This window comes from Anopheles merus, unplaced genomic scaffold (assembly GCF_017562075.2).
Source record: "Anopheles merus strain MAF unplaced genomic scaffold, AmerM5.1 LNR4000012, whole genome shotgun sequence".
Taxonomy (NCBI): Eukaryota; Metazoa; Arthropoda; class Insecta; order Diptera; family Culicidae; genus Anopheles; species Anopheles merus.
Window position 1 is genome coordinate 293,130 of NW_024427592.1, and position 129,717 is coordinate 422,846.

The window sequence follows — 129,717 nt, forward strand, 5'->3', positions numbered from 1 at the left end:
GACCACAGAACCGAACGCTAGAGGGCCGCCACGACACGAATGAAAAGACACGAAGCCAGTAGCGACAAAATAAGCGAAGGAAAGAGACACGGATTTTTGTTTTAATCGCACGACCAGTACCCTAAAATTGAATAAAGAAAAAAACTAAGCCGGATTAAGGCAAATAAAGCGAGATCAACGCAGTTTTTTCTGTTCACTTAATTTGAGTACTTCCATTAAAGAAGCCGAGTCGAAGCATTTTAAGCCGTTTTCTTTGCATATCTAAGTCGAGTAAGTCGCTTTTTCCACAAATTAAAAAAAAATCCGTGGTTTACGTTTGAGAGCAAGGACGATCTACGTTATAAAAGTGCGCGATGGCGAACGCAAGAGAGAGTCTGAGCGCGAGTGAGGTGAAATGCGGCACGTGCGGGCAGCAGAAGGAGGACAACGTCGTAGCATGTGTAGCGACCTTGCCCGCTACGATCCGTTTTCGATAAGGCTACGTGTAGCTGCGGCTAAAGGGGCGGCCGTGAGAATAAATATTGCGGATAGTTGCGAGAGGAGAACGAGCGAACCAAAAAACCGAGAGAGCGAGCGATCGGACGAAGCGGTACGATGATCGAGCGGTTTTGCGGCGCGATGGCGAAAAAAAGACGCGGCACTTTGGTAACGGTTATCAGGTGGTTTGGTGGTAGTTTTGGCTCGTGCAATAAAGTTTTTAGTTGGTTTGGCGTAATACCAAATAAAAATAATTTAATAATTGGTTTAATTTTAAAAAGAAAGTAGTTAGTCGTTTCATGTGGTGACAGCGGAAAAGCGCAAAATTTTTAGCGCAGGTAACATTTCTGACTGGTGTGCAAAAACGGGAGTAGCTGGTGAAATTTTTTTTTGGGTAAGTGGTGGCGGAAAATAGCAGCGTTATAGTGAGTGATATTAAATTATAGTGAATAATACTACACATAAGTTCTTTTGAATCTTTTATTAATTCGTTTTAAATATAATTAGAAAAAAATACATAAATAGTTAAGATAGTTTGTACGATCTTTCTCTTTGTAATTTATTCCCAAATCCTTCATTTTATTTTCGGGCGTAAGGTGATGAACAATAGGGTGTTAGCACTTAGAAATAGAGCAATTCAAATTAATACAGGTAGCTTAACTAATATTTGTGCATTCCAACCTACATACAACTTAAACTCCACAACTGTTAGCGAATCCTGTATGAATCAGGAATATAGTTATAAAGAACGCCTCCAGATCCTCAAAGCAGAGCTTCTTAACCAAAGTGTCGAAATCGAGAGAGCGTTAAACGGTACAATTTCAAGTATGGCGTACGAATTTCCGATAGAGAAAGCAATGCTTTACATTCCGGAATATCACGGAACAGCAAAAGATCTGGACGGTTTTCTATATCAAATAGAGTATTTTGCGAAACAAATTCCTGAAGGGGAATCAGAAGAAGACCTTATACGAACGGTAATGTTCAAATTGAAGGGAGAGGCTGCGGGTTCTTTTAATCGAATTTTGGATGATTCGTGGAACAGTGTTAAAATGAATCTGATAAAAGTGTTTGGAGAAAAGTTTAGCTTGGAAGCCATTTTCCAGCAAGTCGAGACGCTGCAACAAGAGGTCAATGAACCTTTTTCCATATACAAAGAAAGAGTGATGAAACTTAAAGAACATATTATTAATAACGATAGAGCAAATACGGAAGATTCATACGCACTTAAAAACTTAAAAATACATTTCTTGGCTGGTTTAAAGAACCCGGAATTAAAAACTCTTGCGAGAACCAATAAGCATCTCAGTTTTGATGAACTTTTGGAATATCTCCAGGAAGAGGTAGTGCAAATCGAACATATCCGAAAGATCGAGGAAAGATTAAACCGCACGCAATTTTTCGAAACTTACAACAATGAGAGTTCCATGAACCCGTGCCAAAACAGCTATAATTACACCTATCCAAATAACCAAACTGCTCCTAATGTAGATTGTAGCACTGATAGTAGAAAACGCTGCGATAATGGTAACAGTAGCTTAAACCATTCACATTTTAATAATTTTGGGATACCCCAACACAACAGTACAACATATAATACTAATCCTCCTAATTTTAATAACAATTATTCACGCCCGAGAAGATACTTTACACCATATAGAAACAATAACACACAAAACACAATACCTCAAAATAATTTTACACAAGGGCCTTCTCAAAACAACCTCTACAATAACTCTAACAGCTCACACAATCATCAACAATCCGATAATCCGACTGTGAATAAAAAAAACTAAAACAAGGAACACTAGTCAATCTTAATAAAAACACTAGTGTTCCTACAAACCAAAATAATATATTCTTCTTCGGTTCATGTCAAGAACATCAGAATAAATATGATAACGGTTTATGTAGCGATTTTGTAGAAGAGAGTGAATTGCTTAATATCGATTATATTAAAGACGGTAAATTAATGGCCAAAATTTTATCGAAATGTATGGGAGCAAAAGAAATTTATTATTTAATTGATACTGGAGCCTGCTTTAACTTTCTAAGTTTGGAATTGGCAAAAGAGCTTGGGGCATCTTCAATAGATTATAATGATAATATAAAATTTGCTAGTTTTGATGGAATAGTATCCGACACAGTAGGTTCAATTCTAATTAACTTACATATTGGTAGGTCAACATACCCAATAAAATTTTATATAATTAAAACACTTAATGTCCCAGGAATTTTGGGGGCAGAATTTCTAAAGCAATACACAGTAAAAGTCGATAAATACTTTCAAAGCATATCCTTAAAAAGTCCAGTTAACGGAGAGGTCAATGAGAGTAATATTGAAAAATTACCTATTGATAGCATTGAATGCGATTTAGCTTCCCCACCAGAAGATTTCGAACTACTTCCACATATTGAGAAACAAGAAATAGATTGTGATGTAGTTGAAACAAGTAAGGAAATACAACTGATAGGTTCTGAAAGATATGTGGAATTGTTGAGAAAAATTAGTCTTGATCATTTAGAACAGACTACAGCGAAAGATATAAAAAATATCATTAATGATTTTAAAAATATATTTTATTTGCCAGGGGATAATTTAACATATACAGATGCAGCTTCACATGAAATAGAAACAAACTCTAATATTCCCATTTACAAACGCCAATATAGATTTCCGGCAGCATTAAATACGATTATGGAGTTACATATAGAGGAAATGTTAAAGCAACAAATTATAAGACCTAGTAAGAGCCCTTGGAATGCTCCCGTGATGTGCATACCGAAAAAATCTGATGTTGATGGGGAACGAAAATACCGGATTGTTGTTGATTTTCGAGCTCTTAATTTAATTACAAAGCCTTTCATTTATCCAATTCCTCGGATAGATGATATAATGGATAACATTGGCCAAAGTAAATATTTTTCCACAATTGATCTAAAATCCGGGTTTTTCCAAATACCGATAGCACGTAAAGACGCTGCGAAAACAGCATTTTCAACGTCTAAAGGACATTATGAGTTTTTAAGAATGCCAATGGGTTTGAAAAATAGTCCTTCAACTTTTCAGAAACTTATGAACACTGTTCTTTACGCTATACAACCCGTTAAGGCATTCGTGTACTTGGACGATATTGTAGTGTTTGGGGAATCAGAAGAGGAACATAATCTCAATTTGGAGAAAGTTCTAAACGGATTAAAACAGCACAACCTCAAGATTGAACCATCAAAATGTAAAATTCTTCATAAACAAATAAACTATTTGGGCCACACTATAAATGAGGAAGGGATTAAACCTACATTAGCTAATGTTAAATCTATCTTAAATATGCCGATACCAAAAACTCTCAAGGAGCTACGTTCGTTTTTGGGAACCATTAATTTTTATGGGAAATTTCTTCCAAACGTTTCCAATATTCGCAAACCATTGCATGAATTATTAAAGAAAAATACAAATTTTGTTTGGAATGAAGGCTGTCAGCAAGCATTTGAAAAATTAAAACAACTTCTTACTTCTGAGCCTTTATTATTACGTCCTAACTATAATGATGTTTTTGTAATCACCACTGATGCTAGTGATTACGCTCTCGGAGCAGTCCTTTCAAATGAGAAAACCATTGAAAGGCCAATTTCTTATGCTAGCAAAACTCTTGTGGGAGCAGAGAAACGATACCACCCAATCGAGAAGGAGCTCTTGGCGATCGTGTGGGCCGTAGAGCACTTTAAACATTATGTCTATGGACAGAAGTTTATCATATACACTGATCATAGACCACTAGTGTCAATATGGAGACTCAAAGAAAATTCTCCAATTTTATCACGATTGCGATTAAGGCTCCAGGGATTAGAATGTGAAATAAGGTATAGAAAAGGGAAGGAGAATGTGGTTGCCGATTTTTTATCAAGGCTTCCTCAAATTAAACTGAGGGAAATACAAGAAGATGGACAAATTAAAACGGTAGCAGTCATCACACGCCAACAAATCAAGAAAACCCTTATTTCAAATAACGAAATAGAGGAAAGTATCGGTGGGCAAACTATGATGGATACCAAACAGGCAAATCACTGGGAAGATTTAATGAAAATGGATTTAGAAAGGGAAACAAGCGAACAAGAAAAACAGAGGAGGGACAAATTGAACAATTTAAAAGAAAAAGCAAAATTAAAATTTCAAAATTACACACCAGGTGATGATAAAGTGGAAATAGAAAGATCTGAAATTAACACCGTTCTTCAGGAGTTTCACGATGCTCCATTAGGAGGCCACTTAGGAACCAGAAGAATGAAAAGAAGGATTAAGGACTTATTCTTTTGGAAGGGGATGGACAAGGATATCGAAGGGTACGTAAGAAGTTGTAAATCGTGCCAGCTCAATAAGATAGGAAGATGCAACAAAATTCCTATGCAAATCACAACCACCTCAAAATATCCTTTTGAAAAAGTATACATGGATATTGTGATTTTACCAGAATCGGAGAAAGGAAACAAATATGGATTGGTTATCCAAGATGATCTCTCCAGATATCTTATTGTAACACCCATGGGAAATCAAGAGGCAACAACAGTAGCCAAAGCCTTTGTAGAGGAGGTTATTTGCCTTGTAGGGGTTCCTATAGAATTAGTAACAGACCAGGGCACAAATTTTATGAGCCAGGTCATGAAAGATGTATGTAAACTACTAAAAATTAAAAAAATCAATACTTCTGCATACCACCCTCAAGGAAATATAGTTGAAAGAGCCAATAGAGAATTAAAAATATATTTAAGACAATTTGTCGGGAAAAATTATAAATCTTGGGATAAAGTATTACCATATTTCGCTATGGAATACAATACGTGTATAAACACTTCGACAGGGTACACTCCATATGAGTTGGTTTTCGGGAGGAAAGCTAGATTGCCCACATCAATTTATAATCAAAACGAGAGGAAAAGATTGTACTCCGATTTTTGTGAAGAAATGCAAACAAAACTAAAAGAGATGCACTTGATTGCTAGGGAAAATCTTATACAATCGAAACACAAAAGAAAAGAAAAGTACGACCAGAACGCTAATGAGTGGCAACCCATGTGGGGGGAAATGGTGCTGGTCCGGAACAATCAAACGGGTGTAGGGCAAAAGTTGCAAGGTATTTGGAGAGGACCGTATGAGGTGGTGGAAATACCAAGCGATCAGACATGTGTAATAAGAAATGGGAAAAGGCTAGAGAAGGTCCACAACAACAGGTTGAAGAGGTTTAATGAATAAAAAAAAAAAATAAAAAAAAATAGAATAGATAAAAAAAAATACCGAGTCTGCCCGGGATAAGGCACGTGCAAAAGGAGGAAATGCCCTGCACTAGGGTTAAGTTTAGATTAGGCAGATTAGGGAAAACGGAGCAGATTGAGAATAGGGCATAGCTAGGGCTACTTTAAGCAAAAGTAAAAATTAGGGTAAGAAAAATAATGTAAATGGATATGCATCAACATTTTTATAATAATGCAAATTTAGCTGAACGGGTTTAAAATTAGGATGTTATCAATTTATAAGCTTATTATATTAATTTTTATGCATATCCATAAGAAAAAAAATTGTAAAATTAGTGAATAAGGATTTCGAAAAAAAAAAAAAAAAAAAAAAAAAAAAAAAAAAAAAAAAAAAAAAAAAACGTTAAGCAGGCTAACACTTTGAGGCACACATCACACATCACCACTGTACACACACACATACACTTTACACGCACGGGTAGAACGCTACACGCACGGATGGAAGCGAAAAGCAAGCAAGCGAATTGATGGCATAGCGGCATAATATTCGATGTTCAATTAAAAGGTTGATCTGGTGCGGTTGAGCGGATGAAGTTGATAGGACAGAGTTGATCAAATGCTCCCCCAGAGGTTGCTCTTAGCAGAGGATTGAACGAGCACACGGCAAATTATTAGACAGCACCTAAAACAATAAGACGAAACAATAAGCACAGCGAAGCAGGTTGTTCGATCCGTATACTTAGGTTGCGAGAGATGCTAATAAGCCAAGAAGCAAGAAATCCTTTATAAGAGACAAAGCGATTGCTGGTGCACGGTACACGTTTATGCGACGGAAGTGGTAGGATAATTGAACGAATTGATAATATGCAGGCAGCAGGCTTGAAATAGAAGGCACATATGCAAATTTTCTTGCTTTCGAAAAAAAAAGTGTAATGACATGTAGCGACCTTGCCCGCTACGATCCGTTTTCGATAAGGCTACGTGTAGCTGCGGCTAAAGGGGCGGCCGTGAGAATAAATATTGCGGATAGTTGCGAGAGGAGAACGAGCGAACCAAAAAACCGAGAGAGCGAGCGATCGGACGAAGCGGTACGATGATCGAGCGGTTTTGCGGCGCGATGGCGAAAAAAAGACGCGGCACTTTGGTAACGGTTATCAGGTGGTTTGGTGGTAGTTTTGGCTCGTGCAATAAAGTTTTTAGTTGGTTTGGCGTAATACCAAATAAAAATAATTTAATAATTGGTTTAATTTTAAAAAGAAAGTAGTTAGTCGTTTCACATGTGACCTCTGTGATATGTGGCACCACTACACGTGCGTAAGTGTATCTAACGCCGTGGAAGAAAAGAGCTGGATTTGCCGCCCGTGTAAGGAGCGGAATGGTGGAGAGGAGGCAGGACTCCCCGCGGCTTCAAGCCCTACATCGGCAACTCCAATGGCGGCGGTGGCGGGACCGTCCTCAACGCCGCAACACCCACCGGTCTACCCCGTCGCTCCCAGTTCTAGATCTGGTAGCAGAGTGAATAAGACGCGTTTGGATCTGCTGTTGGAGCAGATGGCGGAGGAGGAGGAGATCGAGAGACGGGAATTCGAATCTAAGAGGAGGTTTACGAGGCACCGGTACGAGATTCTTCTCGCCAACACGGAAGACACGGCATCGCTCCTGGATGAGCTTGCTATCGACGGTGACGATCGAGTTGCAGCATGGGTCAGTGGAGATGCAGCCGAGAGTATGCAGTGTAAAACGATCGAGCCATCGGCGCATGCCATGAGCAAGAAGCCCGTAGCGTCGTCCCAACCCGCTGCACCAGGTGAGTGCACAATTATGGAGAAACCCAACCACGCGACCACTCCAACCCAAGGAAGAGAGAGCACTCAGAAGGAAAACTCAGGGAGACACCCTAAGCCACTCACGGGCACTCAAGCAGGTAAGCCCAATGCGAGAGAGCAAGACGAGTTCCTAGCTAAAACTCAAACCCTTCGGGACGACAAACCCGCGAGAAAGGTCGTAGATGGACGTGCAGAATCGGAGAGGGTCGCCTACCCGAGAGAGAATGAAACACGCAAGCACCATCCTAGCTCAGTGAGGTTTTCAAATGAGAATAGCCAGCAGAACACGTACAACGAGAGAACAGCCTCCCTAATGAGAAAGTACCTTCCACCATCCATGAGAGACGCCTCTAGCTGCCAACGCACGCTGCCCACACAGCAACAAATACTTTCGCGACAAATCATCCCAGCTGCTCTCCCCATGTTCGATGGATCCGCAGAAGAGTGGCCGGACTTCCTTGCTGCATTCGAAGATTCAACAGAAATGTGTGGGCTGACAAACAGGGAAAACATCCAACGTCTTAAAGCCTCCCTTAAGGGACCAGCATATCAGGCGGTCTACGGTCTTCTCCTTCACCCCTGCAACGTGGACGAGGTAATCGAAACGCTTAGAATGCGATTCGGAATGCCAAGGAGAATAATTGATCAGTGTGCACAACGCATAAGAGATCTGACCACCCCCTGCCTAGACCGACCATCAACTGTGGTTGATTTCGGGCAGGCTATAAAAAACATTTTATCTACGGTGCAAGCTTGTGGTGACCGACATGGGACCTTTTTTTATGATTCCTCCCTCCTGGACGCGTTGGTGAACAAATTACCATCGACTATGAAGTACGACTGGGGAGGATACTGCGAAAACTTACCTGCAATTTCATTGTACGATTTCTCGTCCTGGATTAAAGGTATAGTGGGGAAGGCCAGTATGCTGATGCGAGATGACGACGCAGTAACATCGCAAAAAAACGTGTGTAATCAGACAAGGGCAAACCAGCCAAAGGTGCTCCCACCCAAGTGTGTAATATGCTACGGAACGTGCCCGACGATCATACGATGCGAGCGTTTTTTGGGCTTCAACAGCGATGCCCGATGGGACGCCGCTCGATCTACTAATGTATGTTTCTTATGCTTGAAGAAACATGCAGGGACGTGCAACTACAGAAGGAACTGTGGAGTGGACGGATGCAACCAAAGACATCACCCACTACTCCACCCCGGCGCATGGGAGCGGCTGATACAAAGCGTGAAAAAGAACCTTACAGTAGCTCTAAAAGAGAAGAGACCAAGTCATGAAACCCTTGCAAACGCTCTTACCGAAATTGAAAATGTAGTGAATTCACGGCCGTTAACAGCAGTCCCACTGGATGACGACGAATCTCCGGTGCTGACACCAAACCACTTCCTGGTGGGCTCCAGCAATGGTATCAGATCATGGATCCCACTAGACGCCACACCGGGCGCTGTGAGAAGAAACTGGGTAGCGTCTCAGCAAATTACCGATATGTTCTGGAAAAGGTGGGTTCATGATTATCTTCCACAGATTACCCAACGGCCGAAATGGAACCAACCCACCAAACCTCTGGAAATCGACGACATAGTCGTTATCGCCGACGAGCAACTCCCCCGCAACAGCTGGCCAAAGGGACGAATCATCGGGGTGCGAAAAGCAACAGACGGACAGGTGCGGTCAGTGACAGTGCAAACAATGCACGGTATATTCGAACGCCCTTCGGTGAAAATAGCGGTGTTAGATGTGCGTAAACCTAAAGGAACCTCGGATAGTGGTTAGCGAATAAGCAATCTAATCGAACGCACCGCGACACAAAGCTGTTTTTACTTTCTGATTGTAAACAACGTGTACCACGTTTTGTGTACTGGCGGGGAGTGTTGTCAAAACAGCCTTGACAGCCAGACAACCATCACAAGCCGCCCGACAAGACGGATGGAACCAAGCGCTAGATGGCCGCCTGCGACGGACCACAGAACCGAACGCTAGAGGGCCGCCACGACACGAATGAAAAGACACGAAGCCAGTAGCGACAAAATAAGCGAAGGAAAGAGACACGGATTTTTTTTTTAATCGCACGACCAGTACCCTAAAATTGAATAAAGAAAAAAACTAAGCCGGATTAAGGCAAATAAAGCGAGATCAACGCAGTTTTTTCTGTTCACTTAATTTGAGTACTTCCATTAAAGAAGCCGAGTCGAAGCATTTTAAGCCGTTTTCTTTGCATATCTAAGTCGAGTAAGTCGCTTTTTCCACAAGCTAATTGGATCTAATTTCTGATTTCCTTGGAAACGGTAGCCGTGCCATTTTACCGTCTAGGCAACACTCACACGTTACGACATTTTCGCAATCTTCGATACAGCACCCTGTTGCTAGATCTTTATTCTCCAGGTCCCGAATTGCACCCGGATCTCGATGCCCAAGAATGCGATGCCAAGTGTGTAAACAATTAGATATATGGTCACTCACCTTAGGTACAGCTTGTTTTGTGCGCAACCTATACATCCCATCGGACATAATTGTATCCGCAATCACCTTGCTGTCTTTTTGGATGTGGCACCCATCCTCATCAAAGATGAACTTGACTCCCTTGGCTGTCAGTTTCGTCACCGATATAAGGTTGGATTCAAATTGCGGAACATAGAGCACATCTGTGAGGAGAACAGTGCTGTGTTCACCCTCTCGAGTTATCCACGTCATTCTGCACGAACCAATTCCTTCTGTGGTAATCTTCTTGCCGTCTGCTAAGGAAACCTTTTGCTTCACTGTACGGTCCAACGAAACAAAGTAGTCTGGTTTGATGCACATGTGTGATGTTGCACCGGAGTCTATGATCCACATATCACGTCCGCAGAATCTTTGTGAAGCCGCGAATGTGAATTCTGATGCTTCTAAATCCTGACAAGCCGTTTTCGCTTTCGGATAGCGACTTTTTCCTGACCGCTCGTTGGATTTGGTCTCCTCGATGTGTTGTTCCTTCCATGCCCAACATTGCTTCTGCTTGTGACCTGGTTTTCGGCAAAAGTTACACAACAAGGTTTTCTTCTGCTTTTCATTACCAGCCTTAAGCACAGAATCGCACAGATTGTTGCAATTTCCCCTTTTTGTCACTTCGTCAACTAGCTTGGATTTGATCAATTCAAGTGTCAATTCACTCTCTGATCTCGTCTCTAATGCTGTCGTGAGAGTATCAAAGGATGCGGGCAAGCTACGTAGCACCATTGCCACCTGCAATTTTCGGTCCAATTCATGATTTGCCACCGACAGCCGCTCAAACAGTTCCTCCATTTCGAAAACGTGCCGTTCGATGTCCTCGCCATCTGTATACCGTTTGTCGCAGATTTGCTTGAGCAATGACACAACGAAAGTCAACGTTACCTTCTCATACTGGTTTCGAATGGCCTCCCAAGTCTGCTTCGCCGTTTTCGAGTCCTTGATTAGGTTCAACTGACTATCCTCCAGAAGAAGCCCAATCGTCGCACGAGCTTTCTGGTCTCCGGTTTTCCAAGCTGTAGTGTCTGTTCCAGCACTTGATCCGGGAATAGCAGCACTCGATTCGGGGGTAGCAACTGGGTTTGTTCCAACCACGTATTGCCACAAGTCTCCTCGCATCAGCAGAAACTCGACCTTGGTTTTCCACGTTCCGTAATTGCTTCCATTTAGTTTGGCAATTCCTAGTCTCTCCATCTTGAAAAATCTCAATTTGTTCTGATTAAAAGAATTTTCTGATCGAACGCTAAGCACCTGGGCCCATAACCTATTGGAACTTCTTGTTTCAACGAGTGGAAATAACCGACTGATTTTATTCTATAAATTCACTAAAGCCTACTAAACTACGCTCATGCTAGCGAGGTTGCTATGATCTCAACACTCCTCCTCAATCTCGGCTGGCTTTAAACCAAGTCGTAGGCGCATCTGCTCCATCTTAACGCGAGCTAACGGTTTTGTTAAAACATCCGCTACCATTTGTTCGCTGGGACAATAGCGAATATCTATCACACCATTTTTCACTAACTCCTTAACATAATTGTATCTGGTGTCGATGTGCTTCGTCCTGTTACTATCACTGACAGATTTCAGCATTGCTATGCAACTCTGATTGTCTTCATGCACTATTATCGGAGTCGGAACTGGTTCATCAATGTCCTTTAATAGTTTCATTAACCACATCAACTCGCGGCTGGCTTCGGAGAGTGCCACGTATTCCGCTTCGGTTGACGAAAGTGTAACGCATGGTTGTTTTCGAGCTGCCCAACTGATTGGTCCTCCGAGATGAAACACGAAACCGGTATTCGACTTTCGGTCCGTCTTATCACCAGCCCAATCAGCATCAACGTACACTTCTAGTGATCCTGGTGAACTTATTCGCAAACTCCACTCCGCAGTTGACTGAAGATAACGTAGCGTTCTTTTTGCTTCGGTCCAGTCTGCTTCCGTTGGGAGACTCACCTTGCGTCCTAGGATCGAAGCGCTAATGGCGATATCCGGTCTGGTATTCACCGCGACGTACAGAAGAGCACCCACCAGGCTCTGGAACTCGTCGTTTCTAGGCATGGCTTGCTCCTCCTTCTGCTGTGCGTTCGGATACCCAGGATCCATCGGTATCAAAGATCGCTTCGAATTCAATTGTCCAAATCGTTGAGCTATTTTCTTTATATAGTTCTTCTGGTTCAGGAAAAATTGTCCACCTGACCGTCTCACTCGTATTCCCAAATAGTGCCGTATGTCACCAAGACACGTAATGGTAAAATGATTTTTAAGGTGCTTACGAACAGCTTCATATTCTGCTTCCGTGTTGCTCATTATCAATATATCATCCACATAGAGTAATATGAACGATTTCTTCTGTTTTCTTGAAGTTTTAACAAACAAGCATGGGTCTGCTACCGATGGTATGTAATCCAGTATCTTCAAGACTTCGGTGATTTTCGTATTCCACACCCTTCCAGCTTGCTTTAGACCGTAAAGACTTTTTCTGATTTTCAATACGTTATCTTTAACTCCGTTTTTAAAACCTATCGGCTGCTTCATGAAAATGGTTTTCTCTAATTCTCAATGAAGGTACGCCGTCTTCACGTCTATATGCTTCACCAGCATTCCTCGTCGAGCGGTGATACTCAATAAAGTTCGAAAAATGGTTTGTTTAACGACTGGCGCAAAAACTTCATGATAATCAATCCCATATTTTTGATTGAATCCTTGTGCTACCAGTCGGGCCTTGTAGCGGATCAGGTTCCCGTTTTCATGCATCTTTTTCGTGAAAATCTATTTGTTTCCGATAGCCTTCTTGTTTGGCGGCAAACGAACTACCTCCCATGTGCGATTTTCCTCATGCGCCTGCAGCTCTTCTTTCATAGCTGCTCTCCACTTGTCACGTTCGGGACTAGCTATTGCTTCTTTGTACGTGCATGGTTCCGCATGAAATTGGTTTGCTATGCGCACGGTGTCCTGGTATCGCTCTGGAGGAATACCCTTTGTGGTACGCTCCGATCGTCGAACTGCTGGAACAGAAACTTCCTCGATGACGAAATGCTCCTCCTGATCGCCAGATGATTCCAGCTCCTCCTGCGTTCCAGTTGCCTCAGACTCCAAGATATTTTCACGACGGATGGTATCGAATTCGACATCGCTCTGGAACTCATCGTTAGATGTTGCTGATTGAAAACCATCAAAATCTAAATCGCTGCATTCATCGTTTTCATGGTCACCATCATTCTCGGAGAACGTAGTAGTTGGAGTCTCGTCGTTGCCTGTTTCTGGTGCTGCAATAACGGGATCATCATCAGCTTTGTTCATCGCCGGAGAAGAAAATGGGTATGGAACGATACTTCCCTGCGAAGGTTTGGTTTCCCAAACCTCCGGATGTGTCAGAAAACGACAATCTCTGCTCATGATTATTTTATATGTTTCAGGATCGATGAAACGGTAGGCCTTGTGGTGCAAAGAATAGCCCACAAACAACATCTTTTTTGATTTTGCATCCATTTTAGATCGCTTGTTCGGTGGAATCCACACGTATGCCCACGAACCGAAAATCTTGAGATGACTGAGATCAGGCTTCTTTATAGTCCAGAGCTCAAATGGTGTTTTTGATATAGGTTGGCTGTGTTCACAGCTTCTGCCCAATACGTGTGATGCAGCTGTGCGTCCAGAATCATACAGCGAGCCATTTCCACCAGTGACCGATTCTTTCGCTCCGCTACCCCGTTTTGTTGCGGCGTGTAAGCAGCAGTGAATTGTTGAGTGATGCCCTCTTGACGACAGAAACGGTCCAGAGCTTCATTCTTATATTCACCACCTTGATCTGATCGAATCACCTTGGGTGCTCTTCCGATCTGATTCTTTACAAATCGAACATATTCTGCTATTCGCTTTGTAACCTCCGATTTTTCCTTTAGAAAATAGACTATTGTGTAGCGGGAAAAATCGTCTATCATCGTAAGGAAATAACGATAACCTCCGGACGATGGTGTTCGCATTGGTCCAAACACGTCCGTATGGATAATGTCTAACAGCTGCTTGGATCTAATTTCTGATTTCCTTGGAAACGGTAGCCGTGCCATTTTACCCTCTAGGCCAGGGGTCTCCAAACTACGGCCCGCGGGCCGCATGCGGCCCTCAAGAGCCTTTGATGCGGCCCGTGAGGACTGGGTAAATGTTAAATTAAATAGCTTTTTTCTATATGATTATTTTTGTTTTGTTTCTAAAAGATGAAAACCAATATTCAATAAAAGAAACCTGCAGAAATTTGACATATTTCAATAGTATTTTCTTATTTAAACGAGATTTGAACTTCCACTCATTTTAATTAGGTAACGTCAAAATGGCCCTCAACAAGGTTGATTGTGAAGCAATGCGGCCCGCGAGCTGAAAAGTTTGGATACCCCTGCTCTAGGCAACACTCACACGTTACGACATTTTCGCAATCTTCGATACAGCACCCTGTTGCTAGATCTTTATTCTCCAGGTCCCGAATTGCACCCGGATCTCGATGCCCAAGAATGCGATGCCAAGTGTGTAAACAATTAGATATATGGTCACTCACCTTAAGTACAGCTTGTTTTGTGCGCAACCTATACATCCCATCGGACATAATTGTATCCGCAATCACCTTGCTGTCTTTTTGGATGTGGCACCCATCCTCATCAAAGATGAACTTGACTCCCTTGGCTGTCAGTTTCGTCACCGATATAAGGTTGGATTCGAATTGCGGAACATAGAGCACATCTGTGAGGAGAACAGTGCTGTGTTCACCCTCTCGAGTTATCCACGTCATTCTGCACGAACCAATTCCTTCTGTGGTAATCTTCTTGCCGTCTGCTAAGGAAACCTTTTGCTTCACTGTACGGTCCAACGAAACAAAGTAGTCTGGTTTGATGCACATGTGTGATGTTGCACCGGAGTCTATGATCCACATATCACGTCCGCAGAATCTTTGTGAAGCCGCGAATGTGAATCCTGATGCTTCTGAATCCTGACAAGCCGTTTTCGCTTTCGGATAGCGACTTTTTCCTGGCCGCTCGTTGGATTTGGTCTCCTCGATGTGTTGTTCCTTCAATGCCCAACATTGCTTCTGCTTGTGACCTGGTTTTCGGCAAAAGTTACACAACAAGGTTTTCTTCTGCTTTTCATTACCAGCCTTAAGCACAGAATCGCACAGATTGTTGCAATTTCCCCTTTTTGTCACTTCGTCAACTAGCTTGGATTTGATCAATTCAAGTGTCAATTCACTCTCTGATCTCGTCGATCTGATGCTGTCGTGAGAGTATCAAAGGATGCGGGCAAGCTACGTAGCACCATTGCCACCTGCAATTTTCGGTCCAATTCATGATTTGCCACCGACAGCCGCTCAAACAGTTCCTCCATTTCGAAAACGTGCCGTTCGATGTCCTCGCCATCTGTATACCGTTTGTCGCAGATTTGCTTGAGCAATGACACAACGAAAGTCAACGTTACCTTCTCATACTGGTTTCGAATGGCCTCCCAAGTCTGCTTCGCCGTTTTCGAGTCCTTGATTAAGTTCAACTGACTATCCTCCAGAAGAAGCCCAATCGTCGCACGAGCTTTCTGGTCTCCGGTTTTCCAAGCTGTAGTGTCTGTTCCAGCACTTGATCCGGGAATAGCAGCACTCGATTCGGGGGTAGCAACTGGGTTTGTTCCAACCACGTATTGCCACAAATCTCCTCGCATCAGCAGAAACTCGACCTTGGTTTTCCACGTTCCGTAATTGCTTCCATTTAGTTTGGCAATTCCTAGTCTCTCCATCTTGAAAAATCTCAATTTGTTCTGATTAAAAGAATTTTCTGATCGAACGCTAAGCACCTGGGCCCATAACCTATTGGAACTTCTTGTTTCAACGAGTGGAAAAACCCGACTGATTTTATTCTATAAATTCACTAAAGCCTACTAAACTACGTTCATGCTAGCGAGGTTGCTATGATCTCAACATTAAATCCATTCTGATTTAAATGCTCACTTTTTGCCGCAAATGAAGCGACACACTCCTGCATAATTGCCACGTTTCCCACACTTCGCACACGTCTTGTCTCGTGCTGGACAGGTTCTTCGGTTATGCGACAATCCACAGCATCCGCAAGGTGCTACTATATAGCTTATTTTCTGATGCTTGGTTATTCGCCGGACGAGTGTTATTAGCGTTACCACTGATTTGATCGTTTGTGGAACGAGAGGCTTCATAGGAATTAACCTGTCGTACTAACTCTTCTATCGAAAGATCTTTTTCTTGAAGCAACCTAACTCTTAATTGGTTCGGTACGAACTGTAGCATTTTATCTACCACCGCGATTCATGAGCTTTCCAATGCCGTTTTTCCAAAATTGCATTTAGATCCATGTGTTTGAACACGAATAAAAAATTTATCTATGGATTTTTCTGGTTCAGGTTTCATATCCCAAAAAAGGAATCTTTCATTTGCCTCGTGTCGTTGAGGGGCAAAATATTCATCCAATTTCTCAATTGCAACCGCGTAAGGATCGATTCCTTTTTCCACATTTTCACCCACATCGGCATCAGGAATACTAAAAAAGATTTCCTGTAGCTCAAATGAGCCACACGCTAACAAAAGATCTTTTTTCTCCGTCCCATCGCTGACCTTTGCCGCGCGAAGGCAAATTTCAAATCCTCGCTTCCAGGTTACCCCTAATTTTCTCCTATCAATCAATGATACGCCCGCTATGCCGAGCGGCGGTAATTTTGCAAATAGATTCGTATCACCCTTTTCGTTCCCGATTGTAGCACATCACTACTGTTTTCCCGATTGTAGCCCATCACTACTTTCGCTAATCGCTACAAATTGTTCGACGGGTCATCGATCGTTTCGTCATCACGCACACCACTAAATAAATATACAGTATAAATAAGGCGGTAAATCCAAACTAAACTCCTCTTGTCATTCAAATCCTAAAGCAAGCAGCACGCTTCTCTCATCGAAAGAAAAACTCCTTGGCACACGCGTGGCACAGAACTCCAAGCAAAAACACCCAGCTTGGTAAAAAAAGCACACAATCGGCTCTTTTCAGAGCCACCGCAGCAGTTCTTAAGAACATCTTAAACAAAAAAAAAAAAACATTCACAACGTAGGGTTCCGTACCAAACACACCCATTTCTCTCTCTCTCTTCTTATTTATGTTATCCCCCCGTCACACGCTTACTCACACTACCGCTGCTATCTCGACGCAGCTTGATCACCGCTTTTGTTCGGAGGCTTAGTTTTTTTCCGATGTTCTTTTTTTCCAGACCCGACGCACTTTCTACCTGATTTTTTTCTTGCTGCTTACTAGACGCAGTTTTTTCTACGCTGCTTACTGGACGCAGTTTTTTTTTTGTTGCTTACAAGACGCAATTTTTCCACGCTGCTTACTAAACGCAGTTTTTTTCTTCTATTGTTCTGCTTACAAATGCGATGCGCCCTTTTTCCACACCTCGGTTATACGCTCATACGCGATCACTTTTACACCATGAGTCCTGTGTGTGCTTTATTTCACCGCATTTGAACTCGTTTGCACTGAACTCCTTTTTTTTTCTTCTCAATAGAAAAACCCAATCCTCGTCGCCAGTTTGTGGTACTCAATAATAACACGTGTGGTTTGCTCGGTTGATAACTATCAAGAGTTCTCTTTATTAAGTGCTCATCGCACTCTCGGATGCTGTGTTCGATGACACAGCACCAATACTTATCTAGCGATCGCTATCGTTAGAAGCTCACTACCACAACGTCCATATCGACCTAATTACCACCATTACTCATTACCATCATCAGAAGGGAATTTTATCACGTCCATATCGACTTAATTACCACCATTACCCATTACCACCATCAGAAGGGAATCTTTATTGTCTAACAATGATAGACAAGTTCACTCGTTGGCCCTAAGCAATTCCACTTCCTGCCCGCTGCGCAAAGCGACGGAAGAAATCATGGAGTTCTGAGAATTTTATCATGCCTTCCTTTTCTCTCCAACGGCAAATTTGTCAAGCAGCTCGTCGAGCTACCCGTCCCTGGCTCCGCCTCATACACCTCGCCTGAACGCGCTGTCGAAGGTTTAGTTGTGTTGGTGCGTCAGACGGCCAATCGCTGTCAGCCGTCGTCCGTGCTTTTTCCCTCCATAGCGCCATCTCTTTCTCGCGTGTGGTCAATGCTCGCGAGCTGTTGTGGCGCCTAAAAATGCCGTTAACAATCATTGCGACAATGAAGTTGAATTTTCACAAATCAAACCAAAAAAAACGCAATGAGTTCAAACGCTGCAATGTAAAAATGACCAAGGAATCGCTAGCTCACGCTGGGGGGTTTGCTGTGCAACGCGCAGAACCCTAATTCGCATTGACACGTTCAGCCCGGCGCTGATTTTCATCAACATTCCGTTCCACCGGCATCTAGAACGCAAGCTGATTGTGAAACCGGCATACTGGAAAGTCCACTGGCAGTCCCTGGGGCCTGCCATCGAACTGAACGTGCTAAGCATTAAGCATAACACTAAGCTGTTGATTTCGTTTGTTGTGGATTATATAGATATGCTAAGCATCCTGCGCATGGGTGTGAGTGTGCGTGTGTATGCAAAACTGTCGCCAAATGTGATTTCTTCCGGAATGTTATGATCCATCGGTCAAAGAAAGGAAGGTGTTCATGATAGTGGCGGATTAGGGGAAACGGGGTCCCTAGGCGGAATGACGAGTTGAGGCGCCTCTAAATGGTAACTGATGCCAGCGAGGAGGGGGTACTGGCACACAGCTGTTGGGAAATAGAACAGTATACTTATATTGCCGGCGGGGGAGGGGGGGGGGGTTGGCCATAGGACCCCTACGATCATCGGTCACAGGCCCTAAAATTGTTGTCGCCAGGGGGAAGGGGGGGGGGAGGTGCATATGGTTCTCCTGCCACGGAGCCCCAATGACCATCTTTCCGGAGGCCCTTGTCGCTAACACTTGTAGACATACGGCATACTACATACTAGAGAACTTCGGTGACCGCCTAGTCCGCCTACCGTTAGATCCACCGCTGGTTCATGACGGGGTTTTTTTTACTGTGGATGTGCATACTTCCCCCTGCCTGCTGCGTATGCACCGGGCAGGAGACAGTGTGGCAGTATGCAGGTTGCACACTGGATAGGAGCGGGCCCGCGGCACCGCCATCATTCCGCACATCTGCTTGCCCGTCGTGGGTTCTAACCGCGTATGAACCGTCCGCCGTAGCAAGGGATTAGTCACCGGCTCCGGCTATGTGGTACTCAAGTCCTAAAAAGGCAGGCATGATCGCGTTGGCTATTACGCCAATAATAATAATAATAATAATAATAATTATAAAAAGAACTTAGCATAGCAGTCCACACCCGGGTAAGAGTTTGTCTTGACTTTGTTGCTGCCGGGCTACCGCTGTGACGAGACAAATACACGGAATGCACTCGACCAAAACATGAACCTACCGATCCGAACTCATTCCAAGGCATTGCCGGAAATCGGCGTCATGGTAACGATACAAACCAACAAGCCACCAGATTCTGGACGGACAGGTGCAGCACCATACGCGCACCGTATTAAACAAATCCAGAATCCTCTTTTGTATGGATTCAATTCAAAATGTTGTTTCCACTTGCGTCCGCTAGCTGAATTGGAAAGAAATGTGCAACAAATCACACGCACGTTTGCTTAAATCATGTGTCTTTTTAATACCCCCAACAGCAGAGCCGATCGCAAAGATGCCAATGCCAATGCCAGTACCCCTGCTCGCGAGCACGCACCCATGAAGTCGCGCAAGCACGCACTCCCCCCCCCCCCACTAAACCACCCTCCACCGGCATGATCGATTACGGCTACCTTATCGGTTGGTTTAGCTTTCTTGTAGCATCCTCAACCCTAGCGCCGGGCGGGGGGATCGCGACATGATAGAGTGAACGATCACTTTCCCCGCGCTGTGTGTGTGCGTGTGTGTGTCGTGGCCCGAAAACTCGAGACAGATTTAGGCACATTAAAAAAAAATTTATAGCCACTATACATTGTGCTACATGATGCATAGAAGGTCGTTGAAGCATCAAACATGTTCAAATTAAAAAATATTAGATTAGTGTTAGACGTTCTCCTACGCTTGTTTTAAATAGCTTCACCCTCAATTGGCAGGGGCATCGAATGGTCTCATCAGCAGCGGCGCGAAATAAAATAAACCATCAATACACCGATAACACTTTGAATCCCAATCCAGCTTCTCCCACAGCGCCTCAAGGTCACACACTGGTTAATAAATGCTAACACCCACCAATAACAATACATAACCGCAATGCACATATGAGTATCAACGCATACACCGCAACAGCCAATCAGCTGGTGGCGGAAGGTACGGGCAGAAGCGCAAGTAAGGCATGGCAGGGTGAGGGAGGGAGAGGAGAGGAAGAAGCGGACAAAAAATGGGCGCCATTATTTTTTTTAATTTATTGACCGTTTTTTTTTTGCTCCGCCGCCGCCCGAACTTGGCCCGAACTGCCCGAACTGCGCGACCCAGCGCAGGAATCGCTGAAGTCCAGCGCGGGAGACCAGCCAAAATCTGCGGTGGCCAGCGCAGATTTTGGTACATTTTCTGCGCTGGAAACTGCTCGAAGTTGCGCAGCGGGTTCTTCCGTCGCTTTGCACAGCGGGGGGGATCGGGCCAAAATCTGCGCTGGCTAGCGATGATTTTCCCGCTGCGCAAATTCGAGCAGTTTCCAGCGCAGGAAATGTACCCGCTGCGCAAATTCGAGCAGTTTCCAGCGCAGGAAATGTACCAAAATCTGCGCTGGCCAGCGCAGATTTGGCCTGGTCTCCCGCGCTGGACTTCAGCGATTCCTGCGCTGGCCTGCGCCGGGTTAGCGCCATCTGTTGGCGAAATGGACGAACTATTTTTGGCGGCGGAGCAAACAAAAACGGTCAAAAAATTTAAAAATATTGGCGCCCATTTTTTCGTCCGCTTCTTCTCCCTCCCTCACCCTGCCTTACCTTACTTGCGCTTCTGCCCGTGCCTTCCCCCGCCAGCTGATTGGCTGTTGTGGTGTATGCGTTGATTCATATATGTGCATTGCGGATGTGTATTGTTATTGGTGGGTGTTAGCATTTATTTATTTGTGTGTGACCTTGAGACGCTGTGGGAGAAGCTGGATTGGGATTCAAAGTGTTATCGGTGTATTGATGGTTTATTTTATTTCGTGCCGCTGCTGATGAGACCATTCGATGCCCGTGCCAATCGAGGGTGTCGAAACCTATTTAAAACAAGCGTAGGAGAACGTCTAACACCAATCTAATATTTTTTAATTTGAACATGTTTGATGCTTCAGCGACCGTCTAAGCATCATGTAGCACGATGTATAGTGGCAATAATTTTTTTTTAATGTGCCAAAATTTGTCTCGAGTTTTCGGGCTATGCTAAGTTCTTTTTATTATTATTATTATCATTATTATTATTATTAATATTATTATTATTATTATTATTATCATTATTATTATTATTATTATTATTATGATTATTATTATTATCATTGGCGTAATAGCCAACGCGATCATGCCGGCCTTTTCAGGACTTGAGTACCACATAGCCGGAGCCGGTGACTAATCCCTTGCTACGGCGGACGGTTCCTACGTGGTTAGAATCTACGACAGGCATGCAGATGTGCGAAATGATGGCGGTGCCGCGGGCCCGCTCCTATCCAGTGTGCAACCTGCATACTGCCACACTGTCTCCTGCCCGGTGCATACGCAGCAGGCAGGGGGAAGGATGCACATCCACAGTAAAAAAAACCCCGTCATGAACCAGCGGTGGATCTAACGGTAGGCGGACTAGGCGGTCACCGAAGTTCTCTAGTCTGTAGTATGCCGTATGTCTACAAGTGGACAGAGTGTTAGCGACAAGGGCCCCCGGAAAGATGGTCATTGGGGCTCCGTGGCAGGAGAACCATATGCACCTCCCTCCCCCCCCCCCCCCCCCATGGCGACAACAAATTTAGGGCCTGTGACCGATGATCGTAGGGGTCCTATGGCCACCCCCCCCCCTCCCCCGCCGGCAATATAAGTATACTGTTCTATTTCCCAACAGCTGTGTGCCAGTACCCCCTCCTCCCTGTCATCAGTTACCATTTAGAGGCGCCTCAACTCGTCATTCCGCCTAGGGACCCCGATTCCCCTAATCCGCCACTATCATGCACACCTTCCTTTCTTTGACCGATGGATCATAACATTCCGGAAGAAATTACATTTGGCGACAGTTTTACATACACACGCACACTCACAACCATGCGCAGGATGCTTAGCATATCTATGTAATCCACAACAAACGAAATCAACAGCTTAGTGTTATGCTTAATGCTTAGCACGTTCAGTTCGATGGCAGGCCCCAGGGACTGCCAGTGGACTTTCCAGTATGCCGGTTTCACAATCAGCTTGCGTTCTTGATTCGCACACTCCTGAGGCAGGCTAAGACCGCAAAGCGTTTGTAGCGCCGGATAAGTAAATAAGTAAGTAAGTTGCACACACACGCACACTGACATCCATGCGCAGACGGCTCAGCATATCTGTGTGTATAAATCTACATCATACGAAAGCAAAAGCTTAGTGTAACAAAGTTATGCTTAATGCTTAGCACGTTCAGTTCGATGGCAGGCCCCAGGGACTGCCAGTGAACTTTCCTGTATACCGGTTTTACAATCAGCTTGCGTTCTAGATGCCGGAATGTTGATGAAAATCATTGCCGTGCTCAACGTGTTAATGCGAATATGGTTTCTGAGCGTCGCAAAGCAAACCCTCCAGCGTGAGCTAGCGATTCTGTAGTCATATTTTAATTTCAGCGTTTGAACTCATTGCGCTTTTTTGGTCTGATTTGTGATAATGCAACTTCATCGCCGCAATGTATGTTCACGGCTTTTAAGTGCCACAACAGCTCGCGAGCATTAACCACACGCAAAAAAAAGATAACGCTATGGAGGGAAAAAGCACGGACGACGGCTGACAGCGATTGGCCGTTTGGCGCAAGGTGTATTTATTGAGAAGGTGAATTATTAGTCTATTTGCCGGGCGCCGTCATTGAGTATTGTTATGTCAAATCGCATACAATTTTCTCTACCCCCCCTCCAGCCCTTCCCGATTTTAATACCGGAGCCCCCAGTATTGTTATGTCAAGTTGTGAGATGTCAATTTGCTTTAAATCACTTCACCTCCTAATATCCATACACCTTGGTCTGATGCACCACCACATCGATACCTGTTACAGTGTGCTCAGTCGCGGGGTATGAGGCGGAGCCAGCGACGGGTAGCTCTACAAGGTGTTTGACTAATTTGCCGTAGGAGGGAAAAAGCAGGCTTGAGAAAATTCGCGGTGAGCCATGATTTTTTCCGTCGTTTTGCCCAGATAACTAAAATATTTGCTTGCAATCTTTTGACACGCCGAGAAAAATATCGTGTTTTTTGTGTTTAAACATTAGTTTTCGATTGCTTCCAAGTCCTAAATGTTCTAACGTTTGTATTTTGTGCATTTATTACGAAAGAGACCGTATTTTACGAATTATTGTGTAAAATTACGATAATTGTATTCAGCTTTGTGGTGTGTGAACGCAACAATATTGCCGAAGCTTTTTTGACACTTGTTTCTGGTAGCAGGGGAAATTTTCGCGAAGAAAGATATGCCACTCTCTGCGTGCCTATTGATCATCAAAAAATAAACAAAAAACTAATGAGCGAGAGAGAAAGAGTGCAAGTGAAACCACGTGTGCAAAAAATGTCCAATGAAAATAGAGATAAAAAGTAAGCTGATCAATTTAGTCTGGTTACAGGGCTTGCTCTTCTGTTTCATTGTTTGAACACGCTGCAACAGTCGTTGCTTTTGAAGCGAAATGGTCCAAAGAACCCTGCAATAACGCACCGTTACTCATTGCTAGAATTTGTATTATAGATGTTATCAAACATTTTCAATATATTATTTTTGTGATATTATACACTGAAGGAGTGTTGTATTTGACACAGAACAATTAAAAACAGTATATTTCAGATTTTCCACAATTCCATTTATTTTTCGCTTTCATATGTTAGAATTTTGACAAAAATAGATATACATCAACATGGTAGATTACAGTGAACCCTTACAAACATTGTTTGGATTTTATTCGAGCCCACTTCAATGCTTAAAATTAATACTGCTCTTGTTACTTTTGAATTTATGATCCAATGTGCTAAATTTTTCATTCATATTTTTATCGATCATAAATACCATGTCTGCTCTAAGTGTTTGTGTTTATATCAAATTTTCTTAATGAAGGTGCAGTTCATTTGCTTCGTATTTAGTCGGATATTCTATCTTCCTTTAGACATAATCGTTTGTATATATACTTACTCGCATGCTTCTTCATCATCCGACGACGAATTTGCCGGTATAGTGGAGAACCATGCAACTCGATCCTTGTTGACGATCCTGAAGAATAGGAATAGAAATTAGGATTAATAAAAGGAACAATTGTTTTCCTTTTATTAATAATTGGCTCGTGGTATTAAAATGCCTAGTATTTTCAGAGAATCAACTGTAAAATACATGTTTTACATCTCATGCATCTCCGGTCCTCAGCACGTTGAAGCGAATGACGACATTCGCCGCGACACTCTTTTCCCCTGTTCATGGTAGGCGAGATGTTCATTTCACTTGGGTTTGAGGAATATTTTTTATAAAAGGGAACTTATGGGGAAAATGAACGGTGCTACAAGACTATGACTCATCACTACGCACTCATCAGTAGCACTGTGCCACCACGCACACACAGCACAGTAAAATGTGCGAGCACAATTGCACATTTTATAAAATTGTGGTGCCACACTTTGCACAGTTTATGTGCTTCGCACAGTTTCTGTGCTCCACACAGTTTGTGTGCTTCGCACAGTTACTGTGCTCTGCACAGTTTGTGTGCTCCGCTCAGTTACTGTGCTCCGCACAGTTGTTGTGTGCGCATAATTATACCGCGCTCTGACACCAATCGAACAAGACACCACATTTGTTTGGAATTTGATCGGTTCGAGATGATATTTGTCTTGTTTGTTCGAGATGTCTGACGGGAAATCCTTACGTTTGTGCGACTCTAATTTGCAGGTTATACCAACGGCACACGAAGCGTAATCTCAAAAAGTTCACGCTTGATTTGTATGAGAGAGCATAAACTTCCCGGTGCATACGCAGCAGGCAGGGGGAAGGATGCACATCCACAGTAAAAAAAACCCCGTCATGAACCAGCGGTGGATCTAACGGTAGGCGGACTAGGCGGTCACCGAAGTTCTCTAGTCTGTAGTATGCCGTATGTCTACAAGTGGACAGAGTGTTAGCGACAAGGGCCCCCGGAAAGATGGTCATTGGGGCTCCGTGGCAGGAGAACCATATGCACCTCCCCCCCCCCCCCCCCCCCCATGGCGACAACAAATTTAGGGCCTGTGACCGATGATCGCCATCGAGGGGTCCTATGGCCACCCCCCCCCCCTCCCCCGCCGGCAATATAAGTATACTGTTCTATTTCCCAACAGCTGTGTGCCAGTACCCCCTCCTCCCTGTCATCAGTTACCATTTAGAGGCGCCTCAACTCGTCATTCCGCCTAGGGACCCCGATTCCCCTAATCCGCCACTATCATGCACACCTTCCTTTCTTTGACCGATGGATCATAACATTCCGGAAGAAATTACATTTGGCGACAGTTTTACATACATACGCACACTCACAACCATGCGCAGGATGCTTAGCATATCTATGTAATCCACAACAAACGAAATCAACAGCTTAGTGTTATGCTTAATGCTTAGCACGTTCAGTTCGATGGCAGGCCCCAGGGACTGCCAGTGGACTTTCCAGTATGCCGGTTTCACAATCAGCTTGCGTTCTTGATTCGCACACTCCTGAGGCAGGCTAAGACCGCAAAGCGTTTGTAGCGCCGGATAAGTAAATAAGTAAGTAAGTTGCACACACACGCACACTGACATCCATGCGCAGACGGCTCAGCATATCTGTGTGTATAAATCTACATCATACGAAAGCAAAAGCTTAGTGTAACAAAGTTATGCTTAATGCTTAGCACGTTCAGTTCGATGGCAGGCTCCAGGGACTGCCAGTGAACTTTCCAGTATACCGGTTTTACAATCAGCTTGCGTTCTAGATGCCGGAATGTTGATGAAAATCATTGCCGTGCTCAACGTGTTAATGCGAATATGGTTTCTGAGCGTCGCAAAGCAAACCCTCCAGCGTGAGCTAGCGATTCTGTAGTCATATTTTAATTTCAGCGTTTGAACTCATTGCGCTTTTTTGGTCTGATTTGTGATAATGCAACTTCATCGCCGCAATGTATGTTCACGGCTTTTTAAGTGCCACAACAGCTCGCGAGCATTAACCACACGCAAAAAAAAGATAACGCTATGGAGGGAAAAAGCACGGACGACGGCTGACAGCGATTGGCCGTTTGGCGCAAGGTGTATTTATTGAGAAGGTGAATTATTAGTCTATTTGCCGGGCGCCATCATTGAGTATTGTTATGTCAAATCGCATACAATTTTCTATACCCCCCCTCCAGCCCTTCCCGATTTTAATACCGGAGCCCCCAGTATTGTTATGTCAAGTTGTGAGATGTCAATTTGCTTTAAATCACTTCACCTCCTAATATCCATACACCTTGGTCTGATGCACCACCACATCGATACCTGTTACAGTGTGCTCAGTCGCGGGGTATGAGGCGGAGCCAGCGACGGGTAGCTCTACAAGGTGTTTGACTAATTTGCCGTAGGAGGGAAAAAGCAGGCTTGAGAAAATTCGCGGTGAGCCATGATTTTTTCCGTCGTTTTGCCCAGATAACTAAAATATTTGCTTGCAATCTTTTGACACGCCGAGAAAAATATCGTGTTTTTTGTGTTTAAACATTAGTTTTCGATTGCTTCCAAGTCCTAAATGTTCTAACGTTTGTATTTTGTGCATTTATTACGAAAGAGACCGTATTTTACGAATTATTGTGTAAAATTACGATAATTGTATTCAGCTTTGTGGTGTGTGAACGCAACAATATTGCCGAAGCTTTTTTGACACTTGTTTCTGGTAGCAGGGGAAATTTTCGCGAAGAAAGATATGCCACTCTCTGCGTGCCTATTGATCATCAAAAAATAAACAAAAAACTAATGAGCGAGAGAGAAAGAGTGCAAGTGAAACCACGTGTGCAAAAAATGTCCAATGAAAATAGAGATAAAAAGTAAGCTGATCAATTTAGTCTGGTTACAGGGCTTGCTCTTCTGTTTCATTGTTTGAACACGCTGCAACAGTCGTTGCTTTTGAAGCGAAATGGTCCAAAGAACCCTGCAATAACGCACCGTTACTCATTGCTAGAATTTGTATTATAGATGTTATCAAACATTTTCAATATATTATTTTTGTGATATTATACACTGAAGGAGTGTTGTATTTGACACAGAACAATTAAAAACAGTATATTTCAGATTTTCCACAATTCCATTTATTTTTCGCTTTCATATGTTAGAATTTTGACAAAAATAGATATACATCAACATGGTAGATTACAGTGAACCCTTACAAACATTGTTTGGATTTTATTCGAGCCCACTTCAATGCTTAAAATTAATACTGCTCTTGTTACTTTTGAATTTATGATCCAATGTGCTAAATTTTTCATTCATATTTTTATCGATCATAAATACCATGTCTGCTCTAAGTGTTTGTGTTTATATCAAATTTTCTTAATGAAGGTGCAGTTCATTTGCTTCGTATTTAGTCGGATATTCTATCTTCCTTTAGACATAATCGTTTGTATATATACTTACTCGCATGCTTCTTCATCATCCGACGACGAATTTGCCGGTATAGTGGAGAACCATGCAACTCGATCCTTGTTGACGATCCTGAAGAATAGGAATAGAAATTAGGATTAATAAAAGGAACAATTGTTTTCCTTTTATTAATAATTGGCTCGTGGTATTAAAATGCCTAGTATTTTCAGAGAATCAACTGTAAAATACATGTTTTACATCTCATGCATCTCCGGTCCTCAGCACGTTGAAGCGAATGACGACATTCGCCGCGACACTCTTTTCCCCTGTTCATGGTAGGCGAGATGTTCATTTCACTTGGGTTTGAGGAATATTTTTTATAAAAGGGAACTTATGGGGAAAATGAACGGTGCTACAAGACTATGACTCATCACTACGCACTCATCAGTAGCACTGTGCCACCACGCACACACAGCACAGTAAAATGTGCGAGCACAATTGCACATTTTATAAAATTGTGGTGCCACACTTTGCACAGTTTATGTGCTTCGCACAGTTTCTGTGCTCCACACAGTTTGTGTGCTTCGCACAGTTACTGTGCTCTGCACAGTTTGTGTGCTCCGCTCAGTTACTGTGCTCCGCACAGTTGTTGTGTGCGCATAATTATACCGCGCTCTGACACCAATCGAACAAGACACCACATTTGTTTGGAATTTGATCGGTTCGAGATGATATTTGTCTTGTTTGTTCGAGATGTCTGACGGGAAATCCTTACGTTTGTGCGACTCTAATTTGCAGGTTATACCAACGGCACACGAAGCGTAATCTCAAAAAGTTCACGCTTGATTTGTATGAGAGAGCATAAACTTCCCGTCAAAAGATTATAGAGTTGTATGGCTTAATTCCAGTTTACGTCAAAGTTTACGCCTCGTGTGACGTTCTTATGATGTCTGTTTCGATTGATGCGAGAACGCAGTGTAACTGTGCGCGCACAATAGCTGTGCGGAGCACAAAAAGTGTGCAAAGCTCAGTATCTGTGCGATAACACAGTAACTGTGCGAAAACACAGTAACTGTGCGGTCGCACAGTAGCTGTGTGCGTATACATAAACTGTGCGGAAACACAGCTACTGTGCGACCACACATTAAGTGTGGTACCACGCACACACAGCACAGTAGACTGTGTGTGGTACCACAGCACCATACAGTGAAAAGTGGTACCACACGCCTAATCATGAGCGATGTAAACTGTGCCAATATTGGTAATAACGTTATTCTACCATCGTCGTAGATGGGTTGTTCAGTACCCATATATGTACAGGATGGAATGACACTCGTATGGAAATACGGAAGACCATGTTTATTCATCACTTTCAAGTGTAATCTAAAGTGGAAAGAGATTACATGTTCGTTATTGCCTGGATTGCAACACACCGCCATGATATAACAGCACGAGCGTTCAAGCAGAAAGAAAAAATTTATGAACCTGATAACAAAAATGGATGTATTCGTACCTACATGTTGCTGAATGTATTCAGTTGGTCATATTTTAATCTGGTTAGTGGATAAAATGCTCTGCAATGGGATGGGATCCGAAGCCCTCCGAGGGATAATACAGGCTCTCCCATCCAACTCCTATTCCGACACGTCCTCGTCGTGCAGAGTGGTAACATGTGCCTCCATATATCCTAGCTTGGGTACACGGGCTAGATCCAACCCCTTAGCCGGATGGTGGCATATGGCGTACCAGGAGGGGGTGGGTATCCCGGGAAAATGGGGTGCCTGAACGTCGGGGGGGGGGGGACCCGACGTAAAATAAAACGGCCACGTGGGCGCAGGGCCAGTCACCCAGTCCCATGTAACAACTGACTACAGAAAGCATCAGAAGGATACGAAACGGACTTAACGATACCGACCCAACGCAATGCCCCGGACAACGATTAAAATGGGCTCATGGAACGTACGCACTCTTAGCAAAGCCGGAGCCTTGAAACAACTTGATGACGCCCTAGCCACATTGAGCATGGACCTCGTAGCTCTACAAGAGATTCGGTGGCTAGGGAACGGTGTGCACAACAGGCGTGGTAAGCAATGCTACGATATTTACTACAGCTGCCACGACCGCCACCACGTGCTCGGAACGGGTTTCGCCGTAGGTCCCCGGCTGAAATCCGTAATCATAGATTTCAAGGCTATAAACGATAGGCTATGCACCCTGCGCATGCGAGGCAAATTTTTTAATATAAGCCTCATAAACGTTCACGCCCCTACCGAAGATAAAGAGGAAGAGGAGAAGGACCTTTTTTACGGCCGCCTCGCTAGAACTATAGATTAGTGATGGGTAATCCGGAGCGGAGTCATGGATCAACTCCGACTCCGGTGCGCAAAATATGACTCCGGCTCCGGATCATAACTGGATTCGACTCCGGATCAGTCCGGATCAGTCCGGATCACTCCGGATTACTCCGGATCACTCCGGATTACTCCGGATCACTCCGGATTACTCCGGATTACTCCGGATCACTCTGGATCACTCCGGATTACTCCAGATCACTCCGGATTACCCCAGATCACTCCGGATCGCTCCGGATCACTCCGGATCACTCCGGATCACTCAGGATCACTGCGGATCACTCCGGATCAGTCCGGATCAGTTTTCGTAAATATTCGATGTACAACTTGAAAGTCAATGAACTCATCAAGAATTGTCTAAACGATAATGGAAAGTCATTCCGGATCCGGAGTGATCCGGAGTAATCCGGAGTGATCCGGAGTGATCCGGAGTGATCTGGAGTGATCCGGAGTAATTCAGAGTGATCCGGAGTAATCCGGAGTGATCCGGAGTAATCCGGAGTGATCCGGAGTAATCCGGACTGATCCGGACTCGGAGTCGATGAGTCCGAGGGTTTTCCCGTACGCCCCCCCCCCCCCCCCGCTAAACAGTCCGGAGTAACTCCGAGTCCGACTCCGAGGAGTGCCGGAGTCGGATCAATCCGACTCCGGGAAAAAAATTTATTTACCCATCACTACTATAGATGCGTGCCCCAGGCATGACCTCAAAATCATCCTGGGGGACTTCAACGCAAAAGTCGGTAGGGAGCCAATGTACCGCCAATACACTGGCTGTCACAGTCTGCATGAGCACAGTAACGATAATGGTAGTAGATTGGTCCAGTTCGCCGCAGCGAACAATCTGGTTGTAGGAAGTACCAAATTTGCGCGGAGGGACATCCACAAAATGACGTGGGCGCACCCGGATGGCGAATCCTTCAACCAGATCGACCACGTGTTAATAAGCCGCCGACGACAGTCGAGCCTGTTAAACGTCAGAACTTATCGAGGAGCCAATATCGATTCCGATCACTACTTGGTTGGCTTAGTGATACGTTGTAGAATCGCCCGCCCCCGCACCAATGGGGGCGGAGAAAACACGCAGCCTCGGCTCAACACGGACTCTCTAAGGGACATTACTGTCCAACAGGAATTCAAAGCCGCTTTAGATGAGTCTCTACTACCAGAAAACAGATATGAAACTACGAGCGAGAGGTGGAACGCTCTAAAAACAAAAATAATAAACTGTGCAATAAATATACTCCCACCACGTCGTGGCAACACCAAATCTGGCTGGTTCGACGATGAATGCAGACAAGTGACCGAACGTAAGAATACTGCATACCGAGCAATGCAGCAACGGCATAGAACGCGGGCATGCGCAGAGGAATATTCACGGCTCAAACGCGAAGAGAAACGAGTTCACCGCTCTAAGAAGCATGCTTTGGAAGAGCAAAACATGCGGGAACTCGAGCAAACCAGAGAGGCGTACGGACCGACACGAAAGTTTTACCAAGCGATAGCAGGTCACCGAAACAACGTGGTACCTAAGGTAACCTGCTGTCGCAACAAGGATGGAGATCTGGTTAGTAACCAGCCAGAGGTCCTTTCGCGGTGGGCTCAGTACTTTGATGAATTACTCAACGACCAGTTAAACGAACAGCTAGAAGCGCCACTAGCAGATAGTGTCATGCTACTGCCACCTAGCATAGAAGAAACACGAAAGGCTATCCGTCGGCTGAAAAATAACAAGGCACCCGGAACCGACGGAATTGCAGCTGAACTGGTCAAGAATGGAGGTGCACGACTAGAAAACGAGATTCATCAAATTGTTACTGAGAGAAGAGTCTCTACTACCAGAAAATAGATATAAAACTACGAGCGAGAGGTGGAACGCTCTAAAAACAAAAATAATAAACTGTGCAAAAAATATACTCCCACCACGTTGTGGCAACACCAAATCTGGCTGGTTCGGCGATGAATGCAGACAAGTGACCGAACGTAAGAATACTGTATACCGAGAAATGCAGCAATGGCATAGAACGCGGGCATGCGCAGAGGAATATTCACGGCTCAGACGTGAAGAGAAACGAGTTCACCGATCCAAGAAACATGCTTTGGAAGAGCAAAACATGCGGGAACTCGAGCAAACTAGAGAGGCGTGCGGACTGACACAAAAGTTTTACCAAGCGATAGCAGGTCACCGATACAACGTTGTACCTAAGGTAACCTGCTGTCGCAACAAGAATAGAGATCGGGTTAGTAACCAGCCAGAGGTCCTTTCGCGGTGGGCTCAGTACTTTGATGAATTACTCAACGACCAGTTTAATGAACAGCTACAAGCGTCACTAGCAGATAGTGTGGTGCTACTGCCACCTAGCATAGAAGAAACACAAAAAGCTATCCGTCGACTGAAAAATAACAAGGCACCCGACAGACAGGGAACCGACAGAATTGCAGCTGAACTGAATGAAGGTGCACGACTAGAAAACGAGATTCATCAAATCGTTACTGAGGTATAAGATAGCGAAACGATGCCTTGTGATTGGAATCTCGGTATTATCTACCCCATATACAAGAAGGGAGACAGGTTGGACTGCAACAACTACAGGGGTATTGCGGTGTTGAATACCTCCTATCAAATATTCTCCCTGATCCTTCAGGATCGCCTTGTCCCGCACGTCGAATAGATAGTCGTAAAACAATCAAAGAGGATTCTGAAACGGAAAATCAACCACTGATCAGATCTTCACCATGCGACAGATCTTGGAGAAGATGGCTGAATATAGAAACGACTTACTTATTTATTTATTTATTTATTTATTTCATACATAACCGACGGACCATCGTGTCTTATCGGTAACCTTATAATTCAATTAAGGAGCATATAAATAAACCTCTAGTTATAAGCAAACATTAAATGTGACGTAGACGCAATTTCTCCTTGAACGTGGAAGTAGACATACTAAAGTCGAACAAATCTAACACTTCATTGAGCTCGAGGGACATACGTATAATAGGGTGTCCCTGGATATGGTTGTTGCGGGCAGTGCTGCAAAATGTCACTATTAATATCATAAAAAAATCTGACTGAAACAAAATCCGTATCGGCGTCACGTTGTAGCATATCTGCTATACAGAGCTTATTATAATACACACTATCAGCTATAGACACATTGTAACACATTTTAGAAAGCCAAACCACATCATTGTAACACATTCATTTTAACACATTCAGCAAATCAGATCATACCATAGCACCGCAACCGGAAGAGTTCAGGCCGTCCATTCAAACAAATAACAGACGTGACACACTTATCCAAAACAACCGAAACGGGCAACATAAGCAAATCAAGCGTTACTGCGGTAAAGTGGACAATCAGAGAACGCATAGCAACTTATTGCTAAAAGCGCAGTGTAGGCAAAGATCGACGAACGCACCCGTTCTTTAGCTATAACAGTTTATACTTTCCAGAACCTTCGTAAAAACATAGACACCTCACTCCAATATAATGTATAAATTGCACCTCATATCAATAACCTTTAATTAGGACAAAAACACATTCCAAAACTAAATGTACGAAACTTATTGAGTATAAATAAAACCAATTCCGACCGTGGCAAGTCAGATTCGTTCGGACTGCCAAGATAGGACGTTACGCTTCCTAAAAACTTCGTGTACCAACTTATTTCAAGAGTTTAGTTATGTCCCCCTACCCAAGGTAAGGCTTCTAAACTCCAACATTTCCAGTAAGGGAAACTCCTTCCGGGTTTCCATGATCGCCTGGACGATCAAATCAGTCCGCTTCGAATAGTTTGTTCCACCTCAGCTCATGTCAGTAAAGACTAACTCCACGCAAAAACGGTGCACGATGGCCCCGCGTACGTTCGATCACATTACATGGCGACCGTGACCTTAATCTGCAATCGACAGGCAGAAGTATAAGCAAATTATTTTCAAGTAAAATGTGATAAGTACAACGGTAACGTAAAACGTAAGTGTCGTGTGACAAACCAAAAGTATTGTGACCATAACCGGCATTCGACGGGACGTGAAAAAAAAAGTGTCAAATGTGCATTTTTTTAACGAAACATTCAACAACGCTGCTGACACAAGTGACCCATATGTTATAAATAATAACGGTGAAAGAACAGCCAGAAGCAAGTGCAGTGCAGAATAAAAAAAAAAAAAACAACATTTAGTGCAATGTAGTGCAAAAGGAATGTCAAATTGATGAACATCACAGTGTTGTGAGAACCTACCCCAATGTGTAAAAACGTAACGCTTATGCGATCGATCTACCAAGTAGAGTAACCTTAAAATGGGTAACGACGCATCAAACCCTAAAGCTAATGTTGATGGTGATAATGATCTTACCATTATTCAAACACAAAATGTTCACTCAGAGCAGCATGAAACCCATGAATTAAAACTGAACATTGTGCTGATACTTCTTGCTATCATACTCATGCAAAAAGTAATTAAAACCATTTTCAAAATATTTAAAAACTCTAGCAAAACGTGATGCAATCAATAACATACAACTGCCTATATAATGTGACTCATTTTGGTATTCTATACGATTCGTGGAGCAATCGATATGGGACAATAAAGTGCATAGCGAAACTACGGTTCACAAGCAGCGATTGAATGAAACAACCTTTCCCAACGTGGAAGACAAAAATACAAGACGAGCCCACTGCCCAATCTGGATTGGCAGGCAAGAATAGACAAGTGTCCCGACAAGACATCGAGCGACGGCTGATCGACGACGTCATCGTAGAACTTCACATCAAACATCGAGTATGCACCAAATACCGATTAAACACCCAGCACCGGTATAGATTCAGCGTAGCATCATCATCAGTAGCAACAAAATGCACGCAGCATATCCCATTAAGGTATTGAAACTTTAGAACATAATCAAATCAAATCAAATCAAAGTTTTCAAGCTAGGAAATGAGTTCTATAAAAAGATGAAAACAATTCAAAACAGGAATGATTACTATAAGCGATAGAATTGAAATTTTGAAACATATCTTTAAAAAAATACAGGACCCCAATCAAAGGACTTGTACGAAAACACAACTCAGAATACAAGCCGAGGAAACATTTAAAGAGATTCAAAAAGAGATAGAAAAAAATAAATTCAAATACACATTTAACAAACTATTAGAATTTAGTAAAATTTCCAACGCACTAATTCATAATATCATTGCTATGAGCACATCAAAAACCAACGACGACTCACATAACAAGACATCTGATTGCTCAACAAATAGCTTAGAAGACAAAAATACCAACTTAACATTATTGACAACCAATAAGTTATCGTTCAAACTCTTAGCACATACCATATCAGCCTTTCTACAACTCCATAAAAAATCTAAAATGGCTTTCGATCTTAATAGCGTAGGGTTCTCCGTACTCACGGGCATGCAACCGTTTGAGGGTAAAGCATCCGAATTGACTAAATTCATCGATACAGTCAATACAGTAAAAAGTATGATCAGTTCATCAAATTCCCTTATAGCAATCAACCTCCTACTCACAAAACTAGAAAAAGAACCTAGGGAATTGTTTAAAGAACTGCCTAAATACTTCGATGAGATAATTGTTACCATCAAAGGAAGGTATACGAATACCATCTCAGTCGCCAAAATTTACAAACAATTATGCGACAGAAGAAAAGGTAAATTTGAAAATTTTAACACTTTTGCAAATAGCCTCAACGAATTGGCTGATCAACTGCAAACAGCATATATTCAGGAAAACATGACACCCGACATAGCAAAGACACTAACACAGCAAAACGTCATAATAAAACTAAAAGAAGCAGGTATCAGCAGAGACAGCCAACTAATTTTAGACATAAAAGAGTTTTCAAGTATCACCGACATGCTGGATACAGTGAAAAGTTATGAAAGTAAAAACAGACCACAGACCATTAGCATACCTATTTGGGATGAAAAATCCAACATCTAAGTTAACTCGTATGAGATTAGATCTAGAAGAATTTGACTTTGACGTACAGTTCTTAGCAGGGAAAGCAAACGTAGCAGCGGACGCGTTGTCTAGAGTAGTCATTACCTCAGATGAACTTAAGGCTCAAATACCAACAAACATAATGTTAGCAACAACTAACAATATACAAAATCTTAAATCAACAATCCTCATGGTTAATACCAGAGCAATGGTTAAACAAAAAGAGGCTAAAAAAGTAACACCTCATAAACCCATCGATACCAGGTCTGATCAACCAACGATGTGGACAACGGATACACCATCCAAAACAAGGAAGCTTCTAAAAATTAGAACAAGCATTTCCGACAACAATATAACATTTGAAGTGTGCAACAGCACTTACAAGAAAGTCCTAGGGAAAGTTAACGCGAAAGCAGAAAAAAATGGAAGTCAAGCTTTAGAGCTTGCTCTTCTCAACATTTGCAAAATCGCCAATAACTACAAAAACAAAAAGCTAGCCTGGTCTCTACACGACCAAATATTTACACAGTACTCTCATCAAACCCTTAAAGAAATCGCCAACAGAGTGATTGACAAGTATGAATTCATACTGTTTACACCACCTAGGTGGGTAGAAACAGAACATGATCGGCTAAGAATAATCCATGATTATCACATGACCCCTTCGGGAGGACACGTAGGCCAATTCAGACTTTACAGGAAAATAAGAGATACTTACACGTGGAAAAACATGCGCAATGATATCAAAAATTTTATCAATAAGTGTGAAGCATGCTTAGTTAATAAGGTAAACAGACACACTAAAAAACAGACAGTAATTACAACGACGCCTAACAAACCATTTAACGTTATATCTATTGACACAGTTGGACCATTGACAAAGACCAATAACAACTACAGGTACGCAATAACTATTCAATGTGACTTGACAAAATATGTTGTAATAATACCTATTCACAATAAAGAAGCAAACACTATTGCAAAAGCATTAGTAGAAAATTTCATATTAACATTTGGAACTTTTATAGAGCTTAAATCAGATCAAGGCTTAGAATACAATAACGAAATCCTTAACAAAATAACAGAAATCTTACAAATTAAACAAACGTTCAGTACAGCATACCATCCTCAAACCATAGGAGCACTAGAAAGAAACCACAGGTGTTTAAATGAATATCTTAGAAGCTTTGTAAATGAGCACCATGATGACTGGGATGACTGGATTAAATTTTACGAATTTGTTCATAACACCACAGAACACACAGACACAGGTTATACGCCTTACGAATTAATTTTTGGCAGAAAAGCAAATCTACCTCAAGAAATTTACCAAAACAAAATAGAGCCAGTATATAATGTTGAACAATATTATAATGAAATGAAATTTAAATTACAGAAATCACACGAAATAGCACAGAAAAACCTTGTGAGCTCTAAAGAAAATAGGCAAAATATACTAAATAAAAATACTAACTCCTTAAAACTTGAGATAGGCGACATAGTTTACTTAACAAATGAAAATAGGAAGAAATTGGATCCCGTTTATATTGGACCATTTACAGTGACAAATATACAAGAACCAAACTGCACCATAATACACAAAACCACCAACAAATCGTCAACAGTACACAAAAACAGGTTAATTAAATCAAAAGAATAACTTCAATCATTTTATTATTTACGTTATTCTCCTAAAGGGAGGAGGTGTAGCATATCTGCTATACAGAACTTATTATAATACACACTATCAGCTATAGACACATTGTAACACATTTTAGAAAGCCAAACCACATCATTGTAACACATTCATTTTAACACATTCAGCAAATCAGATCATACCATAGCACCGCAACCGGAAGAGTTCAGGCCGTCCATTCAAACAAATAACAGACGTGACACACTTATCCAAAACAACCGAAACGGGCAACATAAGCAAATCAAGCGTTACTGCGGTAAATTGGACAATCAGAGAACGCATAGCAACTTATTGCTAAAAGCGCAGTGTAGGCAAAGATCGACGAACGCACCCGTTCTTTAGCTATAACAGTTTATACTTTCCAAAACCTTCGTAAAAACATAGACACCTCACTCCAATATAATGTATAAATTGCACCTCATATCAATAACCTTTAATTAGGACAAAAACACATTCCAAAACCAAATGTACGAAACTTATTGAGTATAAATAAAACCAATTCCGACCGTGGCAAGTCAGATTCGTTCGGACTGCCAAGATAGGACGTTACGCTTCCTAAAAACTTCGTGTACCAACTTATTTCAAGAGTTTAGTTATGTCCCCCTACCCAAGGTAAGGCTTCTAAACTCCAACATTTCCAGTAAGGGAAACTCCTTCCGGGTTTCCATGATCGCCTGGACGATCAAATCAGTCTGCTTCGAATAGTTTGTTCCACCTCAGCTCATGTCAGTAAAGACTGACTCCACGCAAAAACGGTGCACGACGGCCCCGCGTACGTTCGATCACATTACAACGTACTCAATTGTGATAATCAGAGGTGATACTCAGAACGATTGGTGTGACTAATACATGCACATGACATGTTTGCGACCATCGATTGGTCAGTCACTATATCACGACTTTTTTTTGCTGTGGTCAATTTTTAAAAATGTCACTGACATAGTCATGACAAATTTTGGCTGAAACAAAATCATCTCAGCGTTACGAGCTTTTAAAACCGGCTTTTAATTCCTTTGAAGAGCGAAGATCAGAGGCGAGTCTCAAACAGTCGGTGCGACCATCGCATGCTTAGTGACATTGTGTGCAACCAACTCGTGTTCAATCACTTGATCGCGACATTTTCAGTCGGTGATCATCGCGATGGTCACGGGAGATATGCATGGCGTGCGAGTTGTTCCAAGAAACAAAAAGAACGTGTTTTCTCGCTCTGTTTGACCCGACAGATAATCAAAACAGATAGAGGGAGAAAGCATGCTCATTTTGTTGCTAGAGCGCGCCAAGTATATTCCAAGAATGTCGTGATTATCGCCGACAACAATGTCGTGACCAAGTGAGTGATCATAAGTTCGGTGCTAAACTAAATGTCACCAAGCACGTGATTGATTCTCCAACTGTTTGAGTATAGTCACTGATCATTTCAGTTGTGTTCGTGATCTGATTTGAGCTTCGTTTCAGTCATGAGTGTTGATGATTGAAACAGTGGCATTTGGCAGCACTGTTCACAGTCAGAAAAGAATCATGATAATGCTTGCGCCTGCATTAAGCTCAGCTTGTCAGTCATAGTATCGCGTTGGACTCAAGAATTCACATGTCGTATTCAGCATGTCATGACGCACTTTTATTGACTATCAGCAATGAGCATCAAGCTACCACGGATATGTTCATTGTTTTCGTTGGTGAAAGTCTCGTGATACTCATGACATTTTGCAGCACTGGTTGCGGGTACGCGGTACACGGAGATGGAAATTAGATCTAAGAATCCGGCAGGGAGCGAACAAATTGATGCTGGCTAGTAATGCCGAATCGATCTCTCCGTTAAGGAACCGGAATATAAAAAGGAAGTGGGCGTTTTTACGTCGAGAGCAGAGTGGTTCAAGTCCGAGAAGCAGACACCGCTGATGGTAGGAGGGCCGAGCATAGTGGGATTGCCATGGAAGGAGTTGAACCGCGTACCTGGTGATTCTCCGTTGAATGGCTTCGAGGCGATTGATGTCACCAACGCCAAGCGGGCACCAGATCGGACAGCAGTACTCCAGGCACGACCTTACGATGGCACAGAAGATCGACTTGACGCACATGGGATCGGTAAACTCGCTACAGGTCCGCGTAATTAAACCAAGTAGCTGATTCCCCTTCGCAACAACGCTATCAATGTGTGGGCGAAATGACATCTTCTGATCGAGTAGCACCCCCAGATCACGGATACATGTCGTGCGAGCCAAAGCCGTATTGAGCATAGTGTATGTAAACGTGATGGGGTGACGGGCTCTGCTGAATGATATACACTGGCATTTATCAGCACACACTTGGAGGCCGTTTCTGCTGCACCAGCTAGCCAGATTCTCAAGGATCGTTTGAAAGCGTACACAGTCACTGTCGTTTCTAACTGGAGCGAATATTTTTACATCGTCGGCGTACATTAGGTGTTGGCCTGGCGGTAAAACGAAAGATAGATCATTTATATAGATGAGGAAGAGTAGCGGTCCCAAATTACTTCCTTGAGGCACACCGGAGGAGCTGGTGAAGGAGTGAGAACGATGAGATCCTATGCTTATGTAGTACAAACGACCAGTTAAATATGAACGCAGCCAGGTGATGTGCCAGTCGAGGAAACCGAGTTTTTTTAGCTTCGAGAGTAGAATATCATGAGAGATACTATCGAACGCAGCCCTGAAGTCGATATATACTGCATCAACTTGAGTACCACGATCCATGTTGTCGAAGTAGTAACCAACAAATTCAGCAAGATTTGTGGTGGAAGATCTCCTTGGGATAAATCCATGCTGACTGGGGCTCATATAGTTTTGAACCGCTGTGAGTAGCGGATTGTATAGAATGAGCTCAAACACCTTTGCACAAGCGCATAGGGAAACAATGCCACGATAATTACTAGCGTGAAGTCGACTGCCTTTTTTATGGATAGGAACCATTCGCGCGTGTTTCCAGGACGATACATGCCACGCATAAGGGAATCATTAAATATTTTGGCAAGAATGGGTGCGAGTGATTGACGGCAGGGCTTCAAAATGTATGCGGGAATATTGTCAGGTCCAGATGATGTAGATGGTTTTATATCGTTGAGTATGCGCGCAATTAATGCTTCGTCAATTGTGGGTATAATAAAATCGATAGCATCCGATGCAATATTGCGAGTGGCCTCTGCTAGTGTGTTAGGATTGTGAACAGGAAGGGTGAATGCATCAGCGAAACGATTGGCGAAAGTGTTGCAAATATCGGATGTATCGATACTAGTTTGGCCATTGTAGCTCATTGACGGAGGGATACTTCTTATATTGCGCCGTTTGTTCCAGAAGCTTCAGAACCGTGTCGGCTTAGAAAACAGCTGCCATTCAGTACGGCGAATGAAGGAGCGGTAGAGCACACGATTATGTCGACGATAATTGTTCAGTGCATCGAAAAAAATTCTCCTATGCAGCGATGATCTCGTTCTACTGTAATCCGCGTAGGCTTTTGATTTTATTTTTTCAAACCGTCTTAAAGATACATTAGACCAATCGGGGCCAGACTTTCGTTGAGCAACAGGAACGCAGGAATTAATCGCTGAGCGCTTAAAAACGCTAAAGAAATCGGTGGCTTCGTCGATAGTGGCAAAGTTGGAGCAGTCAAAATTCCGGTCAAACGACACAATAAGAGCATTCATACGTTCCACATTCGTTTTGAAGAAATTTATATTGACTGTACTGCGAGTGTGACTGTTGGTGGTGTGGGATAGTTGTACGGGATAATAAATCATCATATCTAATGAAGGATGATGAAAGTCCTCACTGAGAAGTGGAATGCTACAGTGTGTTACGTATGGGAGGGAGTTCTCTAGAGCCGAAGTACCATTCACAGAGTGCAGAGGTGTGATTGAGTCGCACAAAATATTGGTTGCGGCAAGGTTTGCGAAGACCAGATCCAATTGACGCCCAGATTGATTTGCAACACCACTCAACTGAAATAATCCGGTACTATGCACCCCATCAACGAAATCGGTATTATCCACGGAATTGCATAAAGGTGCATAATGCATGACAGAATAACATGGAGAGCAATCGGTGGCTTCTGATGTATTAGTCAGCTCCCATCTGATATCAGGTTTATTGAAATCTACGAAGACGTATAATAAATCGCTCTCTTTAATGCGGCTTGAAATTTCACGTACACTATCATGTAAAGCGTTCATCACTGCGGGGTCATTCGCATGACTAGGCGGAATGTAAACAAATGTGTGCCACAAGGAAGCAATATTGGCCCGCTTCTCTTCATATTGTTTATCAACGATGTTACCCTGGCTTTACCTCCCGACAGTATCAGTCTGTTTGCCGACGACGCAAAAATTGTTGCGCCTATTCACAACACAGGTGATTGTACATTCCTGCAAGACTGCATCGAAATTTTCTGTTCGTGGTGCAAGCGTAATGGACTGACTATCTGCATCGAGAAATGCTACTGTGTGTCTTTTAGTCGATGTAGGAGCCCAGTGACTGGGACCTACTTCATGGACGGCTCTGCAGTTAATCGACAGAATCATGCCAAAGACTTGGGCGTTCTGCTTGACTCTAGTTTGAACTTTAAACAGCATATCGATGACGTTGTAGCCAGAGGAAATCAATTACTTGGCGTGGTTATCCGGACAACTAATGAATTCCGCAACCCCATGTGCATCAAAGCTGTGTACAACTGCATCGTTCGTTCGGTTCTGGAATATTCGTGCGTAGTCTGGAGCCCGACTACCGCTTCTTCAATTGCTCGACTTGAGGCGATTCAACGTAAGCTCACGAGATATGCCCTACGCCTACTTCCCTGGCAGGATCGCAATAATCTTCCTCCGTATGCTGCGCGGTGCCGTCTTCTAGGCCTTGAACCTCTTTCGGTTAGAAGACGCAATGCACAGTGCTCTTTCATCGCTGGATTGCTAAATGGCTCTATCGACTCATCGCCTTTGTTGCATCGAGTCGATATCTATGCACCATCCCGAACACTTAGGTCTAGAGAAACTCTACGGCTCGCTCAACCCCGTTCCAGTGCTGGTCGGTCTGACCCTATGTTCCGCATGTCGGCTGTCTTCTACACTGTCTCGGATTGCTTCGACTTCGACATCTCAACTCAGTGCTTCAAGGAACGTCTCCGGCTTTTGCCGTGGCCGCAGTGAATTGCGATGTAAATCTTATTTTTGTTATGTATTTTTTTCTCAATTGAACTGTTACATCTTAATTAGGCCATACGGCCCGTTGAAGATTAAATAAATAATAATAATAATAATAACGCCGATGTAAACAGAGACACCTGGCAGCAATGTTTTGATCCAAAGTTGTTCCAGTATGGTATTAGGCGATGCGATTTCACATGTCGGTATTGAAGAGGAACATGCAATTAAAACACCCCCACCGCGTGAGAGGGCACTGTTGGAAAGATTCCTATCGCACCTGTAGATATGATAATGATCGTCAGTGAGGAGCGAAGAAGGTATGGACTGAGTAAGCCAAGTCTCAGTGAGAATGATAAAATCATATTCTGATTCTGATAGCGCCAGGCGAAGATTTGTAGTTTTCGTTCGTAGACCACGTAGATTTTGGTAGTAGATAGAGAGACTGGGATGAGCTGAGCGAGGTGCATCGCCGGATGCAGTGCTAGATTGCTATTCATCCGACGGGCCAACGTCAGCAGATTCATCAGTCCGTTTAGCGTTTCGCTTCTGTCTTTTTTTAGGCGTGGCTAAGCATTCCGGAGGCGACCTGGTAGGTGTGGTAGTGACAAGCATTCGCTCATTAAGGTCCTGTTGTGGTTCGGTTGTAAACAAAGCTGCATCTGTGGTGGTCATATCATATGAAGTCGCAACAGGCTGCGCGGGCGGATCTGTATCGGCAGTTGGTATCGGAGTGCTCAATCCAAACCGTGGGAGAGGATTACGATAAGTGTCTGTAGTGAGAGTGACAGGGTGATCGAGTGTAGGTTGAAGCATCGAATTTGTATCGGCGGCTGCGAGAGCATTAGTGTAAATATTATTGGTCCGGTAGTCACGGAACTCACGGTACGTTAGAGCGGAGGGCCATGTCTCAGGTTAGAGAGCCTTGCTGCGTAGAGTGACTGGTATGCCCACCTTAACTGAGACAAATGAGAGTGTACTGGTGTCACTCCAGAAGCTCAAACTTAATAGCTGTGGTATGCTGTGACAGATCGCTACGGAGGCCCGCTTTAAGGTCGGCTATGCTGGACGATAGGTCGACAGAAGTGTGGGTGTAGGGGGTGGAAAACCTCAAGACGGCCGTACGCGGATCCTTATGAAACTTCACACATGCCTTACAACCCCAAAAAAGTTGTGCACAGGACTCAATAGTAGTATACAGCTCCTCAGAAAGTCCGCTGCATGAGAAGTGAAACTAAGAGTTGCACCAACCCTGACACTTCACAACGCGATAAGCAGCTACGATATCATTGGCACAGGCGGAACAGATACCGGCCATTGTTTGTGGTACAGTGAATCTTGAAGCGATGTTTTGATTGTAGGCCAGGAATCGTTCCCAGGTGATTGTAGGTGGGTGATCTGATTGTAAATGAAAACCAGGTTCTTGGATCCACTGCGCAAGCAGACAGGTTGTGCAGGAAAGGTGTTTTCACTGAATAATATTGAAAACTTTCTGGAGCGCAAAGAATCTTCGACCAGATACAAGGCGTTTGACGTTTCCATTGATACCATCTCTTCATTGACTTCAAAGCCGCATATGATAGTATAGCTAGGGTAAAACTGTATGACGCTATGAGCTCTTTTGGAATCCTGGCCAAATTGATACGGCTAGTTAGAATGACTATGACCAACGTCACTTGCCAGGTGAGGGTGGATGGAAAACTCTCAGGACCTTTTGCTACCACCAAGGGTCTGCACCAGGGGGACGGGCTTGCCTATTCAACCTGGCACTAGAGAATTCACTTTCGAAATCGCCCCAGAATTCACCTATCTGGGGTTAAAGGTCAGCAACGACAACAGCATGGAAGCTGAGTTGCGCGCAAGAATGCTGGCTGCCAACCGGTCATTCTACAGCCTGAAAAATCAGTTCACCTCAAAGAACCTGTCGCGACGGACGAAGCTGGGACTGTATAGTACCTATATAGTACCGGTACTCACATACGCCTCTGACATGGAAACTGTCCAAATCTGACGAAACCCTCTTGGCCGCGTTCGAGAGGAAGATGCTCCGAAAGATACTTAGCCCCGTATGTGTAAGGACAATGGAGGAGCCGCTATAATGACGAGCTATACGAGATATACGTGGACCTCACTGTCGTGTAGCGTATCAAGTTCGCCAGGCTCCGGTGGACTGGCCATGTTGTACGCATGGAAACGGACGACCCAGCCTGTAAAGTCTTTAGGCCGTCCATAAGGACAGAGAATTGAGGTGGCAGGATGGCGCGGAGGCGTCCGCCATTATGGCCGGGATAACGAACTGGCAGACAAAGGCGCTAGACCGTGAGTGGTTTCGGACAATCCTGAGGCATGTCAATACAACAAAGCAATTGTAGAACCGGATAAGTAAGTAAGTAAATAAGTACAATGGAGCGCCGTTTATCCGGGTACCTTTTATCCGGCTGTCCGTTTATCCGTGCTGTTGAGAAATGACAGTACAATGCAAAAGTGACGACTCATCGCCTTTGTTGCATCGAGTTGATATCTATGCACCATCCCGAACACTTAGGTCTAGAGAAACTCTACGGCTCGCTCAACCCCGTTCCAGTGCTGGTCGGTCTGACCCTATGTTCCGCATGTCGGCTGTCTTCAACACTGTCTCGGATTGCTTCGACTTCGACATCTCAACTCAGTGCTTCAAGGAACGTCTCCGGCTTTTGCCGTGGCCGCAGTGAATTGCGATGTAAATCTAATTTTTGCTATGTTTTTTTTTTCTCAATTGAGCTGTTACATCTTAATTAGGCCATACGGCCCGTTGAAGATTAAATAAATAATAATAATAATGTGACGTTCTGAGGAGTAGTTTGAAAAAAAAAAGGTTATCAGAGCACATTGTCATAACTACAAACACTATAATTCATGGGAATTAACAAATATTATCATTAGGAAAACATGAAGTTGATAAAAACTGGGTTATTTTTATCAAAAATAATTTTCCAAAAATGAAACATGAATTGGTGATAAAATATATTATTTGACTCATAGTTATTCGCATATCCGGGCGAGGTCAAGTCCCGAGAAGCCCGGATAAACGGCGCTCCACTGTAATGTAAAATTTAAAAAATCTGCCAAAATTTTACAAATAACTATGTTCAGTTAAAATTCGCACTTACGGTACATTTCTTTTGCTAGTGTTAGTTGGTAGGGTTGAAGATACACGATAGTAGTTTTGCTGCTCCTCCTCTGCAGAGTCCGGCATTTTCCTCTGCAATGTCATCGTTTCTTGCATGGGAACACACGTTTTGCTACCATCTTCTAAATCCAGATAATAGCGCATATTATTAGCAGAAGATTTGCAATTTTCACATTCACTCAAATAGTCCTCGTCAACACTGTTATCGTTGGGTAGCACGTGTTCCCTGGGGTTGGCACAGTTTGTGATTGTTGTCATCAGTACTGGCAATGGTAGAAAGATGGGTGGTTTCATACTATTACAGTTGGTCTCTCCATCCCCATTAATGGCTCCATCAGTGTTTGTAGATATTACTGTGGTTTCAATCGAACTTTGGCTAGTAATTTGCAAAACGCTGTTGTTGCTACTCTCCGCTACTGCTGTTGGAAAATTAACGGAGCCACAGTTGTTTAAAGAACTATTATTAGAGTTTATATTTCTGAAATAGGACGTTGTCGTGTGTGATGTAACGGGTATGTTTATAACAGAGGGTATATGATTGACCGCCTCCGTAACGAGACTTGTCTTGCGCCCATTATTATTCGAGGTGTTCTTCGGCAGCGTATTACAATCGAAAGCTGTTTTTTCATGTAACAATCCTTTCCCGATACCAACAATTCGGTTCGATTTCGATCCTCTACCGAAACTATGCGAGAGTATATTATCGTTGCGTTGTTTCCGTTCGTAGTTACGGACAGCAGTAAACGAATGTCTAGGTAATGTATTTGAAAATCCATTTAACAAACTATTACCATTACTGCAATTCTTCAGCTCTGTTTCTACGTCATGGGTCACATGAATAAGAGACTTTTGAAGTTCTCGTAACTCATGTTCCCTACTGGATTTACCATTATTCATATTTTCTGAAGTTGCAATTGTTTTCAGTTGTAAAATGGAACTGCTGTTGCGTAGATTTGCGTTAGCTAGTTTTTTGTTATTAAAAGTATTCATGGAATGATGCTGTTGATGTTGCTGTTTCTTAGCTTTTGGAGGAAGAATTGGATTGCTGTGCAAATTGGCGCTAGTGTCATTATTCATTTTTGTGTTTAACGGTATTTGCTTCAATCCGGAGTGTGGGTAATCATCGCTATCGAATCCAGTAGAAGTTTTCAAACGTGTCGATATTATCTCATTTGATGGCAGTTGCGTGGGACCCTTATATTCCGTAGAAACAATATGTGAAGTCTTATCTGATTGGGATAAGTATGAATGATGATTATTGTTTTTCTGCTTGGATTTGGCCATGTTTTCACCCGGAGGTATAGCTGTTTTACGATACTGTTTTTCGTGATATCGCTGGGTTGTTAGACTTGTTTCATGGTCTTTCTTAAGCGGAGTCTTGTCACCAACAAAATTATCCTTTATCACACTTCCTGGATTGTTATTATTTCGTTTGAAACACGTGTTAATGTTTGAAACAATAAGAGGATCACTGGCCATGGATACTTCTTTGTTACATGCATCGCCTCTAGAATGTATACTACGATAAGTACCATCACCTGAACCTAATGATGATCCCAAAGACATTCCAGGTGCAATTGATTGGTAACCCGGTAAAGCTTTATGTTGCACTGGACATTGGCAGACTTTCCGATTTACTGGAACATTGTTTGTAGTGCCTGTTGCCAGTAGTAGATTGTGTCCATTTGTTATGCTTCCTACTTGTGTAGACATTCGCTGGGAGATTGGTTTATCTTTCGTATCTTCTGACATACGATGCACTTGCTGCACCGAAGTATATGAATCTGAGGATACAGAAGATTTTTTTTCGGCTGTTGAAATATTAGCTGAAGCTGTAACGTTGCTATTAGCCTTGATGGGATTTATAATCGGATCAACTACCGAAAAATGACGTGGAATTGTGCGATGATATTTTTTACAAATTAGTCGATTTTTAATCACATCAGATTCCATGGAGCCTCTGAACTTTGTTTCGTTTATCATATCGTCATTGAACATGGCTGGTACTGGGACGGAATGCATAAATGACTGTGAAACTGACGATTCTGAAGTAGAGGTTAAATGTGGATTTTCGTCACCACAATTATCAGCTACGACCGTGGACTGACAATTACTTTGATAAGTAGAGTCGAAAAGGTTATCAACACTATCTGGTAAATGATTTGACTTATGAAACATGGATATGGAAGAACAATTCTCGTTTTTTATCGCCGTCACATTCACTCCTGTTCTACTAGCCTCACCACAATTAGTATTAACGAAAGGCATTGTAGTTTTCCGATGTGAGAAATTACAGTGATGGGCATTAATGTTTAACGCGCAACTACCATTCATACATAAATCGGATTCCCCACTGTTAAAGGAAATTGTGTTGTTTCCGGTACAATGATGATTACTAACTACTTTTACGTTTCCATCAATCATGCCACCATTGTTGGCTTCTGTTTCACTTTGTTGAAAACTATTTGAAGAATGAAAATTATAAATTGTCATAGACGGGTTCTCGTTTGTATCATCGTCATGCCTATCTCCTCCACTTGACAATCTAATTTGTTCATTTCCGTTAGCACGATTGTTTGACAAGCCCGTTAAGTATGATGGATCTTCATTGGTAATTGTGGCTACACTCTGAGCACCTATGCTACTATCGGTGCTGCCAATCTCAGCTACGTTAGCACCAGGGCCTGTACCGTTGATGTTTATACTTATTAAATTCGTCGTATTTGCAGTAATGTTAGCTACAGCATCTGCATCTTGCATAACTCCAATCGGAAAATTTCGCCCTGTTGATGTTGCCACACTGAAACGGTAAGAGAATGAATATAGTTTTGTTACATGGCCTTAGTTTAGGTGTTAATCATAGAAGTTATTTAATTGTTATATTAATAATTGAATTGGATGTAATAGTTAGGTTTAGGTTAGGTTAGGTATCTTTTTTGATGGTCTAAAAATATAATATAAAAAATATAAACGGAAGCAAAATATGAATCTGGAGCATCCTCTAAGTCAGGTATGTCAAACTGGCGGTCCACGTCTATTTTTGATGCAGCCCGCGAGGATATCGACAATCGATTATTAGAAGTTTCACGAGTGTATTAAGTTTTCCACATAAGAATCATTTTGTCGCAACATGTTCTAGACCAGCTATGTCAAACCCATTTGACCCAGAGGGCCAAAATGCAACTGAAAATAGTAGCTCGGGCCGCAGCCTAGTTTTTACATAATATTTTATGATACAAAAATCAGCTCGTTAGCAGATCTATTCATTTCATTTTGAAATGATTGTTACATTAATTCTTTTACGTAAAAAAGCATAAAAAATATCTGCAGCAGACTATTTTCAATTGATCATAGGCTTCTGATATTTCCAACATTTGCATAGTTTTATCGCAACTAACAAGATTCAGTACGCAAAATTAATGTGCAAAACTGGCCATGACTAACGCGTTAGTTCCAATACAGATCAGTAAATTTTGTAAAGTAAAGTTGATATTGATGTCATTTTGATTATCAATATTTTTGAGCTGGAATTAAAGTAACGAATTCTTACTTTTGATGCTGTCTTTAGTCCATAAATTACAACAGGTCGTTCAGTCCAATTCAGATCTTCATTTTCACATTTTCAAAAAAGCGAGAGAGTTTACGTTTTTAATTCCTATTGGATGATTGATTTTGTTACTTTGTTCAAGTCTTTTTCTTATACAAATTGCTTAATTGGTCACCAAGTGCCTTTATTGATGGTTTAACAAAAACAAATATTCCTAAATTACATACATATGAGTGAGACATTAACGATATAGAATGAGGTTGAAACTAAATCGTGAGTAGTTTCTGTTAAAATTTTTTCATCAAATACTTGTTGCTAACAAATTGAATCATCGGAAAGGGTACAACATAATTTAGATTGATTTTTTGCCATTTTATTGAAATTTTGCCGAATTGAAAGCTCAGTTTCATTAAAATAAGCATGTTTGATTTTTCTTGTACGACTAGTTATTTAGTTATTTAGTTATTTATTTATTTCTACAAATGTCCGCCTCGAGGGCTTTACAATGTTTCTTAATTACTAAGGAAAGGATAAGGATGAGGAAGAGTGAAGACGAGAACGGAAGAGGGATAAAGGAGTGTTAAAATCGAACAAATGATAGTATGAATTAAATGCAATCTGAGCTTTAAGGAATGGGTCATTTTGCCCATATCGAGTTAGCCGGGTGGGAATATAGAGAGGTGGTCTATTGCGAAGATGGCGGGAAGGGGCATAAAAGGAAATGGCAGATAAGAGATAAGGAACATCAAGCTCATTAAGGATGACGCTGGCAATGAAACAAGCTTGCAAGTGCGAGTGGCGAGTTTTTATCGAGTCCAGACCCAAGAGTCGACAACGATGTGGATAAGACGGGATCACTGCATTATCATGACCCGAAAGAAAACGCCTCGTGGCAAGTCGTGTAAATTTGCGTTGAACACCTTCCAATCTAGCAATATCCTGCACATTATTGGGGGACCAAACCACACAAGCGTAATCGAGAATGGGGCGTACCCAGCAACAATAGAGAGACTTGAGACACAAGGGATCACGGATAAAATGAGACAGACGAGTAATAAGGCCCAAAGTACGGTAAGCTTTGCTTGTGACAAAGTCGATATGGTCTTTGAACGTAAGCTTTTCATCCAACCAGACGCCAAGATCTTTGACGGAAGTTACACGATTGATAGGAATATCTCTCAACGTGTAGTTCCAAAGTACCTTACGGGTGGACCGACCAAACGAGATGGTGTTGCATTTTAGTGGACAAAGACGCAAGCCATTATGTTCACACCAAACAGAGAAAGAGGATAGTACATTTTGAAGTTCACAACAATCCTCAGAAGAAGAGACAGGAAAGAAAATTTTTAGGTCATCCGCATACATAAGAAGACCATCGGGGGGAAGCACATTTACACAGTCATTTACAAACAAGACAAACAAAAGGGGGCTTAAAACGCTCCCTTGCGGAACACCAGACAGGCCCACAAAGCGGTTTGATAGACAATTTACGACACGGACTCGGTAAGATCTTCCAACTAGATAGGACTTCAACCAGGCGACCATAGATTCATTAAATCCCAGTTTAGCAAATTTGGCCAATAACAAATTGATAGGAACGCTATCCAATGCTGCCTTGAAATCAGTATAAATCGTGTCCACTTGACGACCAGAAGCCATGTTGTTGAAAATGAACGAAACTAGGGACATGAGATTAGACGAGGTCGATCGTTTGGGCATGAAGCCATGCTGGTGAGGTGAAATATAATGCACTACACGCTTAAGGAATGAGAAGTGAATAACATATTCGAAAATCTTGGCCGAAGCACAAAGTAATGACACCCCGCGATAATTTTTGGCATTCGTTCTTTCGCCTTTCTTATGTACAGGCACTAGCCATGCACATTTCCATAACATTGGAAAGGAACCGGAATTTAACGACTTTCTAAATAAACGATACAGTAGTGGGACAAAAATCAATACGCATTTTTTAATCACAGATGAAGGAATACCATCGGGACCTGGAGAGAAAGAGACCTTTAGCTTAGATATAGCCATAGCAACAACATCCTCATCTATTGCGACATCAAAAGAAGGAATGATATTTGATGGTGTATGGGTGAGGCCATCTGACAAAGACAAGGGACAAGTAGTTGGGTCAACGAATACGCTTGCGAAGTGTTTGGCAAATAAATTACATTGGTCATCGGGAGAACTGGCAGACTCGCCGTCCAAGGAAAGTTGGGAAGGAATAGTATTAGGGTTTACCCTGGCATTACAGTACCGCCAAAAAGCTCTCGGATGCATCGAGAAGCGATCTTGGAGCCTAATTAAGAATGCGTTGTGACGCCACCGGTTATAAGAGCGATACGCACTAGCTGCATATTTGTATATACGCAAACAATATGAAGTACGTTGTCGCCGATATAAACGTAGTTTACGATTTTTATCTGCTCTAAGTGCTCTTAAGGTTTGATTAGACCACGCAGGATAGGGAGGGGGAGAAAGGAGAGGACAGCATAGAGGGAACTAAAACAGTTTTTGCAATTTTTATCTTTTTTATGCATACATGCATATAGAAAAAAAAACGACAAGGTTTATGACGATGCATGGTCTGACAATTCATGTAGAAACCTACGAAGATGAAAATCACTTCATATTTCTGGAATTTGGGATTAACTGACGTGTACTATTGAAGCAGACATGCCTCTACAAATAAATTTAGGCTCAAGCGAGCGGGGGCCAAACCAAATATTTGCATGTTTGTGTGTGGTTGATGACAGTGCAGTGCGTGTTGCCCGTTTTCAATTATTTTTTCTATGATATTGACCAAGTTAAGCCACAATCTATTTCTTATGTGTTATTTAATTAGATGTGGTAAGCTAGTAAATTGTCGATTGTGTTTTGTGTTGGAGGTATTGGGTAATATTTACATTTTAATAGTAGCATCGTTAAGAGTGATAATACCGGCGCAAACTTCACTTATGCATGATTGTACAGATTTAATGTAGCTGTATGAGTACCAGGATGGAGTGCTCTAAGTGCTCTAAGTCTGTAATGCTTAGTGACAATCTTGTTAAGTATGATGGGGTACGCGGCGGTAGATTCCACAGCACATGCACACCACTAACCAAGAATTTGGTCCATTTGGTTGAAGAAAGTGAGTGTGTGTTTTTTTTAAGTCTGAGGTATGTTGCACACTCAACCAGGATAATATTTCAGATCTGCTAAACGAAAAGGTCGAATCTCTGAAGAAGTGTTTTAATAATACAATTGAGACTGGAATTACAAAACTCCGCGATGACTTTGTCAATGCGGTTAAAAATGTTAAACAAAAAATGTGCACTTTGATCGAAAGTAGAGATAGTTCGCGGTCGAAGGAATGAATAAACCTGTGATATCGAATAGCTGTGATATCGAACGAAAGAATTTGTGTGGGAAATACACCAACACGCAATGAACAAGAGCTTAAGGGCGGTTTGTACACCGGCACACAAAACGAATGTGCTACAGTGCGCAACAACAAAAAAAGTGTGTAGACCGAGAATTTGGAAATCTGATTTTTCATAGCGAGCAGCGACAAGATACTCCTAAAAAAGGCTAGCGTGATTGTGCCCAACCAAAATCAAAGTTGTGAGAAAACAAGGGAGTATTTAAAGATAAATTTAAACCGAAAAGACCATAAGATCATGAGACTAATAAATGGAAAAGATAGGCAATTAATAGTTCAATGTGCGTCTAATGATGAACTAGAAAAAACACACTATTACGTCACAATTAGGGCACGAATATGCAACAACTCAACCAGCAAAAACGGTTAGAGTAATCGGTACAAGCGAAAAATATTCAAATGGATATTTGACCTCATAAAATCGTAAAATGACAATATTCAGGCTAAGCATATGGGCGTTAGAGGCTGGTATCAGAATTCTATATTTAAATATAATGTATTGGTCGAAATTGATGGTGAAGCTGGGCAGCGAATGATCAAAAAGAAACAAAAAATTATGGGTTTCGACTGTTCCAAAGTCCAGGAATCATTTCATATAATACATTGTTTCAAAAGTAGGTTATTTCGATACAAAAGCACAAGCTGTGAAAATGAAGAAAAATACTCAAAATGTAGTGAAAAACACCCTTCAAAACAGTGTACCTCGATAGTAGCGTCAACTGTATTAGTATGAATTAGAAATACAATACTGGACTCACTACTTCCCACTCAGTTTTGAGTAGAGAATGTCCAACATTTTTAAAAGCTCCTTCAAAAAAGGAAGGAAATGTTTCAGCAGCAATTGAGTTCTTCTAAGAACAATTTATAACCAAAAGCCATATGTAAATGTAGCTGGACTGTCAACTAACTATATTAAACTAAGAGATATGGTCGAAGAAATACAGCCTTTGTAAGTATTCGTTACAGAAACTGGTCGAAGAGTTGTTTCTTTAACCAGAAACTGGTTATAGTGGTTAAAGAAACATTTAACCAGTATTATATCCCCGAATATGATGCATGTTTTTGATTGTCATATTCTCATCATACAGGTGGAGTGGCGGTATATATAAGAAACCCGATAATTCTGGTGTTTTGGACTGACAGTAGAGTCAGGAATGAAGAAATACAGATTTGGAGTAATCTATCATTCACCAGATGCAAGTGATGCGTTACTTTTAAATGAACTGGATAATTGGCTGGAGCAGTTGCTAAGTCTAGAAAAAATAAATGTCATAGTTGGTGATATGAACATTGACTGGACTCAAGGCAGTTAAAAAACGTCATGAATTCATGGGGGTTAATGCAGCTCATAAACGAACCAACGAGAAAAACATATCAATCGCGAACATTGATCGATCACGTATTTTGTAAAAATCACTCAGTAAAAGCTAGGACCGAATCGATAATCAATATTTCTGATCATGAAACTATAGTCATAACGTTAGAAAATTTACAGGCATCTAGTAAACAAAAAAGCCAGACTCCGGACTCGGAGTCGTGGGTGCGCTCCATACAGCACATCATTAGTGTGTAGCATATCTATAATACAGAACTCATTATAATACACACTATCAGCTATAGGCACATTGTAACACAATTCGGAAAGTCAAATCACACTATTGTAACTCATTCATTATATTACATCAGCAAATCAATCCACACCATAGAAACATACCCAGACCATACCGTCCATAGAAAGAAACCATCGAGATACATTTATCGAAAACAACCGAAACGCGCAACACAAGCAATTCAAGCGTTACTGCAGCAAGTGGACAAACAGAGAACGCATAGCAACTTATTGCTAAAAGCGCAGTGTAGGCAAAGATCGACGAACGCACCCGTGCTTTAGCTAGAACAGTTCATACTTTCCAGAACCTTCGTAAAAACACTAAAAGCTCAGCATAGGCACATAATGACAGACACCTCACTCCGATACAATGTATAAACTGCACCTCATATCAATAACCTTTAATTGAGACAAAAACACATTCCAAAACCAAATGTACGAAACCTATTGAGTATAAATAAAACCAATTCCGACCATGGCAGTCAGATTCGTTCGGACAGTCAAGATAGGACGCTGCTTTTCAACTTATTTCAAGAGTTTAGTGATGTCCCCCTTCCCAAAGTACGGCTTCTAAATTCCAACGTTTCCAGTAAGGGAAACCTCTTCTGGGTTTCTATGATCGGCTGGACGACCAAGTGTTGAAAAATCCGCTTCGACCAAAGTTTTATTTTACCTCGATACATGTCAGATTAACATACAATACAACATTCAGATTAACAGTTTCATTTCCGTGAAGTTCATTGAGTTTTCGTTATTCGTTATTGCTTCGATGTTATTATAGGTGAATTGTTAGGGATTATAAATCAATCATTAGCCTCAGGTAAATTTCTTGAGTCTTGGACTGAGACAACTTTAGTTCCAATAGTAAAAGTTCCCGGTATTTACAAAGCTGATGAATTTCGTCCTATTAACAAATTACATGTATTGGAAAAAATTAAAGATCCCCTACGGACAAAGAGCGGGTAATTTTTATCATGGTGTGCGTAAAAACCTAGATTTAAGCCGATGGAAGATTTTCTAGGCTTAAAAAAGGGGGCGGGAACGGGTATCACGGTTCTCTCCCGCTCCCATGTAAAATACACGGTGCGCTCTCTCAATGCTCGCGCCCATACGCGAGCATCCTTTCGTGGGCTTGTGTTTGTTTCTTTCGTGTTGCGCTGTGTGCGTTTCTTTCGTTCAGCGATCGCTCACACTCGCTGCGTATTTTTTTGTTATCTAAAGCTAAACAAAAACGTAAACACGCGTAGATTTTTTTTCATCACTTTATTGAAACATTTACATTTTAACTTTACACGATTTCACACATTTACGTAAGTTGATACACAATATTTGACTAAAATAAAATTGATCACTCCATCGATGCAAACGTTAAAATGGCTGAATATCTGCGTAGATCCTTTTGTACACGTTGATTACTGTAAAAAAGGTACGAAATGAAGCTGCGCGATGTACATAACATGCATTACGAATCATTCGCGCAGCTTCATTTGAATTCGCACAACACTTGAACACTTGAACACTTTACAAAATCATAACATCAATCGTCCAGGACTTAGGCTGACGCACGTGCGGCCGCTCGCTGCCGATCCTTGAGCTGTACTGACGATTTAGTGTGGTAGCAAGAACGAGAGCACACAGAGGAACTTTCGGTGCAGCAGTGCAAGCGAGACACCGACATCAGCACAGCGCTGTGAGCAGATCAAACTGAGCGAGCTGGCCGAAAATGAACGCACACATTTCCACATGTGTAACTGTATTAGTGCCAAAACTGTGTTGAAACCAAAACGCGCTCTCGCCTCCGTGTATTTCACACCGATTCTCCGCTTAACTCTAGGTTTTTACACACACCATGATAAAATATCCCGCTCGTTGTTTGTAGGGATCAAATTTTACAACATTTGAATGAGAATAATCTTCTTATTCCAGATAAATCGGGTTATAGAAAGAATCACTCATGTGAAACCCCTACGGACAAAGAGCGGGTAATTTTTATCATGGTGTGCGTAAAAACCTAGAGTCAAGCCGATGGAAGATTTCCTAGGCTTAAAAAAGGGGGCAGGAACGGGTACCACGGTTCTCTCCCGCTCCCATATAAAATACACGGTGCGCTCTCTCAATCCTTTCGTGTGCTTGTGTTTGTTTCTTTCGTGTTGCGCTGTGTGCGTTTCTTTCGTTCAGCGATCGCTCACACTCGCTGCGTATTTTTTTGTTATCTAAAGCTAAACAAAAAAAAACAAACACGTTTAGATCTTTTTTTCATCACTTTATTGAAACATTTACATAACTTTACACGATTTCACACATTTACATACACAATATCAAACTAAAATAACATTCATCGCTGCATCGACGCAAATGTTGAAGTGGCCGAATATCTGCGTAGATCCTTTTGTACACGTTGATTACTGTAGAAAAGGTACGAAATGAAGCTGCGCGATGTACATAACATGCATTACGAATCATTCGCGCAGTTTTATTTGAAGCTGCACAACACTTGAACACTTAACAAAATCATAACACCAATCGTCCAGGACTTAGGCTGACACACGAGCGGCCGCTCACTGCCGATCCTTGAGCTGTACTGACGATTTCGTGTGGTAGCAAGAACGAGAGCACACAGGGGAACTTTCGGTACAGCAGTGCAAGCGAGACACCGACATCAGCACAGCGCTGCGAGCAGATCAAACTGAGCGAGCTGGCCGAAAATGAACGCACACATTTCCACATGTGTAACTGTATTAGTGCCAAAACTGTGTTGAAACCAAAACGCGCTCTCGCCTCCGTGTATTTCACACCGATTCTCCGCTTAACTCTAGGTTTTTACACACACCATGATAAAATATCCCGCTCGTTGTTTGTAGGGACTGGTTCGAGCAGGCGGCAGAGAGCCTCGGATTGCAGATAAACGAGGCAAAGACCAAACTGATGGTGGCAACATCAGCGGGCCTACCAATAAATAATCAGAATCTACGTAGGCGTGATGTACAGATAGGTGAACGCACTTTCACCTGTCTGGGGTTAAAGGTCAGCAACGACAACAGCATGGAAGCTGAGTTGCGCGCAAGAATGCTGGCTGCCAACCGGTCATTCTACAGCCTGAAAAATCAGTTCACCTCAAAGAACCTGTCGCAACCGACGAAGCTGGGACTGTATAGTACCTATATAGTACCAGTACTCACATACGCCTCTGAGACATGGAAACTGTCCAAATCTGACGAAACCCTCTTAGCCGCGTTCGAGAGGAAGATGCTCAGAAGGATACTTGGCCCCGTATGTGTGGAAGGACAATGGAGGAGCCGCTATAATGACGAGCTATACGGGATGTACGGCGACCTCCTTGTCGTACAGCGTATCAAGCTCGCCAGGCTCCGGTAGGCTGGCCATGTTGTATGCATGAAAACGGACGACCCAGCCCGTAAAGTCTTTGTAGGCCGTCCACAAGGACAGAAGAGGCGTGGTAGGCCCAAATTGAGGTGGCAAGATGGCGTGAAGGCGTCCGCCATTAAGGCCGGGATAACGGACTGGCAGACGAAGGCGCGAGACCGTGAGCGATTTCGGACACTCCTGAGGCAGACCAAGACCACAAAGCGGTTGTAGCGCCGGATAAGCAAGTAAGCAAGCAAAACTAAAATGTTGGTCATGACAAATAGACGATTGCATAAACAAGTTGATATTCGATTGGATGGAGAATCCATAGCTGTTACGTCAGAATCAAATATTTGGGTGAAATAGTAGATGATAGGCTACGCTTCACTGCTTATATTGATACAGTTATTAAGAAGATTGTCAGCAAATGTAACGTGCTCACAAGGCTTCGGAATAATCTCAATTTGGAGGGTAAAATTCAACTGTATAATTCATTAATTGGTTCACATATTAACTTTTGTCCGACTGTATTATTTATGGTTTCTGAAGCACAAATGTCACGTTTTGAAAAGACACAGAATAAAGCTATAAGAGCGGTGCTATTTTGTGAGCGGTATATGTGATTGGAGACAATACTCAATATTTTGCAAAGGATGTCAATGAGGCAAAGAATATTGTATTTAACAATGATTTTCATATACAAACTCCTTCATGAACATCTACCAGGATATTTGAGAGAAAGGATTTATGTTGTCTCATTAGTTACACTGCACTGCCTGTCTCATTAGTTACACTGCAGTCACTTGTGATGATGATGATGATATATTTTCTTATTTATTTGATTTTTTATCTATTTTTTATTGAAATAAATAAGAAAGAGTCGACAATTAATTGAGACACGAGCGCGAGACGAGATCAGATCATTATGACCTCATGTGTATGGTTTGGAATTAGTCTAAAAGCCTTAAGTGGCCAACTATGTTGTAGGCTGCGGCTCTTTTCGAACTTTTATATATGGTACTGTAACTCCCTGATTTAATACGTACTGGTTGTTTTCTTTGTTTTAAATTATTTATCAATGAAGAATGTCTTATTGATTAGAATATTCTAGTGATGCATTCGTTCCTCTCAATCCATTGTCGGGCAAAGAGGTGGGACTGATCATAATCATCAAAAGACCTTGCCCAATGCGGCCCACATTTGGCCCGCGAGCTATCAGTTTGACATCTCTGTTATAAAGACTAGTTAAATTGGCCCGGTTAGAGGACTATGCCACAAATCTTCGAGACTTACGCAATGTCAGGACAGCTATAAAAGATTGTGCATCGTTTGAGGGATAGGGAAAATAATAAAAACGAGCTTAAAAACATTTCTAGAAAGTTTGATTTGTTTAAGAATGTCCCATATTTACATTTATTTTTATTTATTTTTATTTATCTTTATTTTATTAATTGCTCAGCCACGTTGGGTTACAGCAATAGTGCTTACTGACTATAGTATACAATTATTCACGAAGGAGTAGGAAGGAGTTTATGGTACGGAAAAGGAGCGAAGACGGGATCGGTAGACAGGATAGGATAGGTTAAAATCGAACAGATCTGAAGTACTATTAAAAGAAGACATAGCTCTTACAAAAGACTCATTGCGAGCAACACGTGTACGACATATAGGTAACTGGAGACGAAAACGATAACGTAAGGTGCGACAAGGTGCATACAAATGTAAGCGCGACAGAAGTGAAGGATTATCAATCGTATTGAGCAATATGCCAGCAACGTAAGAAGCCTGAGCGACCGAGAGGCGGTGTTCCAACTTGGCAAGGCCTAATAGAGTGCATCTATCGTCATACGAAGGAAGCGGAATAGAGTGATGACCCAGCGACCTACGAAATACGATCCTTGTAAAACGTCTCTGGATCCTCTCAATACTTTGAAGCAGAGATAGTTGGACAGGAGACCAGATGACATAGGCATATTCTAGTACGGAACGGACCCAACAACAATAAAGGGACTTAAGACAAAAAGGATCACGAATTTCAGTGGACATGCGGCAAATATAACCAAGACTTTTGTTGGCCTTGTTGATGACATAGTCCGTGTGCTCCTTGAAATTGAGGAAGAGAATGAACAGTAAGGGACTAAGGACACTACCTTGTGGGACACAAGAAGAACTAAGAAAACATTCAGAGAAAGAGCCACAGATTTTAACTACATATGAACGATTCTCAAGATAGGAGTTGAACCACGGCAATATAGAGCCACCGAAACCTAGTTTTCGAAGCTTAGCAACAAGTAATGATAGAGGTATACTGTCAAATGTCGCTTTGAAATCGGTATAGACAGTGTCTACTTGCTTAGCACTAGATAGGTTATGATATAAAGAAGACAACAAAAAAACACATTAGGTTGGTGGACACTGAGCGATGGGGCATAAAGCCGTGTTGTTCCGTAGAAATATAATTTTTTACACAAGGCATTACAGATAAATGGACAATTGACTCGAGGATTTTAGAACACGCACAAATAATAAAAATGCCTCTGTAGTTTGATGCCAGTGTGCGGTCACCTTTCTTATAAATGGGAACAAGCCAAGCTAGTTTCCATTGACTAGGAAAAATCCCTACACTAAGCGAGCGAGAAAAAAGAAGAGTGAGAATAGGAGTGAGGGTATTGCCACATTTTTTCAAAACACAGGCAGGGATGCCATCGGGGCCTGGTGAAAACGAAGTTTTAAGTTTGGATAAAGCGGATTTTACTAAGCTTTCACTTACAACGACTGAATTACATGATATCACATCAGAGGGCGTGTAAGACAGGCCTACGTCCAAAGGAACCTTAAAAGAACTGGGATCGACAAATACACTAGAGAAATGTTTGGCAAACAGGTTACATATATCAGGATTGGACGTAGCAGAGGACAGATCAAGAAATAGTGTGGATGGAAGGCTAGCAGAGCCTCGCCGAGAGTTCGCAAAACGAAAGAATGACCCAGGATCAATAGTGAGGCGCATTTGAAGACGCCGGACGTAGCGACGATACAGATGGCGATTAAGAAGACGATAAGCCTTAGCCGCATATTTATATACACAAAGATTGTGTAAAGTATTATTTAAACGGTAGACGCGTTGAGCGCGGTTTTTGTCCGATTTTAATAGACGTAAAGCTCTGTTCGACCACTTAGGATTAGAAGCGGGTTTAAGGAGAGGACAGCAGGAAGGGAAGGTGGAAGTGATTACATTAGTAAACGCTGCTACAGCTTGATTTATGTCACAGTCAGCATCAATAAAGGACCAATCGGTATCGGCTAAAATACGATGAAGCTTTTGGTAGTCCAGCTTCCTAAAATTGAACATACGAGCCGTAGGTATTCGTTGAGAGGATGCAGGGCGAGAGTAAGGAGCACACTTGTCTCAAGAGCAAGATGATGATTGTCTAGCGCGACGAGTGGAACAGGTGAAGCTATGACGGGGGAGCAGCGCTCCAAGAAGGCAGCATTGGCAAATAGAAGGTCCAATTGTCTTCCGCGTATATTTTTTATGCCAGATAATTGCAGCAAACCGTTTACCGACATTCCATCAAGCAGAGAAACATTTTCACGAGATACACCAGTAGGAATGAAGTGATTAACGCACGATGCCGACGGTTGCCAGGAGAGTGATGGTGAAGTTAAAGCGTTTACTAGTCCAATAAACAACTATCCACTTGTTTATAACAATAGTCGTTTTGAATAGACACTGCTGTCTACCATTTGCTCACACGTCAGATGGTGTAAGCTACGCTGTCCAATTCAATAACACAATTTTCTCCTTCGATTGCACAACGGTCGGATTCGGCACGGTTTCTTGTGGTTGTTGTATAATTAACAAAATTAATGTTTTGATTTATTGAAATGTCTGGTTTATACTGCATATTGCTTGAATAAAAGAAACGTGTTTGAAAATGTTTGCTTTTTGCAAAAAAAAAATCCAACGAAACAAACTATGCCGAATCTGATTGTTGTGGGCAGCCGTGCGTGCCGACCCCTGGACTTGCCGTGGCAGTTGCGCTGCCACCTGTCAACGTCGAGGGGGACGACAGTGTGTACACGCACACACTAAGCGCGAGTTAACAAACTTAATTGTTAACACAGCACTTTTCTACGTGTTGTCAACCGCCACCGAAATTGCACCGTTAACGGCACCGGCAGCAAATAGCGGACCGCGTCGATCGGTTGACCCAGTTCTGACGAAATGCTGATCAACAAATTCCCGTCCAATTCCCTTCCTACACCCAACATAAAGTTTCAATAAACACTCTATTTCCAACAGTAACCACGACTAGTTGTTTTATTCCGAGCCCGAAATCATAACTCGCGCAAGGCTTAGTGTGTGCCGAGCGCCGGGCAGAGTGTGCACGAAGGCCGATCGAACAGGAGCTCTCGGCCGGGGCGCTCGGTACGGCTGGCGCGCGGCCGAGTATTTTAATGTTTATTGTGCTTGTGAGTTTATATTTATTATGTGTACTGTTATATTAGTGTCTTAATAAAGTACCTGATAAGCCAAAGACACAACAGTGGCGACGAGGATAGGATCCTCTTGCGTAAGGAGGATCCCTAGAAGAACCCGCGGTCGCCATCGCGATCGAGCGCGTCGGTTGGAGCCGGCGCCATCGCGATGGCACGGGTCTCCGCGACCGTGGGACGCCGTTCGACAAGGACCGCTGCCGCCGCCGCCGTTAAGACCGTGGCCCGCGATGGAGAGAGAAGGGACAGCCGCACACACACACTCGGCGATGTTTGATTCGCCGGGCTGCAGGCCCAGGGAGCGCCGGCAATAAAAAGGTCGAAGCCTGATTGCCGGGCCAAGGTTCCATGCCGCCCCGCGGTTGCCATAGTTTCAACGGAGAGGGGGGCGAGGTCCCATGCCGCCCCGCTACTGCTGTTGCGTTCAACGGAGAGGGGGCGAGGTCCCATGTCGCCCCGCTGCTGCCATTGTGTAGACGTAGAGGGGGCGAGGTTCCATGCCGCCCCGCTGCTGCCATTATGTTCGACGGAGAGGGGGTGAGGTCCAATGCCGCCCGCTGCTGCTGTAGTGTCAACGAAGAAGGGGGCGAGGTCCCATGCCGCCCCGCTGGTGCCGTTGTATTCGTCGGAGAGAGGGGGAGGTCGCATTCCGTACCCAGTTGCAACACCGACGTGTTGTTTCCGACGTGAAGGGCGAAATGTGTGGGGTGCTTGATGCAGCAATTGTACCACCGCTACAGGATGCCATAACGGGCTGCTGGGAAATGCTCTTCAGCCGGATGGGGCTTGCGGGACAAACCGGTCGCCGCCGGAGAGATCGCCAGCAGCAGCGTAGCAGCGTGCGGAACGAGTTGCTGAGAAATGCTCTCCTGCCGGATGAGGCTAGCAGGACATTACGGTCGCCGACGGGGAGATTTCCTGCAACGTCGTAGCAGCGTTGCGGTAGCTGGGTAGCGGGGTCGCAGCTTAGGAGCAGCATTTGCGCAAAAATGCCCCAGGTCAAGGATCTATGGCCGGAGGGTGTCTTCTTCTTCTTTGGCTCAACAACCGATGTCGGTCAAGGCCTGCCAACCCACTTGTGGGGTTGGCTTTCAGTGACTTATTGATTTCCCCCCATAGCAGGATAGTCAGTCCTACGTATGGTGGCACGGTCTATTTGGGGCTTGAACCCATGACGGGCATGTTGTTAAGTCGTACGAGTTGACGACTGTACCATGAGACCGGCCGGAGAGTGTCACCACACCGATATTCCCGCAATGGAATATGCGCGTGTCGGTTCGACCCCCTCCGGATAAATAAAGGGAGAGATGTTGTGGGCAGCCGTGCGTGCCGACCCCTGGACTTGCCGCGGCAGTTACGCTGCCACCGGTCAACGTCCAGGGAGACGACAGTGTATACACGCACACTGTCGCACACACTAAGCACGCAAGGCTTAGTGTGTGCCGAGCGCCGGGCAGAGTGTGCACGAAGGCCGATCGAACAGGAGCTCTCGGCCGGGGCGCTCGGTACGGCTGGCGCGCGGCCGAGTATTTTAATGTTTATTGTGCTTGTGAGTTTATATTTATTATGTGTACTGTTATATTAGTGTCTTAATAAAGTACCTGATAAGCCAAAGACACAACACTGATAGTTGCTAATCGAAGGCGAAAATTGTGTTATTGAATTGGACAGAGTAGCTTACACCATCTGACGTGTGAGCAAGTGGTAGACAGCAGTGTCTATTTGTTGGGTGCGTACGTGCAGGGTACTCACGCGCCCTCTCTGCGAGATGTTTTCTCTCGTCGGTTGATGGGCACGAGTGTCCTAGCGAGAGATTCGTCCCGATCCGCGATCCCGATTGTTACACGTTACACGATCGGGATGCGAGCGGCAGTCGGGATACAGCTAGCAACGAATGTGGTGTGGTGTCAGTAACAAGGCGGAAATAAATTAAGTTTATTTATTGTACCTTATCTAATTTACGTTGTGTCGTAACACTTATTCGGCCACATATCACACGGCAACGTAAAAGTGGCGACGAGAACAATTTACTTTAACGTGTGTTCAGTTTAACGTGTGCAAGTGTATCAAACATAGGACCACCGTGTCGCAAGCGTCGTAGGATGGAGCAAGCCGACGCAAACCAGATGGATATTTTTGCGGACGTTGACCCGCGCCGATAATCGCAAAATCGTGCCAGCGTACCAGGCGTGTCTATGCCAAATTTCGCGCATCGAGAAGGAGCATCAGCAGTACCGCCGATGATAATCCAGCCGCCATCGCAGCCTACGTCGACGCCATCGCAGCCTACGTCGACGCCATCGCTAATCAATGCGTCACCAGCCATCATTAGCAGTGCGGATAGTGCAACGATGCTGCAAATGATGAATTTGCTTCAACAGCAAATGGCACAACAGCAGCAGCTGCTTAATGATTTTCTTCACGCGCGCATGCCGAGCCAATGCGCCCCACCCACCACGTTGCAGCCTGAACAAAAAATTGATACTCTGTCTCACCACATTTCAGAGTTTCAATACAACAAGGAGACTGGTATAACCTTCAAAAGCTGGTTTTCACGCTATCTCGACCTGTTCCAGAAGGACGCGGCAAGGATCGACGACGCAGCCAAAGTGCGATTGTTGCTGCGCAAACTGGGACCATCCGAGCACGATCGCTACTTAAGCTTCATCATGCCGAGCCGCCCGCCGGATTTTTCACTCGAGCAGACTGTGGAAAAACTTACATGCCTGTTCGACACCCAAGAATCGCTGCTGAGCAAGCGGTTCAAATGCTTGCAGATCATGAAGACGCGGACCGAGGATCATCTCAGCTATGCGTGTCGAATTAACAAGGCGTGTGTCGAGTTCGAGCTGAAGAAGTTGAACGAGGAAGAGTTCAAGTGTTTGCTGTACGTGAGCGGGTTGAAAGACGAGATCGACGCAGACATCAGGACGCGACTGCTAGCCCGCATTGAGGACAAGGCCTGCGTGACCTTGCAACAGCTTTCTTCAGAGTGCCATCGGTTAATCAACCTGAAAAAGGATAGCGCAATGATCGAGGCACCGGTACCAGAGCGTGTTCTAGCAGTAAACACAAAAATGCATCGCGCACCACGTCAGTTTCAACCCAAGCGCGACAATCCTACTACCCCGTGTTGGTCGTGCGGAGGGTTGCATTGGAGCCGCGATTGCCCGTACAAGCAACACCGATGCACAACTTGTTCCCGGACGGGCCACAAAGAAGGTTATTGCAACACCATAAGATCCCGTAAGCCCGGCAAACGCCCCTGGAAGCAGCGTAAAACACAATTAAGGATGGTGACAGTGAACGTCCAGAGTGTACAGCAACGGCGCAGATTCGTGTCGCTTACGATGAATGGTACACCGGTTCGTATGCAGTTGGACACGGCTTCCGACATTACTGTGATAGATCACACAACGTGGAAGCTCATTGGCAGTCCCCAGTTAGCAGCACCATCCGTAATCGCTAGAACCGCCTCAGGTGCTAACCTATCCTTGGAAGGAGAGTTTCCGTGCACTGTCGAAGTGAATGGACAGGCAAAGCAAACCGTGATTCGCGTCTCTAAATCGCGTTTGTTACTTTTAGGTGCTGATGTTATCGACGCGTTTGCTCTATGGTCGGTTCCGATGGACAGTTTTTGCTGCCACGTTACAGGTACGTCTACCACGCCGAAGCAATGGCAAGAACGGTTCCCAACAGTCTTTCAAGGAATAGGCCTATGTAAAAAGGCAGGGGTTACCTTGACGCTGAAAGACAACTGCCGTCCAGTCTTTCGTCCAAAAAGACCCGTTGCATACGCTATGCAAGAGCCTGTAAATCTAGAGCTTGATAGGCTAGAAAAGTTGGGCATAATAACACCTGTAAAGTTTTCTGAATGGGCAGCACCGGTGGTAGTGGTTAAGAAGGCAAACGGGAAAATTCGGCTATGTGGCGATTATTCCACTGGGTTGAACGAAGCGCTAAGACCACATGATTACCCGTTACCACTCCCAGAGGACATATTTTCAAGGCTGTCCAACTGCACCATGTTCAGCAAAATCGACTTAACGGACGCCTTTCTCCAAGTCGAAATCGATCCTCAATACAGACCGCTACTTACCATAAATACGCATAGAGGCTTGTACCACTACAACCGCCTACCGCCCGGCATCAAAGTTGCTCCTGCTGCCTTCCAGCAACTTATGGATACAATGCTCGCAGGGCTTAAGGGTGTATCAGGATATCTTGACGATATCATCGTAGGAGGAAGTAGCGAACACGAGCATGACACAAATTTGGCAGAAGTATTACACAGGCTTCAAGAATATGGATTTACGATACGAGCCGATAAATGTGCTTTTAAACAGCAGAAAATCACGTACCTTGGACACGTGATCGATAGCCACGGGTTACGACCAGATCCGTCAAAAATCGAGCTTATAAAGAAGCTCCCTGAACCGAAAGACATATCCGGTGTGAGATCATTTCTGGGAGCAATTAATTATTACGGGAAGTTCATCCCGAATATGAGGAAGCTGCGATATCCGTTAGACAATTTGCTTAAGGCAAATAATTCATTCTGCTGGACGCCAGAATGCAAAAAGTCGTTCGCAACGTTCAAGTCTCTCCTATCGTCCGACCTACTTCTAACGCACTATGATCCACGGCAGAAGATAATCGTTTCTGCAGACGCTTCGTCCATCGGCCTTGGCGCAACGATTAGCCACGTGTATCCTGGAGGTGCAATGCGCGTAATTCAACATGCTTCCCGCACCCTCAGTGAAGCAGAGCGTCATTACAGCCAAATCGATCGCGAAGGCTTGGCTATCATCTTCGCTGTAAAAAAGTTTCATAAAATGATCTTCGGCAGGCGTTTTGTTCTTCAAACGGACCATCGACCTCTTCTTCATATTTTCGGCTCGAAGAAGGGTATCCCGACCGTCACCGCAAACCGTTTGCAGCGTTTCGCACTCACTCTTCTAGCGTATGATTTCAGCATAGAGTATGTACGCACCGATGACTTCGGAAACGCTGACTTGCTTTCGCGCCTGATCAACACACAAGCCAAACCTGAAGAAGACACCGTGATCGCATGCATAGAAATAGACATCAAAGCAATGGTGGTAAGTGCGCTTCATAACACTCCACTTCATTTTGCAGACCTTATCAGAGAAACACGGAAAGACCCCCTACTGCAAAAGCTCGTGCATTACATACGTGAAGGATGGCCCAGTAATGCAACCTACACAGGGGAATTGTCTCGTTTCTTCGCACGTAAGGATGCTTTATCAACCGTTGATGGTTGTATTTTGTTCGGGGAGAGGGTGGTGATTCCTCGAGTTTTACAACAGCAATGTCTGCAACAAATACACCACGGTCATCCTGGCATACAACGGATGAAAGCATTGGCCAGAAGCTACCTTTATTGGCCATCCTTGGACGCTGACATCACGGAATGGGTCAAAACATGTAACGCGTGCCAAGCAGTTGCACGATCACCCCCTCACTCAAGCCCCGTTCCTTGGCCAAAAGCTGCAGGTCCATGGCAGCGCATTCATGTGGACTATGCTGGTCCACTAGATGGAGATTTCTACCTCATCGTAGTAGATTCGTTCACGAAATGGCCTGAAGTATTTCGAACGAGCAGCACTACATCCGCAGCAACCATCGGCATCTTACGCGGAATATTCGCCCGGTTCGGTGTTCCAACCACTCTAGTATCTGATAACGGTACGCAGTTTACGAGCGAAGATTTTAAGTTTTTTTGCTTCCAGAACGGCATCGAGCACATAACGACGGCACCCTATCATCCGCAGTCTAACGGGCAGGCTGAAAGGTTCGTTGATACTTTCAAGCGGACCGTTAAGAAAATATCAGCCGATGGGAGAACGATGCAAGAGGCGCTGGATGCATTCCTACTGTCCTACCGAAGTACTCCGAGCTCCGTGTTAGAAGGGCTAAAATCACCAGCGGAGATAATGTTTGGCAGACCAATGCGTACAACCTTAGACCTATTACGTCCACCACTCGCAGGAGGGTTAACAGACAGTCCAGTAGCAGCTAAACGCAGGGAATTTCGCCCGTCCGACCTGGTATATGTTAAGTGTTACTCTCGCAACGGTTGGAGTTGGACAGCTGGGACCATTGTTAGCCGCATTGGAAACGTAATGTACAACGTCAGTACAGGCGATAGAAAGACCATAAGAAGCCACGTGAACCAGCTGCGCGAGCGCCGTGAACGTCATCATCATCGTCATCGTGAATCATCGGAGTATGACGGTTTACCGCTAGATATTCTTTTGGATTCCTACCACCTTACTCCGCAACCGACGACATCAACAGCCGAACCATCATCAGCATCGCTACAGCATACTACATCTACACACACGAGCGTATCGTCTGCATCACACCCACAAACGTCAGCAGTCATCGATCCGCGTACGGCCTCAAACGCGGAACCGCTGCATTCAACGAATTCCCCAATTCCGGTACAAGCTCCAACCCGAGAACCACGTCGCTCTTCTAGGCATAGAAGACCGCCCAGTAGGTTCGATCCGTACAGGCGTTTTTAAAAGAGGGGAGATGTTGGGTGCGTACGTGCAGGGTACTCACGCGCCCTCTCTGCGAGATGTTTTCTCTCGTCGGTTGATGGGCACGAGTGTCCTAGCGAGAGATTCGTCCCGATCCGCGATCCCGATTGTTACACGTTACACGATCGGGATGCGAGCGGCAGTCGGGATACAGCTAGCAACGAATGTGGTGTGGTGTCAGTAACAAGGCGGAAATAAATTAAGTTTATTTATTGTACCTTATCTAATTTACGTTGTGTCGTAACACTTATTCGGCCACATATCACACGGCAACGTAAAACTATTCAAAACGACTATTGTTATAAACAAGTGGACAGTTGTTTATTTGACTGGTAAACCATGTATCCCAATTAGATGGAGGTGGTCCCGTGCTACATTCGTAAATAGCGGAACTTGGGGCAAGTGTGCCACCTTAAGCATTTCAAGTTATAACTCACTAAAACGTGTTTTTCAAAAGCCGATTTAAATCTCATAACCATTTTACATCTATTTCCTCACTTATAAATGAGTTTCGCTTGAAAAAAGTGCAAACAAAACAGTTTTTGAAGCGTTTTAAAAAGGGTCCAAAAAGACGTTATTTTTTGGGCTATGGGGCAAGAGTGCCACTCGTATGGGGCAAGACGGCCACCTGGTTAAAATAACCGTATTTCTTAGGTAATTGGAAATTATTACGTTTGTACCACTAGTGTATGTATTCCTACATGTATTTAGTCACCAATGAACCCTTTTTGACCACCAACTGCACCACAATATAGTTTGTTACTGTTCTGTTTTTCTGGCGTGGAATCCGCTCACAATAGCGCACCATTCCGCAGCACGCTACAACAATGTTTACATTTTTGACAGCTCGCGCCTATGAAAGATGGTGGCACACTTGCCCCAAACAGAGATGGCACACTTGCCCCAAAAGTTGTAACTTTTTTGAAATTGAATTTTTAGGTGACAAAAAGAAAGTTTTTTTCAGCTAAACCCACAAAAAATTTCACGTTTTCTCAGCTATACGGTGGTGTAAATATTATCTCGGTTGATTGTTCGCATGATTTTTGAGAGCTTATTTGGTTGGATTAAAAAATTATAATATTCTCCTCAATTTTGAAATTCAATATAAATCAGTTTAAAACAATGGCCAGAATCGATTAATCTATATGAAATTAGGCTCAGAATACCTAGTCATTGAAAAGCAACTAACTGTATACACAATTGATCATTAAACTAAAGTTTTTAAGGAAAAATGCTTGGTGGCACTCTTGCCCCGTATGGCACACTTGCCCCAAATTCCGCTACTAAGAATCGTTAAATATCAAGCTATTTCCAGACGGAGCAGTGTATAAGAGTGCAAGAAATGTTCAAGGGAGGTGACACATTAATCCAATCCAATCCAAAACTCACGAACTCAAACAAAAATCGAAAAAAGGCGGGCGGGCCGTGAACTCGTTCACTCCTCGTCCAGATAACTCTTATTAGATCAGATAGCGGAGCCAAGAGTTTTGCTGCGCTTATTGACAGGTGAAGTAAATGAGTTACTGTCTTCAGTTTCCATTTCTTTCCTTCTTACAGGGTTTTCCAATTGAGTTTAGACTAGCAGCATACTTTTTTTGAATAGTCGCAATAGATTCTTGACTAGCATCCTCTATTTTTGATTACGAGCAATGGATTATTGACTAGGAGCAATTTATTTCAGCAGGTCCCTGCATGACAGCCTAAGAGCGACGGGTTTATAACATCCGGTGTGACAGATCGACTTGAATAATAATCTGTGGATACTATTTAATTTCATCTGCTCATTTGTTTAAATAATTTGTTTTACTGTTATATATCATCCTCAAAGAAAGATATATTTTATATGATAGGTTTTCGATGCTATTGTTTTGATTTTATGAATGCACAATACAACACAAAAGCACTTAACGGCTGAATTGAAATATGCAGTAGTGGACCCATAGACATAACCTAACCAAAAGCTAGATTGCACACGTTTTTCAGAGTAACCATATGTAGTTCTATCGATTTTCGATCGAATATCGGTTTACAATTGAGCACACTAAAACTCAATTTTTCTGACCGAAAATCAAATATTTTTCTAAGTATTCACCGTTCAACAATAAAATTGGAATTTAAAAACTTTGGGAGTGAATAAAAAGTTGTTTTTACCGAAAATTACCGAATTTGCTTTAAATTTCCTACCGATAACCTCTAAAAACAATCTGGTCACTCCGCGCCAGCAACCGGCCTGCTGAAATCGATTGCTCCTAGTCAAAAATCCATTGATCGTAATAAAAAATAGAGGATGCTAGTCAAGAATCTACTGCGACTATTCAAAAAAAGTATGCTGCTAGTCTAACCTCAATTGGAAAACCCTGTATTTGACAATATTGGAGTCTCTCGTCGGCCTCGGCCGTGGTAGTGGGCAGGACGTGGATTTTAGTGTGTAGTGTACCTCCATTGGAAGCTCTTTCGATACTAAGAATTGATGAATGCATTCCTGTTGCCACTTCGAGGTGTTCCGTATGGTTGTGCTGCACATAATCCCTATATTATTATTATTATTATTTATTTAATCTTCAACGGGCCGTATGGCCTAATTAAGATGTAACAGTTCAATTGAGAAAAAAATACATAGCAAAAATAAGATTTACATCGCAATTCACTGCGGCCACGGCAAAAGCCGGAGACGTTCCTTGAAGCACTGAGTTGAGATGTCGAAGTCGAAGCAATCCGAGACAGTGTTGAAGACAGCCGACATGCGGAACATAGGGTCAGACCGACCAGCACTGGAACGGGGTTGAGCGAGCCGTAGAGTTTCTCTAGACCTAAGTGTTCGGGATGGTGCATAGATATCGACTCGATGCAACAAAGGCGATGAGTCGATAGAGCCATTTAGCGATCCAGCGATGAAAGAGCACTGTGCATTGCGTCTTCTAACCGAAAGAGGTTCAAGGCCTAGAAGACGGCACCGCGCAGCATACGGAGGAAGATTATTGCGATCCTGCCAGGGAAGTAGGCGTAGGGCATATCTCGTGAGCTTACGTTGAATCGCCTCAAGTCGAGCAATTGAAGAAGCGGTAGTTGGGCTCCAGACTACGCACGAATATTCCAGAACCGAACGAACGATGCAGTTGTACACAGCTTTGATGCACATGGGGTTGCGGAATTCATTAGTTGTCCGGATAACCACGCCAAGTAATTGATTTCCTCTGGCTACAACGTCATCGATATGCTGTTTAAAGTTCAAACTAGAGTCAAGCAGAACGCCCAGGTCTTTGGCATGATTCTGTCGATTAACTGCAGTGCCGTCCATGAAGTAGGTCCCAGTCACTGGGCTCCTGCATCGACTAAAAGACACACAGTAGCATTTCTCGATGCAGATAGTCAGTCCATTACGCTTGCACCACGAACAGAAAATTTCGATGCAGTCTTGCAGGAATGTACAATCACCTGTGTTGTGAATAGGCGCAAAAATTTTTGCGTCGTCGGCAAACAGACTGATACTGTCGGGAGGTAAAGCCAGGGTAACATCGTTGATAAACAATATGAAGAGAAGCGGGCCAATATTGCTTCCTTGTGGCACACCCGAGCTGCTGACTATTTCTTTGGACATGTGCTTATCAATTTTCACGATGTATGTGCGATTAATTAGGTAAGTTTTAAGCCACTGTACGAGCGAGCTGGGAACTCCTAGCTTGTCGAGTTTAGCGAGAAGAGTTGCGTGCGGAAGAGAGTCGAATGCTGCTTTCAGATCTGTATAAATTGCATCGACTTGAGCTCCGGCATCAATTTGACTAGTGCAATAGGTTACAAATTCAACCAGGTTCGTGGTAGTCGACTTTTTTGGCACGAATCCATGTTGATACGGGCTTAGGTAGCTGCGGCATGCATGTAGCAGATGTTTGTATATCACTAGTTCGAACACCTTGGCAATGGCACACAAAGATGTAATACCCCGGTAGTTGATGGCATCTGTCCTGTCGCCCTTTTTGTAAATAGGAACCATCCAAGATTTCCTCCATGTTTTGGGAAAGTAGCCATTGGCTAGCGATGCATTGAACAATTTTGCAAGGATAGGTGCTACTGTCGTTTGACAGCGTTTCAGCATGGTAGAAGGAATTCCGTCGGGTCCAGGAGCGAAGGAAGGCTTTAGTTGCGCTAGGGCAGATAAAACGATCTCACTGTCGATGAAAGGAGTGCTCATGTTAATTGCGCCAGCCGGAGTGTTGACGAGAGCAGCTTCAATGGTATCGGTATCATTCATGGCCGGTGAAAAGCAATCTGCGAAGCGATCCGCGAAGAGATTGCACATTTCATTAGTGTTGGCACTTGTTGCTCCTTTGTACGTAATGGATTTCGGTGTATGCGTGGATTTTGTTTTGCTGTGGTAGAAGCGCCAAAACGAGAAGCGCCAAAACGTTGGATTTTACTCAAATATCTGCGATATCGAAACCTGTTATAGCTGCAGTATAAAGAGTGCGTGTCAAAGTAGATCGAGCGAGATCTTTGGCAGCGGCGCGTTTGGTAGTGACGATAAGCAGCTCTTTTTACACGTTTGAGTCGTTTGAGTGTGCGGTCCGCCCAGGGGGGGTTAGGTTTAGGACGCTGAACTGGGACGCATACAACAAAGGCTTGTAGCATGAAGGACGAGAATGAACATACTGCTTCGTCAAGTGAAATAAAATTGGAACAATGAAAGCTATTGTTAAACATTGAAATCATGTCGTTCAGTTTCACATAGTCAGCTTTAGCAAAGTTATAACGATAAAATGCGGTTGTTGTCGAGTTTTGTCGAGTCGTCGAATTGCGTCGGGTCGACGAGTTAATACGTATATTGAAGTCAAACGCCGGGTGATAGGAGTCAAGAGGTAAAAGCGGAACAACACTTGGAAAGACAGGCGAACATAATTTAGCTGCAGCATTGTTAGCGTAGAGCAGGTCAAGCATGCGTCCGTGCGAATTATTGATGTGATTAAGTTGCACTAATCCGTTAAATTTAAATCCATCCACAAAGGTGTTGTTGGCCAGTGAGCGCGCAGTTGGTTCATAGTGCGTGATTGATGAGTATGCTGGCGAGGACGAAGGATCAGCTGTGGACCAGCTTATGCTAGGCTGATTGAAATCGCCAATAACAAACAGCAGATCCGAAGGCTTCAGTGTGAGAGTGAAGCCGCTGATACAATCATGTAGAGAGCGAAGAGTCGATATCTCGGAGCTAAGCTGCGGTGGAATGTATACTACCATGATGTACAGATGTGCGTTATTGCAGGTGACGCGCACACAAATATACTCGAGAGAACGATCACGGGAAGGTAATTCTATCGACTCGTATGCGTTAGAAACGGCTAGCAAAACACCACCACCGCGAGAGTTAGAGCCGCTGAGAGAGCGATCACAGCGGTAAACAGAGAAGTTGTTGTTGAAGAGAAGAGCAGATGGAATGTTGTCAACAAGCCAAGTTTCCGTGAGGGCGATAAGGTCGAAGTCAGCCTCCGATACAGCTAGGTGAAATTCTTTTGTTTTAGTGCGCAAACCTCTAACGTTTTGATAATAGCAGCTTAAATACTCAGCGGTAGCGTTGTCATTGTGGTGGTTGGATAAAGCGGGTATACGGTAAGTCAATTGAGCTGCGTTGTCAGAGCATGAGGCTTGGCGTGTTTGTTGCGTTCAATGAGCGGAACTTCGTCTAGTTGAGAAAAAAGCGATCGATTGTAGACTGGTGCAGGTGCGGAGATGAAGCGCGGTGGTTTTTGGGGCGGTCCAGAAACAAGTGTTGAGTTGGGTGCTTCCAAGGTATCATTCACCGGGGGGTGACACTGTTGTGATGATGTTGTTTCAGGACCAGGTGGAGTAGACGTGCGTGCTGCTAAACGGTGGGTCGTTGTTGGTGTGCGTGTGGTGTAGCAGTGATCAGTACTAGTAGCTGGTGTGCGTGTTGTAAAGCGGTTTCGGGTGGCTATAGGAGATGAGGTTTGGTGGTCGTGTTGACGGAATGGAAAAAACTCACGTACACCGATACCGACTGGCCAAGTGGATGGTGTGAGTGCCGCATCTCGAAGGATAGCCGGGACTCTCACTTTGAATCAAAGCCAATTCATGCTGTCCACACTAACCCCTCTTCTCAGCAGGCAATACGCTATAACGTCATCGGTGGCTAAGCGACGCTTTACAGAAGCGACCACTTGTTCCACAGTGACGGCTGTTGATAAGCGGGATAGGCGGATCCAGATCCTATCTGTGAATGGCTCACGAGGTCCAGCTTGAAGCGGTGATGATAACGGATCGGTTCCCACCAGTTCATGAGGTTGTGTAGGTGCCGGCTGGACGGCAATCGTGGTATTGGTGTATGCGTTTGGCGATGACGCGGCACAAAGGATGTTACCGCGGTTGTTTACAATTCTGTTTACACCAGGAGATGCCGAATCCTCGATTACGCGCCTCCGCTTTCTACCCGTAGCCGGTCGAGGATCAGGATTCCGAATGTGAGGCGTGGATGCAGTTTGAAGGAGGGTAAAACCACTGCGAACTTCGGCGACAATAGGCTCAACGAGCTTGCCGATAGCTGCTACAGCTGAGGTGAGGGCGGCTTGGAAACCGACCTGGGCGCCTATTTCTTTTACCGAACGGCAGGGCGGATTTTTAAGAATGTTAGTGCAGCCAATGCAGCTCCAGTGCAGGTCGACATTGGACAATACTGCGTCAATCAGCTCGGGGGACATTTTGCAACAGCCGCGGTGGAACGTAGCGTCACAATATGCACAACTGATGATGCAGCCGGTGGCCTCTAGCGGTTCAGCACACGAGAAGCAAATAGCCGCCATCGCGAAATCACGCGTAATCACAGCACAACACTGCTAAGCCGAGCAGGAAAAAACAGCAGGAAACCACAGTTGTGGTGCAACTAAACAATTCGCCAACACGCAACGATGATGTGAAGCAGTTTAATAGTCCGTAGAATAGGCAACAATGCGATGCGACGCAGAAAACACAAGAAATTTACTGAAAAATCACGGAGCGCGACGAAAGTGCGGCCGAACAGTTAAACGTCAAACGTGAGACTCATACCAGCATTTTTCTTGACCTGGAACCAATCATTTCACTTTTGATATAAATCGAATGAAAAATATCCTCCCGCTGGGCAAAGCGACGAAAGTAATCATGGCCTTCCCGAATTTTCAAATGCCTTCTTTTTCCCTTCTACGCCAAATTTGTTAAACAGCTCGTCGAGCTACCAGTCGCTGGCTCCGCCTCATCCCAATGGAACAAAAGTAGAAAGCTTGGAGCAAAATAATCGTTTTTCTCCCTCTATCCTCTATACCGCCCGCTGCACAAAGCGACGGAAGAAATCATGGCGTTCTGAGAATTTTATCATGCCTTCCTTTTCTCTCCAACGGCAAATTTGTCAAGCAGCTCGTCGAGCTACCCGTCCCTGGCTCCGCCTCATACCCCTCGCCTGAACGCGCTGTCGAAGGTTTAGTTGTGTTGGTGCGTCAGACGGCCAATCGCTGTCAGCCGTCGTCCGTGCTTTTTCCCTCCATAGCGCTATCTCTTTCTCGCGTATGGCCAATGCTCGCGAGCTGTTGTGGCGCTTACAAAAGCCGTTCACAATCATTGCGGTGATGAAGTTGAATTTTCACAAATCAAACCTAAAAAGCGCAATGAGTTCAATCGCTGGAATGTAAAAATGACCAAGGAATCGCTAGCTCACGCTGGGGGGTTTGCTGTGCAACGCGCAGAACCCTAATTCGCATTGACACGTTCAGCCCGGCGCTGATTTTCATCAACATTCCGTTCCGCCGGCATCTAGAACGCAAGCTGATTGTGAAACCGGCATACTGGAAAGTCCACTGGCAGTCCCTGGGGCCTGCCATCGAACTGAACGTGCTAAGCATTAAGCATAACACTAAGCTGTTGATTTCGTTTGTTGTGGATTATATAGATATGCTAAGCATCCTGCGCATGGGTGTGAGTGTGCGTGTGTATGCAAAACTGTCGCCAAATGTAATTTCTTCCGGAATGTTATGATCCATCGGTCAAAGAAAGGAAGGTGTTCATGATAGTTGCGGATTAGGGGAAACGGGGTCCCTAGGCGGAATGACGAGTTGAGGCGCCTCTAAATGGTAACTGATGACAGGGAGGAGGGGGTACTGGCACACAGCTGTTGGGAAATAGAACAGTATACTTATATTGCCGGCGGGGGAAGGGGGGGGGGGCTTCGACCATGGGACCCCTACGATCATCGGTCACCGTCCCTACAATTATTGCCGGCATGAGGGGGGAGTAAATGTGAAAATGTAACTTCATCGCCGCAATGTTTGTTAACGGCTTTTGTAAGCGCCACAACAGCTCGCGAGCATTGACCACACGCGAGAAAGAGATGGCGCTATGGAGGGAAAAAGCACGGACGACGGCTGACAGCGATTGGCCGTCTGACGCACCAACACAACTAAACCTTCGACAGCGCGTTCAGGCGAGGGGTATGAGGCGGAGCCAGGGACGGGTAGCTCGACGAGCTGCTTGACAAATTTGCCGTTGGAGTGAAAAAGAAGGCTTGATAAAATTCTCCGAACGCCATGATTTCTTCTGTCGCTTTGTGCAGCGGGAGCTGACAGACTGAAATTTCAGCCCACGAACGTACAACGGAAAGGGCCCCAATGTTAGATTTTTTTCGACGACATTTTTCACATGTCGTAGTGTTTTCATTAAAATAAGCAACAAAAATTAGTTTTCTGTGAGGTATTTATCAAGCAAAGGCCAAAATTCGCTTATTTGGCTGAGTGAAAAATCGACTTTGTAGAAACCGAAAATTGTATGTGAATACACCTCAAAAAACATAAACACCTTGGTCGCGGTCATACGTTATCATTTAAGTATCGTAGGCGTAAACGTCAGAATAAAACGGCATTCGTGCTCGAGAATCAGAACAGCGCACACCTTCCGATTCTTCTTAATTTCCGTTCCGAAAATTCCGTAATTTTACAACTCAGAAGTGGGATAGGAAGGCATTTTACGCAACAAAATGCCTACAAAAGATGAGTTATTATGCGCCTTGGAAGCTGCTGGTATCGAAGAGCCCCCCTCGGCAACTATTCAACATCTTCGCAACTTGTACCAACAATGTGAACCGGGGACGAAAATTGAGGAAAGATCGTCAAACAGCTCCAGTTCCCAGAACCCACGTATTGATGACGCCGTAGTGACGAACAATAGAAAACACGAGGAGCCAGCCGCCAATTCGGTGAAAGAGAAATTCGTTCCTCCCAAAGATGGCAGCTTGGCTGAAAACGATTCTCATCGATGGGAACTATTTGCACTACGCGAGAAAATCAAGGAAATGGAACAGCGACAAGTGAAAGTGGATAGTGGCAGATTGGTACACCCTGACGAGCTTAAACATCTGATACCAGAATTTTCGGATGGTCTCGGTATCAACCGATGGATTGACACAATCCGCTATAATAGCGAACTATACGAGTGGCAAGATCGAACGACACTTTTGTATGCAGGTAGCCGCTTAACCGGCGCGGCCAATGAGTGGTATAATGGATTTCGTCATACGATTAAAACTTTCGACGAATTTGCTGTTGAAATTAAAAAGGCGTTTCCCGATCGCTGCAATGACGCTGTGATTCACAGCCAACTAGCCGCAGCTTACAAGAAGTCAGGCAATGTGAGTGACGATGCTATTATCACTTAGAGCCATTAGAGGACTATCCCGTGATCCTCTCTACGATAGTCTCGTCACAAAGGACTACAGCAACATATACGATCTGATCGACAACATTAAGCGCGGTGAAACACATTTATTGATGCGCAAAAATATAGAACGCCGCATTCCTTCTGCCCACTACTCAAATGTTCCGAGATTAGTGGCCCCGAGACAGGCGCCAACAGAAACACCTCGTTGTTACAACTGCTCAGATTTTGGACACCATTCATTACAATGTACTAAACCTCGTCGAGCCTTGGGTTCCTGCTTCCGATGCGGCAGTACATCTAACGTCATCCGTAACTGTCCCGACGTAGTTAGACGACAACCAACAGCAGCCGCAGTTCAGAGCAACGAAAATGAGACACCGAATGTAGATGACGCGGATAATGGAAACGTTCTGCAGCTCGATGCCTATCAGGAGGTAAGTGTCGCTTTAAAGAAAACTAAAGTTTGGAGCTCATGGTTTAACATCACATGTCTTTTTGATTCGGGTAGTGCTAAAAGCTTCGTCAATGAAGATATAATTCCAAAAACAAAACTACATACTCCCATACCGAGCGGATTTCGTGGAATAGGGAATAGTAACCTTCAAACACTTGGAAACATTGAATTACAAATACGCTTTCGTAATGAAATCCGTACTCAAACTTTCATTATTTTGCCTAAAAATTACATGTCGTTATCTATGATAGTTGGGAGAGATCTATTATCTGAATTCAAAATCATTCTTGCGCAGTTACGTAAAATTTATAACAAACCCTATATTATGAACTTAAATAAAGATATAAAGAATACAAAACCGGATGTTGTCCAGAGGCTTCAAACTTTGGGTCTGTTGCATAGTTCAATACAGGGCTCCTCGTTGGAGGCGGGTCCAGATTCCGTTTTGTCCGATTCCAAAATTTCTGAAAATTCCATATTAGCGTTAGACCAATCTGAGCATGAGAAATCACTTACCAACGTTTTTATTGAAATGTGTTCGATAGATATGAGCGATGAAACGATGAGCGCGATAAAAATAGGTAAACATTTGTCTAAAGAACAAAGCATTGTCATTAATTCAATCGTGGTTAACAATTACCTAAACTTTCCAGAAGAACAAATCCTACCAGTGTCTCATAAAATGCGGATTAGTTTAACACATGATGTTCCCGTTTTTACAAAACCAAGACGACTCTCATTTGCCGAGAGGGATAAGGTTAAAGAAATAGTGAAAGACCTTTTGAAAAAGAATATAATACGACCTAGCAATTCACCTTACGCCTCGGCACTGGTACTGGTAAGGAAGAAAAACGGAGAGATTCGTAAGTGTGTCGACTATCGACCGCTAAAAAAATTACCATTCGCGATAACTATCCACTCCCTTTAATAGAAACATGCCTCGAGCATTTAGGAAACAAAAAATATTTTACACTACTCGACCTTAAGAGTGGCTTTCATCAAGTGCAAATGCACGAAGACTCAATTCAGTACACGGCTTTCGTCACCCCTGACGGCCAATACGAATATACTCGTTTGCCATTTGGCCTAAAAAATGCCCCAGCTGAATTTCAGCGGTTTATAAATACGATTTTGAGAAAATTTATTGAAAGCGAAAAATTAGTCGTCTATATTGATGATATTCTTATTGCTTCGAAAGACTTTGATGAACATTTTCAATTAGTGGGAGATGTTTTACGTACACTACGTGAAAATGGGCTAGAACTACGCTTAGACAAATGCAAATTTGCAAACAACGAGTTGGATTATTTAGGATATAAAACCAGCCCCTCAGGTATATGTCCTAGTAATCACCATGTTAAAACAATTAAGAATTATCCTATTCCGCAAAATGTAGAACAAGTTCAACAATGCATAGGTTTATTTTTATTCTTCTGTAGATTTGTTCCCAATTTTTCAACTATTGCTAAACCTTTACCCAACCTTTTAAAAACCAAAGCCCCATTCGTATTTGACAACAATTGCAAAAAGGCTTTTGAAACACTAAGAGACAAATTGATCGAAGCTCCAGTACTATCCATATATGACCCAAAGCGTGAAACGGAGCTTCACTGTGATGCAAGCTCTTTAGCATTCGGTTCCGTACTTTTACAAAAACAGGATGATGGTAAATATCACCCTATTTCATATTTCTCAAAGACCACTTCGGCCGATGAAGCTAAGTTACATAGCTATGAGCTCGAAACCTTAGCCGTAATTTGTGCGCTCAAGCGATTTCATGCATATGTACATGGCGTTCCCATCAAGATCGTAACAGATTGCAATTCTTTAGTAGAGACTTTGAAGAATAAAAATGCTTCGGCTAAAATAGCACGATGGTCGCTTTTTCTAGAGAACTACAACTACACGATTCAACATCGTCCCGGAACATCAATGAGCCATGTAAACGCTTTAAGTCGGCTCGAACACTTGGCCGCAATTCACGATGTCGACATAGACTTCCAGATACGTGTCGCTCAAGCTAGGGACCCGCAGATCCAACTGTTGAAAGGAAAGCTATAGAAAACGAGCATTCAAGGATTTCAGTTGCAAGACGGAGTAGTATACAAACTCTCACCTTCAAATAGGTTAAAACTATACGTACCGGCGGAAATGATAAACAATTTGATTCGATCAATTCATGAACAGGAAGGACATCTCGGTGTAGAAAAATGTCTGAATCAAATAGACCAAAACTATTGGTTTCCCAATAGGAAAACAAGGATCACAAATTTCATTAATAACTGTTTAAAGTGCTTACTTTACTCCGCTCCGGTTAAAAACAATAATCGAAATCTGCATAGTATCCCCAAAGAACCCCCTTACCCCTTCGATACAATACTCATTGACCATTTCGGACCACTTCCTACGTCAAAATTGAAGAAAAAATATTTGCTAGTGGTTGTTGACGCATTTACGAAGTTCGTTAAACTATATCCATCTTCTTCTACTAGTACCCGAGAGGTGTGTAACTGCTTAAAACAGTATTTTTCGTATTATAGTCGCCCCAAAAGAATAATAAGTGATCGTGGTACATGTTTCACCTCAGTTGCCTTTTCCAATTTCCTATCGACACGGGGAATCATTCATGTGTTAAATGCAACTGGTTCTCCACAGGCCAATGGCCAAGTGGAAAGGATTAATCGTATAATTCGCCCTATATTAAGTAAATTGTCAAACCACACCGATCATTCAGATTGGGTTCAAACATTATTATCTACCGAATACGCACTTAACAACACTATCCATTCATCTACTCATTATTATTATTTGGTTATGTTATTATTTGGTGTTAACCAACGAGGTCCGACAGTAGATGGCTTAACCGAATATTTAGACGATAAAAATAAAACCTTGCAAGATCTAGAGACAATACGCGCAGAAGCTTCGTATAACATTTTGAAATCGCAACAAACCAATGAAAAACAGCATGCCAAACACCATTGTCCCGCTACGGAGTTCAATGAAGGAGAATTTGTAGTAATCAAAAATATAGATAACACCGCTAATACAAACAAAAAGCTCATCGCCAGATTTAAAGGTCCTTATATAGTACATAAAAGATTACCTAATGATAGATACGTAATACGTGATATAGATGGAATTCAAATGACACAAATACCATACGACGGTATTTTGGAGTCGGACAAGTTGAGGAGATGGATCGTGCCTCTTTCGGGAGACTGATGAACTATGTGTGAAAAGCCACACTTACAAAAAAGAGAATTCTAGTGAAAAGTTGTTAAGGCAAAATTGAGGCCCATTTGCCATCAGGATGGCCGAGCTGTAGAAACCGAAAATTGTATGTGAATACACCTCAAAAAACATAAACACCTTGGTCGCGGTCATACGTTAACATTTAAGTATCGTAGGCGTAAAAGTCAGAATAAAACAGCATTCGTGCTCGAGAATCAGAACAGCGCACACCTTCCGATTCTTCTTAATTTCCGTTCCGAAAATTCCGTAATTTTACAACTTCAAATCAAGCAAACTCTTCTGGGTATGGGTTGACGACAGGTGTTATTCAGTACTTTAGTCAATATTTTCATCAACCAAATTCATACATTTTTTACGATCAAATTACGAAAGAAATCATTATTATCGCAGTAATCCTTGCTATTCATACGAAAACAGCTTCAAAACTAAGTTCCATTGATATTATACATTGTTTTTGTTGTGTCCGCACAAAACAAACATAGTAGACGGTGGTGTACGTTGTACGGCACAAACAGAATATGTGTACATTTATAGCTCTTTGGTATCGTTATACAATAAATACGGATATTAATAGCAACGCACACACACTTGCAATGCGCAGTGGCGGATTTTCCTATAAGCGGACTGAGCGGCTGCGGGGGGCCCCGGCCTAAAGGGGGCCCCGAGCTAAACCTCCACATATTAGTTCCCTTTTTTATTATTTATGCACAAATGGATGGAAAACTAAATCATGTGTGTGGAATGTGTTGATAACGTTTATAGCAATTAAAAGTTGTTACGAGCTTTGTAGATAATTTTTGAAGACCAAAACATATTTTACATACTTTTGCTCTTTTCCATATTAAAAACAATAAATCCTCTCCTGATCTACTGAAGGACGGAAAGACTAAAAATACGTGCAGGATAATCATTGTCGGACGCTTGGATTTCAGGCACATTTTAATTATCTGTGAAACAGGAAATCACACAAGTTTTGTATAGTGGCTTTCACTGCTCATGTACATGAATGAGCAAACAAATGTATTGCAAACTCTGCTCCTAAAATACAAAAGTATAAGAAGTAAAATTCAGATTTTTTGTCAGGTTTTCCAGATAAGCCATTATCTAGATATGCCTAGATCTGTACTGAAATTCGGAAAGTCAGGAGTTTTGATAACTACAGTTTGTCATTTCATTGTTCATTGATTCATTTCAATATAAAAGACTCTTAGCTTAGTAAAACGACCTTATGCATTCTTGTGATGAAAAACTACTACATATAATGAAATGCTTCTTTACACCAAACTAGTATGTGAAGTATAGCTAGTAACACTAGTATAGCTAGTATGTGAATATAGTTTTTATTTTTGCACTACCGGAAACAACGATGATGCACATCCTAAAAATATAAAAAATATGTTAGCTTGATTACACGAAGGCTATAGATGTTATTTGGGCCGGTCTGGTGGTACAGTCGTCAAATCGTACGACGTAATAACATGCCCGTCACGGGTTCAAGTCCCGAATAGTCCGTGCCTCCGTATGTAGGACTGACTATCCTGCTACGGTAACAAAAAGTCACTGAAAACCAAGCCCACTTCACAAGTGGGTACAGGCAGGCCTTGACCGACAACAGTCGTTATACCAATGAAGAAAAAGATAGATGCTATTAAAATAATTAACTAACTGCCATAAAAAAACGACAGAAGAAAATTAATCCCTAACAAAATCAGGATGACATGTTTGGTATTCGTAACAAGATATTAAAAAAAATGCGATATAATTTTCTGGACTTTTAAGGAAACTAGGGGCCCCAATTCTATCCTCCGCTTCGGGCCCCGAGATGGATAAATCCGCCTCTGGCAATGCGGAGAGAGGACGACTGGTCCTTCTCGCGCCGCGATCCTCACTGAGGACGTCACAGGATGACAGCCCTGCTGTCAACGGCGAGCCTCCAGAATAAGGCAGCGGTCTGTCCACAACATTTGTCCACCCACTTTTAATTAGGCCGGTACGGCTTAAGCCGACGCAGCGGTTTTAATGTAATTAAAACCGGCGTGGCAAGCGTACGGATCAAGTGGCGCTGTGTAAAACAGGGGAGAGTGCTGACCGGCCTCCATGCCATACGCTCAAACGGGATGAGCGTTGCAGGCTGCAACAGGGGGCAGCCGATGTGCTGCGCTCGTTCGTTCCGTTGCAGCCGCTGTGGTGTTGTTGTTGTCGGTGTTGTTGGTGTTGTTGTTGTTAGTGCCACTGCAGCTGATGACGCTGCCGCTGTCGTACTTCGTTGCACCGGACGCCGATGATGCTGCTGAGACAGCTCTCTGGATGCTGCTGCCGTTGGGGCGTCGATGTGCGGCTGAGCAGGGGGCGGCCGTGGTGCCGCGCGCGCTTGGACCGCTCAGCCAGTACGGCTGCACAGGGGCGACCGTGATGTCGCTGCCGGTGAACTACTGTGCAGGGCGCACAGGATGATGGTGATGATGATGACGATGCGAGTGCACAGCGGGCGACCGTGATGCCATGCACGACGACTGTGCACTCAGGACACATTTGATGGTGCTGCACAGCGGCGACAGTGGTGTCGCCGTCGAGATGCACCTGTGCAGCTGGAGCGCCGGCGATGAAGGTCCACAGGGGGCAGCCGAAATGCCTCAGCACTGTGCCTTATCGGGCTCCGCGATGATGCTGGTGCAGAAGGGCGGCTGTGGTGCCGCGACGCCGATGCTGCACCAGTGTGTGTCCGATGACGCTGCAGCGGGCGGCGGTGATGCCGAGTGACTACGGTCCAAGGCGGAATGTTCCCTCGCCTTGTCCGGTATAGTGCTGCAGCGGAGTGAGGATCCCTTCGGGGCTTCGCGCAAGCCCAACCGTGCCCATCCTGCGCGATGGCGGTTGCGCGATGGTGGAACCGCGATGGTGGCCTCCGTGCTGCGTCGGTCCTTCGTAGGATCCCCCCCTACGCGAGGAGGATCCCATCCTCGTCGCCACTGTTGTGTCCGCACAAAACAAACATAGTAGACGGTGGTGTACGTTGTACGGCACAAACAGATTATGTGTATATTTATAGCTCTTTGGTATCGTTATACAATAAATACGGATATTAATAGCAACGCACACACACACGCAATGCGGAGAGAGGACGACTGGTCCTTCTCGCGCCGCGATCCTCACTGAGGACGTCACCGGATGACAGCCCTGCTGTCAACGGCGAACCCTCAGGATGAGGCAGCGGTCTGTCCACAACAGTTTTTAAGGCATCTTTGTTTACTACCACCATAGGAACACAATAAGACGACTATAGGAACCATACCACCATTATAGGTACAACGAAGCAGTCACAAAATATGTATTTTTTTCGTAAAATTTATGTATTTCGTGGTAAAAGTGGTTGTGATTGCGAAGCTAAAACATATTCAAACTGTTATGTATTAAGATATTAAGAAATTGTCCTTCCTCACACTTTAAATCCATTAAAATACATCTGTACCTCTACAAATTGCACCACTATTGGTACATTTACCCTAGTAACGTCATTGGTAAATAGAGAAAACAGCAAGGGTCCAAGGTTACTACCCTGTGGCACGCCTGAACAACTCACGAATTCCCTAGATGTCATACATTCAACTTTGACGCGATATCGACGATTGGTGAAGTAAGATTCGAACCACTCCACTAAAGGGGTAGAGAATCCAAGACGAGCAAGCTTCGCCAACAGCAAGCGATGATTCACCCGATCAAAGGCAGCCTTAAGGTCGGTATAGATGACATCCATCTGGGCTCCCGAAGCGAATGCAGCATGGCAGTGAGATACAAACTCCACCAAATTGGTGGTTACACTGCGGCGAGGGAAGAACCCGTGTTGGCGTGTTGATATCAGCGAGCGGCAACAGTTCAAGAGCGAGTTCTGGGCGACGACTTCAAAAACCTTAGCACCTGCAGGCAAAGTAGTAATGCCACGGTAGTTTTCCACTAAGCTTTTATCCCCCTTTTTATGCACAGGAAACATGTAGGACGATTTACATGCTGCTGGAAACATACGCTGATTGAGCGAGAGTGTGAAGATACGAGCCAGAGGTCCGGCCAAACCTTCGCTGCATTTGGCAAGAACTGTGGTTGGAATACCATCAGGTCCAGGGTTGTAGGATGGTTTGACGTTTATGTCACGCACATTAACATCGACAGCGTCGGAGGGCGGAGGGTTTTCTTCTTAAGCTGAACTGAATACGAATCAAAAAACGAGAGTGAAGTTGTCTATTATAGCTTGTGTGCAGCGATGAACCGCAATCTCGATTGTTGTGTTCCACTGTTTTGGTAAAACCGATAGCAGGAAGATTTGTTTCGTTTTAAACGGCGTAATTGACCATTACCCCACGGTGGACCCTGTCGTGGACGTTTTATAGGGCAACAGGCAGATAAATGTTCCGTAAATTTCCGATCGAGTGCATGGTTTACGTCCGGGTTTCCATCAAGGAATGACCAGTCAGAGGATTGCAGTAGATCATTTAGAATCAAAAAGTTTGTGCGACTGTAGTCGAGCATGCCTGATTCTTGATGTGATGTTGTGTGATGTTCTGCTTTGGCTAAGCCGTTCGACAGGCATAGCTCTATAGTCGGATGATAGCAATCAATAGCAACTATGGGGAAGGGTGTTATTGCCGGTGGAGAGCATTGTTGCAGGATATCGTCGCATACAAAGATCAAATCGAGGTAGTTAATCGACGCATTATGAATTTTGTCAATCTGGTACAATCCGTTGCTATTCATACAATGAAGAAGAAGGCGACAGTTGTCCGTGATCCTCGAGCTTTCGTAGTCAACTTGGAGCATAAGTGGATTTGTTTCATCGGGTATCCAATTCAGGTTTGACAAATTGAAGTCCCCGAATAACAAACACATTTCATTAGCTTTACACGCTACGTCGTCAATAGTTGAACAGATTGTGTGAATAATCGACGTGTTATTTGCCATGTCAGGAGGAACATACATTGCGCCGATAACATACGTTTTCTTAATGCTGTAAACCTTTAACCAAAGTTTCTCGACAGTGTCTGATGTAGAACATAAGAGCACTCGCAAATGTGAGGCGATAGCTATGAGAACCCCACCACCTTTGGTTTTCCTACTATTTCTATCATTACGGTCTTTTCTGAAGATGATATAATGGTCCGGAAACTACTGTGACGAGTTAATAGAGGAGTCCAACCATGTTTCAGTGAGGATAATGACTTCGTAATGAGTAGTAGAAACATAATCGAATACCGAATTACATTTTGATATAAAAATAACAAATCGTCAGTATTATTTAAGGAGGCAACCCCTGCATGAATGACATGACCGTCGTGCGTTTGTGTGAGTGTAGAATCTGTACTGTAGCAATAGTGCTGCTGATGTTGCGTAGTGTTGGGTTCACGATCGTTAAGTAGCCTGCACAAGATGCCGTTACTACAGACTGCTTCAGTGGTGGTAAAGTTGTTTGTTGTAGGAGGAACAATCATCAGGTGAGTGCGTAAATTATCAACAAAAGTTGTTTCGGCGTTATTTGGCTCATATGCGGTGTACAGCTGATTAGCGAGCGTGCGAGTCTGCGTGATGTGTGTGAATTGTTTATCGGTGTTGATAAATTGTGGGTTTGCGGTGTGGGTAAGTGCGTGGAGTGTGTGCTGAAAGTATTGTGTGATCCAACAGCTGTGGTGATCGAATGTGGTGATATAACTTAAACTAATATTGACGGCGTTGATAGCACGGCACATGAGTAGGAACGGGTCAGAGGAGCCAAATTGCGTTCTACGCTCGTCGAGGGCCAACATTGCCCGAGTCCGGAGCGGCCTGGCCGGAACGTACAGGTTGATGGCAGCCAGTAGTGACGGAGAGTCAATACGGCCGTCGAGAAGTCCCGTGATGAACGACAGCCTGGCTTTTCGTATTCGCTCACTTAGGGTGTGGAACCCGAGTAGTAAGCACCTAGTCCGGTAATCGAGACTTTGGTTCCATGAGCGAAGTGCAAATCGTGTAATTTTACGCTGGATTGATTCCAATCGAGCTAACGGACGCGCTGCAGTTGGCCACCATACGATATTTGCATATTCCATCATCATAAACATAAACATAAACATAAACATAAACATAAACATAAACATAAACATAAACATAAACATAAACATAAACATAAACATAAACATAAACATAAACATAAACATAAACATAAACATAAACATAAACATAAACATAAACATAAACATAAACATAAACATAAACATAAACATAAACATAAACATAAACATAAACATAAACATAAACATAAACATAAACATAAACATAAACATAAACATAAACATAAACATAAACATAAACATAAACATAAACATAAACATAAACATAAACATAAACATAAACATAAACATAAACATAAACATAAACATAAACATAAACATAACAAAACATAAACATAAACATAAACATAAACATAAACATAAACATAAACATAAACATAAACATAAACATAAACATAACATAAACATAAACATAAACATAAACATAAACATAAACATAAACATAAACATAAACATAAACATAAACATAAACATAAACATAAACATAAACATAAACATAAACATAAACATAAACATAAACATAAACATAAACATAAACATAAACATAAACATAAACATAAACATAAACATAAACATAAACATAAACATAAACATAAACATAAACATAAACATAAACATAAACATAAACATAAACATAAACATAAACATAAACATAAACATAAACATAAACATAAACATAAACATAAACATAAACATAAACATAAACATAAACATAAACATAAACATAAACATAAACATAAACATAAACATAAACATACATAAACATAAACATAAACATAAACATAAACATAAACATAAACATAAACATAAACATAAACATAAACATAAACATAAACATAAACATAAACATAAACATAAACATAAACATAAACATAAACATAAACATAAACATAAACATAAACATAAACATAAACATAAACAAAAACATAAACATAAACATAAACATAAACATAAACATAAACATAAACATAAACATAAACATAAACATAAACATAAACATAAACATAAACATAAACATAAACATAAACATAAACATAAACATAAACATAAACATAAACATAAACATAAACATAAACATAAACATAAACATAAACATAAACATAAACATAAACATAAACATAAACATAAACATAAACATAAACATAAACATAAACATAAACATAAACATAAACATAAACATAAACATAAACATAAACATAAACATAAACATAAACATAAACATAAACAACCTCTGTTCTGTGGGCGCCATTGACTTGGATAAGAACGCAAGAGGTTCCGGTATTCCTTGGTTGACTTGCTGCAAAACTGCCCCAACGGCAAAATTGGATGCATCAGTTTTCAGTGTGTAAATGGCGTCACACTTAGGATGCACAAGCATGGTGGCGTTCGATAGCTCACTTTTGATGTGTTTTAGAGCTTTCTCGCATTCGTCTAACCATACGGATTCTTTCTTACTCTTTTTGCTGTGTTCCTTCATCAGTTGGTGTAGCGTTCTCAACTTGTGTAAATCATTGGGAATAAAGTAATGGTATTAGTTTACCATTTCCAAAATTATTCGAAGTTGTTTTACTGTAGTTGACAAGGGAAAATTGCAAATTATTTCAATTTTATCCGAGGTTGGACTTATTCCCTTTTCACAAATGGTGTGACTTAGGAAATCGATTGTAAATTGTAAGAAATGACGAACACATCGGCTCGGTTAGCATCGCTCTTGTTGCTGCAACGAAAACCTGCACCGCTCCCGTAGAATGGCCCGTATTTGCATTTGCCCCCGTCTGCACTATGGAAATTGTGGAGGCATCTATCAGCTGCTGCCTGTGCGACTCCCCATTTCACCAGCGCTGCACTTCGGTTCCTGCTGATCTGTTCCTGCGCATTGCGGAATATAAACAATTACACTGGTGCTGTATTGGCTGCAACAACGTATTTATGAATCCGCGCACCAAGTTCGTAAAAGACGCAGCCATGCAATCTGGCTTCCAGGCGGAAATAACAACAGTCGCCGAAAGCATCAAGACCGTTATGGAGCCATTGACTAACGAAATTAAAACTGGGTTGGCACGGATGAGCCAACTTGACCTAAAAACTCCACGTAGCAGTCACCCTCCCGCAAAAATTCGTCGCATAAATCCATCCAAACGTTTGTTTTCCGATGTCATTAAGGACAATCACGCATTGTTTACATTCGGTGCTACGAGCAATCAAAGAAATAGCCAAAACAACAATACGAAGCGAATTGACGATGTTCAACGCAAAACTCATGCACCACCTGTGATAACTGGCACAAAAAAGGATATAGCAGCTTTTCCTATCAAAATAGTTCCCGCTCATTCCGCGGTGCAAAAATGCGCGTTGTATATTTCCCGGCTCTCTCCCGATACAACCAGTGACCAAATTGTACAAATGGTCAAACAAGCTTTATCCATTGACGATGCTACAGCATACTGTCTTATTCGCCAGGGTACAAATACGGCTATACTCTCATTCCTGTCGTTTAAAGTGTTAGTGCCTTTTTCACTACGTGACAAGGCTCTTTCCCCTGACACCTGGCCTCTTGGCCTATCAGTACGTGAATTCATTGACTACCGAACTCAACAGCCTAGTGCAAATTTTCGTATACAACCGCCAATGGGTCTCTCCACCCCTACAACTTTGCCTACGGTGCTAAACATTCGGTCACCGCCACTGCTGGATCACACAATTTTATCGGCACACACTCCACGCACATCACCAACACCACAAACCCACTAATATTCACCGGTATTCAGTCCACGCACATCGCGCACACTTACAATCACACAAATCATCCTGACACGACTCAAGAAACGAAGAACACCGGCGATGAAACAACTTTAGTAAATAATAATTGCACTTACCAGACGATTGTTTTTCCTACAACAAACAATATTTTTTCTACTGAGGCAGTGCTTGACGAAAGGCGCACGCAACTTAATGATCGTGAAACCAAAACAAACCATCGCCAAAGAACGGATACTACACAAACACAATCGCACGGCTATCATGTCAATCCTACAGGGGTCGCCTGCCGTAATAATACTGACGAACTATTGTTCCTGTACCAAAACGTTAGAGGATTGAAATCTAAATGCAATCAAGTATTTGACTATGTTTCTACAACCCACTATGACGTTATTATCCTGACTGAAACATGGTTGGATTCAACGATTTATTCCTCGGAATTGTTCCCGGATAATTATACAGTGTATAGAACAGACCGCAGCAGCAAAAATAGTAAAAAATCAATCGGTGGCGGGGTTCTTATTGCCGTTGCTTCACATCTACGTACAATACTTTGTCCTACACAGGATACCGTTGAGAAACTCTGGGTAAGAGTTTATGGTAATAAACGTACTTTTATCACGGGCGTAGTGTACATTCCTCCAGATTTAGTAAACAACTCTACTACCATGCAAACTATCTGCTCCACCATAGATAATATTGCTTGTGCAACCACCGATACGTTTCTCCTATTCGGGGACTTTAACTTCCCCAATCTTTCCTGGAACACCGATGATTCTAATGTTCCTGCACTTCGAATCAATTATGAGAACTCACGTATTACGGATAACTGTCGCTCTTTGCTTGACTGCATCTACAGTAATGGACTTTCTCAGATCAACTTTATACCTAATGCATCGAATAACATTCTCGATCTCATAATTGTCTCTGACGAGATCCTACATTATTGTGCCCCACCGGTGGTGTCACCTTTCCCTATGGTTGCCGTTGATGTTCATCATCCTCCTGTTGAACTACACTTAACTGGTGCTGGCAATACAGCTCGTTCCTGGCGTTCTACCTCACCAAACCGTGAGTCCGGCACACGTAACTACAGGCGAACTAACTTTATCCGTCTAGCTGAATTGCTTCAATCTACTGACTGGTCTTTCCTGGAAGGTAATCCGGATGTTAACTCAGCATTGGAACTATTTAACACAACACTACTGGCGCTTATATCTGATTGCTGTCCTCTAATGCCACCGCGTCGCAGTCCACCATGGTCTGATGCACGTTTACGCCGTCTAAAGCAAAACAAAGCGTCATGCTTTCGCTTTTACAGTACAAATGGTACACAACACTCCAAATTAAGGTTCATTGCTGCCCAGAATGTATATAGAAGCTATAACAGACAACTTCATACTCGTTATCTCATTCGAGTGAAATTCTCGCTCATCAGACACCCAACACGATTCTGGAGGTATGTTGAATCAAAACGCGGTAACAGCTCGCTCCCCGATGTTCTCACATATAACAACGTCTCCACAAGCAGTAAGGAAGGCATGTGCAACTTATTTGCTGATCGTTTCAAGGACTGCTTTACTACGGATGATGCAAGCTTATCATTAGAAGCAGCTTTAAATAATGTGCCCCGTGATGTTGTTGACATTGACGTACGCGATATTATTATCTCGGTAGATACTGTACTACGTGCTCTGCAGCAGGTCAAAACCTCATACAACCCTGGACCCGATGGTATTCCTACGGCAATCCTTGCCAAATGCCGCGAATTTTTAGCAGAGCCTCTGTCTCAAATCTACCAACTCTCTTTTGCACAAAGTACTGTACCCACGGCCTGGAAATCCTCTGTGATGTTTCCGGTGTACAAAAAAGGGGATAAAAACTCTGCTGAGAACTACCGCGGTATAACCACCTTGCCTTCTTGTGCCAAGGTGTTTGAGATCGTCATACAAAACTCGCTAATGTATCACTGTCGTTCTTATATTTCTACACGCCAGCATGGTTTCTTTCCTCGACGCAGTGTTACCACAAACCTGGTGGAATTCGTCTCCAACTGCCATGCAGCCTTTACTTCCGGAGCTCAGATGGATGCAGTATACACTGATCTTAAGGCTGCGTTTGATCGTGTGAACCATCGCTTGCTGTTGGCTAAGCTCGCCCGGATCGGTCTCTCTACTCCGCTGGTGAATTGGTTCAGGTCCTATATATCTGAACGTAGCTACTACGTACAAGTCGATGGTGTTTCCTCTAACGTTTTCGAGAGTTCATCTGGCGTTCCTCAAGGCAGCAACTTGGGACCACTGCTGTTCTCGCTTTTTATTAACGACGTCACACCGGCCATTACGGAATCAGATTGTCTGCTTTATGCGGATGATGTTAGGCTGTTTCATGTCGTACGGAAAACTTCCGACTCTCTTTCTCTGGAAAGATCGGTTGATGTTTTTTCTGACTGGTGCAACTATAACGACCTGATAATTTCTGTTGATAAGTGTACGTCAATGTCGTTCTTTAGAATAGCTAGTCCAATAAAGTATAACTATAGCATATCAGCGACACAACTACCTAGGTGCAATACGGTCAGGGATTTGGGAGTCACCCTGGACCGTAAACTAGATTTCCGACAACATTACTGTGATATTTTAGACAAAGCTAACAAAACGATAGGATTTATTCGTCGACATTCGAGAGAGCTCAATGACCCGCATTGCTTGTTAACTCTGTATAAGTCCTATGTTCGTTCTATCCTCGAGTTTAGTTCTACAGTTTGGTGTCCGTTCTCTAGTGTGTAGTCCAATAGAATAGAAGCTGTCCAAAAGAGAGTTACACGTATTGTCCTACACTTCACTCCGTGGCGTAATGTAACCCCTCGTCCATCGTATCATACTCGTTGTTTGTTGTTTGGTCTGGACACACTTGCTAGGAGACGTGATAATGCCCAATGTACGTTTATGTCCAAACTTATTGTCGGTGAGATAGATTCGCCAGAACTTCTGGCTAGAGTCAACATAAATGTCCCTCCTAGAGTGATCCGTAACAACAGACTAATAAGAACTGACCTTACAAGACGTGCATACAGAGAACGACCCTATGACTTCCATGGCCCGTAAATTTAATCAGTGTTACACTTCATTTGACCTACACCAACCTACAAGATTCTGTTGATCCGTCTTGACATTGTACACTGCGTTTAACCTGCTCTTTGTGTTAGTTATTTAAGTTCTAGTTTTAATTAAGTGATAAGGCCGCTTGTTTGGCCAATCACTTAAATACAATAAACAATTAAACAAAATACATTGAATGGCCTGGTTCTCGATAAGAACTACCTAATGTTTGAGTCATCCACAGGGCGTAATAGGTTATATGTCCCTCTTTCTCTAAGGAAATCAATTTTCTACCGCTTGCACAATTTGTCTCATCCAGGTATTCGTGCCTCACGGAAACTCTTATCAGAAAGATTTTTCTGGCCCTCGATGAACACGGATGTGGGCAACTGGACTCGGGAATGTCAAGGATGTCAAAAGACAAAAGTTGGTCGACACACTCGTTCTCCGTTAGAAGCAATAACCATTCCAAAAGGAAGGTTTGAACATGTGCACATGGACATAGTAGGGCCATTACCGCCTTCAGAAGAAATGACCTATTTGTTAACCATCGTGGATCGTTTCACTCGTTGGCCGGAGTGTTACCCTGTGGCTGATAAATATCTCAAGCATTAACGGTGGCAAAAACTTTCGTTAGGAATTATATTCCACGGTTTGGGTGCCCATTAAAAATTAATACCGATAGAGGTAGACAGTTTATGCTATATATTATATGCTATATATATTATTTATGAAAATGCAATGTGTACTGCATTGGACAATACTTGAAGCAAATTGTATTGATTTGATATTTGATTTGTCCAATTTAGATACCCTCGTAAGTCGAACCCGCGTAACTCGGGAGCAGACTGTACAAGTGCGGGGTGTACCTGATCGCCACTTTTGTGCTTGCTGTATTTTTTTTTTTTGTAGTACAATTATGGTTTTGATTTGTTTTTTGTTTTTTAAAGATATAGTATCAGAGGCTGCGAGTACACCTGAACCAGTCAACGGGAGTATTTTGTCTCTTAATGTAGAAGATGAATTCTCCGAGGGCGTTAATTGTGTAGGAATCGATGATGATGGTGCCGATGTTTCGGCAGATCAAGGATTTAATCTACAAGATCATTCATTGGAAGAATGTATTCGCTTTTGGGCTCCATCTTCAAATATCCCACACACATCGATTAATCTGTTGCTTAGAATATTCCGAGAGAAAACAACTCATAGACTCCCCAAGGATGCACGTACTTTATTGCGAACAAATAAAGCAACTAAGCCTAATATTACAAACATCGGTACAGGGCAGTATTGGTACCAAGGTGTTGGAACATGCCTTACGAATACTTTTAGGTGGGTAACAACATTCACCCCTTTTCCTCAGAATACAATTGTCTATTTATTTTTTACATTGGTAGGAATGTGCAGTTTGAAGCAAATGCTGAATTGTCGCTCACTTTTTTTATCGACGGGTTGCCTCTGCACAAAAGTTCACGCACAACATTTTGGCCAATATTAATGGGGATTTATACGATGACCAATGACCGTTGCTATTTTTTGCGGCCAATCAAAGCCGTCTTCCGTCGACGAGTACCTTACTCCGTTGGTGGATGAGTTGAACTTGCTAATGGAAAAACGCATTCAATTAGGCCGCAATCCCACTTCCGTGAAAATAAAAGTACGTGCCTTTATTGCAGATTCACCGGCCCGCGCTTTTATCAAAGGTAGATTTTTGCAACTTATTTCGTGACTTATACCATTCTAATTTTTTTTTTTTTATTATAGGTGTACAAAGTTTTGGAGGAAAACACGGATGTATGAAATGCACGGTTGTTGGATATCGGCATCCAATTTCCAAAGCCATGTGTTTTCCTACTGGTTCAACGTTCCCTCCAAGAACCGACAGAAATTTTCGCTTGGGTTTATATGGCGAGCATCACAAGGAAATAACGCCACTCCTAAAGCTTAAAAAAATTAATATTGTGAATGCCGCGTCTATTGCGGATGGCCTGCATTTGATAGACTACGGTGTTACACGTAAAAATGTGCGGGGCTATACTTTTGGTCAATGGGGAGCACCAAAATGGTCGGAAGAAACATGCAAAATCATTTCTAAAGATTTGATTGGAATTGCACTACCATCTGAATTCCACAGAAAATTCCCAACCCTGTAGGATGTCAAGTTTTGGAAAGCTTCCGAATATAGTGCATTTTTACATTATGCTAGCATTTATGTACTGAAGGATCGCATTACCTCAGAAGCATATGACCATTTTCTTTTATATTTGTGTGCCATAACTATGCTGTCTACCGACTTTTACAAAAGCCATTGGAAAGTCGCTGATGATATGCTAGCACTTTATGTAAAAGAATATAGTCGTATATATGGGGAAGGTTATGTTAGCAGCAATGTACATAATCTTTTGCACGTATATGATGAGGTAAATGATTTAGGAAACCTTAGAACACTCAGCGCATATACATATGAAAATTGTCTGCAAATGCAGAAGCACCTTTTGAGGCATGGGCATAAAAATCTGGAACAAGTGATTAATCGTTTATCCGAACTTGATCACCTCTTAGCTCCGAAGTCGTTGGAAAAGGATCATCCTTGCTATACTCTAAATTTCGGAGATAAGATAAATATCCACTTACGTGAATTTGTTTTAAAAGAAGGTAACCGAGATGGATGGTTTTTGTCCTCAAAATTTGAGGTTGTACGGTACCGTAGTGCAAAAGCCTACAATAATAATATAAAAATAATTGGTAATGTACTGGCCGAAAAGATGGAGTATTTTGACCGTCCCATATCTTCTGCGATTTTGTACATATGCAAGGGCAATGTAAACAATGTATCTGATTCTTTGGTTGAGTTTGAACCAAACGATATTATTGCCAAATATTGTTCCGTTATATAGAACGGGCAAGGAGATGCATTGTTTGTTCCCGTGGTGCATACATTATTTGAACCTCGTAATGCACACCACCAGCCAGAATAAAATATTTCGTAAGTTATTTTCGTTTTATTAAGTTCATTTAGTAATCTATCCATTTTGGTAGTGCATGGTATCCTTAATTGAAAAAATAAATAAATAAAAAATACAAAAATAAAGTCCTTCCTAATTTTATTCTAAAAATCCCAGTTCAAATAGTTCAACTATTTTATAATTATTTTAATTTTTTTTAACCTTTACATGGAGTGTGGCAAGATATTTTCTTGCTTTGTTTTGGTTCTTGGTGTTGGTGTTGGTACGTTATTTGCTGACGTCGATTACTGTTTTTGGTTTTTTTTTTTTAAATCTTCTAGCTGTTGATGTGAAAACCCTCCTAGCTCTTTAAATCCTAGCTAACACGTTTGTATAACTTTGTATACAGAATTTGTGCAAATCTGATGACAAGCGTCCTGTCCAAGTGAGCTCATGAAAATTTTTTTTTTGAGAAGCATATATCAATCGCACAGTGTAACAGGTGTTCCGTGCGTGTATCGTTTGTTTTGTATCTAATATATTGTATTAATTTTTGTCGAAATTCTCGATCAGTTCCCAGTTGTTCATCAAAACTTTTTAATTCCTTCGCATCATTTATCGGGCTTAACTTAAAGCATGTCATTTTGCAATGATCATTCGAACCAATCATGTTAGATTGTAACGCATGTTCAAAGACTTGTCGCAAAATTCGCTGTTCACTTATAATGGTATCCAATTTGGATATTATTGTGTTCTGATTTTTTATGATTAGCATCTGATCGAAAGCAGTTATATTTTGATTTGAGTCAGTTTGAACGTGCAATGGCGGAAAAGGTATAGATAACGAAGGTAATGATTGTACCGAGTTGTGCAACGAAGTTGATTGTATACCTTCCGTTAAAGTTACTGGCTGACTAGAAGATCCAGCTTCTGGATTTGGCGGTTTCAATTCGATAACATCTAGCAACACTGGCCCTTCAAAGTTATTCAAATCTGTTTCGTTTGTAAAAGAGTTTGAAAGGATTGACGAAGGAAGCTCAAACAACGGCGGGGAAAGTGGCGGGCTGATCGTGTTTCGAGATGGATACATTGATGATTCTTCTGATCGTAACATTGATGATAAAAGTTTGCTGGAAGATTCGGCTGCCACACTTTGCGGTTGTAATTTGATCTCATCATTCACTGGCCCTGCAATAATATAAAAAAACATTCGTAGAACGCTTTGGTAATGTTGAAGGAAGCTTAATCGACTATGATGATGAAAGAGGCAATTTTAGCCTGTTTCGACACGGAAATGCTTCTGCACCATGCGTTAGAGGCTTACTTGAAGGAAGGACAACCGGACTCGAAGGCTGAAGGCGGGTCACATTCATACGAATCGGCCCCACAGCGCTATTGAAGTCAAAAACCGGTACTGAAGCTTCCGTTAGAGGAACGCTTGATTTGATCACGTGCGTGTACTTTCCAACCGGCGGAACCAGGGGATAAAACACTACGGTTTTTCCTTCGGTCACTATTTCCGCGGCTTTGCTTTTCAATTGAACTGGCAATGTCACTTTAGTACCCATTTTTAACGTGACTGGCAAAGGTAGAACGCTTCCTTTCAGCTTGCGTTCAATAGAAGCATCGACATTCTTCATACTTTTCTTTTTAACTTTTTCCTACGGATATAAATAATGTTTACTAATAAGTACAAACATAACTTTGTTTATCTATTCAAGTTGAACTACTTACGATAGTATTTTTTGTAGCCATTCTAATGATACTTTTATTACCAATAGTTTATTCACACAATCAATAATTCACACAATTGCGGCACACACATTATTTTTTAAACAAATTTTTATTCATCAGGTGCAGTGATAAGAACGAACGGCCTTGGATAGAACTGCAAAACTGTACCACCGAAAAGAAAGAAGAAAAATGACAACGCAAGGGGACCACCAACGAAACGAAACGAGGCAAAGAAAATGAAGAATTGGATGCGATGGAGAAGTGCAGACAGGGTTTCCATAGTAGTTTTGTTGTGTACGAAAGATTTGCTGCTTAATTATGTTTTAAATTATATTTTCACGATTTGTTGTTGTTGTTTGTTGATGTTCTTCTTTTGAATCATTCGTACAATATATTGTGTGCTAAAAACTATTTTAGAAAGTGTGTCACAATTATTCGGATTAGTGTTAACATTTTTGAAACACGTTATCGAAATAACTTTTTGGAAAAATTCGATAAGTTGTATTACCAATTAAATGAAAGGGGGAGACACTCAATCAATTGTTGGATTAAAAAATGAAAAAGGAATTGAGAGTCAGTATATTTTAAGAATAAATAAAAAATTCTGGAAAAAAAATCTGGAAACCCTGTAATTGTGGTGAAGAACGTGAGAGTGTGCCGGCAACGGCATATGACAAATCCATTGTCCAATATTTTACCCACTTTGGTTTTCGCTGTGAGCATGTGGTAGTTGTGTTGGTATACCAAATCCAGAGTGTATGGCATTCAAACAAATACAGTTATTCCCCGATATACGCCATACTCGATATACGTGATTTCGCTATACGCAATTTTATAAATTTCACAGTTCTTTGAGCAAATTGTACAAATTAGACGCATCGAATGTCAAATGCAAAGTAGTGTTCCCTTCTGGCCAATTAAAAAAAAAACCATTTTAAAGAGTAAAGAATTCTAATTTTCAGTTGAAATCAAATCAAATAAATGATAAAGTGACCTACCACTTTAAGCAAATTAATACGAAAATTAGTGATATTTTGACTGAAAACATTAAAATTTGGCTTACGTTAATATTAGGCATACGCTATTGTCTCCGGTCCCCATTAATAGCGTATATCGGGGAATACCTGTACACTCTCTCATTATTTTTGTCCGAATGCGAGAGCGGAGGTTTTACAAGAGAGTTTGAAAATGTAGCATACAGCAACTACATGTATGATACACGCTGTCGCGCGGTGGCAGAAATGTGCTCTTTAGTGCTGCTAATGAGCACGATTTGAGAACGTTTTGAGTCCGTTTTTTCTCATACAAAATTTTAAAATGTCGCGCGATAATGTCGGTTGGGTACCCAACCGGCATTATCGCGCGATTTTTATGTGTATCTATAATCTTTCTCATTCTAACATTCAGAAAAATTTTCGTTCTGCCTCGCTCTTCTGGGTGTTGGTCTGGTTTTGCTCGCAACTTGGCTGTGTCACACCAAACATCCTCATGTTTCATATGGCTCTTCTCTTTCCATCGTTAGAGAGAAACTCTTGCGTCTCGCTTTTCTGGGACTTGTCCAATTTCGCTTGCTACACCAATCGTTCACGCAAGCGTTCTCCTCTCGCCCGCTCTTTGTATCGTTGTACAGGTACTCCCCGATATACGCTATCAATGCGGACCGGAGGCAATAGCATATCTCGAATATTAGCGAAAGTCGAATTTCGAGGTTTTCAGTCAAATTATAGCTAATTTTCGTATAATTTTGCATGCAGTGGTAGGTTTTAGCCACTAAGTTATTTGATCTAATTTATACTGAATTTTTCATGTTATACCTTTTGAAATGGTTTAAATATTCAACCAAAAGGAATTTATTTTGCATTTGACATTCGATTTCTAAAATTAGTACAATTTGTTCAAAGAACTTTCAAATTTAGAAAAAAAGCGTGTAGCGAAATCGTGTCTATCTAGTATGGCGTTTATCGGGGAATACCTGTATAGCCACACGAGGAAGGCGTTGCTTCGCGTTCACATGAAAATGTGGTAGTGTGAAATCAAGTTTGCAAGCGGTAAGACGCGTCGGTGTGTGTCCGTTTTTTTCTCTCGTGAAACCAGTACGGAAAACTATTTGGTAAGTACAGTTTTTAATAAAAGGTTATATCAATTTATATCAAACTGAATTGTATTGATAATTGTGATATAAAATCAATTTCGTTTTTTTTAAAGAAATCGTAACACACTGATTCTGATGCGTACATTTTCATCCGCTGCGGCTACAAAGTCCATGCATTTTTGATTTCGCTACCTGAGAGACAACACAACTAGGATAGATAGATGATAGAAGTGAACGGTCACTTTCCCCGCGCTGTGTGCGTGTGTGTGTGTGTCGAGACCCAAAAACTGGAGACAGATTTCGGCAAATTAAAAAAAATTATAACCACTATACACTGTGCTACATGATGCATAGAAGGTCGTTGAAGCATCAAACATGTTCAAATTAAAAAATATTAGATTAGTGTTAGACGTTCTCCTACGCTTGTTTTAAATATTTTTTTCAAATATATTTTCGCAGATTTTGGTACATTCCCGCTGCGCAAATTCGAGCAGTTTCCAGCGCAGGAAATGTTCAGCTTTCTTCGGGTAGGGAGTGCCTGCGAGAGGCACTCAGTTAGGCTTTATAAGTAGTGGCAATGTGGTAACGAAGCTCTCTCTTTTGATCGACACACACACCATCCTGGTCTCTTACGTGGTGATAATAAAATACAGATAAACCCCGTAAACGCACAAAACAGATGCTCATTTGCGAGTTTTGGCGACGGTTACATTTCCTACCTGCAATTGAAACAGAAATTGTCCTGGCTTGATTGGGTTGGTAGATGAATTCGTGTGACATGTGAATGGGTTCCTGAGGCTGCAGGAACCTGTCGATTCTTGGCATGTTGCTGCCCCGGTACCAAAATCCATGCGATTTTTCTCTAACGGATTGATTAAATGGCACTCGATTAGATGATCCGATAGAAGCACTTTTCAGGCTTAACGGATTGAGCGAGATACACTGTCACGGCGACACGATACATGTTGCATACATGTGTATTACATTTTAAGAGCCCCCCTCGCTTTCTTTCGGATTGCAATGAGTTCAGACACACTCAGAACTTCGTTCAAAATATTTTTTCTTAATTTTTTTTTAATTTTTTTTTCTTTTTTCGCTTTTTTATATATATATATATATATATATATATATATATATATATATATATATATTCTCTAAGATATATATATATATATATATATATATATATATATATATATATATATATATATATATATATATATATATATATATATATATAATCTCAAAATGCGTTATTGAATTTGCAAAACGATGCGAAAGTCCCCTAAAAACAACTTGAGCGATTTAAAAATCATATTACGCTTGTGAAAAATAGCATCGGTGAGGTCAAATAAAAACTTTTGACAGCTAAACTGTATCTTGAGCTTCTGAAATTGTTTTGCTGGCATTCGATTCTGACTTGTAAAACCCTGTAAATTTAACATATGCCCTTCACGAATTGCATTTTCAGCGAAAACGGTTGATATTAGTGATAAACAACTCTTTTCTGAAAGGATTCGCGACTCAAAACATCACGTATTTCATTACATACAAGCGGGAACGAAGGTCCCTGAATACAACAGTTCAATTTCTTTGTAACCGCCTACTAATAACAGAGTTTTGAAAATAAGTAACAAATGACGTGAAAATTGACTCAATTGAGCGACTATGAGTGTTGGCGAATGGATCGCGACGAACGAGTTCACCGGTGTGGCTGAATATGTTGAATTGATTTTTATATTTCATAGCCACTTGGATTAAAATAATTGAATCTAGAGTGAAATCTCTAATATGCAGTCTCTTCAAGGTGAATTGTTTCTTTAAGATGAATATTTTGACGGTCCCATCATATTCCATACGTTTTGTGTCTCTTCCAGATGTATGTCTCCCTTAGGCAAATGTTCTTCAAGTTGCATATTTGATTTGGTAGCTGAAATTCTCTAAGATGAATGTGTGGATAACAGTTCACAAAAATGCCAAAATTTGAGCAAGGATGCCATGTTTTAAACGTGGTTTCTATGATACTTCATAACAACATCTTAATTATTTTTCCTTAACCCTTAAAGCATCCCTTTAAGCTGACGGTCCCTTGAAGATTCACCTCAGAGAGTACAGAGTACAGTGAAATCTCTTAGTTTTGATTTAGAAAAATATATTGGACGATTATATCATCAAATTTTCAAGAACTTCCGGCAAAATCTGAAATCTCTATCAAAAAATAAAAATCCTTTTGTATATTTCACCATAACAACGGAGAAAAGGAGAGGGATATTAACTTTGGAGATGTAGTCAATAGCTACCACGCTTTCGTAGCTTAGCGCGATTCTATGCAATTGCTAAATTTTCACACGGTGTTACAGTTGAAGCATGACGCTCCTTGGCGCGTTAAATTATGTATATACCAGATTACTAGGGGTGCAGTGGCGCGTTAAACGGTGGGCGGACTGGGCCCCGGCGATCTAGGGGTCCCCGTCATTGTGGATGTTCGACTTCGTATCGAATCTACCCCCCCCCCCCCCCTGGATGGGACTTTTACCATCTATTTCAAAAAGACTTATTTTTAATTAATTCATTTTTCCCCTCGCTTCACTTACTATATTTTGTCGAGGGCCCCAAACTGCAGAAAACCGGGGCCCCATACTACTCAAAGCAGCACATTAAATGTTCTAAGAAATCTGCCGATACTTGCACCAAAGTCGCAAGCGAAGAACGCTTCGACACGCGCGCACAGCTCAAATCAATACCTTATCATCGTTGGCGCAAAGTATTGGGCAGAGCGAGAAACCATCAATTTTTGCTGCTGTGGGTGGCCTGTGCACGAGACACCCAAACCCAAAACCACGCAGAGCAACTTGCTGCTAAAATGGAATGCACAGAACGCTGCGCTTAACTACCACCGAAAACCCGTAACACAACACAAGCATACAACACACCCAAACAAAAATTTAAAGGCCCCTACACAAAATTTCAATACACCGGCTCGTAGCCGGAGAAATTAGCAGGAAAAATTGACACCAAGCTCGCGTCGCTTTAACCGTCATGTGTACAACCGCCTACCCGGGTAAGTCTTGCATCTTTATTCCAAAATTACTTTGAATTAAAAAATCGTATCGATTTCAAATTTTCAAAATGCCTCAGAAAAGATGTTTTCTACCCATGTGCAAAATATAAAAAAATATCAAATATGTTCAAATATTTTTTTAAGTTATTTAAGTTTATATACCCTTCACATGTACAACCGCCTACCCGGGTAGGCCATACATTTTGTATGGAAGAATTATGTTTTTCATAGTTAAAAGCGTATATCTTTTGAATTACTTGTCAAATTTGAATAAAAATTGTCTCATAAGGTCACAATAATGTTTTATAACATATCGTTGTAAAATAAGAATTTTAAAAATCCTATCAATATTTGTTTCAATCAAAAATGTTACCTCTTTTCCAATGTAAATTGGGAGGTATATTCCGTGGTAGCGCCGCTACTGATTTCGTTAAGCGTTGTCGAGAAGGCAATCGTATTCGCCCAAAGCTTCACCCGGGAGAATCTTAACACCAAACAGAGAAACGCACTCATCAAATGCTGGTGTAAGACTGATTTATTATAATTATTTCCTCCTTTTATAATCTAAATTACAAGCTATCATAGCCTACTAAGAACAAAATATAAATTATTTAATTATAAATTCAAACAGCCACCTTCGATGTGGTCGCTGCGCAACACATTCATACTTTTGGCATAATGTTACTGCCGAATAGGGATGGGTGTTTTGAAGCGCACCACAGTTCCGGAGCTGGCTCCGTACAAACAGCCCCGGAGCCGGCGACGAATCAAAGGCTCCGGATCAACGGCTCTGGACTAACGTTCATTGTATGATAGCCTAAAAAACGAATCTATCTTCTCGCAAGTGTAGAAGCTAACACCCGATGTGATTGTGTGATTGTTGAACAATGTTCAACACTTATCAATTTTTTTATAGATTCCTTTCAACATTATTTACTCACCTATTTATGGATCTTCCCGATTGATACTTTATTCAAAATGATTTTTTTGGTGCAATCTGTAAAAACCGGCTTCAGAGCCATGAGTGCGGAGTCGTTGGTGCGGAGCCGGTTCCAAAGCAGCTGGAGTGGAGTCAGCTTCCGAGCCGTACGGTACGGAGCCGACTCCATTGGATTGGAGTGGAGGAGGTTCCGAAGTTGTCTGAAGCCGGTCGGAGCCGGTTTTTAATAAACATAATGAGCATATTTTAACATTTGAACTGAACTTTTGAACTTTTTCTGAGAACTTTTGAAAGAAACGTAAGTAAAACTTAGAAAAGACTAATCATCCACATAAAACATGCGGCCTGGCCAGTATGGTGGTGGAGTTAGAACATATTTTTGATAGAAAAAAATTTCGATAGGATTTTCAAAATTTTAATTTTACTACGATGTGTTATAAAACATTATTATGAACCTTTAAGACAGTTTTCATTCAAATCTTACTAGAAATTCAAAAGATATACTCTTTTAACCACAAAAACATCATTGTTTCATACAAAATGTATGGCCTACCCGGGTAGGCGGTTGTCCGATTACGTAAAGTTTTTTGGTCGTACACAAGACGGTTAAAAAGCCTACGAAAGTCGTTTGGTCTACAGTGCTTCAGTGGGTTGAGGTTTCTTTCGAGAAATGGTTAAATCGATGTCGTTGTGTGCGCTCTTGGCTGGGATGAACTGTCCTGTTCTTGTATACGGGGCCCCTGCTACCGCTTTGCGATTGTGTGCCGAAAGCAGACAGCTGTTTCACACGAAAAATGGTATTCACATTCCTGGCCTGGTATAGTGGATTGTGTGTGTCTTTTAATGCAAAAACTAAAATTTTCATTCTGATCCTGTCGCGCACACGAAAGTGTCTTTCGGAGCAGCAGCTTAAGACAGGCACAGTACACGCCGACTTAAGCACAATAATGAACGCACCAACTGGTTCTTGGCAAGTAATGGCTTCATTAATTTATTCAATTGATTTTATACTCTAAAAATGCTGACCGTCGTCGATCAGCATATTCTTCTTAGTCTATTCTTCTTAGCCTATTTTTCCATTTAATCGTTAAACCAGCGCGCATCGCTGGCGCGTTGCATAACGTAGCTAGTCAGCATTTATTGACCTAGCAACGCTTTGCTTTTTAAGCCTAAATTGTCGTCAGCGACATCCCTCCCCCCGTAAATCCTCGTAGGGAAGTTACAATTCTAGGTTTAAAGTGGGTGGCCTGCATGGAGGAGGACCAATATTTTGTTTTAGATATTTCTTGATTAACATCGCGGAAACCAAGATGACCGTAATAGAAACACTTAGTATGGTTATTGAGAAAAGTACATAGTTACTGGTTACCGATTCTACTTCGTTAGACTTATCTTCTTTTGATATGCTTAAATTTAACATGGGTTTAAAATATGCTCTAACTTGCTCAGATTTTATTAGCATCGTCGGTTGTATTTCGAGCTTGCTCGTCAAAATGCTACAGTCTAGTGACAAGGTTATGATTCCGATTGAGCAGCTTGGGGTAGTGAGTGTTTTGTTACATTTTAGTAATATCTTATCAGGGTTGGTAGAGAAGAACAGAATACTGTTTGGATTTGTAAGTTGTATAAATTCAGTGACCTTTGACCCTATTTCCTTTGAACTACATCTGGTACCACTTTCTGTGTGTAGTAATGCTGATGCTATGCAGTCTGGTTCTCGTTGTATTATTTTCTCAGAAGATATGTAGTGCGATTCGTTCAGTTTAACAATTTCCTTCGGGTAGAAGTAACTAGTTTCGTTGATGGCTATTGTTTTTTCGTGTATGTCTAAAATCGTATGATTGGCAAAGTTTGGAATGGCTATGACTTTAAACATCTCGTAATTTTCTGTCGATACAATTATGTTTTTGATAGAAAAGACTATTTCACCCTTTTCTATCCTCCTATTGGTTATTTCCGAGTATTCTAAAACGTTATAATGACTTGCCATCTTTCTTCGTATAGTTAGTTTTAACATCTCTTCGTCCTCTAAATATAATTGGTTTGAATCTATTTCGTGATACTTATTTATCATGTCTTGTACTAGAGCGGTTGTAAGCATGATCGTTTCTTGTATATACTTTGTTAGAACTTCATTTTTGTTATGCTTAAATTCTTTGCTGAGAACATCTATACCATCATAGAGTTTGTCTATTCGGTGACGTAAATTTTCTGTTAACTCATTGTGTTTTTTATTTGTTTGGGTCAAACGTTCGGACACATGTGTAATTTTTGTATCCTCTGCTGCTCTGAAGGCTGCTAATTGCTCGTCTATGTCGTCTCCCCCGAACATGAAATCTTTTAATATACCAAATATTCCCCGGGAGCGTTTTGTCCTTTTGTGACTAATTCCTTGAATTAGTTGAATTGCATGGTTGCATTCGCGCTGAAGTGTAACTTTTAGATCTGAGAGTTCGGAGTCCGTACTATTAACGGAGTTCAATACTGTGGTTAAGTGTTTTTTCAACGTTTGTAACGTATCCGTATCGTTTGCCGGACGTGTCCCCGTATGGAATGTCGTTTCCCATGCTCCTTTTTTCAATAGGAGTGTCCCAATATGATCAAAGTATATTCCTGGTTCAGGGATAGGTAAAATCGATAAGCATTCGACTCTTACCAGAGCGGCTATGTATATTGTTATTTTAAGGATGAGCTCCATGATACGGGCCTAATTTTGAGCTTTTTCCTTTTTGGTATTTGACTTGCTAGTTCTTCTGCTTTAGCTTTTATAACGTTAAGATTTGTTTCCTTCCTTTTTCCCCAATTTGGAAATGTTTGATCTCGTTTTACCTCGAGTACTGCTAGTTTTACAGTTGGCCTATTAACTACATTATTACCTACTTTGATTCGTGCTGAACGAGTTTGTCTGTCTACGCCAGTTACCAGCTCGCAGATTCGGCCTTTAAACCACTTTCCTTTCCTTTGTTCATCGGGAAACGTGACAATATCGCCTATTTGTAATGGTTTGGCCGGTTGAGTCCACTTTTCTCGTATAGAGAGCTTTGGGAGATACTCAGCTATCCACCGTCGCCAATATTGTTGTGTGATTGCCTGGGCCCTTTTCCAATCGGACCGTACCAATTCTGTTTTGGTGATATCCGAGATATTCGGCTCCGCCTCGCCGGAACAACCTAGCAAGAAATGAGCTGGAGTTAGGGGCTCGTCATCTTCTTGTTCTAGTGTTAAGTGAGTCAATGGTCGATTATTTGTTAGGAACTCTATCTCAGTTAGTATTGATCTGAGAACGTGTTCTTTATAACTCTCAGCCATGGGAAGCAGACTCTTGATTTCTCCAACCATTCGCTCCCACGCACCTCCAAAATGAGGGGCGCCTGGTGGGTTAAAGATCCATTCTATGCCTTCTGAGGCACATCGATATCTTATTTGTTTCATCTCATTGTCGGCTCCGACAAAGTTGGTCCCATTATCGCTGTATAGGAAAGATACCTTTCCTCTTCTGTATTGCATATTTTTTAAGCAAACAATAAAGGTGCTTCCCGTTAGATCAATGGCTATTTCTATATGGATTGCTCTCGTGGTTAAACACGTAAATATAACACCCTACCTTTTTTCTGACCGTCTGCCTATCGTAACGAATAGGGGGCCGAAGTAATCTACTCCACAATGCGTAAATGGTTTTTTAAACACTGCTGTTCTACATGTTGGCAGTGGTGCCATTATTGGTGGGATTGGTTTAGCTCGTGCGTTTTTGCAGTATTGACATCTGTTTATTACGTGCTTAAGACTGCTTCTGAGATCTATCACCCAGAATTTTTGACGAACTGCAGCCATCACTGATTCGCTCTTCTGGTGGTAGTACCTTTCATGATAATGTTGCAGGATAAGGTTTGTAATGTGATGCCCTTTTGGTAGGACAATAGGGCTACGTGCGTTAAATTGAAGAAATTTAACGTGTTCAAGTCTTCCTCTAGAACGCATGATCCCATCTTGGTCCAACATAGGGCACAGGCACCTAACTTTACTGCTGCCATTAATCGGGTTCTTCAATGAGAGTTGTATCATCTCCGTTTGAAAGCTTTCCCATTGAGCCTTTTTTAATAAGTGGCGCTCAGCTAAGTCAAGGGTAGCTTTATCGATTGCTGTCGAAAATGACAGGGATTTAGCCTTACTTTTTAACCAATCCAAGTACTTTAGTGCGTACGCTACCGATCGTTTTAGACGGTGCCAGTTGGAACACCATTCGACGGAAATGCCGTCATAATCTATTCTTTCCACTGTTCTCGAAGTGTTTACCCTTTTCCGGTCTTCAAATGTGTCCGGAATGTCTGGTGTTAGTGTTTTTATTTCTAAATTTTTAGAAAGTCGGGACCATTTAACCATATTGACTTTTTCTTACAAGTTTTTGTAGCTTCGTCAGCAGGGTTTTCTGCAGATGCTACCCAGTTCCACTGCTTCGGAGAGTTGAACTCCAAAATTTCTCCGATTCTCAGGGCTACGAACTGATTATATGTTCTAGGCTCTGAGTTAAGCCAAGCTAGAACTGTTTTTGAATCGGTCCAAAAGAATTCTGTTTGAACCTTTAAGCGCAATTCCCTCTTGATTGATTCGTTTAGGAGAGTGCCTAGCACTGCCCCTTGCAATTCAAGCCTAGGGATCGACAGTGGTGCCTAAGTCGTGGACTGTCCTAAGATACGTAACTGCGGCAAAGGCTTTTTCTGACGCGTCTACGAAAGTATGGAGCTCCCTGATCTTTACGTTATTTCCAATCGAAAAACATCTAGGTATAGATATGTTGATCGAGTTTTCGATTCGGCTTATCCAGTTTTCCCATTTTTCCTTTATGGACTGTGTGATTTCGTCATCCTAGTCTAGTTTAGTTTTCCAAAGATCTTGCATCAAAATCTTACCTTCAACAGTAATGTTGGCAAGATGACCTAGAGGATCGTAGATTTTCATTATATATGAGAACATCTGACGTTTCGTTAGTGTTTTAATATCTGCCCTTTTAAACTTGTAGGTAAAGACGTCAGACTCTTTGTCCCAAATCAATCCCAACACTTTATCGAAATTTTGATTTTTCTCCTCTATGCCAAGTACACTTTTCTCGGATAACCTGTCGGTTGGAATGCTTTTCTCCACTTCTTTTGAGTTGGAAAAGAAATTTCTCATAAAGAATTTAGCATCATCATGTATTTTACACACCTCCGAGATAGTATTCACGGCTGTATCAATATCTGGATAACTATCTAGGTAGTCATCTACGTAGTGATTTTCAACAATCGCTTTTACTGCCTGGGGATAGATATTTTTGTAACGTAGTGCGTTCTCGTTCTTGACAATCTGAGCACAAGTTGGTGAGCAAGTTGCCCCAAACGTCATCACTTGCATAACGTAAACTTGAGGAACATCAGAAGGCGATGCTCGAAATAGAAATCTTTGAGCGTCTTGATCTTCCCGTCTCACCTTTACCTGGTGATACATTTCCTTGATATCTCCTGAACAGCCTATTTTGTGTTCCCTGAAGCGGACTAGCACTCCGAACAGGGACGCAGTAAGATCTGGGCCGGAAAGAAGTTGAGAATTAAGGGATATATTTTGATTTTTTGCAGCCGCGTCGAATACTAAACGTGGTTTGGGAATGGGTTTATTATGGTTTATCACGAAAAAGTGGGGAATATAGTTTATTTTCCCGTTCAATTGCAGCAGTTCCATTGGTGTCGCCTTACGCGCATATCCCTTTTCAACGTATGCGTTTATTTCTTTATGATACCATGATTTTAAGTTTGGATCCCTTTCCATTGCCTTCTCTTGACTTTTTAAGCGCGTATGCGCTTGTCCGTAACTATCTGGTAATTTAGGATTGTCGGTTTTCCATACTAAACCAATTTCGTATCCGTCGCCAGTATTTTTAAGCGTGTCTTTCATAATCTTTAACGCTCTTTTGTCTTCTTCAGAGGCACGGGTTGGAGTAGGTTTTACTCCAAATTCCTCTGTAGAAAAGAAACCACGCAAGATTTGCATCATGTTCTTGTTTTCTTCTTCGTACGTCTCTGTCATCACAAATGAGTTCTCTGTGACATTTGGCGTATTCGTTCCCCCAAAAATGACCCAACCAAGCCTCGTTTCATGGGCAATTGGTTCGTTTGGTCTACCTTCTCGATATTTTGCACCATGGCAAAGATACGAATGTGGAAGGCCTAGTAGCACGGTAGGCCTCGCATCTGCATAGCTAGAGATACTAATGCCTTTCAAATGTTTAAAATTTCTTTGCAAACACGGAGCATCTATGGTTTGAACGGGAAGGTTAAGTTCCCTTACACTTCTGAGACCTTTTACTTGGAATTTTCTTTTGTTAGCTCCCTCTACTGTTATGGGAACTATCCTACTTTCTGTCTCTTTTTGAATGCTTCCGTCCGTCCAGGAGAGAGTTAGCGGTCTTTTTGGTCCGTGAACGTTTAGTTCTTTTCGGACACTTTCCAAAATGAGGCTAGTTGAAGAGCCAGGATCCATGAATGCATAAGTTTCGAATTTTCTATCATTATGGTGCAAAGTGATGGGCACGATCTGATAGAACAGATTATTCTTTTCCTGATGGCAATTTATTTTGTTTGTTGGTTGCCCTTCTACCGGATTTCTTTTATGAAACATACTATGATGCCTTTTGCCGCAACCGTACACACTACATTGTGGTGGTAGGCGACAGTTTTGGGCGTTATGGTTGCTGTACTTGCAGCAATTAGTGCAAATTCTATGCCGAATGAAAAGAGATAATTTTTCATCGGGCGTCTTACCGTTCAATTGTTGGCAACGAGTGGTTTCATGAGGAAATCCACAAATTAGACATATCGTTTCCTTTTCTGGCCCTTTATGACGATGCTGCATGTTTTGACGGTTCGACCTTTCTTGTTTGGCTACTCCTTCGTTCGCGGCCAGTATAATGGCCAGTTCTTCAGAGGGTTTCAGCCATTCTGCTAGGTCTTCTAGCGTAAGATTCTTATTATCTTGTTTCCTACTTATTGTGTGTTTCAACCATTCGTTCCTAAGTTCGGTTGAAAACCTTGATGTCAAATCGTTTAGCAGCCTCTGGTCATTCAAAAAACCTTCTTGCTTCAACAACACCATGTTGTCAATGAGATTGCGCAAAGCGTTGGAAAATTCTAAAAATGCTGAGGGATTATCTATCGTTATGTGCTTTACTACTAGTAATTCTAACAGTAAAGACTTGTAAATGCTTTCAGCATTTCCAAACATTTTGTCGAGCCTGTTTAATACAAGCGGAACGTTTTCTGGGTTAAGCATTAACCCGCTAACCGCACGAAGTGCTTCGCCTTTCAGATGCTTTTGCAGCCTATTCATGTTTTCTAAATTTGAAAACTTACAAGCTCGGGAAGTTTCTTCGTAGGCTTGTTTAAATTGAGGCCAGCATTTATAGCTTCCATCAAAATCTGGAAGCTTTGAAAGTGTTACTTTCGAGTCCTTAGAACACAACGATTGAACCATTCTGTCTAAACTCTGAGTTAACAGTTTTACGTCTAAACTTGCCATTGGTTTTTCATTGACATCTTCTGATTTTTTGTTTTGTATCTCTTCTTGTAGCCGTTTTAGCTCTTCTTCTATTCTTACTTTTTCTTTTTCTTTTTCTTCTTCATTTGTCATTTTTTCTTTCAGCAGTTTTTGCGTTTGCATTAGTGCTGACCTATATTCCTGCCGTTCAACTTCCCTATCTTTACATTTTTGCATAAAAAATCTTTAACAGGTGATTTTATGTCTAAGCATGACAAGTGAAACCACCTGTCGCAATCAATACAAGTTATCAATTTTCCTATCTCATCTGGGTTCGTGCATAATTTGCAGTGCCCATTCGGATTCTTTTTAAAATCGTATTCCATCTTGAACTCACCGTGGTTCAGATCCGCTTCAGCAGGGTCAACTCCTATTCGGCTGGTCAGGGACGGCTGGATCGGGAGTGATGTCTTCACTGCTGCTTGTCTTCAAATACGACGTCTTCTGTATTACTCGCCGGTTGCCCTCAAACCGAGAACGATGGTTGCCTCAACCGGAACGATGTTTTCTTAGCGGTGGGTCGGCGGTCATACACACGACAGTCATACACACGATGGATACACTCGTCACAATTAATTTCTTCAATTTGTTCTTCCTACGTTGCACTGCGTCGGATGCCTTATGCAATATTTAGCTCGCGGCACACGTGTTTCGTTATACGTTTCGTCGGAGTTAACGTCCGATACTTGCGACGCACGCGTTTTACGATAACTGTTTTTTTCAACTGGCGCTAAACTGACGGTTTCATGTTGCGTTGCGAGAACGGATGCACCTTTCGAAGCTCGCGGCGTAAACGTATTGGTCACCTTTTCACTAGTTCAGCATTTGCCTTATACGTTGGCAGTGTCGAGTTCACTTTCGATTGCGTCACTTCACTAGCGGTAATGACCGCGTTCTATTCACTGTTGTGACGTTGCACTTACAGTTCTTTTGTACTCACTCACCGCCGAGGCGCTTCTCGGGTTTTGCTTCGTCGAGCAACTGGTGCGTGGCCCTTCTTCCTGGGCTGGCTGTCGTAGATCGGCTACGCCGGATCGTCGTCCGTCGCCGTTGTTTCACTATCACAACCCTGCTTGGGTTGCTGTGGGGTCTATTCACGCCTTTACGGGCTTGTTACTACTTCGGGTTTTTATTTCCCGATTTATTTGACTACTTGCCGAACCATTGGTTGATGCGTCCTCTCTGGAGCCACCATTTGTCGCGCACACGAAAGTGTCTTTCGGAGCAGCAGCTTAAGACAGGCACAGTACACGCCGACTTAAGCACAATAATGAACGCACCAACTGGTTCTTGGCAAGTAATGGCTTCATTAATTTATTCAATTGATTTTATACTCTAAAAATGCTGACCGTCGTCGATCAGCATATTCTTCTTAGTCTATTCTTCTTAGCCTATTTTTCCATTTAATCGTTAAACCAGCGCGCATCGCTGGCGCGTTGCATAACGTAGCTAATCAGCATTTTTTGACCTAGCAACGCTTTGCTTTTTAAGCCTAAATTGTCGTCAGCGACAGATCCTAATCGAACACATCAAGTTTGTGGACCGAAGAGAAGGGGAAATGGGAAAGGTTTCAGTTAGAAGGAAGGGGGAAGGGTATAAAAATACTCAAGGAACCTATGGACCATGTTCATTTACACAGGCGGTCCCCGAGATACACGGTACCTCTTATACGAGGATTCAGAGATACGCGGTTTCCTAAATTTGACAGTTCTTTGAGTAAATTGTACTGATTTTACGCATCTATTGTAAAATGCCAAATAATTTCTGTTTTGATCGGATGTTAAAAACTATTTCAAAAGGTTTGAAACTGTTATTTCATTCAGAATCATATCAAATAATTGATTATGTGGCTAAAACCACCCCCTAGTTGCAAATTAACACGAAAATTAGTGATATTTTGTCTAGAAATCACAAGATTCGACTTACGCGGAAATTCGAGATACGCGGTTTTTTGCGGCCGTTTTCGGTCCCCATTAACCGTGTATCTCGGGGACCGCCTGTATATGGTTTTTATCGACTTTTTCCATTTTTGCGAATACAACAAGACCAAAAACCGTTACAACTTCATCTACATACAGCCATATACAGCCATAATATGAAGAACAATCTCCATTGCCTCGGCCATTTGGGGGCCCCGTTGATGATCCCGTCGATTGAGGGGCCCCTTCCATTTGGTGTTGTCAACCCAATATACCCCCATTTTCCCTCCGGGTGTTATGTTTACAATCAGATTTACTATTACTACCAGACCTATCAGAAGCATATTTATTTTATTAATCAGAAGCATTTTACTATCAGAAGCAGAAAACATTTGCCTTTTTAACATATGCAATATTTTTACCTTAGTTGGAAGCGCAGAACGTTGTGATACATGTCCACAGCTCAAAACAATATCATCATTTCATCATCGTTGGCCCAAAGTGTTGGATCGAATGCATTGAACGCTACGCACGAGTTGGGTAAAGCGAAAATCCGTTACAACAGCTGCCTCACGCAAACTACATGCACATACGACATTAAAAGGCTCCGAAACCGATCTCAACACAACGGTTCGTAGCCGTAGAAATTAGCAAGAAAAATTGGCTGACACCAAGCACGCTCTTTTTATCTGTTGATGTTTCATTCAAGAATCGATTCCGATGTCGATGTGTGCGCTTTTTAATTTGGCTTGTGTCTATGTTATCTCGCAAAAACTAAGAACTCGTGCCCCGGCTAACCTTTGGGCCTTAGTCAAAATTGTGGACTGGACGAAGTGATGGTAGAAAGGCAAGCTGTTGAAGGGTTTGGGTCAAAATTGGAAGGGTCGACGGAAAGGAAATATCGATATGAATGATCGCGTAAAATTTGAACTAATTAAGCTGTCGGCAGCGGTCGGCAAAGTTCGGCCCGCCACAATATGCAGTCAGGTCCGGTCTGAAAATATTGGCGCGATTTTGAAAGATAGGAAGATCCTATTCATTAAAAATTAACTGAACATATTTTAATATGACAATTCATATCGTTGAACTCTTCCAAATTTGATCACCATAACATGGATTGTCGGACCAATCAATATGGTCAAATTTGAGGAGAAATTAGAAAATAGAAACGAATAATTCCATAAAAACCTGACTGTTGATTTTACGAGAACAATGATTACACACTATTGCTTTTTAAGGATGCAACGATTTTCTAGGAGTATTTTTTTAAGGAAATGCGCTATCATTTTGTCTGACCTGGCTGAAAAATCTTTACAATCAATTTTAGTAATTGTAAGTTAATAAAACGAATTTGAAACTTGCTTGGATGATATAATAATTTAAGAAAAACAACAATATAACCAATCGCATTGTTTAATATCATAAACCAGTTATTTTGTGTATTAACTGTAATAATATAATAAAGTATGTGTAAAAAAAAGCATTCTCCTGGCCCTCAACGCTCGATCATTTCGAAAGCAGCTTATCTAAAGCAGTGTCCTCCAACCTGAGGTCCGCGGATCAATTTAGACAAACATACTGCAATACAGGGTATTTCCAGTTACTTTCGAATGAAAATATTGTTTTCCCGCGTGCAAGAAGTTATCGCTCTGACCGATTGAAAATGAAGTGGCCGTAATTCGAAGCAAGACGGTACTTCAGTATTCATTGTAAAGGTAAACACCAACGTAAAAGCAAAATTTTGTTTTTATGTTATGCTCACGATCACCATTTTAAATCAAATCGTCCGTACTATGAAACACGAGCTGGAAACTGTAAAGTAGGAAAGAAAATATCGTTTAGAACCATCGTTCTTGTCAATAAAAGACAAACGTAACTAGCTTAGCGAAAACGATAACTTTCCGACCTTTAACTTCTTTTGAGTATAAATAAAACCAACTCCGATCATGGCAGGTCAGATTTGTTCGGTTTGTCAGGATAGGACTGAGCCCATCCATCATCTACCGACTTCTCATTTAAGGAGTTTACTTATGTCCTCCTACCCAAGGTAAGCCCTCTAAACTCCAACGTCCTAAAGGTTTATATGATCGCCTAGACGATGAAGTGTCGAAAGTCCGCTTCGAAACAGTATCCACAGTACCCAAAATTTGAACATACCACAAAGCCTTTCTGATATTACTGATAGTTCAGTCATTGATATCGATTGAAAATTGGCGAAAAAAAGTATAGAAATTGGGGTTTTTATTGATGCGCAGGATGGCAGTCCATTCTGCTCATATTCATTTCTGTTTCATAAAGTTTTATACAGATGTGAACTGTATTTTGTCGAAACAAGTTTGTTGATTTGGTATGCACTCACGGTAATCATGAAATTTCAGCAAGAACAGCAAAGTGGTGTGAAGATTTTTCTCAACCAAAACGTTAATTCCGCAAGCCGAATATGCACCTAAAATTTTATCGGGGTGTCTGTAAGTAACCGCTTACCCAAATCAAATTTTTGTTCATCACGAGCAAGCGGGCATCGCATTATATTTTCTTTTGAGGCTCAAACTGACTTACATGTCGTTTTGACAGAATAAATAAATGCATTTTCAGTAATTTGTTTTACAAATATTCAGTGAAACGACAAAACCATGTATTACTCAATAACTTTCAGTAAAAAATGTTACTGCAGCAAACTTAGAAAATTTGCAGTGCATGATTCGTACACCATTTAACAACCCCCCCCCCCCCCCCCCCCCCTAGATGGATTTGGTAAAGGGGCCCGTCTACCATAACGCCTAGAGCCTCGGAGAGGCTAGACCCGCCACTGTAGGGGTGGCATTTACACCTGTTCTCACTTTCCTTTGAATCTTTATTCGGTTGCTATGGATCGCAATCTATGAGAATGGAACGCAATCAACTACGTCTGAATCGTTTTCAACTACGTTTTGATCGCTCTCAGCTACCCTTAGATTTGGTTTATTTGGTGACCGCTCGACATACCTCACGGTTCTCCTCATAATATACGAATTGGAAAGCAACAATTTCATATTGTTCTATGATTGAACCCAATTGAGAACTTGTGTTGAAACCCCATTTTTAAGCAATCAATAATATTTGACAGATTTTAGCGCAAATTTCATTGTAGCGCATAGTTTATTTAGTGACCGCGGGACACATTTGAATCCCAAGGAAAGAATTTAATAATGAATACATTAAACTGTAAAATCTAATCGTATTTTTTATGTGAAGCTTACATAACTATTCATACTTTTTTGATTATTGGACTAAGTTTTCCAAACAAACCTTCACAATCTTCTTTTTTTTCGGCGTTATGACCTACGTGGTCGTTCAGTCATGTTCAGGCTTTCGAAATTCAACCGGATATAACATGCTATGGAGTTACGGTCTGGTTGGAAATCTATTCTGATGCGTAGAAGCTGACAAATCTGTCAAATGTTATTCATTGCTTAAAAATGGGTTTTCAACAAAAGTTCTCAATTGGGTTCAATCATAGAACAATATGAAATTGTTGCTTTTCAAATCGCCTGTTGTAAGGAGAATCGTGAGGTACGCCTAGCGGTCACCAAATAAACTATGCACCGCGCATAGTTGCGAAGCTGATTGCGATCCATTCTCATGGATTGCGATCCATAGCAACCGGATAAAGATTCAAGGGAAAGTGAGAACAGGTGTAAATCGCAGCCAGTAAATTGCCAATTGGTAACGATCACTTATTATGATTTAACCAAAGTGTTATGAAGTTGATATATCAGGTGGGATGATCCCGTGCAATTTGAAGTCTAAAAACGAAAAGAAGAAGAAGAAAATCTGGTTTGACAATTAGATCCATAGCAAATTGCGTGCTTTGATGATTTTACTATGTACTGTTTTGTAAATCTGTCTTAAAATTTCACAATTTTACGAGATATTTGAGAACAATCGGAGGTCTGTTGAATTAAAAAAAGGATATATGCACGGGTACTCTAATATGTTCCTCACTTGAAGTATGATGCCATATTTGTTTCGGTTGGTACACTGCTCCTTGCTTTCTGACTGAACAGATTCAATAATATCAGGTGAAGGCTGAAATTTTAGCTTTCATAATTACATAAAAGAACCAATAGGACAAATTTTACGATGTTTTTTTGGTGTTTATGCGTAGAATTTTCTGTATTATAACATATAATTTCATCAGTCCCAGAAACCAGAAAAGGTTATATTAACAATATACATACAAATCTAAAATAAATAACTCTTCCACTCTTAATCTTACCTGACGGTACACGAACTCAAGGACTCGGCATGAGCGATGGCTATTGCTTCCTCGTAAGGAGGTGGAGCTTCCCCCCTCGTGTAATATGCTCCTGGTGGTTTCCAAAGCTGGTAGTGCGGAGCTATGGCATGGTCTACATACGAATAATCCATATTCATTGTTCCTCCACCGAGATAGCCAATACTACCTCCCATGTAACTCACATTGTTAACCATATTGCGTTGATTAGAATCATCGATGGCTTCGCGACCTTCTTGGGCACGACTTTTACGATGCCTTAAGCGACTAATTATGAAGAAAAGCAAGGTTAAAGAAAATGTAACAATCACTCCAGTAGCTACTAGTCACATGCCGATGTCGTAGGTTTTATCCGTAGTGTTGCCTATTGTATCATCTAAACAGATGAATTCGCAACATGAACTACCAATCTGAAAGGATTTACAATCATGAGGCGGTGAGCAAAGCACAGCTTTGCATGCCTTTGGATGACCATTGTCACATAAACACAATCTACACGTATCCGATCCAGGAGGCACATAGTGTGCATCTATGAACGATGCAGAGAATAAAAAGTTATGGTTATGGTCAAAAGTAAGAATCATCATTCTTTCTGAGTGTCATTTACCTTGTTCTACTTTCTTGCCATTCATATCACGGCACTCTCCCGGAAGCGACACCACGTTTCCATATGCACCTAAAATTGGTAAAAATCGTGTGGTAAAATTCTGCTCCACTATTATCACAAATACATCCAATTGATAATTGAGCATGTATGAGTAAAATATTAAATATTATTGTCTTTCAATAATATCATGTTTGGCTGCATTTCCAAATTGTTTATACAACTCCAACTTACCAATAGTATAGGGTATATGAAGTAGCAATACAATACTATACCAAAGCCAGCGCTCATGTAAATCAAAACTAGATTTTTTATTTCTTTTTGCACTCATTGCCATCATTGTGGAAGTAATTTCACAAAAATAAGGTTCTTCTGATAGTTTAATTGCAATTCACTTCTTTTTCTTTTTTTAAATTAAAATGGCTGCAAAGATAGGTGCGCCAATATTGAAATTTCCACGTTCTTTGCACAATTCGACACAATTAAACACTTTAAAATTGTATCAGATACTCACTACATAATAATCACATCACAATATTGGAAATCTTTTAAACTTCATTCGAATACATCTAAAATGTTGGGCAAATGTATGCTCTAATTTAACAAGAACATCAATGATATTACTGTTGCTACTGTAGCCGATAAACTTTAGTTGATGTAAGCATTAACTGCGCAAACGCCTAGAAAATTTCTCACACTCCCTTTAAAGAATCACAGAACAGAAACACACACACGATGAAAAACAACCTAAGAATTGGACAAAATCCAAGAAATTTAAGTTTAAATTTGGATATAGAATTGACACATATTAATGATAATTATTCCATCAAGTAGGGTAACTGTACCAGTTTTCGGCACGCTAGTGCAGCAGTTTCACAAAAACTGCTCACAAATAAACATTTTTTATTATTTTTCATGAAAGTGATGTTATTCTGGTTGATAAACTATCATAATATGTTACACTATTTTTTATTTGCCGGTTCAAAGCCCTTTTTCATAAATATTCGTAAAAATGCAAACATTGCTTTTGCCCCTATTTTCGGCAGTTTGTTCCTATTTTCGGCAGGTTGTGTTCCTATTTTCGGCAGCGCGAATACGGGTCAGAAAATGTTATTTTCTATGTAAATATGTACAAAAAATTGTTTAAAGCAATTTTACACTCTTACTTTCCTAATACTGATGTTAAAAAGCACTTTAAATAATAATTTTATGTTGCTTATTTTGGCCCGTTTTGACAGCCATTTTGATGCGACGTTTAAACAGAGCAGCCATTAGGTCAGTTTGATGGTCATAGCGTACGGTGCGAATTGGCTTACAAATATTTATTTTTCTCTTAAGTTAGTGCATTGTTTGTCGTAAAATTGGTGATATTTGGTACAAGAAAGGTCATATTATGTATCGATATACGCATTGTAGTGTTCTGATCAATTTTTAAAGAAATATTCAGCCAAATCCAAGGTGTGTTATTGTTCCGAGTTTCGGCAGGAGCCCACAACATTGAGCTGTCAAAAATGAACATTTACTGTGTACCTATTTTCGGCAGCATTTAAAGTGAAAAATAACCTGTTTATCGTGATTTTAAAATACCGAACAAGTTAGAATAAATTAAATAAGCATAAAATCTTTAATATACACCACTTTTTCATTGTTTTACTGTTCTGATTCTCTTAATCACAAAACCTGCCGAACCATTGGCTGACAGCAAAGCTGCCGAAAAAAAGCACAATTTATTTGATATTTTGAAAAATACGTAATGAAATGGTGTGAAACTTCGTATGTGAATATCAAATAATTACACTTTCACTACAAAATTGTGTTTTGTGAAATTTTTTACCACATTTGGGCAGAATTTCACGTTTTTAGCTATCCTGCCGAAAATAGGTACACTGCCGAAAACTGGTACAGTTACCCTATGCTGCAAATTTCAAGTCAAATATATTACAGGTACAGTTTGTTTCCGAGTTACGCCGCTTCGGAGATACGCAATTTTTTAATTTGACAGATCAAACGTCAAATCTGTACAATTTGCTTCAAGAATTGTCTAATGCGCTATCAATTGCATTTTTACCAATAAACTTAAATCACTTAAAAGCCAAAAATATCAAAATCTTCTGCATGAATCCTATCAAATAAATTATAAAGTGTATAAAAGTAGGGGAAGGTAGGCAAAGACGGACACTGCGGGTAAGACGGACACTTCTTAAAAATGCATGAAAAAGGTAATTTTTGAGAAATTCAACAATGTAGAATCCAAACTGAAGGTTAAACAACACATTTGAGACCATTTTTCGTGTAATATATGCGAAATTGGTTAAATTCATGAACAAAACTAATTTTCAATCGTGCGCACCTTTGTGGATGTAATTTGATTACTGCGGGTCTTAAGCTCTGTAACTTGCATTGTTTATATTTTTGGAAGTTTTATTACATGAACGATTTGTCATGATTGTTAAGCAAAAAACTGGCGAAAGAACGAGTATAAAAAAAATAAAAAATCTTGTTTTCTGCTGGTTTAAACATCCTGACACCAAAGCAGGAAAGACGAACACTTTGGCATAGGGAAAGATGGACACCGAATTTGTTGAGCTATTTTACTTCTTATATCAATTGGTGATGAATATATGTATTTCTTCAAACACCTCAAATAAGGGTATTTTGAAGATATGAAACATTACGCAACTAGAAAAAAGTAATAAATAAGCGAGAAATGAAACACCAGTCAAAATAGCAGTCATACGTTATGATACTACTCGTTCGACGCTGATGAGGCGCTTCACGAAATCCAATGTTTTGTCATGACTTGGACAACTTTAATAAAAAAAAGATAAAGTACTGATATCAAATCGTTCAGGAATAGATGAAAGATTCTATGGGTTTACATATATGAAAAAGTTCAATCTTCAATGTAAGTAACTGCTGACCTATTAACAAGTCCCTCAAATATGCAGTGGTCGAGTACTTTCCGCGGAATAATTTCCTAAAGCAAAGTTTTGAATTGTTATTCTGTAAGCTGGTGTAACGTCCACTGTTAGTGTCCGATATTAAAAAAGATGCCTTAGATTCTGCATGCTTCGTTCTATTAGGAGCGCCGCTTAAAATTCCTAAATTCACGACTGAATGAATCGTCGTTGCAATTGGCCAAGAATTGGTTTATAAACGTACCAGGGTGTGGAAAGCGATAGAATTTTATAAAATACTGTAAAACACTCAATTTCCAACGTTTTCTAAAGGTGTTCATCTTAGCCTTCATGGTGTCCATCTTTCCCATATCAGGTGTCCGTCTTACCCGAACATTTCAAAACTGTACGAAAAAAATCATGTTTTTCATTCATGAAAAAAACGAAAAATCGATGTAAACTTAAAAGTTTCAACACATTTTCTGATCAAACATGAGTGTAAGATAATGTATTCACATTTTCATGGTCGTTGCACCTATGTAACCTATATAACTGGGTTTGTTGACCACATGACCACATCATATGAGGTGCACTGTCAGACACAAACAAACAAACAAGACAAACATATCAAAAACCCATACATTTTTCGTGTTCGATGTCGTGTTCGATTGGTGCTAGAGCGCCGGATAACTCGGGAACAGACTGTAGTCCCGAGATACACGGTACCTCTTAGGGCGGTGGCAACGCTCATCCGATGCGATTTTATCGGATGCTTTTGTCAAACGCTATTTTGGCTCATATTGCAAAAATTTTCATGATTAGAATGGTTTAGCCATTATATAAAAAAACAATTTCATATTGTTCGGCGTACCACGAAATCGCAAATTTTGATTCCGTCGGATCGTTGCATCCAATTTTATCTGTCAATGTAATCATGCAGTTTATGTAGGAACAAAAAGATGTATAAATGCATCAGTGTTTTTTTTTAAATAATGAGAAAGATAATTATAAACATAATAATAATGAAAATGTATTTATTACATTTATGTACAACGATAACCTTAATAGTAAGCATGTACATGCACGTGTGTAATTATTTGTTAAATTTGTTTCTGATCCCAATATGAATGTCATTAGGTAAAACAGACAATTTACTCTGTTCCTTTTTAAATTCTTCAAGATAATGTTTTTTTTTAATATAAACATGTAAGTTTGTAAGAATACAAGTAAACAGTAAATATAATATAGTAATATAATATATATATATATATATATATATATATATATTATATATATATATATATATATATATATATTATATATTATATATATATATATATATATATTACTATATATATATTTACTTGTTTACTTGTATTCTTACATGTTTATATTAAACAACATTATGTTGAAGAATTTAAAAGGAACAGATATATATATATATATATATATATATATATATATATATATATATATATATATATATATATATATATATATATATATATATATATATATATATATATATATATATATATATATATATATATATATGTGTGTGTATATATATAAATATAAATATAGGCCAAATGCCTGTCCAGCAGTTTCACCCCCACTAAGCCTTAAATGAACACATCACTTCTAACGGTCGATGAGTGGCATATCCTTTCAAAATTTCTTCCGGGTGCAATGTAATTAATGTCTTGAATTACAGAACTACATTCTTCCTTGATCCTCTCCCAGCCTTTCTTAGTTACCGTATTCACAGTCGCCCCCGAATCCACCAAGAATTTAAACTCCACCGATCCTATAACACAATTCACGATACACGGATCACTTATCACCCCAGGTGACGTCGCCTTGCCAGTTATCAGCTAAAATATAAAAAAATAAAAAGAAAAGAAAAGAAAACAAATAAGTATACCAGCACACGATTTAAATTTAACAAAAAGTGTAACTTTTAATTTCCTATATTTATTTCAAAACAAAAGAAACATTTTTTTTTTTTTCACTCCGGAACGTCAACTTCTACCTGGTTGACACGCTTGGCTTCTTGTTTCATTCCCAATGTATTATGGTTTCTTTTTGCTGCAAAGCAAAATTCGGCAAAATGGCCGGTTCTTCCACAGGAGAAACATTTCGCGCGAATTTCTATTTTGTCAAATAGAGACATACACACCCGCTGCGCAAAGCGATCGAAAACTTTTCAACCTCTCGCTCAATGTAGCTAGAGAGCAAGAACCAACAATGATAAAGTGAGGAAAAAGAATAGAGAAGAGGGGAAGGAGGGGAGAAAGAGATCGTGGGTGTGAACTATTTTTCGGCCATTATCATTTTTGCGCCAACACGGTCGCGTACCGGAGCTTTTTTGTCAAAAAGAAACATACACATACAGCGCGCTCTCTCTCGAAATACCGTAAACGCTTCAACCGATCAAGAGCTTCGTTCGGTTCTTCGGACGTTTCTGCTCGCTCTCTCGATCGGTTTCGGCGGAAAGCGAGCTAGAAAGCGAGCTCAAAAACTGCTCGATTTTGTTGTGCGGGCAGCGATGCCGCTTGGGAAACACATGGCGGAATGGATACGGTTTCGAGATAAGTTTGAGAGGATAGTGGCATGCAAAGCGCTTGTTGATTCAAAAACCCGTGTAACGGGCCTATAGATTTTTGCGGGAAGCTATTTGTTGAGCATCATCGAAATGCAGCAGCGAAATTTGCCGTCTGAATCGGAGGATATTTACAACGAAACTATCCGCGCACTTGACGATTATTTAGTGATTAGTGCGACGCATCAAAAGAGAGGATGAAGTTCCGTGAGATGAAGATGAAAGTGCATGAACCATTTGCGGACTGGGTGCTGCGTCTTGAAAAGCAAGCGGTGTTATGCGAGTTCGTGGGTGCGCAGCGTGAGGAAGAGATAATGCAGGCAACGGCGATCGGTTCCAGAAATATCTGCTAAACTTTACGAAATGGCAAACTTTTTCGGTGACAATTTAGAACGAGTAATTAGCCATGGAAAACATCTCGCTTTCATTCGGACGGAAGAGGTGGAGAGGAAGCCGGAAGGAGAAGAAGGAACTCCGCGCAAAGTCAAGATGATCGACGAGCATTGATAAGATCGGTGAACGTATTGGCGAAAGTTCCGGCTAATCGATATAAGCCTTACGAGACAATGTGGAGTAAAATGCGAGCTGCAGGTTCTCGAGTACAGAACAATGAGGAAATGCGTGGAGGAATGCGACTCTGTACGAAGTGCGGACGTGCGCACGGTTGGGGCCAATGCAAAGCATTTCGCGCGAAATGTTTCTCCTGTGGAAGAACCGGCCATTTTGCCGAATTTTGCTTTGCAGCAAAAAGAAACCATAATACATTGGAATGAAACAAGAAGCCAAGCGTGTCAACCAGGTAGAAGTTGACGTTCCGGAGTGAAAAAAAAATGTTCTTTTGTTTTGAAATAAATATAGGAATTAAAAGTTACACTTTTTGTTAAATTTAAATCGTGTGCTGGTATACTTATTTGTTTTCTTTTCTTTTCTTTTTTATTTTTTTATATTTTAGCTGATAACTGGCAAGGCGACGTCACCTGGGGTGATAAGTGATCCGTGTATCGTGAATTGTGTTATAGGATCGGTGGAGTTTAAATTCTTGGTGGATTCGGGGGCGACTGTGAATACGGTAACTAAGAAAGGCTGGGAGAGGATCAAGGAAGAATGTAGTTCTGTAATTCAAGACATTAATTACATTGCACCCGGAAGAAATTTTGAAAGGATATGCCACTCATCGACCGTTAGAAGTGATGTGTTCATTTAAGGCTTATGTGGGGTGAAACTGCTGGACAGGCATTTGGCCAAGTTTTTTGTAGTGAACGGTACCGAGATTTCACTTCTCGGTTTTCAAACGGCAAGTAATTAAATTAATACGGATAGGGCTAGGGCTGCTAAAGAAGGAGATAAATTGTGCCAAATTAGTTGGGAGAAACACAAGCATCGGCAACAGTGAATCAGGGCCAGGTGCGGCTGATCAGTGGGTCAAATTTCCGAAAATCGGTGGGGAACTGGTAAAATTCCGAATAGACACATCAGTGATACCAAAGCGCATAATTAGATATAACGTCCCAATTGCGTTCGAGAAAGCAGTTAATGAAAGACTTGAACATGGAGAGAAGGCAGATTATAGAAAGGGCTGATAGGAGACGTAGCACGATATCATTTGTATCACCAATGGTGCTAGTTCCGAAGGGTCAGAAGGATTTCGGAATGGTTATAGATTTATCGGGAGGTGAACAAGGCGATAGTTCGTGAGCCCTAACCAATGCCGTCGCTTGAGAAAGTGTGGGCTGACATACCTCATAATGGAGGAAAATTATTTTCACTAAGATAGACTTAAAGGATGCATATTTTCATATAGTACTTTACGAAGAGGTGCGCCATTTAACCACTTTTATGACGGCTAACGGTTTGATGCGATTCACGAGGTTGCCTTTTGGGTTGTCGTGTGCACCTGAGTTGTTTCAGAGTGTTATGGAGATGTTATTTGCAGATTGTAAGAATTTAGTGGTATACATGGATGACGTTCTAGTTTATGGGTGATCTTTAGAGGAGTTAGAGAAATTAGTGAAGGAAGTAAAAGGGGTGATTGAGATAAATCACCTAACGATCAATGAGGAAAATCTTTATATAATCAGGAAAAGTTGATTTTTTGGGTTTCACAATCGACGGACGAGTTTATTCTCCCCACCAAAGAGAAGATTTCAGACATATTAAGTTCGATAGACCAAACGTGTCCAAGGTGCGGAGTTTTTTGGGCATGATAACATTTATAAGCCCGTTCATAAAGGATTTTTGCATAGGACAAAACCCTTAAGGGATTTGTTGTTAAAAAAAAAGTAAAATTCGAATGGAAAAAAGAACAACAGGATGCGTTTGAGGAGTTGAAAATTGCAACAGAAAATGATTTGATTAAGAGAGGATATTTCGATGCAAAAGACAAAACCATTCTGTACACTGATGCGTCACCCTGGGGTTAGGCGCTTTTTTGGAACAAGAAGGTTATTAAGACGGAGAAAGAAGGATTATAGCATGCGCATCGAAGAGTCTTACAGAGGTAGAAGGAGATATCCACAACCCAATTTTATTAACTACATTCTGTTAACACTATTTCATAGATAGTACTCTATGAAATAGTGTTAACAGAATGTAGTTAATAAAATGATTATTCCTCTTTCAACCATCAACCAGTAAAGGTGTTTTAGCTCTATTAATAGTTTTTAGCCGGTCTGTTAATTTAGCCGGTCTCATAGTACAGTCGTCAACTCGTACGACTTAACAACATGCCCGTCATGGGTTCAAGCCGCAAATGGACCGTGCCGCCATACGTAGGACTGACTATCCTGCTATGGGGGATCAATTGTACACCAGTATCTCATAGTATACTTAAATCAATTGTAAACTTCAACACTTTGGTCGAGTGTATCTCGTGCATTTGTCGCGCCACGGCTGTAGACCCGGCAGCAACAAAGTCAAGACAAACTCTTCCCCGGTATGGATGGCGGTTTTAAGGTCTTTTTCTTATTATTATTCATGTCATTACGGTCTACGCGATCATGTTGGGCTTTTGGCTTGAGTACACACATCGCCATATAGTCAGCTCTTACTACGGCGGACGGTTCATGACCGGTTAGAACCAACGACGGGCACGCAGATGTGCGGAATGATGGCGGTGCCGCGGGACCGCTCCTATCCAGCGTGCAACTTGCATACTGCCACACTGTCTACTTCGTCGGGTGCAACGTAAGTCGGCAATTGGCGTGGCCAGAACGTTCCGAACGGTTCGTTACGAGACTGTAGTGTTTGCTTGCGGTCTCTTGCCGATCTGCCTGGCAATCAAGGAGGACACTCGAGTGCACAGTCGCCGTGGAACTGGTTTAAACAGTGCAATACGGAGGGAGGTGCGCCAGCGGTCCATGGAAGAGTGGCAAGCAACGTGGGACGCAGACGCCGCCAACGAAAGAGCCAGCAGATACGTCAGGTGGACACACCGCGTAATTCCGGACGTGGGATCCTGGCAGTCACGGAAACACGGAGACGTCACGTTCCACCTATCCCAGGTACTTTCCGGCCACGGTTTTTTTTCCGGGAGCACCTGTGCGGTATGCAGCTCACGTCGTCCCCGGACTGTACGCGATGCCCCGGCGTTGCGGGAGAGCGCAGAACATGCTATGTTCGAGTGTCCGCGATTCGACTCAACCCGAACAGAGCTGCTGCACGGAGTCGTCCCGGAACGCTGCTTGAACACATGCTCCAGAGCCCAGAGAACTGGAGTAATGTATGTGAGCCACCAAGCGGATAACATCAGCGCTACAGGAGGATTGGGACGAAACCCGGCGAGAGCTGGCCGAACAAGGCGCCCCACGTGTGGGCGATAATCAACATAACCAAGAGAATGTCCGCACCTCGTGGTACAGTGCGAGGAACACCAGAGAAGAGCAACGGGGTAGACGCCACCCAACACCATCACCTCCACCCAGAGCGGTAGGGAGGCGGGCAGAAGTCCGATCTCTTGAGGAGCGCTATCGCAGGCAGCTACTGGTAGTTGAAGAGCGTCGGCGAATATCCGGCCACAGTGTCGGTGGAGTAATCTCGCAGGAGGATGGAACATTGGTCGAGGCGTCTCGACAAGGCATGAACGGTGCAGAAGAGACTGCAGCGACTGAGGCAGACGTGGTCACGCTAGATGATGTTGGTGGTCTGTGGAGGATCTAGGGAGGACCAAAGTATGGTCAAAAGGGCGATCTCCGCATCCTGAGCGGCAGGGAGGACAAAACGAATATGAAAGGGAAAGAGGGGGGAAATAAAATGTGTTAGGTGCCTGGCGCACGGGAAAGAGAGGCTCCGAGGAGCAGTAAAAGCCCTTCCTCATAGACCCCTCGCGGGGCAAGAGGGAAGGGAGTGGGCGAGGACAGGGGATATAATGTGTAAACCAATAAGACAAATAAAACCTGTCCGTGATCTAAAAAAAAAAAAACACTGTCTCCTCCTGCCCGATGCATACGCAGCAGGCAGGAGAAGGATGCACCTCACTATCAAAAGAAACACCGTCATGAACCAGCGGCGGATCAAACGGTAGGCGGTCTAGGCGGTCGCCGAAGATCTCTAGTCTGTAGTATGCCGTATTTTACAA

At 42.0% G+C, this 129,717-nt stretch overlaps 4 protein-coding genes across 5 annotated transcripts; 2 read left to right on the plus strand and 2 right to left on the minus strand.

Moving 5' to 3' along the window:
* Positions 1-27,503: 27,503 nt before the first annotated feature.
* On the minus strand, positions 27,504-120,308 carry LOC121600935 (probable serine/threonine-protein kinase DDB_G0282963). 2 transcript variants are annotated; one of them, XM_041929714.1, is made up of 5 exons: positions 120,160-120,308; positions 119,649-119,717; positions 119,024-119,570; positions 46,125-48,944; positions 27,504-27,946 (listed from the first exon to the last, which is right to left on the minus strand). In XM_041929714.1, exons 3-5 carry the CDS (start codon positions 119,236-119,238, stop codon positions 27,865-27,867), a joined length of 3,117 nt encoding a protein of 1,038 aa, XP_041785648.1. In that variant the 5' UTR covers positions 119,239-119,570; positions 119,649-119,717; positions 120,160-120,308; the 3' UTR covers positions 27,504-27,864. The 2 variants fall into 2 exon arrangements, with proteins under 2 accessions (XP_041785648.1, XP_041785647.1); XM_041929713.1 differs by lacking the exon at positions 120,160-120,308 and adding an exon at positions 119,880-120,065.
* LOC121600938 lies at positions 78,088-79,371 on the plus strand. Its single transcript, XM_041929717.1, has 2 exons — positions 78,088-79,283; positions 79,358-79,371. The coding sequence occupies exons 1-2, from the start codon at positions 78,831-78,833 to the stop codon at positions 79,361-79,363; spliced, it is 459 nt and encodes a 152-aa protein (XP_041785651.1). The 5' UTR covers positions 78,088-78,830; the 3' UTR covers positions 79,364-79,371.
* On the plus strand, positions 92,004-93,598 carry LOC121600936. Its single transcript, XM_041929715.1, has 2 exons — positions 92,004-93,312; positions 93,408-93,598. Exons 1-2 carry the CDS (start codon positions 92,079-92,081, stop codon positions 93,512-93,514), a joined length of 1,341 nt encoding a protein of 446 aa, XP_041785649.1. The 5' UTR covers positions 92,004-92,078; the 3' UTR covers positions 93,515-93,598.
* On the minus strand, positions 97,617-99,718 carry LOC121600937. The gene is made up of 3 exons (XM_041929716.1): positions 99,191-99,718; positions 98,781-99,117; positions 97,617-98,644 (listed from the first exon to the last, which is right to left on the minus strand). The coding sequence occupies exons 1-3, from the start codon at positions 99,209-99,211 to the stop codon at positions 97,908-97,910; spliced, it is 1,095 nt and encodes a 364-aa protein (XP_041785650.1). The 5' UTR covers positions 99,212-99,718; the 3' UTR covers positions 97,617-97,907.
* Positions 120,309-129,717: the final 9,409 nt, after the last annotated feature.

Bases quoted from the DNA above. Each gene is read 5' to 3' on its own strand.
- LOC121600938 (XM_041929717.1), top strand. From the start codon at position 78,831: ATGCTATTATCACTTAGAGCCATTAGAGGACTATCCCGTGATCCTCTC.
- LOC121600936 (XM_041929715.1), top strand. From the start codon at position 92,079: ATGCAAACTATCTGCTCCACCATAGATAATATTGCTTGTGCAACCACC. The intron at 93,313-93,407 runs GTATAACCACCT...TCTACACGCCAG, and splicing joins CTCTGCTGAGAACTACCGCG to CATGGTTTCTTTCCTCGACG.
- LOC121600937 (XM_041929716.1), bottom strand. From the start codon at position 99,211: ATGGCTACAAAAAATACTATC. The intron at 99,118-99,190 runs GTAAGTAGTTCA...TTATATCCGTAG, and splicing joins TGGCTACAAAAAATACTATC to GAAAAAGTTAAAAAGAAAAG. The intron at 98,645-98,780 runs GTAAGCCTCTAA...ATATTATTGCAG, and splicing joins TCCGGTTGTCCTTCCTTCAA to GGCCAGTGAATGATGAGATC.
- LOC121600935 (XM_041929714.1), bottom strand. From the start codon at position 119,238: ATGGTTAACAATGTGAGTTACATGGGAGGTAGTATTGGCTATCTCGGT. The intron at 48,945-119,023 runs GTAAGATTAAGA...TTACCGTTTCAG, and splicing joins TTGAGTTCGTGTACCGTCAG to TGTGGCAACATCAACAGGGC. The intron at 27,947-46,124 runs GTAAGTGCGAAT...CCTATTCTTCAG, and splicing joins ACTAGCAAAAGAAATGTACC to GATCGTCAACAAGGATCGAG.